This window comes from Anolis carolinensis, chromosome 3, assembly GCF_035594765.1.
Source record: "Anolis carolinensis isolate JA03-04 chromosome 3, rAnoCar3.1.pri, whole genome shotgun sequence".
In the NCBI taxonomy this organism is placed as follows: domain Eukaryota; kingdom Metazoa; phylum Chordata; class Lepidosauria; order Squamata; family Dactyloidae; genus Anolis; species Anolis carolinensis.
Window position 1 is genome coordinate 15944155 of NC_085843.1, and position 115252 is coordinate 16059406.

The 115252-nt window shown below is 41.8% G+C and overlaps 1 protein-coding gene across 1 annotated transcript; it reads left to right on the top strand.

The window, feature by feature from the left end:
• Positions 1-15698: 15698 nt before the first annotated feature.
• tyr (tyrosinase) lies at positions 15699-102282 on the top strand. The gene is made up of 5 exons (XM_003219371.4): positions 15699-17017; positions 31655-31871; positions 68069-68216; positions 90005-90186; positions 99706-102282. Exons 1-5 carry the CDS (start codon positions 16199-16201, stop codon positions 99921-99923), a joined length of 1584 nt encoding a protein of 527 aa, XP_003219419.1. The 5' UTR covers positions 15699-16198; the 3' UTR covers positions 99924-102282.
• Positions 102283-115252: the final 12970 nt, after the last annotated feature.

Consider the following 115252-nt stretch of genomic DNA (forward strand, 5'->3'; position numbering starts at 1 on the left):
GAAAACAGGGTTTAAGCGTACCTTTTTAACATGTGTTTTTCAACTGTTAATGCAAATCACCATTAATGTGAATCAGTGGAGCCCCCGGTAGTGCAATGGGTTAAACCCTTATGCCAGCAGGACTGCTGACTGACAGGTTGGCAATTCAAATCCGAGGAGAGTGGGTCAGCTCCCTCTGTCAGCTCCAACTTCCCATGCAGGGACATGAGAGAAGCCTCTCACAAGGATGGTAAAACATCAAACATCCGGGTGTCCCCGGGCAACATCCTTGCAGATGGCCAATTCTCCCACACCAGAAGTGACTTGCAGTTTCTCAAGTCACTCCTGATACAAAAAGAAAAGTGTGTATTTTCATTAAAACACAATTTAGTTGTCAGAACCCTGGCAGCAGAGCACCAATAACCTTAAACAGAGGCCAGTCTCTATCTAATATCTTTATTAAAGAAATATATAAAATCAATAAAAACAAGTGAAGAATATAGTTCAGAAGCAGACCTTTCAAATGAGGTCAAATATAGTCCAAAAATATATTGTCCAATAAATGATATTAGAGTTCAAAGTTTTAATCCACTTGACCGAAACACACACTTTGCCAAGCAATAGTGTGGGGAAATAACAGAGTCTTAGAGTCCAATGAAGCTTGACAACAAGGCTGGAAATAAACTTGATTCTTGGCTAGATCCGTGACTGGAGACAAGGCAAACTTGAAGCATGAAGCAGAGTCCGTGGTAAAACCGTGAGACAGGACAAGGCTTGAAGCTTGATCCGGGAAGCAAGGAACTGGGATTACGAAGTCCACACACGATCTCTCTCCTCAAGCTGATCAATTGACTCCGCAAAGAATCCCTCGCGCCAAACACCTATATTGGGTCTCGTTTTCCTGCCAACAGAACTCTTTCCCTAGAGAACGGGAAACGAAACCCAACTCTGTCCAGATGTGTGACTCCTTAGAATTTCCCAAGGGAAGCAGGCCTAATCGGCTTGATTTTTGGCAGCGATGCGTAAACTCCTTCGTTGGGCCTCCCTGACTCCCCTTTCTCTAGCATAAGATTCCTTCCTGGGAAACGGAGGGGAGTTCTGCCCAAGGCCTGTTTGGCTGAATTCTTGAGGGCAAACATCAACATCCTGCAGGTGAAGAGACTCCGGCTCTTGCTGAACCGGCGAAAACCCCATGTTTTCCTCTTCGTCTGCCACAATAGTACTAGGAACAGGACTACAAGGCCCATGAGTCATCACACTATCCCCGCCCTCAAGGCCCCCCTCAATCAGGGCCCCTCTCCGAGAGTCGCGGGGCCGCGGCTTGCGAGGGTAGGCCTGATGGAAGCAGCAGACTAAGTCGGGGGCATGGACTGTGGAAGCATCTTCCCAGGAGCGTTCTTCGGGGCCAAAACCCACCCAGTCAATGAGATACTGAAGGCGGCGGCGATGGAAGCGAGAATCCAAAAGTCCTGAACCTCAAACTCCTCCTCTCCGTCCACTAGAACAGGGGCGGGGAGCGGCCGGCTCGCGTCGGGGCGAACACCATCCGCCGGAAGGAGCAGGGAATGGTGGAACACCGGATGAATGCGCATGGAGCGCGGAAGTTGGAGTTTGAAAGTCACGGGGTTAAGTTGTGCCACCACTGGGTAGGGACCAATGAAACGGGCATCTAACTTCCGGCAGGGGCGGTGGGAGGGTAAAAAGCGAGTGGACAACAGAACCCGATCTCCTACCTTGATCTCGGGGCCCGGCTGGCGATGGCCATCAGCGTGGCGTTTGTAGTCCTCTTTGGCTTGATCCAGTTGCTGGTGTAAGAGTTCTTGTACTGCTGTGAGTTCCTGCAGCCAGTCCTCCGCTGCAGGGACTTCTGAGGTTTCAATGACAGAAGGAAAGAAACGTGGATGGAAACCGTAGTTTGCAAAGAACGGGGTTTCTTTAGTTGAAGCCTGGACACCATTGTTGTATGCAAACTCTGACAGAGGCAATAGTGAAGCCCAATTGTCCTGTTGGTAGTTTACATAACAGCGAAGGTATTGTTCCAAAGTGGCATTGGTGCGCTCAGTTTGTCCATCCGTTTGGGGATCGTGAGCTGAAGATAAACGAGAGTCTATGCCCAATAGTTTTTGTAGTGCTTTCCAGAAACGAGAGGTGAATTGAGATCCACGGTCAGTGACCAAACTCTTGGGCAATCCATGTAGTCGAAATACATGCTGAAGGAATAAATCTGCAGTCTCTTTGGCCGTGGGGAGGCCATTGCAGGGGATGAAATGGGCCAACTTGGTAAAAAGGTCCACCACTACTAGAATCGTGGTGAATCCAAGGGAGGGTGGTAAGTCGGTGATAAAATCCGCGGAAATTATCTCCCATGGGCGAGAAGGAGTGGGAAGGGGATGCAATAGCCCTGACGGCTTCTCCCTTTGTGTCTTGGAACGCTGACATACAGGACAGGTATTGACATATTTCTCCACATCCTTGCGGATCTTGGGCCACCAGAAATCTCGCAGGATCAAGTGCATGGTTTTAAATAGCCCAAAATGTCCTGCTGGCTTGCTGTCATGACATAGAAGAAGTGCTTTTTCTCTGCCGGGACCTGGAGGAATGTAAACATGATTCCTGTAGGATAGTAGCCCATCCTTAAGTGAGAATGGGAAACGTAGTCCTTGGCGAATCTGTTCTTGAGCCCAGGCATCTGTCTGTTGACTGGCTCTAATTTCTTGAGTGAAAAGGGACTCCGGGTTAGAGGGGGTTGGTTCAATTGAAGTGGATTTGGTGTTTCCCACTGTGAGCGTGGCAAAGTTTTCAGGTTGCAGCAATCGAGATTCTGAGGTCTCTCTGCGCCCTGCAGCATACTCTGGTTTCCGTGATAGAGCATCTGCTTGCTTGGTCTGAGCCGGGGTCACATAATGGATCTGGAAGTCAAAACGTTCAAAGAACAAAGCCCAGCGCTGCTGTCTTTGATTTAACTTCCGTGCGGTCCTTAGGTGCTCTAAATTTCGATGATCAGTATGAACTTCAATGGGGAATTTGGCCCCTTCCAACCAATGTCTCCAATTTTCAAAAGCTGCCTTTATGGCCAAAAGTTCTTTCTCCCAAATAGTGTAATTTCTCTCTGGGGCTGTTAGTTGACGGGAGTAATAGGCACAAGGATGAAGATGTTCTCCCACTGGTTGCATGAGTACAGCCCCAATTGCCACATCGGAGGTGTCAGCCTGCACAACAAAAGGGGTTTTAGGATCAGGGTGCTGTAGAATTGGCTGGGTCGTGAATAACTGCTTTAGCTGCTGGAACCCTTTCTCTGCTTGCTCCGTCCAGCGGAAAGGCTGTTTCCCTCAGATGCAGCTGGTGATTGGGTCAGACCAGCGAGCGAAGTCTGGGATGAATTTGCGGTAGTAGTTTGCAAACCCCAAGAAGCGCTGTACTTCCTTTTTGTTGGTTGGCGCCCGCCATTCCAATACTGCTGAAACCTTTGCTGGGTCCATGGAGAGCCCTAGTGGCGAGACGCGGTATCCCAGGAAGTCTACCTCTTGCAGATCAAAGGCGCATTTTTCTAACTTGGCATATAGTCCATGATCCCGCAATCGTTGTAGCACCATTCTGACGTGTTGCTCATGTTCCGATTGTGATCTAGAAAACACCAAAATATCGTCGAGATATATGATCAAGAACCGATCTAGATAGTCCTGGAAGATATCGTTGACAAAATGCTGGAATGTTGCGGGAGCTCCGGATAAACCGTAATTCATGACTAGGGACTCAAATAATCCGAATTTGGTCTGGAAGGCGGTTTTCCATTCGTCCCCTTCTCTTATGCGAACTAGATTGTAAGCCCCGCGGAGATCCAGCTTGGTGTAAACCTTGGCCCCTCGGAGCCGGTCTAATAGGTCCGAGATCAGAGGCAGGGGGTAGCGGTTCCGCTTCGTGATATTGTTCAATGCTCTATAGTCCACAACCAAGCGTAGGTCCCCTGACTTCTTTTTCACAAACATCACTGGGGAAGCAGCTGGGGATTGAGAGGGTCTGATGAACCCCTTGAGGAGGTCTGACTCTATAAACTCCCTGAGAGCTTCTTGCTCTGGTTCAGTCAGGGAGTAGAGGTGTCCTCGCGGAATTGGGGCCCCCTCCACCAGGTCAATGGCACAGTCGTAGGGTCTATGTGGGGGTAGTTTCTCGGCTTCCTTTTCATTGAAAACATCCCAAAAGTCCGAATATTTCTTGGGCAAGGTGATGATGGGCTCTGCGTCTGTGGCATGGCAGACCTTGGCTACTAGACAATGGTTTTGGCAATATCTTGAGGCGAACTGCAGTTCTCTGTTGGACCAGGAGATGTTTGGGTCGTGGAGTGTCAGCCATGGAATACCCAAAATCACAGGGAAGTGGGGAACCTCGGTAACGAAGAAGGAAATTTCTTCCATGTGTTCCCTTATCCACATTCTGGTGGGCTCAGTCCATTGGCTTACTGGACCTGTCTTCAGGGGTCGGCTGTCTATGGCCTGCACCACCCGGGCATTCTTGAAATCATGATATTGTAATCCCAGAGAGTCAGCATACTCTCTATTGATGAAATTGTTTGTTGCCCCTGAGTCTATCATGGCATGGATCATGATGGGTCTCTTTTTCACCGACCACAGCGTGACCCCCAGGAGAAATAGGACCCCCGTTTGTGGCTCTTGAGTGGGGTTTTTGACTGGGTTGGCGAGCCTCTCTACGCCCGGTCACTGGCTTCCCCCGCTGGCTTCGCTCCAGCCGCCTCGGCCGCCTCCGCCTCCGCGGAGGACGCCGCCGCCAGGCGGGCGGCGGGCTTCTTTTTGGCTGGACATTCTCTGGCGAAGTGGCCTCCATTCCCACAGTACCAGCACAGATTCAAACGTTGGCGGCGGGCCTTTTCAGCAACATCTAGTCTGGGGCGCACATTGCCCAACTGCATCGGCTCCTCCTCGCCTCCCATGGGGCCCGGGGCTGGCGGTGGGGATCTCCATACTGGACGGGGCTGAACGCTGGCAGAAGTGGGGGGCTTTACTCCAGCCCTTCCACTCTGGCCTCGGAGCCACTGTTTTTTGTTGGCAAGCAGGACTTCAGCCCGTAAACACTGGTTGATGAGTCCTTCAAGAGTCCCTGGGGGGTCCACCTTAGAGATTTCTTCCTGCATCTCGATGTTGAGGCCCTCGCGAAACTGTCCTCTGAGGGCTATATCGTTCCAGCCGGTGTTCTGAGCCAGCACCCGGAACTTGGCTATGTACCGGGACAACGGTCTGTCCCCTTGGAAGAGACGCCGGAGTTTATGGCCGGCCGCCTCCTCGTCGTCCTCGATCCCCCAGGTCCTTCTAAGGTGGTTCAAGAAATTTTGCGCGGTGTTTAGATGCGTGGAACCCGCATCGTACAATGCCGTCGCCCAAGTGGCCGCAGGCCCATCTAGGAGACTGAAGATCCACGCCACCTTGACATCTTCTTGGGGAAACTCGGCTTGGTGGGCTTCTAAGTACGCCTGACATTGGCGACGGAAGACATGAACCTTGGAGGCTTCTCCAGAGAACTTGGTTGGTAGCGCTAGGGCAGGGAGTCGGGCTCCGCGTTCCTTCAAGCCCCGTATTTCTCCCTCCTGCGTGCGGAGTGTGTCTCGGATCCTATTGAATTCTTCCTGGGAAATGGTGTAACTGGGTGGTTGAGCTTCCGCTCCGGTTCCTGTAGACATTCTGGCCTTAGGTTATTTGGTGCTTAGGGTGGCGGAGTCAAACTGTCAGAACCCTGGCAGCAGAGCACCAATAACCTTACACAGAGGCCATCTCTATCTAATATCTTTATTAAAGAAATATATAAAATCAATAAAAACAAGTGAAGAATATAGTTCAGAAGCAGACCTTTCAAATGAGGTCAAATATAGTCCAAAAATATATTGTCCAATAAATGATATTAGAGTTCAAAGTTTTAATCCACTTGACCGAAACACACACTTTGCCAAGCAATAGTGTGGGGAAATAACAGAGTCTTAGAGTCCAATGAAGCTTGACAACAAGGCTGGAAATAAACTTGATTCTTGGCTAGATCCGTGACTGGAGACAAGGCAAACTTGAAGCATGAAGCAGAGTCCGTGGTAAAACCGTGAGACAGGACAAGGCTTGAAGCTTGATCCGGGAAGCAAGGAACTGGGATTACGAAGTCCACACACGATCTCTCTCCTCAAGCTGATCAATTGACTCCGCAAAGAATCCCTCGCGCCAAACACCTATATTGGGTCTCGTTTTCCCGCCAACAGAACTCTTTCCCTAGAGAACGGGAAACGAAACCCAACTCTGTCCAGATGTGTGACTCCTTAGAATTTCCCAAGGGAAGCAGGCCTAATCGGCTTGATTTTTGGCAGCGATGCGTAAACTCCTTCGTTGGGCCTCCCTGACTCCCCTTTCTCTAGCATAAGATTCCTTCCTGGGAAACGGAGGGGAGTTCTGCCCAAGGCCTGTTTGGCTGAATTCTTGAGGGCAAACATCAACATCCTGCAGGTGAAGAGACTCCGGCTCTTGCTGAACCGGCGAAAACCCCATGTTTTCCTCTTCGTCTGCCACAATAGTACTAGGAACAGGACTACAAGGCCCATGAGTAATCACATTAGTATTCCCTCTTTTATCCCGATTTCTTCCACATTTTAGGGCCTGTGAAGGAGGGCTTAGTCTACACCCTTTAAACCTTAGTGTGATCACACTTCTCCTTAAAATGACACTCTACTAGTTCAAAGGCAATATACATGAAATCAGTTTATATTTCTTTAAAACCTTCTACAAATATCCTTCATGTAATTCTATACACAATATTTCAAAAAAAATGTTGAGCATGAAACAAGTTTTGCATAGGTTGAACTATCAGAAAGTGAGTTTGGTGAGAGCAACTGTGGATTTTAGAGAACTAGAGATACTCCACTTGTAATCATTTCTGTTGATGTTTACCTAATGTAATGTGACCACAAATGTCCCAGTTTTCATCTGTGAAATGTGGGAGAGCATGTCCCAGTATTTTAATGAACTGAAATGCCCAGGGCAACAAAAATGATGAGGAGTTTAGGGACCAAATATTTTGTGAAAGTTTTGTGTAAGTTGAACCTGCAGAAGAATTTAAGGAAATATTTTTTTCCCATTTGCTGTCCCAGCCAAGGCATCAGGGAATCTTTGGGGATCCAAACATTCCCTTGGTATATGAAATAGTCCTCTTTGTTTTAACATCCTCTGTTTACTGCTAAACGCCAGTGTTCAAGTTTTTAATGGTAATGAGGACAAAAAGAAAGAAAGAAAAATAAAAAGCTTAGTAGAAAGAAAACGAATATTACCCTTGGTCAAAAAAAGAGGCAGAATCACATATGCAGCTATTACCACAAGCCACTCAGCATATGTAAGTAAAGAAAAAGAAAAACTGATTTGTTTGCATTCTGAAAACCTTATTAACTTTTCATAATGCAGTCTGACATGGCTCCAAGGGTCATCAGAAGCATGGCTTGACAAATATTAATGCTAATGTATGAATTCCTCTCCCCCTTGGTTCCTTTTTTGATGGAGACGGAAGTTCTGATTGTGCCATCCAGTCTTTGAAAATGCAATAACTGGAACCTAGGAAAAAAAAAACAGCTTAAAAGTGGGAGGGATAACTTTGCTAAATTGGAGAGTAGTTTGAGGCATGAATACAGAAATACTGTAGAGATTTCATTTAATTTTCTAGGTCTGAACTGGGAAAGCAACAGATTTATAAAAGCTGAAACTGTGTGACCTGGATCAGGTCTTCTCAGGCTATCTGTCAATGGAGAGAGGAAGCAATTTTGTCTTCTTTTCTTTAAAAATAGAAAGCAATTGCCATTATAAAACTACATCTAATTCATATAACAGTACACAAACAATCAAACAACAAAAACCAAAATATATAAGCATAGGTATACTAGTATCTACTGAACTAGCAACTTAAAAACCCTAAATATTACTACAATTACATAACTGGCTAAAGAAGGGACCATTAATGATAGGAACTCATCACACTTACCAATTTAAGCATCCTAGGATGCTTTCTAGCAAGTTGAGGGACGGATGGACATGCAGCCCATCACACAATGTTCCTCAGTTTCTGGCGAATGGGAAAGGCTTGCTTCTGACCCAGTTGGGTGATGATATAGGTGTGTGTGTGTGTGTGTGTGGAGGGGTTGCGAAGGTCCATAGACTCTACTCATCATTTTTCTGTTGTTTTATACATTACTAAGCCTTATTGTCTTACATCATGTCTTTTCAGGATATGGCCAAAGTACAATAGCCTTAATTAAGTCATAGGAGCCGCAGTGGGATAAACCCTTTTGCTGGGTGAAATGTTGACCTGAAGGTTGGGTTGCTGACCTGAAGGTTGCCGTTTGAATCTGTGAGACAGGGTGAGCACCCGTCTGTCATCTGTAGCTTGTGAGGACATGAGAGAAGCCTCCCAGCTAACATTTCCGGGTGTTTCCTGGGCAACTTCTCTGTAGACAGTCAATTCTCTCACACCAGAAGGGACTTGCAGTATTGTTCTCAAGTTGCTTCTGACACGTTAAAAATTGTCATCATGGCTTTTTTTTTTCCGTGTCAGGAGCAACTTGAGTCGCTTCTGGAGTGAGAGAATTGGCCGTCTGCAAGGACGTTGCCCAGGGGACACCCAGAAGTTTTTGATGTTTTTACCATCCTTGTGGGAGGCTTCTCTCATGTCCCCGCATGGAACTGGAGCTGATAGAGGGAGCTCATCCGCACTCTCCCCGGGTGGGATTCGAACCTGGCAGCTTTCAGGTCAGCAACCCAACCTTCAAGTCACGAGGCTTTAACCCACTACTCCACCGGGGGCCCCTGAAAGAGCATTCAGGCTTTATTTGCTCTATGGTCTACTCATTTACCTTTTTAGCATACCATGGTATCCACAGAACGATTCTTTAGCACTACTTCCCAAATGAGTTGATTCCCTTACCGTCAGCTTTCTTCATTGTCCATCTTTCACTATTCCACATAGAAATGGAAAATATGATGTCATGAATAATCCTAACTTCACTGTTCAAAGATATATCTTTACACTTCAGGATCTTATCTCGTTCCTTCATATCCGCCTTTTGAAGTCCTAATCTTCTTCTGATTTCTTCACTGCAGTTGCATTCTGATTCATTACTGAGCCAAGGTATGAAAAATATTGAATTGCTTCTATGTCTACATCCTCTAAGGTTATATAACTTAAAAGTTATGTAAAAACTAGAGTTGACCCACTCAATCCAATGTTGAAAAGTAAGCCAGTACATTAGTAAATCCAACTGATTCAGTGTTTGTACTCTAGTTTAGATTGACAAATGGTTTTAGGCCCCTGTGAAATGGTGAGATTTTGCTTATACAACAATGAGCCAGATATGTCTGTCCTGTAGCACCCAAAGTACGTGTAAAGGAAATTTTCATCCATTTATGAAATCAGCAAAAGTTTTGACATGTCGAAGAACATTTTCAAAACTTCTGAAGTCATCCATAATTCAGCAGTGGTAGAATGATGGTCTGGGGTTAATGTTCAGCATCTCACTACTACTCAATAGTGATAGATGGCTTGAGCATGTTTTTGTATTCATTGTTCTTCAAACTAACTCTCCAAGCTCTGTTCAGAAGCAAATCTTACTTGCTTCAGATCAATGTGGTGGTCTTAATACTATTGTACATCTTAGTTAGAATAGACTTTTTAAATCAATGGGGTTTATGTAGATATCTAATTATTCAACAATGGAGTCAATGGTGTATTCGAATCTTAAATACACCAACAAGACTGAACCCCAAATCTTAAGCATGTTTTAGAAGAAACGCTCTCTCAAGTGGTGAAAAATGTCTGTTTGTAGTAGCACATAGTCTTCATTTTGCAGATGGTTATTGGAAAATAAACACAGGCTCCATTTTCAGACCTATTTGTTGAAACATATATCTTTGGGAAAATCCCTTCATTGGAAGGAAAATACATTAATTTCAGAGAATTTGCAGTACCTTTAATGTCTTTTGACCCTCCAGTGCTTTTCTGTCTCCTTTGGTTGAATAGATGGGCAAATTTATCTGCATCACAAATCTCTGCCAGGTCTCCTTTGCTTTGAATATCTGAACAGAGGTTAGCCAACTATCATTATGAAACACACCTGCAGCTACATCAATCAAGACATCAGCAATGTTTTGGAGAACATTAAACTCACTGGTCTTATGGGAAATGTTGATTATTTAGGACAAAGTGCCAGATGGTCTTCTCCTTCCTGCCACACATAGCAAAAGTGTAGAAGGATACAAACCATTTCTGAATTCCGGAACTTCCTCAAGCTTTCTTATTCTTCAAACATGAGTTATGGTAATTTGAGAGCTGCCTTCTAAATAAGCCAATCAACAATATATCCAGTTTTTAAAAAGCAAAGAAGTAAGATGTATCTGGTGTATATTTGGCCACTTGACCTTAAACTTCCCTTTGAAGTGGAGGCTTAGCACCGAATTTCTAATGATAATCACATATACTAATATTTTAATTACATCTGCCTTCATGTTTTATCTGATTAGCTAAGCTGTTGGAACTGATTAAGTGATCAATTAATCCATCTGAAACTCTTCAACAGCATCTGAATACAGTGTGTGTGCATGCGCAAAGGGAATCTTGGAAGGTGGATTCCAGGTCACTCTTGGTTTCAGTCATAACAGTTCAAAGAGCTGAACCCAATAGGTTCAGCATATTGGATACTGGCTCTATTGAAGATCAGGGGAAAAAATCTCAGATTAAAAATCACTGTCCTACTGTCATGCAAGTCATCATTGAAAAGAACAGAAAATCGAATGAGTTGTTATTGTACTAATAGAGCTGTATTCCTTTAAGTACACATAAGCTTATGCAGGTGGGCACACAGAATGGCCATTGATGAAACCCAGAAAGAGAAGAAAGGGGGAATCTGGTTCTGATTGACAAGATGGCAATCAACAAACTAACTTGTGATACATTCATTCAGTGTTAATTATGGTCATTGGATAGAAAAGATAGAAAGGAAGATGTTGCCTCAAGCCAATTTGAGCTGATAACCATATAAGTGGTAGAGAGATTTATAAGAATGTAGTGTAACGCTGGTTGGGAATAAAAAAGGAGACATAATAAACTTGCTAAGTGTTCATTCTGTTCTGTAATAGTTTACTTATGGATATATTGGTCTTGCCTTGTTGATTTGGAAGCTGTTGTTGATTTTAACCTCATATGGTGGGTATTGTGTAGTTAGATGAGTGCAAACCAGTTTTGCATTGTGAACTCAGGATGCATCTACTATACTGTAGAATTAATGCAGTTTGACTCCATGTCAGCTGCGATGGATCAATGCTATGCAATAATGTTAGTTGTAGTTTTACATGGTCTTTAGCATTCTCTTCCAAAGAGTGCTGCTGTCTCACCAAACTACAGTTCCCATGATTCCATAGCATTGAGCCATGGCAGTAAAAGTGGTTTTAAACTGCATTAATTCTGCAATGTAGATGCACCCTCCATTTACAATGATATAAGAAACAAAGGGACGAAGAGGTAAAGATGGAGGAGGAAAGAGGAAATGGAACATTTTAAAAGGAACTGAAAAAGTAGAATGAGAGGGGATTAATTGGGATTGATCATGCCAAACTAGGACTGTTTGGAATAAGGGCATTAACTACTTTGGGGGCCTTGGGGATATAATAATATTACCTCTCCAATATCTTTTGAAACATTATTTCCAAATTCCATCCACCACAAAGTGTAATACCAACACTTTTCCAAGGAAAACCTTTATGCACCAAAGTAGAAACATTACACGTTTATCTATTATCAGTATTACTATGCAGCTTTTCAGAGGCAGTTTACATAGACAATTGAAATACAAAGTAAGGTATAAAATTTACAAGTTTAAAATATCAGAATAAAAAGCACCAATCTAAAACACTTTCCAATCCAGCACAATGAAGCCACTAAAACTGGGGTGTGATTCATGCCATCCTCTTTGTGTTCTTGGACTGTAAATCCCAGCATAATTAATAGTAAGCAGTGTTGGGAGTTGCAAAGGAACAACATTGGGAAGCATGCCTGATTCTCACTACTGAGCTAAAAAGAAAATATTGCAGCGACATGTAATATAACCAAGGCAACATATTTGCATAAAAAGCAGAAAGAAGCAAAGAAGCCCATAAACCCCCTGCAATTGATTTTATTTGCATACTGTCCTGAGATCCTGATATATAGGGCAGAATATAAATATTTACATAAATAAAATAAAACCTAGAAAAGACAGGATTAGGTTTCGGACTATGGAAAGAAATACAATTCAAATATATTGAGAAAAAGTTTTATTTTTTTTTAATTCTTCAGAAAAATCTTGAATTGATGAAGACTTTGAAATTCATGACGCATTCCGTACAAAATTTGCATGTGGTTCTTTTTGTGCAAAAACCAGCACTTTCTGCACATAAAATAATATTTCTTTGCACAAAATATAATAGCTGAAAGTCCCAAATATAGAAGACACAGGGTGCATTTAGACAGTAGAATTCATGCAGTTTAATGCCATTTTAATTCCCATGAATCCATTTAATGGAACCATGGGAGCTGTAATTTTATAAGACCCCATTGCCTTCTTTGTCAAAGAGTGCTGGTGTCTTAGGTAAGGTAAAGGTTTTCCCCTGACGTTAAGTCCAGTCATGTCTGACTCTGGGGGCTGGTGCTCAACTCCATTTCTAAGCCGAAGAGCCGGCGTTGTCCGTAGACACCTCCAAGGTCATGTGGCCGGCATAACTGCATGGAGCACCGTTACCTTCCCGCCTAAGCGGTACCTATTGATCTACTCACATTGGCATGTTTTCGAACTGCTAGGTTGGCAGGAGCTGGGGCTAACAGCGGCCGCTCACACCGCTCCCGGGGATTGAACCTGGGACCTTTCGGTCTCCAGCTCAGTGCTTTAACACACTTCGCCACCGGGGCTCCCAAACTACAAATCCATAAATGCAAGGGGCCGATTATTATATCAAATTATGAACTCATTATAGAATCATAGAGTTGGAAAAGACCTTGTGGGCCATCAAGTCCAACCCCCTGCCAAGAAGCAGGAAAATCTCATTCAAAGCACCCCCCGACAGATGGCCATCCAACCTCTGTTTAAAAGCCTCCAAAGAAGGAGCCTCCACCACACTCTGGGGCAGAGAGTTTCACAGCTGAACAGCTCTCACAGTTATAAAGTTCTTCCTAATGTTCAGGTGGAATCTCCTTTTCTGTAGAGTGAAGCCATTGTTCCACATCCTAGTCTCCTGGGCAGCAGAAAACAAGCTTGCTCCCTCCTCCCTATGACTTTCCCTCAGTTATACATGGCTATCATGTCTCCTCTCAGCCTTCTCTGCTGCAGGCTAAACATGCCCAGCTTCACTCATCTATTGTGAGTGGTTCAATCTGAGTTTGGGCAAAAAATATACCCCTAGTTCAACACTAAAACCACTACTCTGCACTGACCTTTAACGTTGCTCACTATATTGGTTCTTCTGGAGTAGAGAGGACTCAGGGTGCATCTACTTCTAGCACTCAATGCTTTGGAGGCAGTAGCACTCTTTGGCAAAGGAGACAGAGTGAAACTACAGGTGCCACGATTTCATAGCATTGATCCATGGCTGTTGAAGTTGAGTGAAACTGCATTAATTCTTCAGTGCAGATGCACCCTTCGATATTTTTTCCACTTCCACTTCTCTGCATACTTATTAATTTGCATTTGGGAATTTATCTGGCCACAAAGGTGTTTTTGAATCTGAGGCTAAGCACCTTATAGCTATTTTGAAGCTGTCAGACCGCAGCTGCATCAACCCCAGCCAACAATGGCAAAGGATGATGAGAATGGAAATCCAAGGACATACATACAGTTACGAATCACCTGCCTCTGCTCAGCCTGGAAGATGCAGACTGAAGTGATGGAGAATGCATGAGAGACTTTTGAGTCAGCTTTTAAAAGGGCAAAGATGTGAGAGAGAAGGAGAGGAGGGGGAAGCCGAAGCAAAATAGCTTAGGCAGCCCCAAGCAGGCACACAGACCCTGTGATAATCTGTCTGGGTTTCCCGAAGCCAAGAGGATTAAAGCTCCACGTGTTTCTCAGCAGGATCATATGATGGCCCTCTTATTGCCACAAAAAGGCAATGTTTTCCCAGCAAAGTATGCGAGCACTCTCTAGGAGATGGGGTAGCCCAGGGCTTTCCAATCTTGTTCAAAACTAGAGAACTATTTGGGAAGAATCAGCTAATGATACAGCAGCCATTTCTATATCTCTCTAAAAAGAGGATGGAAATGAAACATTGTGTGCGTGAAATAAATGCAAGGCCAGGTATGTTTCTCATTTGCCCTGTTTTTAAAATAGTTATTTTATTGCATTATGACATGTTATTGCTAAGTAAAAACATTTTTTAAAAAAAGCAGTTGTTGCAAAATAAATAAATAAAGGCTGAGATGTCACATCACAGTCTTCATATTGTAACTTTATGAAACCATAGCCATGCCATAGAAATCCCACAAAAGCTCTGTTAGTGCTGGCAAGAATATAGAAATGCACATTGGATACTTCTGCTGTGCTTCAGGCACTCTGTTTATGCTCTGGCATTTTCTAAATGGTATTCTGGTGCACATTGGAGAATCAGTCTCTCCACCAGTTTCTCCAGTTCCATAATGCAATAAAATAACCATTAAGGGGGGGGGGGGGGGTAAATGAGAACTGTATCAGACCATGCATTTATTTGTGCAACGGATGCCCATTGTAAAGTTATGAGAGTCCCTAAATACAGTAGACCTTTGCATTACTTACTTAACCTTGTATTACACAGGTTCAGTTATACATGATGTGGGTCAAGATGAGGGCAGTGGTGGATCATCTTGCCCAAGATGAGCTCCTGATAGCAGCCCCCTCCATGGGTGTCAAATTTGCCCATCTGATCTTCTTTTGGCTGAGAAAGGAGTATGTCTTCTTCCTCTGCTGAGAGAAGCAACAGAAGCCAGGCTGCACTTCTCTCAGCAAATGAAGAAAACCAACTCCATTCATAGTAAAAAGAACTGCTTGCAGCGGGACTTCCCATCAGATTTGTTACCTAAAGAGGGGGCTGATTTCAGGAGTTCAGCTCAGGCCGCCTGTATTTAAACATATAATTGGGGGTGGTGCTAGAATATTTTGACTTTAGAATATTTTCAGCTTTCTCACCAGCCTTTCAAGCTTCCAATGCATAGCATGGTCAGAAATCCATCTTAATTAAACCACATTATATGAGTTCCAAACTGCATTATATGGCAGTGTAGATGGGATCTTAGTCTTTAGTTAGCTTCAGATGAGAGAATACAGGATCCTATAATAGAGTGAACCCATTGAATTGTCAATCTGGAACCTCAAGACAGCCTATATATTTTCATTTAAGTTTAAGATATCTACTTTTTTTTCTCATTTTAGCAAAAAGTTTCTATCATTTTCTATTTCTGTTTGGAAACATCTATCACCATGTTAAATCCCAGTTGGGAGAAAGGTGAGGTAGAAATCCTATGTATAATATGAGAAACCCTTTTTCTCTATAGTAGATGATGGCAAACTGTGAGTTTCCAGAGTTTCAGTTCCCTTCAGCTTTACCTGAAGCTGAGGTGTACAGGGCGTTGTAGTCCAATTGCATTCTGAAGTTGTGGTATGACTGCGCTACCCTCTTCTAAAGGAAAAGATAGCAGACCCATCTACTTGTCCAGATTTACAGATTTTCAGAGCTCATGCAATTCAACAGACTTGGCTTGCTTTGTGGAATGTCCTCTCCCCTCTCCCTCATTCAACCCCCAGGCTTCGTTCTCCCACCCCCAATCCCAAGACAACATTAAATGAACTGTCCAAGTTCCTGTGTGTGCCCAAGAATTGCACCCTCTGTGGTTAGGCATTTTAAAGTGATCATGTGCTAGGCAGAAGATGAAGGTTTTCAAGTAAGTCTCTGTACAGCCGAAGCCCGAGGAGGAGGGGGAACAAAAGTTACTTGGATGGAGCCCAGAACATGTGATAATCAGATTACTGAAAAAGTGTATGTGTGTGCGTCTGTGTGTGCGAGGCAAGGATGGGAAGGGATTCTGAATGATGTACAGAAAAGAAATGCATAGGGAAAACTTTGCCGGGCTGCAATAAGGTTAATAACCCACTTGTTTCCAGTTGACCAAACGACTGGTTCGTAAGTCTTCTACTGCTGCAGAGAGAATGTGTCTTTTTTCCATCGGCATCTTCTTCGGTCTTCTTCCTCTAGGATTGAGCCAGTTCCCACGGGCATGTGCCAATTCGGACAGTCTGCTAAAAAAGGAATGCTGCCCCCCTTGGCCAGGGGACGGGTCTCCTTGTGGAGAGCTTTCAGGCAGGGGGTCCTGTTCAGATATCCTTCTTTCAGATGCCCCACTTGGTCCTCAGTTTCCCTTCTCTGGAGTGGACGACAGGGAAGATTGGCCAGCTGTTTTTTATAACAGAACTTGCCAATGCACAGGCAACTTCATGGGGTTCAACTGCGGCGATTGCAAGTTCAACTTTGCAGGTCCCAACTGCACTCAAAGAAAGGCACAGGTGAGGAGAGATATCTTCCGGATCAGTGCCAGGGAAAAGTTCCAGTTTCTTGCCTACCTCAATTTGGCCAAGCACACAACTAGCCGGGATTTTGTCATTGCAACAGGAACGTATGCTCAAATGAACAACGGCTCAACCCCTATGTTCCGAGACATCAACGTCTATGACCTGTTTGTTTGGATGCATTATTACGTGTCCCGGGATACGCTCCTTGGAGGCACCAGCGTGTGGCGAGACATTGATTTTGCCCATGAGGCCCCAGGTTTCCTTCCTTGGCACCGGCTTTTTTTGCTCATGTGGGAACATGAGATCCAGAAGTTGACTGGGAATGAGAACTTTACCATCCCCTATTGGGACTGGCGAGATGCCCAGGGCTGTGACATCTGTACGGATGAAATCATGGGTGGCAGACATCCCAGCAACCCAAACATTCTGAGTCCAGCTTCTTTCTTCTCTTCATGGCAGGTAGGCATATACAGGGAAAGAGGGAGGGGGGACCTATTTCTCCTAAATTATACAGAATAAGCTTATGTGAATCATTTGCTCTGCTGAACTTGTTTTTAGGAGCCAATTAATGTGATATGCAACTCTAGGATTAAATACAACTAGGAATACGATTTGCACTTGGAAATCCATACAATTGGTAATACTGCAAAACAATAACAAAAACTAGAGCATGCACGCCTTGGAAAAAATGAACAAAAACACTGGCATATATTCCTAAAATGTGTTCAAATCTAATTTAACCAATACATCTATTTATGCACCATCGAAGCACTCATTTATAACATGAACTCAATTCCTGCAGATATTGTTCCTTTAGATGTCTACATATGAAAACACCTCTTCAGAATTGGTAGAGAATGAACCTGGAAGCAGGAAAAGGAGGGAATCTAGAGAAATTTACCAAAGAGATGTGTCAATCTGTAATGCAGAAAAAAAAATCACACTCACTATCTTCTGTACTTAACTTCTCCTGATCCAACTCATGTCGCTGAATCAAATGGAAATGTTATACATGTTATGTTTGGTGGCAGGAAGAGATACAATCAATGCAATAGTGTCACAATCATTACTAAATAATGATCTTGAATATAGAACAGTTATGGATGACTGAATTTAGATAAGTATTTTGGATCAATGATTGCTGTTTAGTCATCATTGTGACACTATTGCCATAATAGTAAATCACCCCAACCTATTTTATTGGGTGTCGACTGAAGCATGGGTAAACAATGTTTGCATCAAGCTTTGGGGGTTGGAAAATGAGAGTTTATTTAGTCAAGTATATTTACTTACCAGTGTTGTGTGGTGGTTTGGGCACTGGACTTCAACTTTGAGGCCAACATTAAATATACTCAAGCCAAATGAGTAAACACCATTGATAAATATACAATGGAAATTAAACAATCTACTAATAATTTCTAATAAAACCTAACAAAATGGCAATATTAATAATCATTATCTCCAAGAAATTGAGAGCTAGCTTAATGTAGTGATTTAAGCATTGGACTAACTAACATTGGCCCGGGCTGTGGCGCAAGCTGGTGAGTAACCAGCTGCAACAAATCACTCTGACCAAGAGGTCATGAGTTCGAGGCCAGCTCGGAGCCTGCATTTGTCTTGTCTTTGTTCTATGTCAAGGCATTGAATGTTTGCTTATATGTGTAATGTGATCCGCCCTGAGTCCCCTTCGGGGTGAGAAGGGCAGAATATAAATGCTGTAAATAAATAAATAAATAAACTTACTGGAGACTAGGGTTCAAATTCTTGCTTAACCATGAAATCTCGGGTTATTTTGAGCAGGTCACACTTTCTCATTTTTAAAAGATGACAATCACAAACTTCTTCTTGCAAAAAAAAGAAAGAAAAAGAAATGCCCAGTGATGGGTTTGACTTAGGATCACCACCAGAAATTATTTGTAAACACACAACAACAACAACAACAACAACAACAACAGATGGAATGATATCTGAAAATATTCAAATAATAGGTGAAACATAAGTTATCTCAAAGGCTTGCCACACTGAAAACTGAAAAGGTTCCTGTACCTTTAATGACTGTTAAGAAAAAGGAACTTCATCAGATGTTACTTATTTAACTAAATAAACCTCTTGCCAAATTCCCTCATCTACACAATCATTAAAGTTGAGCATTAGAGTATCTCCAGTTTAACTCAGGCAACCCTATTTTTCTAAGTACAGTAGAGTCTCACTTATCCAAAATAAGCGGGCGGGCAGAATGTTGGATAAGCGAATATGTTGGATAATAAGGAGGGATTAAGGAAAAGCCTATTAAACATCAAATTAGGTTATGATTTTACAAATGAAGCACCAAAACATCATGTTAGACAACAAATTTGGCAGAAAAAGTAGTTCAATATGCAGTAATGCTATGTAGTAATTACTGTATTTATGAATTTAGCACCAAAATATCACGATATATTGAAAACATTGACTACAAAAATGCGTTGGATAATCCAGGACGTTGGATAAGTGAGACTCTACTGTAATGGGAAACTCTGACCAGGAGAATTCTGGGCAGACATAACTTTCAATTTGGGGACTAATTGACTGTAATCCTGTTTAGCTCAGTGTAACATAACAGAGACAGCCAGCCTGGCATAGTGGATGACACCTCTGGAGACTAGGGTTGCATTCCTCAGTCAGCCATGGAAGCTCACTGGATGACCTTGAGTGAGTCAAGAAATTAAACTCACACAATCACCACTGCAAAATGAAGTTGTGTATAATAATGTGGCTTGAGCATTGGATTAGAACTCTGGAGATCAGGGTTTGAATCCCTGCTTGGCCATGGAAGCCTACTGGATGACCTTGAGCAAGTCACACTCTCAGCCCCAGAAAACCCTATGATAGGTTCACCTTAGGGTCTTCATAAGTTACACATGACTTGGAACACACACAATAACAGCAAAATGTAGTAGATCCATATACTATCCTATGCTAGAAGAGTCACAAGCTACTCCAAACTGAACCCTCACCAACCCCCGCAACCACCAAGAAGATTCGCTGCTTCATTGACATTGGCCAGGATTGCTGAAGCATCTGGCTATATTGTCATAACCAAACACAAAACGAATGCAGCAGAGTGGAGACCTTCAGAGATGCCTGCCTGCCTGCCTGCCTGCCTGCCTGCCTCTTTTCCCCCAATGCAGGCTGCGTGAGAGACCACAATTCAACTTTTTTTCACCATTTTCTTAGTTCACACTGCTGAAGCTGAGGGAAAGCTTTTGGCTTGCTCTCGCTGCTGCCTTTGCCAGAGAGTGTGACTGGGAATGACTCAAAGCATGTGTCAGTTGGAGGGGAAGGGAACAGCAAAACTTTTCATTTTTTGTTCCCACAACAAGTGGTTTGATGAATCTGACAAATTTTAAAGATCAGGTTTGGGCAAATCAGCGCAAACTGGCTGAATGGCACCCCTGGGGTTTTGGCCATAATTGGCTTTTAAAGACACATGTGAGAGAGAAGTGGAGAATTTATCTTTTGGACTAGGTCTGGAAGCAGCAGGAATAGTTTCAAACTTGAGGAGTAGCAGGAAAATATCAAGAGGGGATAAATGAAAGAGTAGTTTGGGGGATGAAGCTATGCTTTTTGAGTAGGCTTGCACATTTTTAACTTTGAAAGTATTGAAGTAATGGTTAGAGAGAGCTGTGTTAATATTTGTCATTTCTATATATGTTTGTGGAAGTTTGACAATGGATAAAGCTGATAGGAAGAAAATCATAGAATCGTAGGGTTGGAAGAGATCACATGACCATTTAGCTCAAACCCCTTCTGCCATGCAGGAAAAGCACAATCAAAGTACCCCTAACAGATGGTCATCCAGCCTCTGTTTAAAAGTTTCCAAGGAAAGAAACTCCACTATATGTCAAGACAGAGAGTTCCACTGCTAAACAGCTCTCATGGTCAGGAAGTTTTTCCTAATTTTCAAGTGGAATATCCCTTCCTATAATTTGAACCCATTGCTCTGAGACCATTTCAACTCCTTTGCCATGGACTGGAAAACAAAGAAGCAAATCAGACCTGAACCTCCCTCAAGTCCAAGATGATAAAACTGAGTGTAGATGCACATTTTGTGATAAAATAGACATATTGTGGCCATAACATGAAAATATAGATAAGATAGGCAAATATTAGGAAAAGTTATTTCAGATTTTTTTAAAAATAACAAATGAATCAAGCAAGCTTTGAAAACTCACCGGTGTCTTCATCAGGCATGGATAATAAAAGTCATTTTTGGGGAAGAAATGTGACACTTTTGAGCCATGGTTGTTAAAATGATGTCAAACTACATTAATTCTATGACCTCATTGATAGAATAAATAACGTGTTGGAAAGGCTTTATGTGTTCCTAATACAGTAGAGTCTCACTTATCCAACATAAACGGGCCAGCAGAATGTTGGATAAGCAAATACGTTGGATAATAAGGAGGCATTAAGGAAAAGCCTATTAAACATCAAATTAGGTTATGATTTTACAAATTAAGCACCAAAACATCAGGTTATACAACAAATTTGGCAGAAAAAGTAGTTCAATACGCAGTAATACTATGTAGTAATTACTGTATTTACGAATTTAGCACCAAAATATCACAATGTATTGAAAACATTGACTACAAAAATGCGTTGGATAATCCAGAACGTTGGATAAGCGAGTGTTGGATAAGTGAGACTCTATTGTAGTTTAAGTTGGATGGAGCAATTTAGTAACACATGGTTAATGCTAAAATAATGGAAATAGGAGCATACATTTGACAACTTCATGAAAAGTGTAATGAAAAATATTTTCGCTCCTCTTCAAAGCCAAGATTTTGTATAAAAGGCAAATAAAGATATACCCTATCACCAACGTGAGGATCTTGAGCTGAGCACAAGAGACATAGCTGTGTGAGCATCCCTTACTGCCAAATCATGTTCTGGGTTTTATTATGAAAGATGGTTCTGATTAACGTGTTTGCTAGAATGCAATGCAATTTGGGGAGAGAAATCCATCCTTGAGCTCTTGGACTACATAATGAGTCTTAAAACAAAGCCAAATGTAATGAACAGGACAGGAAAAAATAATGAAAATAGAAAACACTATCTATTGTATTAAATGGATCCCAGCAGGCTCTTTCCAGTTTCATTAAATACTTCTCCAAAAAGGTAAATCGGCTGGTGTCTCAGGAAAATGTACAGGCTAAGATTCTGGTGAGTATCCATTACAAGCCACCTTGAGTCCCTACATCTGGAGAAAAGTGGGATAATAATAAAGAAAATAAAGGCATAAAGTACAGTAGGCCCTTCACTTTTACAGGGGTTAGGAGTGCAGAACCTCACACAAAAGTAGGAAAAACATGAATACAGGCCTGCTATTTTTTCTGTCCTGTGAAGTTCTGGGGCCCCTTCTACACTGTCATACAAAATCCAGATTATCTGCTTTGAACTGGATTATATGGCAGTGTAGACTCATATAATCCAGTAAAAAGCAGATGTGAATGATCTGCTTTGAATAACTTGGATTATATGGCAGTTTAGAAAGGATCTCATATAATGCAGATTGAACTGTATTGAACTGGATGATATGAGTCTACACTGCTACACTCTATGCTGCCTTATATCCCAGGATCTGATCCCATATTATCTTCTTATCCCAGATTATATGGCAATTCAAAGCAAATAATCTGGGATCAGATACTGGCATATAGGGCAGTGTAGATCCAGCCATAATTCAGTTCAGTGAAGTTAATCTGCATTCTGAAACTGCATTATATGGCAGTGTAGATGGGGCCTAAATCCTTCCATGTAATTCTATAATCATCTTCCATTGTATCGTGGTGGGGCACCTAGCAATCCCTGAAAAATACATATATTTTCAATCCACAAATAATGCTTAACCTACAAAAATGTAGAGGGACAACTCTACTTGTATGATGTTGTCTGTTTTTGAAAAAAAAAAGTCATTGTTTAGTTTTCTGTCATTTACATCCATGTTTTCATAGGGTTCAATGTTATGGAATTGTGGGAGATGTAGTTTTACAAGGCCTTTAGCTTTCTCTGCCAAAGAATGCTAGTGCCTCACCAAATTACAACTCTAGGGATTCCATTGCATTGAACCATGGCAGTCAAAGTGGTGTCAAACTGCAGTAATTCTTCAATTCAGATGCATTTCTAGTGAGTTTCATGTCTTAGGGGAGGCTAAGAATGCATCCAGTGGTTCTCAACCTGTGGGTCCCCAAATGTTTTGGCCTTCAAAGAAATCCTAACAGCTGATAAACTGGCTGGGATTTCTGGGAGTCGTAGGCCAAAATACTGGGGGACCCACAGATTGAGAACCATAGATTACATTGTAGAATCAATGCAGTTTGACACTTTACCTGCCATGCTTCAATGCAATGGAATCCTTGGAATTATAGTTTGATCAGGCACCCGCACTATTTGACAGAGAAGGCTAAAAATTTTCTACAACTACAACTCCCATGATCCCATGGCATTGAGTCATGGTGGTTGAAGTGGTATCAAACTATATTAATAATTATGCAGCATTGATACATCAGGTCCAGTGCTCTAAACCCTGGCTGTTTAGAAGCCACTTTGGCTTTACATGAATAATCTCGAAGAAAGGTTAAAGTTTTCAGACTAGCTATGGAAACCACTTTTGCTCCCTCTCACACTGGAGTGAACTGAAGAGTCAATGGGCTTTTAAAAAAGTACATTATTCCCTCATGAAACCAGAGAAAAAGAATAAAAACAAGGAAGAAACAGGGTTGCTTTGGTGTGAAGCCATCCACAGTTGTGAGCCACTGAGTGCCAAAATGCTCCCAGGCCAGTAACAAAACGAATAAAGGACGAACAAGGAAGAGCGAAGTCTTTGTCAAGACATTCTGGAAATTGAATTGGCAAATAAGCAAAAGTATTTTTAAAAAGCCCTTTCTCCTGAGTGCCGGATGGAAGGAGGGAGGACAAACCCTTCAAGCCGAGTCTCTGAGAACCCACTTTCCATTTGCAAGAAAATAATGACAGTTGCAGGGGAAAGCTCGGGATAAACTCAAGTGCCGGAATGAATTTGGGGTGAGTGGGGGAGATAAATATGTGAAATATCTATTTCTACCCCAGCTTCCCCTCTTCTGAAGACACGAGAGCGGACTTTATGCCGTGGAGATGTTTCCATGGAAACAATGATAACTGTGAATGCATGGTGAAATGCTGACTTCTCCCCCATTCTCCGCTCTCTTACTTTTCCTCAGCCAACTCTAGTTACTCCTTCGCTAAAGGAATCTCTGAGCCATGTTTCCTTCGTGTTTGCAGAGGTACCTGCACTTGCCATCCAAGCTGTCAAAACACTATCTCCCCAGTACTTGCTCAAGTATATTTGCTAAATGCAATCTTTTGCAAATATTTTATTATAAAAGTCATGCAAATGCTAGCCAAACTTGTTGGAAAGGTTTGACAGGTGCATTCTCAGCCAGTTTAGCCCATGTAACAAATTTACTAACATGGCAAATGGTTAGTAAATTGCAAAGATGCATAACAGATTAGAGATCTGGGCCATAATTAACAAAATGAATTTCAACAGGGGCAAATCCTGAGCATAAGAGCTGTTCAACAGTCGTACTCACTGCCTCATAGTGCAGAGGAGGTGCCTTCTTTGGAGGCTTTTAAACAGAGGCTGGATGCCTATCTGTTGGGGGTACTTTGTGCTTTTCCTGAATGGCAAGGGGTTGGACTGGATGGCTCGTGTGGTCTCTTCCACTTCTCTGATTCTATTGTTCTGTAAATGTACAGTACTAAGCATAGGCAATAAAAATGAAATACACAGATATAGGATGGGTGACATCCAGTTTGAAAACAGTCCATGTGAAAAGGATGTAAGAGTTTTAACAGACCACAAACTAGGAACACGAGTCAACAGTACGATGCACCAACTAAAAACACCATCGTGATTCTAGGCTGCATCAATAGGAATATAGTGTTAAGACTAAGAGAAGTCATAGTCCCATTCTGTCCTGCTTTGGACAGACCTGACATGAAATACTGTTTCCAGTTCTGGGCACCACAATTCAAGAAGGATATTGACAAGTTAGAGCAAGTCCGAAAAAGGGCAACCAAAATGGCCAAAGGTTTGGAATGGAAACCAAGCCCTATATGGAGTGGCTTAGGCAGCTGGTTATGTTTAGTTGGAGAAGAGAAGGTGTAAATATTTGAAAGGATGTCACATTGGGGAAGGGGCAAGCTTGTTTTCTACTGCTCTGGAAACTAGGACATGAAACAATGGATTCATATTGCAGTGAAAGAGATTCCACCTAAACATTAGGGAAAGTACTGAAAGAAAGTACTGACCACCAATACCCACCACAGAAGAGTGGATTCTGAAGTTATTTGACATAATCCAAATGGACAGCCTAACACAAAATCTAAGAGACATAAAAGTCAAAACAGACTGGTCAGGTCTTAGAGACTTCATTCGAAAGGACGGATACACATTTATAATGGACATAACTGATGTGTGAAAAAAACCTTTTTATTATTAAAACGGCAGGATTATATATATATATATAATAGACAATGGAAACATCATGAACTGTAGATCCTCAGAGGACAATGGGAAGTCCCCCCCCCTTTTTTCCCCTCTTTTTTATGTTTTTTGTTTTGGGGTTTTTTGTTCTTTTTTTTTTTTTGCTTATATGTACCTTCATCTTACTGTTTTTGCACATTTTTTTTCGCTTTCACTGTATATACTACTTAAAACATAATAAAAATTATATTAAAAAAAGAAAGAAAGTACTGACCACCTAAGTTATGTAGAACTGGATCAGCCCTGTGGTGGCCGAATGCCACATTGAACTGATCAAGAGTAACACATACCAAGGCCATATTAAGGTTAGTCAAAGTTGGGATCATGGATCTGTCAAGATCATGGCAGAGATAGGACTCTCCCCCAACTTTGAACTTGTTGGAACACTTGGGCTGGTTGAACAGAACTGGACAGAACTGTCCCCATAGAACTGTGTTTCCCAGGGTCCTAGGGTCAGGCAGTCTCTCTCCCTCTCCCTCCCCCCTCTCCCTCCCCCTCCCTCCCTCCCTCACTCCTTCCCTTCCTCTTCCTCTCCCCATGGTATCACATGCGATGAAGGAAGAGGAGGAGAGAAGAAGGATTTTCCTCAGCACCCCATCAGATGCGCCTGCAAGTGACAGTCGCCAATAGGACCTATGTCATATCCAGAGATTGCCATGAAACAGTGGCCAAGATGGAATGGGAAGGGTGGCCATTCAGCCACACCAAACCCCATTAGGTACTATTGAGTGGTGCAGATGCCCTTTTGCTTCCACAGTGGTTGAGGTACTCCCTGTGTAACCTATACCTGAAGCAGACGATGGGTTAAGGGTTGTGGTTACCAAATTGCTGAAGGAAACTCGGAGTCTGTCATCAGGTACAACAAGACTGCTTTATTCTGTCTGATCAGTGAGAAGACGGACAATCAACCCATCTGTGTAGGCTTCAAAAGATTGCTGTGCCCAAGGTGGCGCCCCATACCTACAACCATTGGTTCCATACAGTGTGCATGCATTATCTAATTGGTTCCCTATCTACGTTCATGCGTTGTTCACGTGTACCCTTGACCAGTTTGTCCCTGTCTCATCATATTCCGTTGTCCACATCTAGTCTTGTCTGACTAGTTTTTCCCTTTATTTCAACATATTCCTTAAATAGCTATGGCGGAAATGTTGCTACCTAAGTTTAGTCAGTTAGGACCGGGCTGTGGCGCAGGCTGGAAAGCAAGCCAGCTGCAACCAATCAACAAATCACTCTGACCAAGAGATCATGAGTTCGAGGCCAGCCCGATGCCTGCGTCTTGTCTCTGTCTCTGTTCTATGTCATGGCATTGAATGTTTGCCTTTATGTGTGCAATGTGATCTGCCCTGAGTCCCCTTCGGGGTGAGAAGGGCGGAATATAAATGCTGTAAATAAATAAATAAATAAATAAATAGCTGAGTAAGTGCAAACTGGGTACGTGTATAGCCACTTGCAGAACAAGTTCAGCAAGCTGACTATGTGGCGATCTGGGGACGTGGCAGGCAGTTGCAGCATATATGGCTATATGCTTTAACACTTTTCTTTTATTGTTCTCATACTCAATGTTGATCCAGTGTATGACATGCCTGATTGGCCTCGGAGTATTGGTCAGTGTAGATCCACCCCTAATCTCTAGATGTTCTTTCAGGGAAAACATAGTCTACATTTTTCTACCTGAGTCCTGGTGCCCCTAACCCCCACAAAAGTAAAGAGTCTAGGGTCCATCTACTACCCACTGACACTGACAAGGGAAGTGCTATCATGATCAGTGATCTCTTTCATCCATGTGCCCATTCAGCAAACAATCTCAGTTTGGAGCAGTGTCTAATACATTTTTGAATCAAGGATTAATTGGAGCCAAAAGCAGACAAAACCATCAGACACTTCCTGGAAAAGGATTATTTTTTCTCTCTACGCTAACATTTTTGCAGGATTTGGGCCTTTCCTGTTGTCTCTCTTCCAAACTATTCCAAACAGCTCCATATTTGAGAAGGTTGAATACCACAGGAAAAACATCTTTACACAGGTGTGTAGTTTTTCTCTGCAACCTTTAAGAATGACAGATTCAAGGACAGTATTCAGACATCAGTTCTGCTTTCTCCAATCCAAACAAATTGAGGTGTTAAGTTTTGAATGACTGTCAGGATTACTATCCATACTATATTTATTGGTTAAATGGCTGAAAACCTATGAAATCCTTCGTATTCTGTACATATATCTAACAAATTTATAAATAGGGAAAACAAACACCTCACTATAAAGAGGTTAGAAGAAATGTAGAGGTGGGTGTTCTTTTGGAGCTATCAAGATGTGCCAGGGAGAAATATGGTTGTCATACCAACATGAAGCAAAGCTCAGATTTTTACTTGTGTTTTTGCAAAAATCCTGATAGTATAACTAGAATGCTTCTGAATCAGAACAAACAATAGAGAGAAAGAAAGTATAATAGTATCTGTTTTTTTTTTTCAGAACATCCTGTGGGTACTAAAACTCATTGATGCTCAAATCCCATTAAATACAGTGGCCTAATAAAATGGGGTCCCTTATACTGAGGTTGAAGAAACAGACACTGCGCATTTGCACATAGGACAATATGTTGGCACACTGAGAGATATACTGTTGTGTGTACGATCTTGGTAGGGCAACCACCATATAAATACATGCAACCACAATGTAAGGCCTCAAATAAAATCTCAAAGAACAGCAAAATAGAAATCTAGGCCCCCTCTACACTGCCAGGTAATTCAGGTTATCAAAAGCAGAAAATCCACATTCTCTGATGTGAACTGGATTATCTTAGTTTACACTGCCATATAATCAAATTCAAAGCAGATAATACTGATTTTATATGGCAGTGAAGAAGGGGTCCTAGAGACAAGGCAGGCTCTAGTATCACTGATTTTGTATATCATGAGAAGGCAATTTTAGTTAATCTATTATTATTCTATTTTTACTTCCAACAAAGTGATTGTGAGATTTTTATTGTTTCCATTGGCAAAATAATTTGGCTGGCCATGAGTTCCATGTATCTGGAGTTTTGGAGAGGGGCAAATGGTTGTGGGCACTTCCAGACAATGCCAAAATATGTATTTTAAAACTGAAGCAAAAAAATCCTGGGACCTGACAGCAGATCCACATAGAGACCTGTTAGTCTTGGGAAATGGTCCCCAGCCATCCTCACAAATTCCTTTGATGTGAATTAAGATGGAGGGCAGATGGGACATCTGGCTGAAGTGTTTTTAATTCACTCCATTATACGCTAGAACTTATATGCACGCATGCAAATAGTTCTGGCCCAGCTTTACTGTCTGAACATATCTCTCCATATGAACCATCTCAGAGATTAAGATCATCCAGGGAGGCCCTGCTCTCAGTCCTGTCTCCTTCGCAGGTACAACTGGTGGGAATGAGAGACAGGGCCTTTTCTGTGGTGGCCCCTCGGCTATGGAACTCCCTTCCCAGTGACATCAGATCAGTCCCCTTTCTCCTAGCCTTCGAAGAAAGGTAAAAACTTGGCTGTGGGATGAGGCTTTTAGTGAATAGGGCAGTGCAATGACAGTTTTGGAATATATGCAACAACTATCAAAAAGCTTGGACTACGACTATGGATGGCATGATTTTTTATGTAATGTAATGTTTTTAAATGTTTAATATTCTATTTTTAATCTAATTAATTCATTTTTTTAAAATACTATATGTTTTAAGCATTGAATAATTGCCTCTATGTAAGCCAACTTGAGTCCCCTGCAGGGTAGAGAAAGGTGGGGTATAAATAGAGTAAATAAATGAATAAATAAATAAGTCTCAATGTAAACACAAGCAGATTTGCATGTGCGCATGTGGGGGTTAATGCATAATGGAGTGATTTTTTTAAAAAACTTCCATTAGATCTCTCTATTCATCCAGTTGTTAATTCAAGCTTTCTTTAATATTATAAAGTTTAAAAGAAAGAGTTTCAGAGAGTTCTAATTGGTTTTCATTTGTGTTTTCATTGAGCCACCTGTGTGTCCATGGCTCTATGTTTTGACAGTACAAATCAGCTATTTCTGGCTTTTAAAAAATGAATGTGTGCTGAGTCCACTCAGGGCAAAAGGAAGAGAAATATGTGTTTCTGCAACCATGCAAAGGTGTGCATTTTTCAGGGGGAATCAGATTTTAATAGTGCCTTTTCAGCTGTTAACCCAATTCTGCCCACACTTTGGCTAAACGCCATTTAGCCACCCTTGCTTTTATCCCGGTTACTTCTGGGTTTTTAGCCATGTGTAGAAATGCCCTGTCTCTTTGTCTCAAGTTTCCCAGACTGATCTTATATTCATCATAGGATCTCACTTGTGACCAAGTGTAGAGTCTTAGCAGTGGGTCCACAAATGACATGGATCCACATGGTCTTTTGGGGGAAGGGGGAGTGCCACTGTCTTCTTCTAAGGCTGAGAAAATGTAACTTGTCCAAGGTCACTGAGTAGATCTCTATGGCCAAGCAAGGATTTGAACCCTGGTCTCCAGAGTTGCTGATCAAACCTCTACACCACACTGTTTCTTGGGGTAGGGAATTAACAGAAGAACTGTTGGGTTTGGAGTGTGATGAGAAAGTCACAGTTTCCAAGCTGATAAAGGAAATGCCCTTTCACTTTGTATGTACTGAAACGGCTGGATCAGTCACCATGGGGAAGCTAAAGCTAATCAGTCCATCAAATTCCAGCAGGGATTCAATATTCACACGGGGAGAAAATGTATCCATCCAGAGCCAAGCTGCGTAATGATGCACTTTGAAAAGGAATTAAGAATCCTCCTGCTTCTGAGCTAAAATCGCCTACCAGACATGGTTATGGAGAGATTTTAATGAAAGCAGATTATCTCACATCTGCCCATCCTGAGGTCCTTGTGTTTCTTTTAGGTCAATGATAAAGAAGATGTATTATTGAATTGTATTATCTGCAAATCAATATGGCACATATGCATTCTGTTATTTCATCTTCCCTCCTGTCTTCTGCTGAGGATTTTACACAAATCCTCAGCTGTTGACAAAACTGAACATCTTTGCCTATATGTATTTCCATGCTGAGAGAGATCACACACACTGGTGGTTCCTAAGGATTAATTGTTTCCTATATCAGAAACAGGCAATATGTGCCTCTGCAGCCCATGGCTGTCCTTTTGGAGTAAAGTGAATGGGCCACTTTGGGCAACAGATTCTTGGAAAAGCTAGCCATGGCCCTTTGGAATTTCCTTCTGTTTAAAGTCAGCTATTCCAGACAGCCATTCTGGGCATCCATGGGTTTCACAATCCACACCTTGAAAATATTGTAAAAATGTCCATTGTAGGCAATGGTCACCATCATACTGCACCATTTGAGCATCCACAAATTTATCTACAGGAGGTCCTGGAACCAAACCTCAGCAATACTAATGCTTCATGGTTTGGAAGTATCTTTTGCTCAGGAAGCAAAATGTATAAGTCCAACTGAGCTAGTGCTGCATATGGCTTTCAGACTAGTTTTAAATCCCCTCTGCAAAGGATCAGTTCAAATCCCTGGCAAGAATGATCTGACCCCCTACAGGCAGCCTGCTAGTTATCCATTGAACATTCACACGGGCACAACTACATCCCTCCAGAGTCTGCAATAATGTCCTTCTATGAACAGTCTGCTTGAGAAGAAAGAAAACAACCTGGCCAACGTCAGGGTTGGATAGAGACAATCTCCACTATGGAGTTTTTCATTTATTGTGTTACACAATTCCAGTTTTGAATGGTAGCATTCTGAAATTGAATGCACAACCAAATGCACAGACACACATAATCTCTAACATTTTATAGATTAAAAACTGAGAAATGTGTGACAAAACATCAACATCAGAGTAAGATCAAGATGGCAAAAGTTGTAAAAGGAAGGACACACAAGGCGTAGTAGTTTACTTTGGCCTCAGAAGGAGTGCAACTAAAATGATCAATGATCTGGAGACCATGCCCTATGAGGAGTGTCTTAAAGAGCTGGGTATGTTTGCCTTGCAGAAGAGGAGGTTGAGAGGAGACATGATAGACATTTTTAAATATGTGAAAGGATGTCATATGGAATAGGGAGCAGAATTGTTTTCTACTGCTCTGGAAACTAGGACTCAGAACAATGGGTTCAAATTGCAGGAAAAGAGATTCCATCTGAACATTAAGAAGAACTTCTTGACCGTGAGAGCAGTTCAACACTGGAAAACTGCCTCAGAGTGTGGTGGAAACTCCTTCCTTAGAAGCTTTTAAACAGAGGCTGGATGGCCATCTGCCAGGGGTACTTTGTGCTTTTCCTGCATGGCAGAGGGTTGGACTGCATGGCCCATGTGGTCTCTTCCAACAGTATGATGCTATGATTCTAAGGCATCCAACCTTGCAACTCTAAGCAAAGCACAAGTGATTTGGTATGATTTTTAGTAGATTGGCTCCATTTAGAGTAAACTGAAATTCCCATGAAGTAAGGAGAAATTAAGACTGAAATTTTCTCCGTTGTCTTACATCTCAATCCACTATGTATAATCTGCAGGTAATTTGCAGCCGGTCAGAAGAGTACAACAGTCGTCAAGAACTTTGCAATGGCACAAATGAAGGGCCTATTCTTCGAAACCCCGGCAACCATGATAAAGGGAGGACACCTCGGCTTCCATCTTCGGCAGATGTTGAATTCTGCTTAAGTTTGACACAGTATGAAGCGGGAACCATGGACAAAATGGCTAACTTCAGCTTCAGGAATACTTTGGAAGGTAATCCCTTTTGCCTTTACTTTCCAATATGGCATTTGCATATTAATTCACATATTCCTCCCACAGAGAAAGACCTCAAATCCTGAATCCAGACATGTCCTTTAGTTTCTTGGAGGACTTTTTTCAGTGTAGTGCAGGATTCTTGATTGAGAACAGCAATATGATTCTGCAAATGGAAGGTACAGGGTGCTAATTTCAGCACAGAACAAACTCAGACACGTGTGGTGTGCAGATGAACATAGTCTAACTAAATAGACCACATTATAAACAAGCTTTTGGCCATATCTGCTATCATTTCACAGACAAAAACCAGAACAAATGTGGCTGAGATACATTGGAGTCAAAAGATTGGTCAGGTAACCAGAGAGCAAAGGTTGGTAATGAGCAAGAACTATCAGGACTGTTCTAGATGAATTGTGCTCAGAGTGATATCATGGTGGATTCTCAGAATTTACGTACATTTCTTTGGGGTTAGGTGCAGGATATAAATTGAGCAAATAAATAAACAAATACCATATGCATAGTGTAATGGAATACTAGCTAAGCAGGTATATGGTACTGATTAACATTGTAGTTTTCTTCTGAAGTCTCTCAATTCTAGAGATAGAAACAATGTTTAAAAAATGGAAAATTGTCAAGTGGAAAATGGAAAAATTGGAGGAAATATGTTTCTTGGGTGTTGGAAAACCCTGAGAAAAAGAATGCTAAATGAGTGTGGATTTTCCCCGTTAAAGAACTTTTCTACATAAAATAGGCTCTTTTATAGACAAAGAAGTTTTTTTCTGTGCAGAAACGAGTGGTTCCTCCAGAAAGAATACATTTTGCTATAAGCTGTTATATTTGTTGCTGTAGATGAAAAACATTTTAACTTTTCACATAGAGTGATTCTTTAAAACAAACTGTAAAGAAGTGTGAATTTTTTAGTTTACAGATGTCATGTTTAATTGTGTTTTAAAAGTCATGTTTAACTATGTTTTAGAAAGGGTTAATATTTCAGTTACTCTGCTCTCATGAGTGGTTGCCATGGAGAAGGGGGCGGAGCCAACTGGGTTAGCTGAAGAGAGAGCAGAATTTGGAGGGAAACTCAGTCAGTCAGTCAGTCAGTCTGTGGTCAGTAAACCACAGGGAAGGTTAGTTTTTAGAGTATGTGCCTGAGAAGGTGCCTTTAAGACTGATTCTCAGTTGAGAGGATCAGGGTGGCTCAAAAGTTGAAATTTGAGTCAATTCTAAAATAAGTTTGGTGATTTATTTTTGGTAGTCTGGGCTCTGTTGAAACTCAGGGAAGTCTGATCCTAAGTTAGGGGATCAGGGATAAAATAAGTTTGGTGACTTATTTTAAGGTAGTCTGTAATTGGAGGAATTGCAGTTAGGACTGATTCTCAGTTGGAGAATCAGGGTGGCTCAAAGGTTGGATTTGAGTCAGTTTAAAATAAGTTTGGTGGCTTATTTTAAGGTAGTCTGTTTCCAGATAAGGAACAAATAGTCTGTGTTTGTAATTCACAGGGTGAAAGCAGTATAGAAAGAAGTGGAGAAAGAAGTGACTTTTTAGGAAGTTTGAATCACCTCATTCTGTTATTGCAATTGTTAAGGAAAGTGCCTCTAAGTGAGAATTGTAACTATTAAGCTTGTGCCTCAATAAACGTGCTATTGTTCTTTTCCTTCAAACATCTCAGTCTATGTCATGTGCAGATCTGACTCTGATTTCTGAAATCACGACATGGCTTTTGGAGCAACCTGTCGACTTCTACAAGTGAGATGTTTACAGTTGCTTAAAAAAATAGAAATGTGTGTCCCTAGGTGGCAACTATGTAGAGAAGGAATAATAACTGTGCCAAATTTCATTGCTCTCACCCCACAGAAAGTGGGTCAGGAAAATCTTTAATGAATGCCCCTCGTATCTTAGTTATAAATTGGACAAAGAAGCTTGCTTAACAGAAATATAGTAATCTGATTTCATGGGTATAATTGCTGAAATAGCTCAAATTTCATGCTATCATGCATGACTTCCTGTATGAAAAGAAACATACTGTACATCCTTAATACTGTACCTCCTAAAGAGGCAACAGATCCTGAGAGAGGGAGAGTTTGAGAGAGAGAGAGTTCTCAGCTAAAAACCCAAGAGAGTATTTGCATTTTAATGTGAACTTGCCTAATTTGCCATTTTGAACCCAATGCACAGACTATGCATGCTGAAGATCCAGTAATCCAGTAATTCCATAGCATTGAGCCAGTTCATAGTACCTTAGGGATTGTGTAGAAACAGTGAAGATCTCCCAACTCTCAAACAGGGAGGTAGTATACTTAAGAAGGAAAAATTGAATGCACTGATATAGGATGGGTGACATCTGGCTTGAATAATAGAATCATAGAATAATAGAGTTTGAAGAGACCTCATGGGCCATCCAGTCCAATCCCTTGCCAAGAAGCAGAAAATCGCATTCAAAGCACCCCCGACAGATGGCCATCCAGCCTCTGCTTAAAAGCCTCCAAAGAAGAAGCCTCCACCACAGTCTGGGGGAGAGAGTTCCACTGCTGAACAGCTCTCACAGTGAGGAAGTTCTTCCTAATGTTCAGGTGGAATCTCCTTTCCTGTAGTTTGAAGCCATTGTTCCACGTCCTAGTCTTCAGGGCAGCAGAAAACAATCTTGCTCCCTCCTCCATATGACTTCCCCTCACATTTTGATATATGGCTACCATGTCTCCTCTCAACCTTCTCTTCTGCAGGCTAAACATGCCCAGCTCTGTAAGCCACTCCTCATAGGACTTGTTCTCCAGACCCTTGATCATTTTAGTTGCCATCCTCTTGACACATTCCAGCTTGTCAACATCTCCCTTCAACTGTGGTGCCCAGATGTGTTCCAGATGTGGTCTGACCAAGGCAGAATAGAGGGGAAGCATAACTTCCCTGGATCTAGACTCTATACTCCTATTGATGCAGGCCAAAATCCCATTGGCTTTTTTAGCTGCCACATCACATTGTTGGCCCATGTTTAACTTGTTGTCCACAAGGACTCCAAGGTCTTTTTTACACAAACTGCTGTCAAGCCAGGCGACCCCCATTTTGCATCTTTGCATTCCATTTTTTCTGCTGAAGTGAAGTATCTTGCATTTGTCCCTGTTGAACTTTATTTTGTTAGTTTTGGCCATCTCCCTAGTCTGTTAAGATCGTTTTGAATTCTGCTCCTGTCTTCTGGAATATTGGCTATCCCTCCCAGTTTGGTGTCATCTGCAAACTTGATGATCCTGCCTTCTAACCCTTCATCTAAATCGTTAATAAAGATGTTGAACAGAACTGGGCCCAGGACAGAACCCTGTGGCACTCCACTTGTCACTTCTTTCCAGGATGAAGAAGAAGCATTATTGAGCACCCTTTGGGTTCGTTTGCTTAGCCAATTACAGATCCACCTAACTGTAGTTTTGTCTAGCCCACATTTTACTAGTTCGTTTGACAGAAGGTCATGGGGGACCTTGTCGAAGGCCTTACTGAAATCCACGGTGTTCCCTGTATCGATCCAGCTTGTAAAGCTATCGAAAAAAGAGATCAGATTAGTCCGGCATGACTTGTTTTTGACAGCAGTACATTCCAAAGAGATCTAGGAAGTAGACTTCAAACTGAACATGAAGCAATGAACAATGTGATGCAGCAGCTAAAAAAGTGAACACAATTCTAGACTGCATCAATAAGAGCATAGTGATTATATCAAATGATCCAGTAATAGTTCCCCTCATCTAAAATACAGTGTTCAATTCTGGACCACAATTCAAGGAGGATAATGATAAATTGGAATGAAGAACAACTTAGGGAACTGGGTATGTTTAGCTTGGAGAAGAGAAGATTGAGAGGAGATATGTTAGCCATGTTTAAATATCTGGAAGGAGGTAATGCTGAGGAAGGAAGCAGGCTTGTTTTCTACTGCTATAGAGGGTAAGACATGAAGCAATTGATTCAAACTACAGGGAAATCAATTCCACTTAAACGTTCAGAAGAACTGATAAGAGCTGTTTGACAGTGGAGTAGATTGCATGGAAGTGAGGTGGAGTCTCTGGAGGTTTTAAACAGAGGCTGGATGACCATCTGTCAAGAGTGCTTTGATTGTGTATTCCTGCAAGGCAAAATGGGGTTGGACTGATGGCCTTTATGGTCTCTTCTAACTCTATGATTCCATGGTTATCAGACGTCCCTACCTCCCTTGCACAAGCAATCTCCAGTGTGAGTGGAATTTGAGATAGGGATCCTCTTTCTGCCTGTCACACCAAAGATCTGTCATGGAAGGGGCTGGCAGTCTCTTCACATTCAAACTGAAGAATGGACGCTTGTTGATACCAGAGGCTGCTTACTAGTAAATGGGGCTGTGAAGTTGCTGGCCAAAATCCACAATGTAGCACTGCAATTATGGTGCTACACAGAGCATAATGTGTTATATGGTGCCACCTTGAAACCAAAGTGGGGTCTTCTATCACTCAAACTCTTGTCAAAGTGATGTGAAGGACTTACCAGCAGCTGAATCTACCAAGAAAACTGCTGCTACTCTTTATTAAATCATAAAACCTTTTTTCATTTCAAAGTGGAAGCCTTAGAAAGTTTTCATTAACTGAAGTCTACCATTAACATTCTTTCAGTCTTCATTTAGATCCCATAATTTTATGTTTTAATTTTTTTTTACAAAAGCTAGAGTTGGTAATAAATCTAAAATTTCTGAGGCTGTCGCAGTAGGCTATACAACTTTAGGATTTATGTTTACTGCTTGTCTCCCTGTGAAATTTCAGGTTTTTATTCTAGGTATAAAATCATGCCATCTTGCATCTACCTTCATAGATTATGCGGCTGACAGTTTTGGCTTTCTTTCAGACTTTTCCAAATATATTTAATTCAGTTGCCAATTTCAAGGGCACCTCTAGCCATTTACAGTGTTAGGAAAGGGGAAAATAGGAGGTACAAGAGGAAAGCATGCATCCTGTGGCCAAGATTTAGGATTGGACTGAAACTTAAGTCATACATAAAGCAAAACCATAAACAGTAACATGACTCAAGTTATTTATAGCTAATTTAAGTCACACTCATTTCAGTATGTTTACCTTAAGTATGACAATCTCAATTTAACCTAAGATTCAAAGAGAACACATACCGTAATCAAAAATGAAAAAGATAGCCAATGCCATATTATATGCTCTGCTTAGTTACACATATGTAAGTAAACAGATGATTCAGACTGAGGTCCTGAAGCCGGACAACTCACTAGGCAGTGTGGCCAATCTGTGGGGCAGTGGGGGAAACTGTTGCCCATGCCCCGCAGCACCTGCTGCACCACTTTCCCCATCACATGGGGTAAAACATTGCTGCCTAGCTTCCCCCCGTTTTATCTAATGATAACAAGGGAAGCATCCCATGTTCTCTGGGCAGCAACCTTCTAGCCTTGCCAGAAGTAGCCTTGCATTGTATGATCAGCTCTGTCAGGCTCCGTTGAGGAAGCATCCTGGAAGTATCCTAGGACACTTCCCAAAGATAATGTGATGAGGTCCTAAAACTGTTTCCATTGGCTGTTAAATGCAGGAGTAGTTTGGAGAAGAAATACTCCAGATTGGACCCAAAGGCATCCACATGCACCTTCCCAAAATCACCTCAGTGGTGGGTCAGAGACTAGTTATGTCAAAACTACATAAACAATACAAGACTTCACCACTTGTGTCCCCTGGCACATCTACACTGGCCAAGTAATGCAGGATGAAAGCAGAAGTCAAGCTTATGTGCTACTGGTCACATGTAAAGAGCAGGAACACGGTTGAGATCTGAGTGGTGCTTAAGAGAGTTTGGCTCCAACCCAGTTCCAAGATTTGCAGTATCTGTAGCTTCACTGCCCTTTATCGGTTTCAACATGCGATGTGGTTTACAGCTATTCATGCTGATGCATATTATTTGCCTATTTCAGAGTATCCCCCTTATCTTAGTTTAAGGCCTTCGATTTGAACATTGCATTTTCAAGATGCCTTCAAACCATGTTAAGTGGTCAGTGTAGATATGCCCTACGTCACTGGTTCCAGACAGTTGCAGAGCCCCATGTGAGCTTCTGGCTGTTGCGGGTGACAGTGCTTACATCAACAGAGATGCCCACATAACCAGGAAAAAGGAGGAAGTCAATCCTCCTATCTTCTTCTGGATCATGACTAATGTCAGCCCGCGAGAAGCAGGAACTCACACAAAGTTCTGCAGCTATCTCACAATGGCAATGGCAATGGCAATGGCAATGGCAGAAAAATGGACACAATCCATCACCCTTTCCTTGTGCCTATGAGTTCAGAGAACAGGGTTTGGCAGAGGTGCTCCATGTGGACAGTGGATCAATCCAAAATGGATTGGTTCTTCTGCCCAGTCTGCTCTGAATCTGCAGGGTTGCTCCAGAGCTTCAGGCAAACTCTGGAGCATTCATAACTTTTCCTAATGCAGGGCTAAATCAGATTAACTAACATTAATTTCATGATAATTATTGGAAGCAGAGAAACATTGTTCTTGCCCACAAAACTGAAATTTATGAAGATTAACATCCCCACTCCACACAGGTCAGATTAAAATAGTATTGATTCATATCCTTCCCTTTTTTCAGTTTGAAAACTAAGGCACCCTACAAAAATAAAAAAACAAAACAGCTAAAACAAATTATTATATAAAATTCAAAATGTAAAGGTAAAATTAAAATCATTTTAAACCAGTTAAAAACATGACCACTGCAAAGTAAATAAATAGGTAATATGGCTCATTATGAAAGGCCCTCTTCCCCAAGCAACTAAATAGAAAAGGCTACAGCTGTCTGCAGAAAGATAGGAACAAGGTCTAACTTTTCTAGGAAGAGACTTCCAGAGCCCAGGAGTAGCCACTGAAAAGGTCCACTTCCATGTTATTTGTGGGAGAGAGAAAAGGTCTCTTCCAGAGATCTTCTAGAGATCTCAAAACAGTGCCAGGTTCATATCTGCCATATCTTCCAACATTTCATGGACTACATGTGAGGTCAAGCAACATCAGTGAGTAGTCAAGAGGACAAATATTATTTTTATGGCAGAATGCACAAACTAGGAGAGCCTCCAGAAGTTTGCTTTGAACCCACCCACAACTATGCTATTCTGTTGGAAAATTGCAATAACTACCATAGGGTGCATCTACATTATAGAAATAATGCAGTTTGACACCCTCTACCATTTCCCAATGCTATGAAATAATGGAAATTGTAGTTTTACGAAGTCTTTGGCCTTCTGTGACAAAACATGCTGGTGCCTCACCAAATATAAAAATCCCAGAATTCCATAGCATTGATCTATGGCAATAGTGTGCCAACATGATTTTAATGTTCTTCCTTTTTGGAAATCATTTTCCTGTGATTTATTTTTCCAAAAATCACATTCCCAAGATGCATCCCAATGTTAAATATTACCAGTTGCAAGAAAGAAACCATAGACAAATCCAACAGACAGAAGTGACTTCATCATGATGAAAATAAGCACACACATCATCTGGCTATGCCCCCACTTAAATAATAGGGTTAATACCCCCAATGTGTGCCAAGGATAATGGAAAACAGATGTGACCCAGTGCCTTACAGTTAGGGATTTGTACCACAGCAAACAATAATTGTATTTAAACCTCTGTTTTAGCAGCGAAAAAGGACACATTTCCGTGCCAGCTTTCCATTACCCTTAAGTTTCAGTTGTCTGATCCTCTTAAGAGGTTTATCATCACAGGACTGAGACCCAACTTCAACAATAGCACAAACAGAAAGGTGAATGCACTTCCATGATTTATTTCCTGTGTTGCAAATTGAAAGGAAACTGCTAGTATGTTTTATATTCCACAAGTGAGAGGTCTACCAAATGTGAGACATATTTATAGTTACAAAATACTGCTATGCCTCACTATCTGTTGCCCCCCCCCCCAAAAAAAATATTTTATTTCTTTTCCTTGGTCCCTAATGTTCTCCCTATCTCATTGGATTTACCTTTCTTTTCAATGCAATTTGACATCCTTATTTATTTATTTATTTATTTTGTGTCAAAAGCATTGCATAATAATTAAGTTTAAAAGTGATAAAATAAAGGAATCACAAACAGCTAAATAGTTTTAGACCAAAAGTGGGCAATGGCAATCACATTGTCCATAGCTTTAAAGAACCCCTCCTCAGTGCATGAGGCAGGGCATTGTGGGCAAGTGTACATAGGAGGAGTTGTATTGGACCTCCTTATATTGAACCTGCTTTCTTCCACCTTCTCCTGCAGTCTAAAATACATTTACACCAGACATGGACTGTATCAATTCTACTGGGCTGTCACCTTCTTAGTGTCAGCACCTTTGCCCCCAGCTGGCCAGGGAGCTCTGAGTGCCTGGTTGCCACAGTTTGTTTGTTTGTTTACAGTATTTATATTCTGCCCTTCTCACCCCGAAGGGGACTCAGGGCAGATCACATTACACATATAAGGCAAACATTCAATGCCTTAACATAGAACAAAGACAGAGACAAATGCAGGCTCCGAGCTGTCCTCGAACTCATGACCTCTTGGTCAGAGTGATTTGTTGCAGCCGGCTGCAGCTGGCTGATCACCAGCCTGCACCACAGCCCAGGCCTTGTTGTCTCTGTTGATGTCATAATGGGGTGCCAGTGCAATTAGTGAAGCAGGGAGAATGACCGGAATACATTACAGACAGAGATCTATGATTGGCTAGAATTCGAAGCAACAGTGATGCCTGCACAATCTATTTCCATTTTCTACATTGGTGATGTCTATGAGGACAGCAGATAGGCAAAATCGGACCCCATCCAGTAGCCTTGTGCATTTGTATAGAATCACTATCTGTTAGTTTGTTTCATTCATAAGGCCCTGTTTTCTTTTTCAAGCGCCTCTCCCAAAAACAGGTGCCTTTCCAAATGAGCTTTTTTTTTGTTCCGGGTCTGAAAGAACAAAACTATTTGGACCATTTCTAGGCTCCCCTTCCCCTCAGTTTTAGGACCAGAGGAACGAAAATCACCACCCTTGAACAGCACATCTACCACTCTTAGCCCACCAAGTTTTATAATATTTGGGTCATCCCTGACTTTTAGGGATTTTTAAATTTCTATAAATAAAGGTCCCAGGTTCAAACCCTGGGAGCGGCGTGAGCAGCTGCTGTTAGCTCCAGCTTCTGCCAACCTAGCAGTTCGAAAACATGCCAATGTGAGTAGATCAATAGGTACCACTCCAGCGGGAAGGTAACGGCGCTCCATACAGTCATGCCGGCCACATGACCTTGGAGGTGTCTACGGACAACGCCAGCTCTTCGGCTTAGAAATGGAGATGAGCACCAACCCCCAGAGTCGGACACGACTGGACTTAACATCAGGGGAAACCTTTACCTTTACCTTTATAAATAAAATCTCCTTAAAACATTCCCTTTTTCCCACTACTGGTCCCGCCCTCTAACTTCTCCAGGAGCTGCAGCGGGAGGGAGGGCACCATTTCTTCCTTCCAAATGTCAAAGATGCTTCCACACACCACACAAACAGCCCACCTCTACTATTTCACTTCTTTAACTGGGGGGAAATTCCCTTCCCCTTCCCATCATTTTTGGCAATGGCATGGTTTGTCCTTATATCCTTCATTATGACCTGGACTAAAAGCATCAGAGTTACTTAAGATGCCACTTCTGAAATGTTTTACCCTCCATCTGCAGAAGAGAACTGAGTTTAAAGACTGGGCTTAAGATACCAGTATTTCTGTGATGCTCTCCCCAGTAAAGAAATAGCACATGGCAATGGTCAGTGGGCCATGAAAATAAGGCGAGTAGACTGTAACCGTTTACTCTTTCTTCAATTGTCAGGCGTATTTTCATACTGTAGGGGCGTTACTGTTTCATGCACAATGAATGAAACAAAAGGAGTGAAACCACAAAAGAAACAAAAACCACACACATAACTACCATGCAGCCATCTACACTCTGAGCATTCCCTGATTTTGGCTAATAAGAGGTAAAACCACATTACATGGTCTTGTCTCGCTTTGGGGTTGAGAAGGGCCTTTGTCATGTGGACACTACAGAACCAGTTTCCACGTGCCCAGCTTTATAGTGCCATGTAAATATACTTTAGGATTCATTAGGTACTTCAGTGTGGTTCTAGGGTCATCATCTGTTGAAAATTGACAATAGACTTGCACCGGAGGACCTGGAGATTATTAGAGAAAAACATTATTAATCAAATCTGCCAATGATCGTATTTGCAAAAGTTAAACCTGCACATGTGGAAGACTGTAAAACACGTATTTTGACTCCAGAAAACAATAAATATCTTCTGACTTTGCAACTGCAGTGGTTGATAAGGTGCTATCAGAAGAAAGAGGATCACAGACATCTGGGAATGCTATTATGGAAAGCTGCATTTTGAAGCATTCTAACAAAGCAGCCAACTGCTTTCTAACTGCATTGACAAAAGATCTTGATGTTCTTCTAAATATTGCCAGCAGGGGCTCCCATAATGCCCTATTAAGACTGCTGCACATCTCTCTGCAAAGTTGCATTCAGCAACCAATAATGGAACTCCTTTTCCATAGACGTAAATAAGATCAAGATATTTCAGTATATTCATATATTTCAGCCTGTACACCAATTGCTATTTTTAATGTGGCACCATGTTCTTTGTCATTGTCCAAGTGCTATATATTGTGCATTTCCCATAGGGGGCATGAGTTCTCATTGTAGGTTGTTTTAATGTGGGAAAAATCAGTATTGAATTGCTTAGGGTGCACTACTGTGTCATTCTAAATGTTGTTGGTCTGCAATTCCCATGACTTTAGTTTTGTCAATTTGGGTTGTGAGTTGTAGGCCAAAAACGGAAGGGGCTCGGTTGCCCATCCCTGGACAGAATGCACAAAGGCATTAATCATGACCAAGATTTGTACTATAGAAAAATGATATATAGTGAGCCCTTGGTATCTGCTGACATTTCGTTTCAAGTCCCAAAAATCTGTGAATGCTCAAGTTCCATTATATACAGTGGCATAATAAAATTATGCCCCATATCTAAAGTGGCAAAATCATGCTTTGCTTTTAGGAATATATATTTTTTTCAAGCTGTGGGTTGTTGAGTCTGTGGATACAATATCAATGGATATGGAGGACTGACTGTATGTCAGTGGTAGAAACAATTTCTTTAAGTTGATGCAAGACGGGTTGTTTACCAAACAGTGCTGCATCCAAATTATTTATTTATTTATTTAACTGCATTTTCCCCCACTCTGTTCACCCCGAAGGAGACTCAGAGCAGCTTACAGTTTGGCCACTTGTTTGGCCACTTGTTTGGCCATATTGTGAATACATAGTGTCTAAAATATATCATATTAAAACAACAATAAATAAACATATAAAATACAATAAAACTATTAAAAACTTAAATATATTATTAATAATAATTCCAAAGCCGAGAAGGAATGGAGGCGAGGCAGCAACCCTTCATTTTATTTATTTATTTATCATTTATTTCCATCATTTCTATCCCGCCCTTCTCACCTGAAGGGACTCAGGGCGGTTCACAGTCTGGCAGAATTCAATGCCAATATACAATACAAGAAGATAAAACATAAGCAATTAAAACAATTAGATAATTTAACAAAGTACAATAAATAGATTTAAAACAATATAAAATACTCGAGCCATTTGTCCACAAGACCTTGTGCATGAACCTTAATCCGGACCGAGTCGAAGCCAACAGAATTCACTCATCAAACGCTTGCTCACAAAGCCAAGTCTTTACTTTTCTTTTTCCTCCCTGCTCTGGCCAACTCCCCAATGAGGCCTGCCTTTGAACTCCTAGTATTCTTCTGGAGACAGGTGTATTCGTTGGCAATGGTTTCGAGGGTGTTGTGGGTGTCATCCAGATCGGCCTCACCATGTGGCTCTCCTTCTCCTCAAACTCGCAGATGCGCAGTCATAGTCCGCGTTCTTCGACTCCAGAACACACATTGTTGATATACATGGCCAGGTGGTCTTTCAGCTCCTGCAGCTCCTCCTTCTCCTGCAAAAAAGGGACATTGATGAGGCCATCGGAGAGGATTTGTGAGAGTTTATGATCCTTCCTGAAAGATCCTATTCAGAATAAACAGGAAACCATTATTTCTGAATACACCCTGTCTCCTCTTGAAATCTTTCATCATCATCCTTGTGGATGATGCAAATTATAATTTCCAAATACATGTATACCACAGGCAACAATGTAAATACTGTATATACTTGAGTATAAGCCTAGTTTTTCAGCCCTTTTTTTCAAGACTGAAAAAGCCCCCCTCTGCTTATACTCGAGTGAGGGTCCTGGTTGGCTTATATTTGGGTCAGCTTATACTCGAGAATATATGGTACATTTATTATTTTTCTCTATTATTGTTACTACTATTGCATTTATTTTACTCTATTATTATTATTATTATTATTATTATTATTATTAATACATTTAGTATTTTACTCTGATATTATTGCATTATTTTACTCTATTATTACTTGTATTATTTTCCTGTATTTATTATTATTATTACATGTATTATTTTTACTCTATTATTAAAAGGATACATAAGCACATTTACATTGAAGAAGATGAAAATAATGATTTGATCAGAGTTGGACAAATCTTATCTTAAATTTGAGCTTTATGTAAATATTCAAAAACATTTATCCTACTGATGCCTCAATTAATGTAATTTTATTGGTATCTATTTTTATTTCTGAAATTTACCACCCTCGGCTTATACTGGAGTCAATGTTTTCCCAGTTTTTTTGTGGTAAAATTAGGTGCTTCGGCTTATATTCGGGTCGGCTTATACTTGAGTATATATGGTATGTTTCCTTGTGCTGTATGCAAAATTTAAGAGGAAGATAATGGCACACCACTTGTGAGTATCCCTTGCCTGAGAAAACCCTGTGAAATTCATGGGATCACCATATGGGAAGAGCAAACTTGACACATATACTGTCAAGGACAGAACGCCACAAGGTTCAAGATAACAGAGTTTATTGGATTACAGAACTCAAAAATGCCCGTAAAATACAAGGGCCAGGCAGTATTAGCCTTTAGGAGCAAAAAGGGACAAGGAAAAACGTTCAAAAGATAAACCGGATTAAACCGGAGTTTAATCCGGGTAAAAACAAACTGCTTGCTTCAGCCTGGGGATAAACAAAACAAAAGCCGAGGAACAAAAGATACAAAAGAATGCAACTAATTGGCAGCAGATTCCTCTCTGCTGCCAACACTGTGCTTAGAGTAACTTGCGTCGCTCCCACACACACAGCAGACAGGATTTCCAACACGAACAGATCAGCCAAGGATTGTAGCAGTAGAGTAGACCCAGTTCCTTTCCGTAGATCAAAGCCAGAAGCAGACGTTTGTAGTTTCCAAGTCCAAGAAGGGGGAAGACAAGCCGTGGTCAGTTCAGTCCGAGTTTTCAAAGCAGGAGATGGCATCCGTCAAGAAGACGACGGAAGGTCAAGCTAATAAGAGTAAGCACAGGTTTGCACAAACAAATGCCCACACAATTCCTCCCGCCGTCTGACCCTGAATTCCAAAACAACTTACGTATCAGCACACGAAAACACACCAGTCTTCAGGAAAGCGTCCCACACAGATCCCAAGCGTTCGTCCAGATTACCTTGCCCAACGCAATTTGCAATTGCTCCCAAGCCCCATTTTATGCCAGTTACAAATCCTCATCACTGTCAGCTGTCCTCCTTAACCCGGGCGTTTCCTCATCACTTTCCTCATCAGAGCTGGAACACCTCTGACTACGCCCCACAGCATCTCCAGCTGTGGATCCCGTCCCATCCCTCCAGCTAGACCATGGGTCTAATCCTGAAGGTCCCCATTCATCTTCTATCCCATCATGGCCAGTGGCACCCAATTCCTCCCTCACCCGAGTCCAATCCATCTCATCCTCCTCCGAGCTAACCAGCCCCTCCTCCATTCTCTCCGTAAACCCCTCAAAAGACTCTTCGTCAGATGGTGCTGCAAAAATGTCTCGCAGTCTTTTTCTTTCTCGCTCCTCGAGAGTATCTGACTCTCGAGGAGTCTTACGCCCACATCTGTCAGTAACAGAGCCATGAGGCTCAATCATAACATATACAGACACACAATTAAATTAGATTTTGTTTTAACTTTTTAGTTATTAATTAAACCCATTAGTTATACTTGAATAAGGGCTTTTAACATATCAGTTAACACATTAACTACCTTGCCTAGCTCTATCAGCATCCCCAGAAACAATGGCAGATCCAGGTCAGAGTTGCTAGAATGAAAACTGGAGAGGGGCCCTTTCCCTTTAATGCAGACCCTTCCAAATGTATGCTGCAACATGTTAGTGTGTCAGCTGCAGCATGTAAATGTGTCATGAGAACATATGTTAGTCAGTAACTGCAAACCATTGGGGTTATATGTTGAGCAACAAACCAAACACCTTCTTCAGTAGAAGTACTCCCCTTCCGATTAAGTAGCAGACAAGCACAACTTGAATCTTTAGTAGGAAACTTTATACAGCAGTATTTTACATACAGTAGAGTCTCACTTATCCAACATAAATGGGCTGGCAGAATATTGGATAAGTGAATATGTTGGATAATAAGGAGGCATTAAGGAAAAGCCTATTAAACATCAAATTAGGTTATGATTTTACAAATGAAGCACCAAAACATCATGTTAGACACCAAATTTGGCAGAAAAAGTAGTTCTATACGCAGTAATGCTATGTAGTAATTACTGTATTTATGAATTTAGCACCAAAATATCACGATATATTGAAAACATTGACTCCAAAAATGCGTTGGATAATCCAGAATGTTGGATAAGTGAGATTCTACTGTATATCTAGCAGATGTTCTTCACTCTTCTCTAGCCCTTCTTTCCAACACTCCCAGTCACATCATACCTTCTTGATAGTATTCGTTTCCCTGGTTTTCTTCATTAATCCTTCAGACTTTGAATCTCCATCTCCAACAACCCAACACTCTGACAACAACAACTCTAACAGAGAAGCTTGTGCTTTTTTATTATACTTTCAGCTACCCCACCCTGGCTGTAAATTACTCAATGCTAGCCAGGTGATTAATGCTTGCTGCTGGGGAGGTCCTGATCCTTATAACTACTTATTGTGACTTTAGAAATGATGGAATGTTAAAAAACTCTGACAATCCTCACTAGTTAATTTCATTCATTTGATTTACCTTGATGAACTTGAGCATCTTCAGGTTTGTTGTGTCCCCATACATGAAAAAGATCTTGGCGTCCTCGTGGGCAACAAGTTAAACATGAGCCAACAATGTGATGCAGCAGCAAAAAAGCCAATGGGATTTTTGCCTGCATAAATGGGAGTATAGTGTCTACTTCTAGGAAAGTCATGCTACCCCTCTATTCTGCCTTGGTCAGACCACACCTAGAATACTGTGTCCAATTCTGGGTATCACAAATGGAGATGTTGACAAGCTGGAATGTGTCCAGAGGAGGCTGACTAAACAGGAGGCTGATCAAGGGTCTGGAGAACAAGCCCTATGAGGAGCAGCTAAAAGAGCTGGACATATTTACCTTGCAGAAGAAAAGGCTGAGAGGAGACCTAATGGCCATGTATAAATATGTGAGGGGAAGTCATAGGGAGGAAGTAGCAAGCTTGCTTTCTGTTGCCCTGAAGACTAGAACACAGAACAATGGCTTCAGACTACAGCAGTGGTTCTCAGCCTAGGGTCTCCAGATGTTTTGACTTACAAGTCCCAGAAATCCCAGCCAGTTTACCAGCTGTTAGGATTTCTGGGAGTTGAAGGTCAAAAACATCTGGGGACCCAAGATTGAGAACCATTGAACTATAGGAAAAAAGATTTCAACTAAACATTAGGAAGAACTTCCTAACTGTGAGAGCTGTTCAGCAGTGGAACTCTCTGCCCCAGAGTGTGGTGGAGGCTCCGTCTTTGGAGGCTTTTACGCAAAGGCTGGATGTTCATCTGTTGGGGGCACTCTGAATACAATTTTCCTGGCAGGGAGTTGGACTGGATGGCCCATGAGGTCTTTTCCAACTCTATTATTCTAGGATTATATTTTATGATTCTATTTTGTTATTATAATTTATTCATGTGCTCTTATACAGGGCTGGTTTGCTAGTTAAACTGAATTACTGTGGACGCATCCAGACAGCCCCTTCAATGTGGGACTTCCCACAATAAAAAGGGGATTGTCTAGATGATGTCAGTGAAAAACACAAATTAACTCACCACAAACCAGAAAAACCATGGTTTGTGGTGAATTAATTTGATAGTGGGTTTATTCCACGCCTTCTTAGAAGGCATGGGATAAACCCACTACTTCCACTGTCTGGACTGCAGTCCAGACAGCAATCCCATGATTTTCAGGGCTAAATTTGCCCGGAAAACCATGAAGACAACAAACTCCTCCCCAAAAGCCCCCCAAATACCTTTAAAAAGTAAAATAACCAGGCCTCCATTAGAGTGGTCCTGCAGCTCTCCTGGCATGTAGGAATGATGCACCAGGAGAGCAGGGGAGAGGAGGAAAATGTCATTCCTACATGCCAGGAGAACTGCAGGACCACTCTAATAGAGGCCCGGTAAGTTATTTTACTTTTTAAAGGCATTTGGGGGGCTTTTGAGGAGGGGGTTACAGTGTCCGGGTGTTCTCCTGGAAAGTTCTGGGAAAACATCTGGACACCCACCCCAGAAAGCACGGGCTTTCTGGGGTGTATGTGGATAGGCACCTGGGAACATTCACGTTTTTTTAACGCAAATGTTCCTGGGATAAATGCCTGTCTGGAAGCGCCCTGTGTCACAAAATAATGCATGTCAAAAAATGTGTCACCAACAGGAAATGTTTGGAAAGCTCTACTTTAATTGTTGAAGGGAATTTCAACCAGTGCTGTTTTGCAAAGCCAGGTAATAAGCAACACCTGCTGAAAATCCATGTTCGGTACAATCATTATTTGGACTGAAGCCATCTTCAGTTTTCATGTTGGCAGCTCTAATGGCAGAAGGACATAGGAACAAAGAAGTACAATTTAGCTGTATAGGAATACTTTGCAAAAGCTCAGGTAAGTCTAATGTATGCATCATGGGCATAAATGGAACATTCTAGCATCTCAGCAACTGAAGAGGTTCTTATCAAAACACACACAAAAAGCCATTTTCCCTAATGAGCAAAGTCATTCAACGTCCTTGAACAACTCACAAATAGAAGATGATGTAGGTGGTTTGGAAACTGAATTACGCAAAAGTAGTTTTCAAAAGTAACTTGCAAACAAGCCTACAAATGGAAACTGTAGGAAGACTAAGGATGCTTCTAAACTGAAGACTTAATTCAGTTTGACACCACTTTAGCTGTCACAGCTCAATGCTATGAATTCATGGAAGTGGTAGGTTTACAAATTCTTTAGCCTTCTCTGCGAAAGTATGCTGGTGCCTCTCCAAAGTGCGATTTTCTGATATCATCGAAGGCACCTGCAATGGAAAGAGCTCCAATTGAGTCCAATTGGATGGCTTGGAGTGGCAGCAGTGGCAACACAGGCTTGATCTATCCTCTTTTTCCAAAGTGATCAGCGCAGGGAAAGGTGATAGTGAGAATGCCCGTATGGATAGCAGATTGGGCTGAATTGAACCCTATCCTGCTGTGAAGACTACCCTGAAGCCTTGGGATACTATGGAGTTTCTAGCAAACTCCCTACTTTGACAAAAGTGCTCAAAGTCAATTTAAAGTGAAAAGCACCCTCACTGGAAAGAGCTGTGTGTCATGGGGACAACTAGTTGTTTGGTCGCAATCAGCATGAGTATGGGATTTGGGGTCAATGTAGTCAAGTCCTTGGTTGCCCTTCTCTGAACATGTTCCAGCTTATCACTGTTTTTCTTAAATTGTTGTGCCCAGAAGTGGACACAGTATTCTAAGGACATCATCCCATGAGGGGGAGGAAGCATCATATTACCTTGGTGTTATGTCCCGTTGTGTAAGAAAGCAAATTGTATCATTTCTCAGATCCCATCACACATTGTTCTTTCTTGTTAAATGCATATGAACAGGAGCAAAAACACTGCAAATATATACAAGGCAAGTTTCAGCCTGGGTCTAATACAGGAAGTTGTCTTATCTTGGCAACCTCAGAAAGAAACTTGGCAACATGGGGGAAATTGTCACCTAGTAAAAACTTTACATGGCATTGGACTGATCTAATCAGGGGGTATTGTGAAATTGTGGTGTTATGTTGGTTATTTATTATGTTTTGTTTCTGCACTTTTTGTATTTTGCATGTTGCACCTTGAGTGCTCTGTGGTCTGCCCCGAGTCCCTCTGGGAGATGGTGGTGGAGTACAAATAAAAATTTATTATTACAGTAGAGTCTCACTTATCCAAGCTAAATGGGCCGGCAGAAGCTTGGATAAGCAAATATCTTGGATAATAAGGAGGGATTAAGGAAAAGCCTATTAAACATCAAATTAGGTTATGATTTTACAAATTAAGCACCAAAACATCATGTTATACAACAAATTTGACAGTAGTTCAATACAAAGTAGTTCAATACAAAGCAATGTTATGTTGTATTTACAAATTTAGCACCAAAATATATATTGAAAACATTGACTACAAAAATGGCTTGGATAATCCAGAAATTTGGATAAGCGAGGCTTGGATAAGTGAGACTCTACTGTATATTATTATTACCTTTTCTCCTGAAATCATCCGTTTTCAGATTTATCACATGACCAAGTGCAATTCCTGCCTACTCAATTTTTTTTTTTAAAAAAAAACCTTGGAAAAAACTTTGGGAATACCTGACTTTCTCATCCAATGCCGCTACTCCTGAGTAGACCTGAGGCGCTGTTCTTAAGAGAGACACTACTTTGGGGATACTAGACATTCCCCTCCAATCTCACTACTCCTGAGTAAACTCCAGGCACTGTTCTTAAGGCAAACCTACCTTCTCTGGGCTCCCCTCCTTCCTCCCAATCTCATTACTCTCAGTCATGATGATTACTTTCAGCTGTGGAACAATTTCCAAAACCAAGATTAATATGAAGAAGAAGAGCCAGGAAAAACAAAGTGGTGACATCTTAAAATTCTGGTATTTCTAATGTGTAAATTAATTTTAAAAAAATACTCCACCAGGCTCATGAAGCAGGATTTTGGGAGAGAAATATCAATGCTTGGTAGGAGACTGCCCATTGGAACGCCTATTACTCCACGTCACTGAAACAACTCAACACAGGCAAATTGGACAGAACCTATCCCATGAGTTTTCCCCCATTTTCTTCTATTCCCGCATTAATTATAAGCTTAGAAGATGATCTCTGCCCATTTCCTCCCTTCCCCTCCATTTCTTCACACTTGTTAAACATTTCAGTAATGAAGCATGATGGACGTTTGGTGTGGGGGGGGGGGAGTCTCGCTGCATCATCTGATTGACTCCATTTAACTTTGCTTACTATTTTTGAAGTGTTTAGAAACCGGCGGGAGGGGGGATGCATGGGATAATGTCCTATGTGAACTCAGACCAATGATGAATAGATTAGGACTATGACTTCATTCAGTCTGGACACTATGCTTGTTGATACAGACTGGAATTGCATTGACTTTTTCAGCTGCCCAATCATAATCATATTTAGCCTGCTTATTTCATTTATTATAGCTACTCCTAATGTCAAAGTGGAGTCTCTTTTCTTGTAATTCAAATGCATTGGCTCATGTGTCTCAAATCTCATCTCTCTCTAGTCTGGTATCTTATGTCTCTGGTCTGTAAATAAGCTCATCCCATCTTCTACATGACAGCCTGTAAAATATTTAAAAATGGCTATCATTACCTGCAACTGGGTCCCATTATCTATGTCATAAAAGCAAAGCAAACAAATAGATCTTGGCTCCTAAATGACTTGTTTTCTGTACGCACATTGGATTGCATGGGGGCCGAACTTCATACTGTGGATGGGGAAAAGAAATTTGAAGCCGCAAGCATTTCAGACAGCCCGGTTCTGTTCAACATCTTTATTAACGACTTAGACGAAGGGTTAGAAGGCACGATCATCAAGTTTGCAGACGACACAAAACTGGGAGGGATAGCTAACACTCCAGAAGACAGGAGCAGAATTCAAAACGATCTTGACAGACTAGAGAGATGGGCCAAAACTAACAAAATGAAGTTCAACAGGGACAAATGCAAGGTACTTCACTTCGGCAGAAAAAATGGAAATCAAAGATACAGAATGGGGGACGCCTGGCTTGACAGCAGTGTGTGCGAAAAAGACCTTGGAGTCCTCGTGGACAACAAGTTAAACATGAGCCAACAATGTGATGCGGCTGCTAAAAAAGCCAATGGGATTCTGGCCTGCATCAATAGGGGAATAGCGTCTAGATCCAGGGAAGTTATGCTCCCCCTCTATTCTGACTTGGTCAGACCACACCTGGAATACTGTGTCCAATTTTGGGCACCACAGTTGAAGGGAGATGTTGACAAGCTGGAAAGCGTCCAGAGGAGGGCGACTAAAATGATTAAGGGTCTGGAGAACAAGCCCTATGAGGAGAGGCTTAAAGAGCTGGGGATGTTTAGCCTGCAGAAGAGAAGGCTGAGAGGAGACATGATAGCCATGTACAAATACGTGAAGGGAAGTCATAGGGAGGAGGGAGCAAGCTTGTTTTCTGCTGCCCTGCAGACTAGGACACGGAACAATGGCTTCAAACTACAGGAAAGGAGATTCCACCTGAACATCAGGAAGAACTTCCTCACTGTGAGAGCTGTTCGACAGTGGAACTCTCTCCCCGGGGCCGTGGTGGAGGCTCCTTCTTTGGAGGCTTTTAAGCAGAGGCTGGATGGCCATCTGTCGGGGGTGCTTTGAATGCGATTTCCTGCTTCTTAGCAGGGGGTTGGACTGGATGGCCCATGAGGTCTCTTCCAACTCTACTATTCTATGATTCTATGATCTATGATTCATTAAAAAGTTGTACAGTGTGCTAAGTAAAATTCTTTTGTTGTGTGCTTATTTGTACGTACATTCAGTACCCACACATGCTAGTCCCCTGCTTTCTTTCTTTTATCAAGCTTGCAGCAACAAATATTACAGGCTCTGCCGTGAGCCATCAGCTATTCAGTGCCTAAGTGCTCTTTAATGCTTTCTTCCACTGATTCTGGGAAGTCGAGGGCTCCACTTTGCAAGGTCAGATGCTTTGGGGAAAGATGGAGCAGGAGAGGGGAGAGAAAGAAAGCATTGTTATTTCATATCTGGGAGAAGATCTGCTAAAATTACACAATTTCCTTTCTGTCCCAAATAATGGTGCCCACAGAGTTTAATTGCACCTGTTTCTGCATTGATGGGAGACACGAGAAGCAGCAGCGGGAGGTCAGGTCATATTTCCAAAAGGGTGCCAGTTTTCTAGAAGATGATGGACACTTTGCAAATATCTTAATGGAGCATCATATTTTTGGAAGATGGCTTTCTTTTTTTTTAAGGCACGTTACTTATCTGCTTGCTGTGTCAGGTCGTGCCCTGACTGCCAACGTTTCCCTTAAGTTCTGATCTGCATCTGAAGGCTGAACAAAACCTTACCTGCAAATTCTTGTAACAGATTCTGATGGATTATTTTTATTAGGAGAACAAAATGAAGAGCAGAAAAAGTGGAACATATCACCCAGCTGTCTTGATTTGGCAGGGACAGTCCTAATTAATTCTTCATCACCCCAATTTCCAGCTGCTTTTAACATGTTGAATGCAGTAGTTCGCTTTTGCCTGAGTTTAAACGAAGGGAAAGGTTTTGTTCCTGCCTCTCCCTACCACTAAGGCCCCTTACTGCCATATAAAATCCAGATTATCTGTTTTGAATTGGTTTATAAGGCAGTGTGGACTCATATAATCCAGTTCAAAGAAGATAATCTGGATTATCTGCTTTGATAATCTGGATTATAGGGCAGTGTAAAAGGGGCCTTGCTCTGTCTCTGCCAAATTGGGGTAGTTGAAGGGATAGGGGTAATATCAGTTGATAACCATGTCTTCTGTAAAGTATGACTTTTAGGGCCTAGGAATTCTAGGAGTTCTATTTGAGAAATAAATCTTCAAACTCTGGTCTAAAACTCTTTCTGGTGGATTTGCTGCATTAGATAGCCCTCAGGACAACTCCAGTGCTACATACAGATTCTATGATTCCATTAATTAAATTCAAGCTAGTCTACTATTTCTGAAACGTCCTTTAATTGCAGTTACTTTTGTAAAATACTGCTGGAATGAGACTTGTTTTTAAGTCTCCTCCCAGAATCTTCCCACAGCATAGTTAGCTGTACGATTTGTTTCAATCCACCTTCTAGAATTAATTACAGCTAAACATTACTCAGTAAAGCTATTTGTTTTCTGTTCCGGTTGGGATTCATGGTTGTTTGTTTCAATTGGACTCTTGTTGTTCAGTTGACTGCTGCCGACTGCTAGAAGATCTCAATGGCTAGAAATATCTTTAACCAATTGGACATCACAACCAAAAAATAAAACAAAATCTGAGAAATGTCTGGTTCCAAACATTTGGAATAAGCTCGATTCAACCGGTAAGTATTATGGATGCATCCCATGGGATTTAAAGTTCTGTGATGTATTCAAAATCCATGGCCAGAGGACTATAGTGCTTCTACAAACTACTTGCTTTTCGAAATGACATCACCAAATAACATGACAGCTGAAATGTCTGATACTTATTCATACAAATGAATGTTTTCAATCATTTTATTAGAGTATTCTTCTGGGATCCAGGATCTACCTGAAAACAATGCAATTGAGTTGCTTTATTCAACGGTATATACCCTCTTGAAGCTGCTGTGGGTGTGATTATTTCAGGTTTCATAGCCTCCTGATAGTGGGAGAAGCTAGGACATTTCAAAACCATGGAGTTCGGCGGGAACAACTCACACAAAAGTGGGAAAACCACAAGCGAGATAAGAATGGGACACCAGGAAATTAACCCGTTCTGACCTTGCACACCCAGAATTGGTCCAGTACATTTGGCTGCTGTGCAACCATGATGGCCATATGCTGGGGCCATACAGACTGCCAAAAATCCCATCACTTCCAAAGAAAAACAATCAGAAGTAGCAATAAGTCTACTTGCTGCTATACTATTGGTATCACACCTGGATGAGTTTCTTTTACACTTGCACATTTTTGGGGCTATTTTGAAATAGATGTACTCAGATCATGGCTCCATAGGTAGTGTTCTATTTACATAATCACTGTCTCTGTGCATGCCTTCAAATCACCTGTTGACCTATGCTGATCCTTTGAATTTCATTGGGTTTAATTAGGACAGTGGCAGTTGGAATGGGAAGGCGCTCTCAGCTGCTTCTGGGCTTAGGTATGATGGAGCTGTGACTACCTCTTCTTCTTCTCTCCTTCTGAGACCAGCTCAGTGACAGTTGGGAAGGAGGGAGGACCTTTCATCTGCATTTGGGCCTGAGCATGATAGAATTGTGCCTGCTTTTTCTTCTCTTTTTTACAATAATATTTATTAAAACATTTGTTATACATCATTTGTTTTACAGCATACCCATAATATTCAATATTCAATATAATTCTACAATACATTTTTGCATCCACTGTTATTTTCACACTTATATATACTAGCTGTGCCCGGCCACGTGTTGCTGTGGCTTATGGGAATATTTTGTTGGCCAGGAGGAATAGCAGTGAATAGCCTTGCAGCCTCAAAGCCTGGCCACTTTCTTCTTATGGGAATCCCTGTTGGGGGAGCTGGAATACAATGGAATAAGCTTGCTGCTTGGAAGGCTGAGTACTTGCATTCTGGGTGAATGGTTTTTTGGCCAGCTTGAATTGCACTGAATAGCCTCGCTGCTTCAAAACCTGGCCACTTTCTACATAGGGCCATCCTTCATTGGGCAGGTTGAATGGCATGGAGTAGCCTCGTAGCTTCAAAGCCTGGGGATTTTCTATCTAGGGGAAATCCTGGTTGGCCAGGTTGAACAGCACTGAATAGCCTTGCTGCTTGCAAGCCTGGCCGCTTTCTGCCTTGTGGAATTCTTGGTTGGCCGGGTTGAATAGCAATGAATAGTCTCAGTGAGGCAAGTATGAATTCTGCAATTAGCCACCTTGATTGCATTTAATGGCCTTACAGCTTCAAAGCCTGGCTGCTTCCTGCCTGGGGGAATCCTTTGTTGGGAGGTGTTAGTTAGCCCTGGTTGTTTTCTTTCTGGAATCCCCCTGTTTTCAGAGTGTTGTTCTTTATTTACTGTCCTGATTTTAGAGATTATTTCTTTTTTATTATTATACCACAGTAATTATTATATATTATATTTATAATCTTATATTATCTGCTTAGAACTGGATTATATGAGGTCCCTTCTACACAACTGTATAAAACCCACACTGAACTGGATTATATAGCAGTGTGGACTCAATATAATCCTGTTCAAATCAGATACTGTGGATTATCCTGCCTTGGCATTCTGGGTTATATAGGTGTGTATAAGGGCCGTGAGTCTACACTGCCATATAATCCCATACAAATCAGATAATCTGTATTTTATAGGCATTTTGGAAGAGCTTGAGTGATGCCCTGAGCTCCATTGTTGCTGAGAGGGATGCTAGGAGGTGAAGTGAGTGGGGCCTACCCTTCTAACTGGCATTTAGGGGAAAAAATGGCTTTTCCTCATCCTCTAATTTGGACTTTATTTTTCGAGGTTTTTTTTTTAAAAAAAACATATTTTGGATGACTATGTCTTTTGTGGCCAAATTTGGTGTGATTTGGTTCAGTGGTTTTGTTGTTTACTCCGTAGTAAAATGCACAATCCTTTTTTTATATATATAGAAATATATATTATATATATTTACCCCATACCACCGTGCTCCCCCCCAACCCCGAGACATTTCTTTTATACATCATCTGTCCAAAATTTCATTTCCTCTTGTGGAAGTAATTTTCCATCCTTCTTTTAAAATCTTCTTTCAATAAATTTTCTCCATGCATCATTGAAATCATTTTGTTTCCATATCCCTCTTTTGACTTTTAATTTACATGTCAGCTTATCATTTATTGCCAATTTCCATACTTCCTTATACCAGTATTCTATTTGTATATTTATTTCCCTTTCCCAGTTCCTTGCTATCAGCAGTCTTTCTATTGTTAATAAATTTGATATCATGTTTTTTCCTCTTTTTTCAACTGTTTATTGTTATATAAAGATAATAAAGCTACACTAGGACTTCTTTCTGTCTTGATATTCATTATATCCTCTATCTCTTTAAATACCAAAATTCACTTACATATTTACATTGCCACCACATATGTATATATGTGCCCACTTCTTGGCATCCTCTCCAACAATTTTTTTTGAATATTTTTTGTTTACATTTGCTATTTTTATTTGCCTGCTTTTTCTTCTCTCCCTCCAAGATCAAGCTAGTGGCAGTTGGATGAGTAAGGATTTTCATATTCTTTGCTTAGGCATGCTGGAGCTGGTCTTGCCTCTTCGGGCTATGGTGCAGCTGGCTAGTAGCCAGCTGCAATAAATCACTACTGACCGAGAGGTCATTAATTCGAAGCCAGCCCGGGTCAGGGTAAGCTCCTGACCATTAATAATCCAGCTTGCTGTTGACCTATGCAGCCAAAATACAGTTGCATCTATCATGTAGGAATTTAGGTACTGCTTATGCAAGGAGGCTAATTTAACTAATTTACAACGCCATAAAATCTCCAGCAGTGTGCAGAAGTATGAGGAAGTACTCCATCAAGTACTCGGTGTCACAAGTGGACAGTGAAGCGGTAGCTCTCCCTGTGGCTGGAATCGAACATATCCTCATGAAGCCAGAAACTGGAACGTTAAATTGTCTCTGTGTCTGTCTATATGTGTTTGTCTATATATGTCATGTGTCTAATGGCATTGAATGTTTGCCATGTACATGTTCATTGTGATCCGCCCTGAGTCCCCTTTGGGATGAGAAGGGCGGAATATAAATACTGTAAATAAATAAATACATAAATACATTCTTCTCTCTATCCTAGATCAGGGCAGTGGCGGTTGAGATGGGGACAGAGCTTTTATCTGTTTCTGGGTTTATGCATGATGAAACTGTACTTGTTTCTTCTTCTCTCCCTCTCTGACCAGGACAATAGCAGTTGGGATGGAGAGAGGTCATGTCATCATCTTCTGGGTCTAGTCATGACGTGATTCTTCTTGCATCTTCTTCTCTCCCTCCCTCCCTTTGAAGAACAATTCAGCTGTTTACTTTCATGTTGAATTGGGAAGGACATCCTGTACTTATCAGACAGCAAAATGGATTCTGTTGATCCTGATAGCTCTAACCAATTCCCCTTGTATTGAGTGATAGATTATATCCAGACCTCGTGAAGCTATTTAGCAATTATGGCTAATATCAACTAATAGAAAGGTGTGTATTTTCTAAACTATGTCTGAACTCTGTCCGGTCTTGCTGTTCCTAAGATAAAGTTAAATTGCACTATTTCTTTAAGATTACTGAAATGAAACCTATTTTAAGCCTTACCAGCCTCCATCAATGTTCTCCTCAAACCTTCACACAGCATAGTTAGCTGTACAGCTTGCTGTCTTAGCTCTGCTTGACTGCATGCTATTAGAAATATCAACTGCTCGAGGCACTTTGGTGTTCAGAAAAGACGCCTACCTTCTGTCCGTCATGCCTCAGCACAAATCTTTCTCAAAATACTGGCAGTCTTTCCCCGCGGAAAAGATATTTGCAGCTACCTGAGAATTTCAACTTTGCAATAACTGTTTGTTTGTCATGCAAATTCCTTTTTCTTTGGTTTGGATGCTCAGATTTGATAAATTTCGAAGTCCATATTGCAGTAATATCCTTTAAAAAGCCAACCAAAAAGGCACATACATCTTAGAGCTGGCTCTTGGAACCAAAAATCCTTCCTGAATTACAGGTATTTAAAAAATATTCCCAAGGGCAACTGGGGGCAGGGATGGAAAGAATATTTTAAAATGATAACAAAGAATGTGCTTTAATGCCAAGAAACCTGGAAAGAAATACCTTGAATTAACAAGAATTTTCAGTGTTTGAGGTGTCTTCTGCACAAAATTGCATGGTTGGAGCATATATACTACAGAATTTATGCAGTAGAAATCAACATTAACTACCATGGCTCAAAGGTATTGAATCCTGAGATTTGTAGTTTGGTAAAACACCAGCATTCTTGGGCAGAGGAAGCTAACTCTCTGGATTCTATAAGATTGAGCTATATAATTTAAAGTGGTGTCAAACCGTATTAAATTTATAGTCATAAATATGATTTGGTCCATATTGGTTTCAGTTTATACTTGATCCAGATTTGATGGCAGCCCCCAGTGGCGCAGTGGGTTAAAATGTTGAGTTGCTGAACTTGCTGACTGAAAGGTCAGCAGTTCAAATCTGGGGAGCAGGGTGAGCTCCCGTTGTTAGTCCCAGCTTTTGCCAACCTAGCAATTTGAAAACATGCAAATGTGAGTAAATCAATAGGTTTACAGGCAGGAAGGTAATGACGCTCCATGAAGTCATGCCAGCCACATGACCTTGGAGGCATCTACGTACAATGCTGGCTGTTCGGCTTAGAAATAGACATGAGCACCAATCCCCAGAGTCGGACATGACTAGAATTAATGTCAGGGGAAAACCTTTACCTATAGATTCAATAGAAACCCAGGAAAAATAACAGGTTGTGGCATCAGGCATAGAATTATTTTTTTGAGGATTCCATCTTTTCTCTCTTTTCCCCCCACCTGCCTTTTTGTCTTAAAAGCAAGTACCTAGTCCCAATCACTGTAAATAATGGGTGTCAACACAATGGAGGCCAAGTGACATAATCTGAGATGTTAGTGGTGTGATCACAGATAATAATCATAATAATAATCCAAACACATAGAAGAGAGTCATAGAGTTGGAAGAGATCACAAGTGTCATTTGATCCTCTGCTATGCAGGAACACACAATCAAAACAAATAGACAAATGTGTTGTTCTTAAAATAGAGTCCAATGTATATTACATTTCCATCCTAGGAATAGGGAAAATAAGCAAAAAGAAAACATTCAGAAAAGGAATATGCTGTGCTACTTATTATTAACAGTTGCTATTCGTCTGCCTGTCGTGCCATAGGATACGAGGCAGTGGCCAAAACAGATATTACACCTTGGATTTTTGAGAAAATTGCTGCTGCTGCTCAGTCGTTTAGTCGTCTCCGACTCTTCGTGACCTCATGGACCAGTCCACGACAGAGCTCCCTGTCGGCCGTTACCGCCCCCAGTTCCTTCAAGGTCAAGCCAGTCACTTCAAGGATACCGTCCATCCATCTCGCCCTTGGTCGGCCTCTCTTCCTTTTTCCTTCCATTTTCCCCAGCATCGTGATCTTTTCCAAGCTTTCCTGTCTTCTCGTTATGTGGCCAAAATACATCAACTTTGCCTCTAGTATCCTTCCCTCCAGTGAGCAGCCAGGCATTATTTGCTGGAGGATGGACTGGTTGGATCTTCTTGCGGTCCAAGGCACTCTCAGGATTTTCCTCCAGCACCAGAGTTCAAAAGCTTCCTTCACTTCCTTATGGTCCAGCTCTCGCATCCATAGCTTACTATGGGGAATACCATTGCTTTCACTATGCAGACCTTCGTTGCCAGTGTGATGTCTCTCCTCTTCACTATTTTGTCAAGGTTGGCCATTGCTCTCCTCCCAAGAAGTAAACATCTTCTGATTTCCTGGCTGCAGTCTGCATCTGCAGTGATCTTTGCACCTAGAAATATAAAGTCTGTCACTGCCTCCACGTTTTCTTCTATTTGCCAGTTATCAATAGGTGTAGTTGCCATGATCTTGCTTTTCTTGACGTTTAACTGCAACCCAGAGAAAATTGCAGTTACAAAATAATCCTTCCCAGCTCCTTCTTCCTCTACCTCCCGTTCCTTAGACCAGTGGTTCTCAACCTGTGGGTCCCCAGATGTTTTGGCCTTCCACTCCCAGAAATCCTAACATCTGGTAAACTGACTGGGATTTCTGGGAGTTGTAGGTCAAAACCTGGGGATCCACAGGTTGAGAACCACTGGCTTAGATCAAATCACCATACACATACAGTAACAAGTAACAGGGAACCAATCATTCCATTGAAACTGCAGTGAATTACAGCAATACCCATCACAAGGAAGAAGAAAAAACCTACCTCCACTCAAATGTTCCATTCAAGCTTGTGACTGAAAATGAGTAACCAGTTACCACAGTAACTTAAGACAAAAAAGGAATTACTTCCTGAATATCTAATGGGCTCAAGGTGGCATACTAGGAAAGAGAACCAGGATATACTGAGAAATCATACTGGGTCTAGGGCAGTGGTTCCCAACCTTTGGGCCTCCAGGTGTTTTGGACCTTAACTCCCAGAAATCCCAGCCAGTTTACCAGCTGTTAGGAACTGTGGGAACTGATGGCCAAAACACTTGGAGGCCCAAAATTTGGGAACCATTGGTCTAGGGTAACACTGTGAGTTTCTTGGCACAGTAAAAGTTGAAACCGGTCCAAAACTCTTAGCTACATCACTCTGACCCTCTGTTTGTCTCCATACTAGGAAAAGCTTATCCTACTGATTTCCACATGACAAACTATTATGAAAGGCCAGGAACAAGAGGGCTACATACACACATATTCTATTGTAAGTTGCCCCTGGCATTGCAGAAACATCAAGAACATGATGAGAAGGCCATTGAGAGGAAACCTTTCCCCCTTTGTGATTCTTGCCCACATGGTTTCAAAAAAATAGTTATGGAGAGCAACTTATGATAGAAACTTCGACTGCTGAGGTTTGGCATGTGATATTTTGACCCAACAATATGGCTTGTGTTTTTCGTCTGCTTTCAAATCATTTCTGACTTATAGCAGCCATAAGACTTTTCTTGGCAAAATTTATTTTGAGGGGGGTATTGCATTCCATCGCTTTCCTCTAATGCTAAAAGATAATTACTTGCCCAAGGTCAGTGTTTGATGTTTCAGTGGGGAATTGAATCATAGTCTTCAGAGTTATAATTCAAAGCTCAAACCACTACACTACACTGGCTTTGTAATAACATAGTACTTGGTTACAAATATGTCTATGTTGTATTAAGGTAAGCACTGTTTATAAGGCTTGGAGGAAAATAGTTCTAACAAGATTGACTCAAAACATTTTGCTAGATGACGCAAAGGACAAAACTCCCTTTACCATTTCATTTATAGTCACTGACTGGCAGAACACCCTCACCTTCTTACCAATCACGTGACATCAAAAGATGCCACACTCATGGCCAGATGCTCTCAAGGAGCTCCATGGCCAGCTATCTTCTGCACAAGCAAAAGGTGGTGACAGCAGTGTCAATGCAGAAAGTACTGGGCTGAAATTGATTCGATCCAGCCATCCACATGGCCACAAAGTACTAGGATATGCTGGAGTTTCCTGCAAATGCCCAACTTTTCCTAAAGTACAGCAAAGATCAATGGGGATAGAAACCCAACATACCTACTAGAAGTTGATTTCCATCGTGTAGGCTTTTGTTGTTGGTATTGTTCATGTAGACCAGCCCTGAGTCTCTATCACTTCAAGTATTTGCAGCAGAAGTTGACCATAGAGTCACTGTGGAGAACTTAGAGATTCCTAGAGAAGTATTTTTCTAGTTTAAAAATGTGGTTCTTTTATTCATTTTTTTTCACTTCCACGGGGTGCCCATGCTCCTAAAAGTAGAGGTCCTACTGTGCTTACCATACCTCACATACAGAAGCCTGTTTTATCTTAATTTTGCTTATAAGTGCAACATTTGTAACAAAAGGTCCAGTACATCTCACACATCCCTTTAGAATGTGGCCATGAATCATGAAAACTGCTTTCAATAAAATAGAAAAACCTACACTGAAGAATTAATGCAGTTTAATACCACTTTAACTGCCAAGGATCAGTGCTATGGAGTCCTGGGAGATGCAGTTTGGTGAAGCATCAGCTCTCTTTGGCAGGGAAGGCTAAATACCTTGTAAAACTACAACTCCCAGAATTCCATTGCATTGAGCCATGGCAGTCAATGTGGCTTCAAATTGCATTAGTGTAGATGCACCTGTGAACTAAGAGTGAAAATCAACTGAAAAACTGGCATTTGTTCTTAAGTTTTAAGGGGTTTTCCTGCTTTGTCAGGGTGACAGGGTGACATTTTGGAGGGGTAAATTAGTTCCCAAAACTGCTGAAGTTGCAATAGAGGACTATTTTTTGAAAAAATGAGGACTTTGCTCCATAAAGTAGGCCACGTGGGTGGCTTTTTAAAAGGATTATGCATGGATAAATGGATAAATAACATCTAAAAATGGAAATGCTATGATCTGAAGCTGATTACCTGGTGCTTGGGCATAGAGCAAGGGGGAACACTTATCCCCACTGTATCCAATGTGTGAGCTTACCAGAGTTGTTCTAATTGGTCCTTCTTGTAAACTAGAGTGCCAAACAAGACAGACTTTTTGATCTATTACTTGGCAGAAGTGGATGGCCTAACCAGATGTAAACCTTTCTCATTTGATTTCTTGACACCATTATTTAACACTTAATCATATATGCCACAGATGTATCCATGTAATGCATCTTCGAGCAATATTCTTATGAAGCATTCTAGAGCTAGAATGAACCTTCCAAAAACCTACCATCTAACATTTCACAGGCAGAAACTGGGACACATTTAGGTAAACAATGACAGTGTGGTCAAGCTGGCAAAGGTTAGCAATGAGGATGAACATACAATGAGTCTTCTTCTAAAGAGGGTGCAGCAGTAAGCTTTTGTCTGAACCCATAGGGAAGGAAAAAAATCAGTCCCTCCTCTCTGCTCACCTGCAATAAGCACAAATTGAGTGTAAAATACATTTGAACTCGATTTGGAAGTAAGCCAAGGAACAAAGTGGGAAAAGGCGAAACTGAGACCTTTTAAAAGCAGGTGGAAAAGTGGGGTAACAGACTGTTCTTGCCAAATTGGGACAGTTGGAGGGTATGCAAAACACAAGCCATCAGCCAATGTGGCAATGCTTAAGTGATGAATGTGTTCATCCCAGCGGTCACAAAGCATTTCCAAAGAGAAATCCCTTTCAAGAAAAAAGTGCTTTAACATTGTTTGTTGGTGACCCAGGGTCGGGGATGTTTAGACAGCCAGCAAAATGGATGCACACGAAGAATGATGTACGAGGCCTTTCCCGTGACCTGTTGAATAACCCTGACTAATTAATACCCAGGGTGTTCATTCCGAAATCCCATGCCTTTCTCTGCTGCCTTTTCAGAAACAAATGAGAGTCACCAAAGAGGAAGCTGGGGAGAAAATAACCATTACATTGGTAGTGCAGTTGGCTTTGATCTATACTAAAGCGGCAACAAATGGAATTATTTAGTACCAAGGTGTCCAACACTTACCATGGAAAACAAATAAGAGTGAAGTACAATAAACAGAAAAGCAATTGAAATTTATTTTTTCATTTCATTTTATTATATTTTGTATATACGTTTTAAACTGATAAAGGCAACTGAAATAAATATGAACTGCTGGATGATCAGGGGTCAACATTATGAAGTCACAATCTGAACATAAACAAGTGAAAAGGTTTTTTCCTTCTTCAGGTTAGATATGTTAGGAAAAAAGAGATGGTATTTATATTCAGTGTTAACCATGCAGCAAGATACAACTAATTCACAAAAATCCATCTTTATTGACCAAGAAAAATGCACGACATACATGGTGCAAGCTGTCAAAATGTCCACAACTTCTTCATCAGACAAGGATGTTTGAAATCATATAGGAGAAGAAAATGATGATATCAGAGTCTACATTACACAGCTCTACATTACAGAGGTAGTGGGATCAGTTTCTCTAGATGTCTTCAAAAGAAACTAGAGAGTGTGCTGCTGGAAATTGTCTTTCTGGAGATCCTTCACTTTGCAGGAGTTGGATCTGATGGTCCTTAGGAGCATTTCTTAAAGGAAAAGGACTGGTGCTAAAAGCCCTATTCCCGACCAATCTAAGGGAACTATGAAAGTGCAACTAAGCTTAAGGGGACAAAAGTACACATGGATTTCTCAACTTTATGATGTGAAGAAGCATCCAAATCTACTTTCTTGTGAGGAATTTTGAAGACTTCTTTTCTGAAGAATCTGCTTCTTTCTCTGTGAATCTGCTGGTCTTGCTTTATCTTTTAGCAGATTCTGCCTTTCTTTGCCCCCTGGCTTATATTTAGCCTGCTCCTAACTTGGGGACTGTCACCTGATTTAAAGAAAATACCTCTCTTTCAAACACAAACACAGTTCCCTGACCTTTGTGAACTGCACCATGAGGGCAATATACCAGCCTGAGCAAGTTTGGTAGGGCCTTTATTTAGTAAAATTAAACAATACAGTTAAAAACTCAATGCTTTCCTGCAAGCAACAATGAGACTATGTCAGCAGGAGAAAGGGAATTTCAGTGGAAAATTCAAGTTTTTACTTTAAAATGAGTCTTTTTCCAAGATGACCAAGTATCCAGGATATCACTCTTTACGCTGCCAAATACCTCTTACAGTGTTTTCAGATTCTGGCAAGAGACAGCTTGCTGCCTAAATACTTGTTTATCAAACCATATTTATTGAGCATAACGAACATGATATCTGGTGTGTCTCCTACATAATGGTACAATAATGATGAACGATTAATTATTATTATTATTTTAAAAAACTCAAAACCTCAAGTTCTGTTATTAAATTTGTTGGAAGATGAAGCCATTTCTTCAACTGTTTTTGCTATTCTTTTGTCTGCTAGCAATAACAATGCTTAGCCAAAAAGAAGTTAGAAACTTGACCTTTCTTTTCCTGGCTGCTTGCATCCCTGCTCAGGCCTCTGTTCCAAGGAAGACAATACCAATTTAAACAAGTGTTACTCAGATCACTCTTGTGCCTAAAGAACTAACCATGGGCTGAGCCATGTTTGTTTCCAGTCTCTGCTATAGGCACGCATTTGCTTTCTCTTCATGGAGGAGGGTATGGTGGATTGTGTCTTTCTGGTATCTTTACTGTTCTAGAATTGTTCAGTAAGGATTAGGCTGTTCTATCTAAAATTTTGATTTCTTTATTAAATAGCCTTTTTGAGCACCTCCCTAAGTTGGGAACTTTATTTGTTGCTGGAGAAAAGAACAGGTCCTTATTTCCAATAAGAATCTCTCTAAATCCAACCCATCAAACAAAATTCACAGCTTGGCAAAGTTTTATTATTGCTGTCTAAGAATGTCCAAAAAACATAACTTGCCAAGTCCTAACCCTAACCCTAACCTTGTCTTGCAAGGACCACTGCAAAAGGTCCTGTTGCCTTTGTCATTTTTCTTTCTACGATCTTTCTGTTATTGACATAAGGAAGACCAAGAGGAATCGTTTTGGGGCTGTGATGTTTTCCAGAACTTTCTGGTTGCTGACCTCATGTATTCACAAAGTTAAATGTACGAGTTTCTACCATTATCAGCATTGTTAATGCAGTGTTTTATCCTGCCATGGTGATTCATGGCTGCAGTTCCTAATACACATGAGTAACTCATGAACGACACTGATGGGAATGATGGGGAAAAATGCCCATGTTCTAAGTAAATCATGCCTCATTAGTTGATAATATTGAAAGTATGTAAAACTGCTTCTGTCATAAAATAATATTAAATACTCAATTACGGCCAACTTCAGATTCATGCCAAGTTCCAGCTGGTGGCTGAAAGTCAAGATGATACTTTGGCATCTGAGGGTTGCTTTTAAAAATTATTTAGAAATGTCAGTTGGTCCAGAACGTGTTTACATGACTGTTTTATTGATGCAAATCAAAGGGCTTGATTCTGCATTCACATCAGTGGTTGGTACATACTGACCCATAATCCATTTTTATGCACTCTCACATCCTATTCAGGCTACATTTATATTGTTCAAGATGTACTTTAGATGAGGGAAAAAACTTTGTAGATTGTATCATTAATTCACTTATGGAATTTACTGTCACAAAATTTGCTGCTGTCATCAGGCCAAGATGGCTTTTTAAAAAGAAGGAATTATTCATGAAGAAACAAGTCTGTCAATGGCTAGTAGCCATGATAACTTAATGGATTCTCTGTTTAAAGCATTAAACCCTAATATCGGATACTGCAGACTTACAGTATTGTCTTCAGTGCTTGCTTTTGAATATACAAGTATCCAGCACCAAATCTTTTCCCAATGCTTGGGAACTTTTCTTTTCTTTTCACAAAATATCTTGACCAAGACCTATAACTAAACAAAGTACAATGAATAATGTTGTCTTTTGTTAAGTTACATTTTCATATAATATTACTGTTATTACTTCAAGTTACTTCTATAAGTTTGGGGCTGGGCTCATTTAAGTGGTGGAGGAGGAATATTGAACAGTTCCAGGGCTGGTTCATGCTCTATTGTGGATATGAAGGTGATAATATGGTTTATATGACAGATCAACGGCTTGAAATCTTCAGTGATTTTTTAAAAGTAACTAATGGCAACTACTACTGGAATTGGTACAATGTATTTTGCACAATTATACAACATGTTTTGCTACCTCACAACCTCTGAGATGTGGGTGAAACGTCAGGAGAGAAAACTTCTGGAACATGGCCATACAGCCCAAAAGACTCTCAGCAACCCAGTGATTCCAGCCATGAAACCCTTCGACAACACATTGTTTTGCTACTACTCTTGATGTTGATGATAACAGTGATTTAAGGATGTGTCCTCTCTTTCATTGACAGTTATTTTCCAATAGGATACCTCATCAAGGATGAGAAAAAATGCTACTTTTCAACAATATTCCTACTTTTGGCTCTTAAGATAAGCTGAGATTGCATTTACATAGATTTTATCTTTTTTTTCTGCCAGGGAATGCTTGTGTCTCACCAAACTACATGATTCCTAGCATTGAGCCATGGCAGTTAACGTGGTGTCAAACTATATTAATTCTACATTATAGGTGTATCCTTAGTTTCTTTGCCTGATCACCACCAGAATCTTCATCACTTGGAGTGGCTTCCTGGAGTTTAAGGCAGGTTTGGGGGAAAGCTATAGTGCCTCCATCATGAATATACAGGATTATTGAGGAGATTCAAATTGTTAAGTCTAGGTTTAAAATCCATAAACTGTAACAGAGGATACCAGCGACTGTATTTTACCAATCACTATCATTTAACCAATCTTCTTCACCAACAGGCTTTGCTGATCCGAGTACTGCAATATCAAATGTATCTCAAAGCAGCCTGCACAACGCATTGCATATCTACATGAATGGCTCCATGTCTGAGGTACAAGGATCAGCCAATGATCCCATCTTCATCCTTCACCATGCCTTTGTTGACAGGTAGGAAAAATGAATGCTTAAAATGTGTTTTGACAGGTATCCAGACTATGGGATCTAAAAGTGGCATCCTCTGACATATGTACTAGATATCTGTCATTATTTCATAACTGACACCATTTCTTTGGTCTTGCAATATTACTCTAAACTCTTCTTGCTGAACAATGGATTCCTCAGGACTACTCCCTACTGGGCTGGACAAGATTCCATTGAGTTGACTGAATAAAATTAATTTTGTATTTAGCTCTCAGTTTGCAGGAAATGAAGGACAAAGGAGAAAAGTGAGACATTTTAAACTCATTTAGAAAAGTGGAATGACCAGATTAATCAGGGCTGTCTTGCCAAAACAGGACAGTAGGAAGACATGGTGCTGTCATAATCCAAGGTTGTGACTTGAGTGTTGAGAGGTTTTCTAAGCCTCCCTCTTGGCTGATCCTCTCTCTCCACCTCTCTCTTTCTCTTTTCCTAATGCAGTAAATTTTTTTGAAATATTCTTGACATTTTGCTTGAGTGCTTATTTATTGCTAGGCTTCAAACTACTATGGGACTTCATAGAATTTCAAAGGTGACCTAAGAGAAATTTCATGACCTCGGGGCTTCAAAAGCATATGAAAAATACATCTGATGCAAATGTTTTTTTGGGCACATTCTGATCATGGTAATAAAGACCTTCCTTGGGCTCAGTGGGATTCAGCTCAGTATTCTGGAGCTTCCTTAGTTAACCTTTGAGGGCAGGGAAAACAGATCAATTTCCTAAGAATTCTCTTCCACTTTTAATGTTTTCATCTGTTCCTCAATTCTGGCCCCTCTGCTAAATTGGCTAGCAATCACAGATCAGTCATACATGGACACATACCTACAAAAGTCTCAATTTCTTTGAAAAGGGGGAATTTCTGTACTTCTTGATGTATTGACATACAATGCAACTTGGAAAAGTCATGATTATGAGGAGCAGAACATATCAATACACCAAATGAGCTAATTATGAGGTCTAGTAATCTCAAAACCCAATGGGACACATCATTATACCTGAACCCAAATACACTCAATATGATGTTAGAGTTGGGTTCCCAGTCCAGAACTATTCCAGTCCCCAATACTTCAGGGCTACAATCTGAGAATCAGGAATGATACATCCTGAGGTCCACATGTAATGGCATTATAGTGCCCACGAGAGTAAGAAGGGTGGGATATAAATGCTTGGAAAAATAAATAAATAAATAAATACATAAATAGTAACACCTCCAAATCTACAAGAATCTGTTTCCTTCCCAGCCTAAAACAGCAGATAAAGCAAAACATTAAGTTGCCTGAGCTTCAATACCATCATCTTAGAGAACCTAGAAATAATAATAATTATTATAGTAATGATTATAATAACTTTATTTTTACACCCCACCACCATCTCCCAATTAGGACTCGGGGCGACTTACACATGGGGCAAGTGGCCTAGATACAAATACAAATATCCATCAAAAACAAAAACATGGATCAGAATAAAAACAATAAAAGTAACAAAATGGTTAAAAACACAATTTCAATAAAACATAAGAATATCGAAATGCCTAAAGAACTATCCTACCCAGGAATTTGCCAGTTCCTCCAGAGTGGCTCTGTGGCAGCAGAGGGGAAACATACCATAGAATTGTCTGGAGGGACATAGCAAATTCCCAGAGAGACCAGGTGTGGATAAGTGGGTAAAATGTGGGTTCTGCAGTTATGTGAGTCTTACTGTATCTTTGCTACATGAAGTACCAATCACAGCTGTCCAGAGTAAGTATTCCCATAGCAAATTGGTTGCACTTTGTTTGATTAGAAAAGTGGTTCTCAACCTGTGGGTCTCCAGGTATTTTGGCCTACAACTCCCAGAAATCCAAGCCAGTTTCTGGGAGTTGAAGGACAAAACATCTGGGAATGCACAGGTTGAGAACCACTGGGTTAGGACGTTGGACATGAATAAATTGATTCAGCAAAAACCTCTTGCAGTCATGGAGAAATGGAAAAGATTCCCGCATCTAAAAACTGTTATAAAGCCTAGTCTTCCCTTTTCAACATAGTTTTCTTGCAGAGATGGGAGATAATTCCATCATGTGAGTCTTTTCCTGTAGTCAGAAATTGTACAGTCATTAATCATGAAGCTAAGGCCACATCTACATTGTCATATAATGCCGTTTGAAACTGCATTATATGGTCAGGGTAGACTCATAGAATGCAGTTCAACTGTATTGAACTGAGTCTACCCTGACCCTATGAAGCAGTTGCAAGCTGCATTATATGACAGTGTAGATGGGGCCAAACATATCACTGAAAGCCTATATATTGGATAACACAGAGAATGGCCAAACCTGAATATGCTCTGGACTGAAGAAGCTTTGACCCAGTATCAAATATTAATGGGAGTAAGCCCTATTATTGTGATATGGAAGCTCCTTTTTCTTCTATATCTAATGGAAGACATGCTTCATCAATATGCCTTGTTGTTGGTTGTGTGTTATCTGTTATTTGTTGCTAATTGCTGTCAGGTTGGCTCCAAATATGAATCAGAGATCTCCAAGGCACCTGGATTTGTATACTCTGGGCCATGGATTCAATCAATCCATTTGTGATGCTGTCTTCCTTTGTTCCCATTGCTTTCAAATTTACCAAGCAAGTCTTTTCCAGTGAGTCATGTTTTTTCATGATGTGTCCACAAGTGCAACCAGTCTTGGTTTAATCTTCTTGGCTTCTGGAGAAAGTCCAAGTCTTTTTGCAATCCATCATATGTGCAGAACTCTTTTTCAGGACCAAATTTCAAATGGGTTGCTCTCCTTCCAGTCAGGTTTTTCAACTGTCCAGCTTTAAAAATCATACAAAGAAACTGGAAAAACTGGAAAAGAAAACTGGAGTAGATAATCCTGAGTTTGAAATTCAATGCTGTATTTATCTCTTCCTTTCTCATGTTATAACCAGAAATTTCACAAATTGATTGACATCCTATTAGTGATACATACATCGGTATCTCCTTGTTGGGAAGTCCACAAGAAAAGCATGGGTACTAGTCCACCCTGCTACTGATGTTTTCCTGCAATTGGAAGACATATTGTTGTGATACCAGAAGTATTGGCCTCATGGGCTATCAGGTCCAACCCCTTCTTTAATGCAAGATCTCAAACTACATCGTTTCCAGCAGCTCAACGCCATTTTCTGAGCCAGTTATTGACCTGTACTATTTTTCCGGCCCTTGTAGAGCCGTGTCCTACAGCGGGGAGGAGGGATGAAAAGATCACATGTACATTATACAGTTTTAGCTTTGTTCCCAGAGCTCGAAAATCATTTGTGATCTTTTGAAAAGTATGCCTGACACCGCTAGGCATACTTTTCAAAAGATCACAAATGATTTTCGAGCTCTGGGAACAAAGCTAAAACTGTATAATGTACATGTGATCTTTTCATCCCTCCTCCCCGCTGTAGGACACGGCTCTACAAGGGCCGGAAAAATAGTACAGGTCAATAACTGGCTCAGAAAATGGTGTCAAGAGGAGCATTTTGGCTTCCTTGACCATGGTCTACTCTTCCAAGAGGATGGACTACTGGCAAGCGATGGGGTGCATCTCACACAAGTAGGAAAACATCTTTTTGCACACAGACTCACAAACCTCATCAGGCGCACTTTAAACTAGATCCACTGGGGGAGGGGAACAACAGCCTGGCGAACACTATATTACCCACGACCACAGGGAACCGCCAAAAGGCTAAACGGAGGGCTGTACAAACACAGCAAGGACCAAGTACAGAGAGCACAATAATCCCAAATAAACAGCTCAAGGGGAGGTCACAGGGGCTTACATGTCTTTACACTAATGCTCAGAGCATGGGAAATAAGCAAGACGAACTCCAACTCCTAGCACAGCACCACACATACGATGTCATAGGCATCACTGAAACCTGGTGGGATGACTCCCATCACTGGAACTTAACCATTGAGGGCTATAACCTCTTTCACAGAAATAGAACAAAGGGGAGAGGAGGGGGAGTAGCTTTATATGTCAAAAACAGTTACGTTGCAGAAGAAATGCAAGACTGTAATCCAGGAAACCAGCTTCAAAGCATCTGGATAAGAATCAAGGGAACCGGGACTCAAAAAGACCTTGTCGTGGGTGTCTACTACAGACCTCCGAGTCAGGATGAAGGACTTGATGAAGCCTTCTGTCAACAGCTGACCAAACAGGCACAAAGAAGAGATATAGTAGTCATGGGCGATTTCAATTATCCCGATATCTGCTGGAAAACAAACTCAGCCAAGAGTACAAAGTCCAACAAATTCCTCACTTGCCTTGCAGATAATTTTATGGTCCAGAAGGTAGAAGAGGCAACAAGGGGACCAGCAACTCTTGATCTAATCTTAACAAATGTGGAAAACCTGATCAATACAGTTGAAGTGGTTGGATCCTTAGGGGCAAGTGACCATGTGCTCCTGCAGTTTGCATGTGCCGTCCGCCGGACAATAAAAAGCTATAAAACTGAAACGTGCTGTCCTTTATCCGGGCGAACTGCAAATCCCTATAAGCTGTCCTATAGATATTGAACGACTGAGTCTGGATAACTTCAAAAAAGGATGTTTATTCATACAAGGTTGTAAACCTGGCGCAGATCTTAAAGTTGCAGAAAATGAAACAAATTTCTATAGGTTTTAGTCACAGAATTATCCCTGGTTCCAGAAGGCAAAAGTGATTATAAAACCACTATACCCTAATCACGCTGCCTATATTAGAAGGAGAAACTCTTTCCTTCCCTATCTTTACAGCAAAGATTAGTTCTAGAAGCGATGGAATAACTCTGCTCCTCTAACTAGATTTCTTATTCCAGATCAATATAATTCAATACTTATCTAATTTGGATAGGCTTAGATTGGCCTGGTTTTGAGGATGATTTGTCCCAGTTAGCCTTGCACAGCTCCAGCACGTTGGAAGACAATAGCCAGAATGAAGCTCCAAAATGGAGACTAGACCCTGGTAAAAAGGGCGGTCCTAAGATGTTGCACCCTTTGACCAATCACTGCAAAGAAAACTGCAGCCAGCTATTGCAGATTCCAAGCCACTTTTCCTAGGCTTTTGCAGCCAGAGGCTCAAACAAAATGCAAAGGAGGGAAAACAAACAAACGACCAATAGGTAAGGCAAACCATCGTCCTGGGGGACGGAACACTCCCCGCTAAATTCCCAGGATGTGGGAATTTACCAATCAAAAACATACAAACACCTTTGTATACACAACAATAAAACACTATAAAACTTACACACTTTGGACAGGCAACATGAGATTGCTGGTTGGTCTGTCCAGGACAGACATTTTGTCCTTACTATGAGTCTTTACCTGAACTTTTCTAACCTTACCGTCAGGGCAAGGAAAGGTCTTTAGTGTAATGCCCATAGGCCAGGCATAGCGGGGCAAGTCTTTGTCCTTTAGCAACACAAGGTTTCCCACCTTGAAATTGTCCTCTGGGGTTTGCCAGAGTCTTCTGGTTGGAAGCTGGCTTAAGTATTCGGCCTTCCACCTCTTCCAGAAGTGGTTGGCTAAGGTCTGCACATGCAAAATTGGTGCCACAGTCCGATCGAATTGACTTAATTGGCCCTCTGAGGGCTATGAACCTTTTCAATGCATTTAAAAATGATGAAGTGTCCATTCCCTCTACATCCTCAATATAGACAGTTCGTTTTGACAAACAAGTAAACAAAACCGCCCATCTTTTATTATTTACAACACCACCCCTGGTTTTTCTGGTAACAATTTCCCAAGGACCAAACACATCGATTCCCACATGGGAAAAGGGTGGGTCTGTCAAAGTCCTATCCTGAGGTAGTTCTGCCATTAACTGACTTTGACAGTTACGTCTGAGTCGCCGACATTTGACACACTTAAAAATAACACTGCTGACCAAACTTTTAGCATTTACCACCCACAGACCTTCATTTCTAAGGGCTGCCTCAGTTAGAGTTCTACCCTGATGATGGATTTTCTCATGGTAGTGACGAACCAACAACAAAGCAATATGGCTATTGGGGGGTACAATGATGGGGTTCTTTGTACACACTTTGAGTTTAGCCTTAGCTAACCTCCCTCCCACTCTTAAAATGCCCTCCTTGTCTAGAAATGGGTTTAACTCACGCAAGAAACTCCGGCTGGGGGTGTTAAGCCCTTGCTCTAGCCTAGCTATTTCCTGCTTGAAAACAGATCTCTGCACTGACTTGAATATGACGCTCTTAGCCTTTATCATATCCTGGACCTGTGAAGGCTCACTATCTTTGCAAGCTAAACGATGTATAAGCCTAGCTACTGCTCTAAGAAGACTGTGCCACTCCGAAAAACGTTCAAAACGGTGTGGTTCCAGGCAAGATCTTTGGCCCATCTTGATTTCTGTGGTCGATTTGCAGGCTTTCACCTCTGCACTTCGTGAGACTTGAGCATTCATAATGTCCGAAAACCTTTGCTCATCTTTCGAGAGCGCTGTGGCTTCGTCTCTCTCAGAGACTTTGAAGATGGAGGAATACTCTGGAGTTATTGCTTGGCAGTAGACTGAGATGTGACTTAGGCAACTGCGCACAAGTGTAGGACGTCCACCTTTAAGCACCTGTGCTTGATTGGAGTCCAACAACGATGGTGGGTGCATCTTGTTTATGCACACTGGGCCTATGACTGTCCAGCCTAATGGCAATTGTTGTGCGATAGGTGCACCTGGAGGTCCTTTAACTTGGTCGTTCACACAGAACAAGCTCGGGCAGTCCGAGCCAAGCAAAAGGGCAATGTCCACATCTGGCTGAAAGGCTGGTATGGCATTCTTTAACCGTCGCAAATGTGGATGAGCCTCCACAACTTCTCTAGTTACAATTTGTTTTTTGTTCCGAGGGATGGAGGAACACTCAATCAGGTCTGGCAACTTGAACTGTCTCTTCTGGTCGCAAGAGGAAACAACAAAGCCGGATGCTATGCGACCCTGCAACTTCTTCTTCCCTATACAGGTGGACATGGTGTAGTCGACCGTCTGGGTTTTTATGTCAAACAGTTGGAAAAACTCTGGAGTCGCCAGGGAGGCGTCGCTTTGTGAATCCAAAGCCACGTAAAGTCTCTTTTTAAGCCAAGGTCTTCTGGCTGGATATACATCTGCTAGGCAGATGGGATGGCAGACTCTGAACTGGTGCACGTCAGAGCATAGTTCAGTACAGGCGACCGATGGAGCATCCTCCTGCATCCGTGACGCGGCCTGCGTGTTGGTGGCTTCAGTAGATGACCCTTTTTTGGAAAACGTGTCCCCTTTGGCGTGGGAGACAGCGTCAGAGTTGTGCATCGCGGTGCAATGCTTAAGGCTGTTACACCTTGCGCATTTGACGTCCTCTTTGCAGTTGGATGCAAAGTGAAGAGTTGCTCCACAGCACCTAAAACATATGCCCAGCTTCTGAACAATCTGTTGTCTTTCTTTATAAGGCTTCTTGCCAAATTCCCGGCAGTTGGCCAAGCTGTGAGGCTTTTGGTGAATAGGGCAAAGCAACTCCTTTACCTCCGACCTGGGTTCGTCAGTCTTGTGTTGAGTTTCGACTGCCTTTACGCTGACAGGTCTATTGGCCTCTCTAGGTGGTTTCTTGTCCACTTCAGGTGCCTTCTCTGGCTGGGTCCCTTGGTATAAGGTGGGGAGGCCCGTCTGTGGATCATTCCTTTCTCTGGCTGCCCTGGTGATGAACTGGACCAAATGAGAAAATGGAGGGTATGCCTGGGAGTGGGCCTCCTTGTAGTTGAAGACCTCCTGTCCCCAGCGTTCTTGCAAAGTGAAGGGCAGCTTGGTCAAGATCTGCCTCTGGGACAGGTGCTGATCGAGGCACTTCAAACCGGGCAGTTCTGGATTCTCCTTGGCCGACTCTAATTCCGCAAGGAGATCGCTGAGGTCCCACAAGAGTTTGAAGTCTTTGAGTTTTAAAGCTGGGAACCTTTGGAGCTTGTCCATAAGAGATGCTTCAATCTCTGTGCTGGCCCCATACCTCTGCTGCAACCTGGCCCAGGCCTTTTCCAGGGCTTTGTCGGGATCGGCTACGTGGGCTGCGTAGATCTTCTTAACTTGTGAGGATGAGGCTGGGCCCAACCATGCAGCCAGAAGAGTCAGTTCTTCCTCAGGCAATAACTTTAAGTCTCTGATTGCTCTCTGGAAGGTGGCCTTCCAGAGAAGAAATTCCTCAGGCTTGTCCGAAAACTTTTCGACACCCTTGTCCTTAAGATCTCTTCTGGGGCTTCTGATGATGGAGACAAGCTGGGACTCTGGCGTCGAAGGGAACAATTGAGGAGTTTGCTGTTGTGGAGTGGACTCCCACCGTGCACCTTGCGTCAACCTTTGGCCTCTTGGAGGGATGACATCGACCACTGACGAATCGATGGCTCCCTGTGCAGCTGTCTGTAGGGGCCAACTAGCACTCGGCCTTGAGGCCCTGATTGACTGACCTAGGGTTTTAGCAGGAGGCACAGGTAGCTCGAGCAAGGGTGAGCTCCCCGCTATGACGCTCTGCTCTGCAGGAAACTCAAAAGTGACTTTGGGGCCCTGCTCTGGGTAAGGAGAGAAGTCTTCCTGTTCCTCATCCGAAAACTGGCTGTTCATGCTGCCAAGGTGCGCAAACACTTTGGCAGAAGGATCCTGTATTGGTAACTGGCTTACATTTTCTTCTGTGAGTGGCTCAATTAGGGCTTTGGCCAAAGTCTCAGCCCTTACCCTTTTGGCTGCGGCATCCATCTTTATTCTAAGCATCTCTATACGAGCCTGTTCTATTTGCATTTCGCTTTGTCTATGGGCCTGTTCTATTTGCATTTCGCTTCGTCTATGGGCCTGTTCTATTTGCAGTCGTTGCTCTTCTTCTTTAAAGGGAAGGGTGAGATCAGCTGCCTTAGCATCAGCCTCCGCCCCCGCCACTTTACTCTGCAGCTCCAGACGTGCAGCCTCCTTAATGTGCAAGGCAGCTAGGGAAGAGATGGCACTCCCAGCAGCAGAAGACTTGCTAGAGTGGCTGTGTTTAGACGATGCACGCTCCCTTAGTTTAGATACCTGACTAGAGCGGTTGGACTTAAGACTAAGTGCCACAGCAGGTGATTTTAAAAGATTGGTCTCATGGCTGCATAAGGAAGCTAGGATTGCCCTCACCCTATTTTCTTTCTCATTAGTGTCAGCTAAAACACTCACTATTTCTAACTCTGAATCCTTGGCGTTAATGCGCTCGAGGACCTGGACTATCTTAGACACCAAACCCCTCCAAAGACCGAAGGTCTCTTCAAGGTCTGTCTGTAATATGGATGGCACCCTTGTAATACCCAAGCTCTCTATTCTGCCCATTAATGTTACAATGCGCTCCCATGCCGAACCTAACCTCACATGGAGGAGCTCCTTTTCATCTATTAGATGGGCTAGCATCTTGGCTGAAGGGTGCTTTATCCTTTGGGGCCTTTCATTCCTAATTTCAGCCTCAGAAGGAGATATACCATTTGTATCATCTTGAAATTGCATAGACATTATGTATTCTTAATAGCAAGTAAATTTACAACAAAGGCAAATGCAATATACCTGCAAGTAAATTTACAATAAAAGCAAATTCAATATATAATACAAATCACAGCACTTAACCATAGCAATATATATCACTAAGTAACTATACTTTACAAAGATAGTGACCTTTGGCGCCAGACTTTGGTGGGCAAGCTGCAAAATGTCAACTGACAGCAACTTGCCACTTGATACCTCCCTTGCCCGAGTGACGTAAACTGCCAAAATGGCGACTTCGCCAAATTTTCAAGCACCTCGTGCTCTGCGGCTCGAGGCCTGCCGCCGAAGGAGCACCGAGGCTGGCTTTGGAAAGGAGGAGAGAAGAGACGCCTCCTCCCCGCTGTGAAGGGAGGTCACCACCGCAGGTCGATGAAGCAGGTCACCACCGCAGGACGATGAGGCAGGTCACCACCGCAGGACGATGAGGCAGGTCACCACCGCAGGACGATGAGGCAGGTCACCACCGCAGGACGATGAGGCAGGTCACCGCCGCAGGTCAATGAGGCAGGTCACCACCGCAGGACGATGAGGCAGGTCACCACCGCCGGACCATGAGGCAGGTCAAAGCCGGCCGAGTGCTCCGGCCGAACTCCTGATGAAGAGGCTGTCAAAGCCGGTTGAGTGCTCCGGCCGAACTCGCAGCAGCGTTGCCAGGCCTGTCCAGGTTCTAGCCTGGTTCTGGTGGGCTCCACGCCTCAGAGCCAGCCAAAGAACTGTCGCTGGTGCTCCACGGCTCGAGGTCTACCGCCGAGGGAGCCCTGGACGTTGCTGGGAACTGCACAGCCTGTGCAAACCCAGAAAGCCACTGGGCTACGTGCGCACACGCGAGCCAAATAGCAAGGAAATAGAGCCCCACTATTTGACTCCTTCAGGTCTGAGAGCGGGCTCCACTGCCTCAGACGCTGGTAGAGTCTTTAGGTATGCAGACTGAGCTCAGGCGGAAAAGCCGCAGCCTATACTAAAACTTCCTAAACTATAAAAAACTATAAAGCCGTGCAAGCTAGCTGAAGCGGAAAAACCGCTGATCGACCTCAAAACTGTGCCGTCCGCCGGACAATAAAAAGCTATAAAACTGAAACGTGCTGTCCTTTATCCGGGCGAACTGCAAATCCCTATAAGCTGTCCTATAGATATTGAACGACTGAGTCTGGATAACTTCAAAAAAGGATGTTTATTCATACAAGGTTGTAAACCTGGCGCAGATCTTAAAGTTGCAGAAAATGAAACAAATTTCTATAGGTTTTAGTCACAGAATTATCCCTGGTTCCAGAAGGCAAAAGTGATTATAAAACCACTATACCCTAATCACGCTGCCTATATTAGAAGGAGAAACTCTTTCCTTCCCTATCTTTACAGCAAAGATTAGTTCTAGAAGCGATGGAATAACTCTGCTCCTCTAACTAGATTTCTTATTCCAGATCAATATAATTCAATACTTATCTAATTTGGATAGGCTTAGATTGGCCTGGTTTTGAGGATGATTTGTCCCAGTTAGCCTTGCACAGCTCCAGCACGTTGGAAGACAATAGCCAGAATGAAGCTCCAAAATGGAGACTAGACCCTGGTAAAAAGGGCGGTCCTAAGATGTTGCACCCTTTGACCAATCACTGCAAAGAAAACTGCAGCCAGCTATTGCAGATTCCAAGCCACTTTTCCTAGGCTTTTGCAGCCAGAGGCTCAAACAAAATGCAAAGGAGGGAAAACAAACAAACGACCAATAGGTAAGGCAAACCATCGTCCTGGGGGACGGAACATTGCAATACAAAGGAATGCTGAAACTAAGACAAGTCAAACACGCATTCTGGACTTTAAGAGAGCTGACTTCCAAAAAATGAAGGAATTACTGAGCGGCATTCCATGGACGCCGATATTAAAAAACAAGGGAGTTAAGGATGGATGGGAGTTTTTCAAAAGTGAAATACTCAAGGCGCAAATGCAAACAGTGCCAACAAAGAAGAAAAATAAGACAAGTGCAAAGAAGCCAGAATGGATGTCCAAAGAACTTCTAACTGAGCTAAAGCTCAAAAGTGACATGCACAAGAAGTGGAAAAGGGGAGAAATCACCAAAGAAGAATTCAAACGTATAGCCAACACCTGTAGGGAAAAGGTTCGCAAGGCTAAAGCGCAAAATGAGCTCAGGCTTGCCAGGGACATAAAAACAACAAAAAAGGCTTTTTTGCTTACGTTGGTAGAAAAAGGAAGAAAAAGGAGGCGATAGGGCCATTGCAAGGAGAAGATGGAGTGATGGCGACAGGGGACAGGGAAAAGGCAGAACTACTTAATGCCTTCTTTGCCTCGGTCTTCTCACAAAAAGAAAGCCATCTTCAACCTCAGCAACATGGAATGGACAAAGGATTGGGGGAAATCCAACCCCAAATAGGGAAACAAGTTGTCCAGGAACACTTGGGCTCTCTAAACGAATTCAAGTCCCCAGGGCCAGATCAGCTACATCCAAGAGTACTGAAGGAACTAGCGGAAGTTATTTCAGAACCACTGGCAATTATCTTCGAGAGTTCTTGGAGAACAGGAGAAGTCCCAGCAGATTGGAGGAGGGCGAATGTGGTCCCTATCTTCAAGAAGAGAAAAAAGAACGACCCAAACAATTACCGTCCGGTCAGCCTCACATCAATACCAGGCAAAATTCTGGAAAAGATCATTAAGGAAGTGGTCTGCGAACACTTAGAAACAAATGTGATCATTGCTAATAGTCAACACGGATTTACCAAAAACAAGTCATGCCAGACTAATCTGATCTCTTTTTTCGATAGAGTTACGAGTTGGGTCGATACAGGGAATGCCGTGGATGTAGCGTACCTGGATTTCAGTAAGGCCTTCGACAAAGTCCCCCACGACCTTCTGGCAAACAAACTAGTAAAATGTGGGCTAGACAAAACTACGGTTAGGTGGATCTGTAATTGGCTAAGCGAACGAACCCAAAGGGTGCTCACCAATGCGTCGTCTTCATCATGGAAAGAAGTGACAAGTGGAGTGCCGCAGGGCTCCGTCCTGGGCCCGGTTCTGTTCAACATCTTTATTAACGACTTAGACAAAGGGTTAGAAGGCACGATCATCAAGTTTGCAGACGACACAAAACTGGGAGGGATAGCTAACACTCCAGAAGACAGGAGCAGAATTCAAAACGATCTTGACAGACTAGAGAGATGGGCCGAAACTAACAAAATGAAGTTCAACAGGGACAAATGCAAGATACTTCACTTTGGCAGAAAAAATGGAAATCAAAGATACAGAATGGGGGACGCCTGGCTTGACAGCAGTGTGTGCAAAAAAGACCTTGGAGTCCTCGTGGACAACAAGTTAAACATGAGCCAACAATGTGATGCAGCTGCTAAAAAAGCCAATGGGATTCTGGCCTGCATCAATAGGGGAATAGCGTCTAGATCCAGGGAAGTTATGCTCCCCCTCTATTCTGCCTTGGTCAGACCACACCTGGAATACTGTGTCCAATTTTGGGCACCACAGTTGAAGGGAGATGTTGACAAGCTGGAAAGCGTCCAGAGGAGGGCGACTAAAATGATTAAGGGTCTGGAGAACAAGCCCTATGAGGAGCGGCTTAAAGAGCTGGGCATGTTTAGCCTGCAGAAGAGAAGGCTGAGAGGAGACATGATAGCCATGTACAAATACGTGAAGGGAAGTCAAAGGGAGGAGGGAGCAAGCTTGTTTTCTGCTGCCCTGCAGACTAGGACACGAAACAATGGCTTCAAACTACAGGAAAGGAGATTCCACCTGAACATCAGGAAGAACTTCCTCACTGTGAGAGCTGTTCGACAGTGGAACTCTCTCCCCGGGGCTGTGGTGGAGGCTCCTTCTTTGGAGGCTTTTAAGCAGAGGCTGGATGGCCATCTGTCGGGGGTGCTTTGAATGCGATTTCCTGCTTCTTAGCAGGGGGTTGGGCTGGATGGCCCATGTGATCTCTTCCAACTCTACTATTCTATGATTCTATGATTCTATGGTAGCAGAGAAGGAGATCCCAGCACAGGCTCCATGGCCGAATCCCTCTTACAGTCAAGAAGTTCATTCTAATTGAAATCAATTCTCCAGTAACTTCAAACCATTATACCTGGTTCACCTTTTGTGGGAATAGAGAAGAGACCTGAACCCTTCTCTCTGTGACATCCTTGAAGGTATTTAAAGAGGGCTATCATGTCACTCAACTAGGCTGAACATGTCCAACTCCTTCAACCTTCCCCCATATATTTTGTTCTCCATCCTCATTGCACTTTTCTGAGCTTGCTTCAGCTTGTCTATATCCTTCTTAAAATGAGATGTTCAGAGTTGAATGCAGTACTTCAGATGTAGTGGGGAATATAGTAGGATTATGTCTTTCCTTGACTTAGAACTATGCTTCTATTAATACAGGCTAAAATAGCATTCATCTTTATTGCTACAACATCACACAGCTGTCTCATACTCAAGTCATGATCCCCAAGCAAAGCAGTCATATTATAAAGGTATATATTCATTCATTCATTCATTCATTCATTCATTCATTCATTCATTCATTCATTCATGTGAACTGTCAAGACAGAAAGAGACAGTTCAAGTCTACTTATAATAAACATTTCAAGAAGGAGGGTATGGAGATATGGAGGACAGGCATTCCTAAGGTGATCCTCCATGTAGGAGAGAACTTCTCCAACTGTCCCAGTAAGGCAGGGACAGCATCAGCTGATCTACTGTTATTCTACTTCCTCACCTGCTTTTAAAATATCCCAGTTTATTTATTTTTTTCCACTTTCCCCCTTTGTGTTCTGTTTACTTCAATTCCTGTAAGTTGCAAAAGTAGTTTGCATTCCATGAACTCAGCAGTGAGGAGAGGCTGGTGTGGAATCTTGTCCTTCCCAGTGGACTCAGGCAAAAGCAACTGCTGCAGCCTCTCCTAGTTTACATGTTATTCCTCATCTAGACTACACTCTGATCTTAGTTGGCCATATGTGTCTCCATTTTCATCTGGGAAATGTTGAACAACGTGTGATGTTTTCATGATTCTGTAAACTTAGTAATCTGGTGCCACCAGAGCAAATCCAAGTGCCGGAGGTTCATATATGGCATGCTTCCTTTCAACTTGTGTGTGAGGTGATCCATCTTGTGCTTGAAGATTGATTGATTTTTATTCATGTTGCAGTTCAGACTAAAAAAAGGGGCTCTGCATGTATGCCAAGTATTATTATGATTACTACCTTTTCTATGTTTGGCATTCACACAGTGAGCCTCAAGCTGTGTCCAACCCTCGCCTCCCCCTCCAATGACGAAATCAGCTCCAAATAATATGCTGGGGAACTGCATGAAGCATGGCTCAAATCCACAGTAGACCTGCAAGACAAAGGCAGGTCAAGAGGCAGCCATTAACAGTGGCCTTCCACCCACACTTTCCGTAAAAAGCCAAGAAATGTTTTTTGTGTGGTTTGAAAAGCTTCTCAGTGCTGGGCCTGGCTTGGTCTGTCCTTCAGTGACTTAAAAATTGTTTGGTTTCTCCTTCTAGTCAACATAACTAGGAGCAAGGAATGTAGAGAAATATATTCCAATATATGAAGGGCCACAAGATTCCCACTTCTACAACAGCTATCCTTCAATAGTTTCGTAAAGGGATAGCAATGGAAGTCATAGTTGAAAATAATAATAATAATAATATTGGGTGGTCATCAAGATCGTAGAAGATGGCAACAGATACATCTTTATTGCAGAATTAATGCAGTTTGATATCATGGCTTAATTGTATGGAATCACGAGAGCTGCAGTTTTACAAGGTCTTTGACCGTCTTTGCTGAAGAGTGCCAGTGTTCTATCAGTAAATGATGTATCCTATGCCGAAATATCCTCAATTTCGAAATAGATAGAGATATAGAGATATAGAGATCGATGATATATAGATAGATAGACCAACGGGGCTACTGTTAAGCTGCCTAGCGATGCTTCCCTGTGTGTGATGGGGAAGTAATAACGGTCAGTGAAGCGGGGTGTTGGATGCCAAGATTGCCCCCCTGCCCCCCTCCCCAATTCACCACAGAGGCTGGTGAATCGATCCAGAGGACCAAATCAATGGGATGAGGTCCTTACTGTCATTATTCCTGCTATATTTTTTTCAGAATGATTGATATATCTCTCTAGTTTATCAGCAATACCATTTTAGTTATATTTTGGTTACTCCTGAATATGGGAAACAGAGAGAAAGATTACAGATTGAGAATGTATCATCCAGAGAGGCTCTCCAGCTAGATCCATAGCACTTATTCTGTTCAAGCTGAGAAAAAATTGGTTATTACACTTCAAAGTGGGTCTTGCCAATTCCTGCTTTTGTCTTCAAGCAATTGATATATGTGATTGCTGGTCTTGGACAAATCCAACCAGACCCTTCAGTTTCTACTTCTTTGTTATAAGGTAAAAATGTTATTCTTATTCACAACACTACCAACTGATATTTTTCTTGTTATCGGTTTTTCTGGATAAGGACCTACCCTTGATAATTGTGCAGATTTTTCTTGGATGTTTCAGTCACTTAGGCATCTTCTCCTTAAGGTTAATCTTGTCCAACCCCTGCTTGTGCATGAACTCATGTCGTAAACACCCCTGAGAGGTGGCCCTCTAACCTCTGTTGAAAAATCTGCAGTGAAGGAAGGTCTACCACTTTCTGAGGAAGTTTATTGTGTTGTCAAACAGGACTTGCCATTAGGAAGTTCTTCCTCTTACTCAGATGGAATCCATTTTCTCCACCCCTGGAGAAGCAGAAAACGTCACCCCAACTTCTGTATAGTGTTTGAAATATTTTGTTGGATTGTCTCTCTTCTCTTCTCCAACATATCCAAAGCCCTCAAACACATAACAAATGGAGATGGGCAGCAGTAGATGGCACCTGGCAACAGGGGGCAGGATTGTTATTGTTGTTGCCAAGTGTTTCCAAGTTGACGCCAACTTTAAGCAACTCTATCCTAGGGTTTTCTTGGCAAAAATTATTCAAACATTGCCTCCCTTTGGGATTAAGAGTGTGTGACTTGCCCAATATGCTCAATGCTGCACTTTCCTCTGGAATACATGAAGGTTTGGGAAGCAGCATGGACACTTGCAGCTCAAGTGGTGCTACCCCACCCATTCACACTGAACAATCTGCCTGCTTAAATAAAACATATAGCAAACACTCATCAGCTTCTGGAAGTAACATCTATCCCCCAATCTTTGGAAAAGACACTCAAGACATCTGGGAGAGGTTATATTGCTTTCTGGAAACTTGAAATTGAATCCTGACTATTCATTTGCACATCCCTCTGCCCGTCCTCATTAGTATTTTTTGGCTACACTGTGACTCCTCAGCTTCTTGCTTCTGGACTGCTCATTGGTCAAATAGGGGGCCCCTGATGGTGCAATGGGTTAAACGGTCAGCGGTTTGAATCCCAGGAGATTGGGTGAGCTCCCTCTGTCAGCTCTAGCTCCCCATGCAGGGACATGAGAGAAGCCTCCCTCAAGTATGGCAAAACATCAAACATCAGGGCATCCCCTGGGCAATTTCCTTGCAGATTGCCTATTCTCTCACACCAGGAGTGACTTCCCATTTCTCAAGTCACTCCTGACACACACACACATACAAATGGTCAAAGGACTTATCTTATCCAGTGAATTAAAACAGCAGTTAGTTTTCCATTTCTGAGTAGGGATTTGAACTTTCATCTCCTGGAGTCCTAGTCCAGAAAAAAAATGGCTAGACAAGTTTAATCAAAAGGAAATGACATTCAGTAGTTTTATTAGGAATAACCTCTCTTGTTAGTGCACTAGATAGTTAGATAATGATATTTACTTTGATTGACTAAGGAGTAGTGAATCATTTGTTTTGATTGGACAGCTAATTAGTTTCATAGGCTCAGAAGAAAGTAAAAGGAAGTTGAGAAATAGCCTTTATGTAACTCTATTGCAGTCTGTCTCACACAAAGATGGCAGTTTGATAAACAGTGGCGCTGTTCTGATAGTCCAGTAATCCGTTCCAACATGCTGATATGGTGATAGTGGCAAAGTTATTTTTTTTAAAAAGCTATAAAATAGAGATATATGTGACATTATGCTTTTCAGTGATGCCACTTAACATGCTTATAGTAAAGGATGCTGCAAGGCACGTGTGGCGAATCTGGCCCGCCATGTCATTTTATGTGGCTTGCAAGGCTTTCAATGCCAGGCAACATAGTTACATTTATACAGTCTTACAATTACAAACAGGCTTTTGAAGGTAATCATAAGGCTGATGTGCCCCTCGGTGAAAATGAATTTGACACCCCTGCTGTAAGGTAATGAGATTAAGCCTTAAATGCCAGTGTATTCATAGAAACCTGTTAGAGATGTATAGTTCCTTAAAAAATAGAATATATAGGTGAAATGATAGTTGGCTACATTGATTGTATTGTTAAGATGGGTAAAAATGTGACAGAAGGGACAGAATTCTGCACGTGTGAAAGTGTCATGCTTTTCTCCATGATAATAACTCTTCCAGGACTGAATTTCCCTTCTGATGGGAAGATTTCTTTCACTTTTTGTTGTCTCACCCCCCATTCTCAACTATGAGTTGTTTGTAAGTTGGGTGTTTGCAACTCAAGGACTGCCTGTAACACCTTAGCAGTTGCTATATGAATTACTAGCTGTGCCCAGCCACGCGTTGCTGTGGCGTTGTCTGGTGGTGTTGGTGCGAAATTGAGGTAGTGGTGGTATTGAATGTCTGTTGTATGGGTGTCTTTATGTTTAGTATGCACACTAAAGTGGATTATATGGCAGTGTGGAGTCAAGATAATCCAGTTCAAAGCAGATAATATAAGATTCTAAATGGGTTATATAGATGTGGAAGGGCCTTGAGTCTACACTGCCATATAATCCAGTTAAAATCTGATAATCTGTGGAAGAGGCCAAAGTGAGGCCTAACTGTGCCTGTCCCCTGGGCTGAGTAGGTTTGCTAGGAGACCAAGTGGGTGGAGCTTAGCCTTCTAACTGGCAGCAATTGGATAAAAACAATTATTCCTCTCCCTGTAATTAGGACTTTATTTTTCTTTTCTTTTTGTTGTATCAACCTAGAGCCGTGAATGATGGGTTGTGTTGTCAAATTTCGAGGTTACCCCTTCCAAATGTCCCTGCCCATAGTGGAGTACTCCTCTGTCCCTCTCACTCCGGGTTTTATCTCTGTGTTCAAGCGGCCTGCCCTTGCTTTATTGTTTTTTTGATTTCTTGATGTTCTGTTTATTATTATTTATTGTATTTTAAATGGTGTTATGATATGTTGTTTCTATATTTTATTATGTTGTATTGCTCTGGGCATGGCCCCATGTTAGCCGCCCCGAGTCCCCATGGGGAGATGGTGGCGGGGTATAAATAAAGTTTTATTATTATTATTATTATTATTTAGTTTTGTTGTTTTGTCCGCTGCCCTGATGCCATCACTCTTATATATATATAGATAGATGGAAGAATGTGATGATGCGGACGAATAAAGGGCTATGTTAAATGCTCTCAGTGACTAAAGTGTGTTTGCACCTATTTTAGAAATCTGCACAGCAATGTCTACATTGTTGTTGCTGTTTGGTAGACAGTGGCACTGTTCTGATAGTCCAATATTCTGCATGGCGATAGTGGTAAAGCTATTTTTTAAAAATTGTGAAATATATATGGCATTATATGCTGTGTGCCTTCAAGTTTTTTATGACTCATGGCAATCCTAAGAGAATGTGACTTGTGGTCAGCAGAGATTGAAACTGTGGTTTCAGAGTCAGCATTCAGCACTCAAACCACTATAATGTGCTTAGAGAGGCACACAGTGAGGTTTGCGCAATTTTAAAATGTGCACTTTATCCAACATTTTTTATTTTATTGTTTTCATGGAACAACCTGTAAAGCACAGAAAGATGCAAATGGCCTCCAGTTCTGTATTCATTCTGTGAGGTGGGAAATCAAATACATTTGTGATTAAAATGTCTGTCAACAGCAAATTTCTTACAGATCCCAAGCTGAGAATTTCTTACATAAGAATAATGATACATTGCCAAGAGTAGGAAAAAATATTGTGTTCTTTAGCATGAGTCCATGATGAAAAAATTGATCTACCTGCAATTTTGCATCATTGTTTTCAGGTTGTATCTCAATGGCACTTCTTCATGGCTTTATTGAATAAACTATCTATGAAATCTAAACCATTATTGCTTTTCCCAAGAGCATTCCACTTGCCTATCTCTGCAGACATTTTAAAGTGTAATTTGCTAACATGGTTATCTTCCCATAATTGAAAAGCACTTGCCTTGAAATCAAGGCGTAACTGGCTTCTTCACTTTTGTAGCTGTTGCCATGAAGAATCAAGTTTCTTCTTCAGGAGGAGTGTATTTATTTGTCTTGAATGACTGTAAATACAGAATAATTTTAGATGTATAAATCTAGGTAACTATTCTATTTTAATGTTTGCTACTTAGGACTTTATCATATGAAGCAGACAAATGGCAATAAACACCAGGACAACAGTGTTCTTTGCCTTGGACTTACTGTATGATATGATTTCTCCCTTTTTCTCACTGGTCTCCTAGTGAAAACAAACATAAATACTACATTCATGATCTTCTAGTGGCCTCCTGGTAAAGGTAAAGGTTTCCCCCTGACATTAAGTCCAGTCATGTCTGACTCTGGGGGTTGGTGCTCATCTCCATTTCTAAGCCAAAGAGCCAGCGTTGTCCGTAGACACCTCCAAGGTCATGTGGCTGGCATGACTGCATGGAGCGCCGTTACCTTCCCGCTGGAGCATTACCTATTGATTTACTCACATTGGCATGTTTTCGAACTGCTAGGTTGGCAGAAGCTGGAGCTAACAGCGGCCGCTCATGCCGCTCCCGGGGTTTGAACCTGGGACCTTTTGCTTTAACACACTGAGCCACCGGGGTTCCTATGAATGTAGTATTTATGTTTATTTTCCTGCTGTAATTGCAATCTGCCTTCCTTGTGTGGTAAACTCCTCTGTCACAATTATGATATTACTGCTATGATCACAAATTCAACCATAACCAACTTTACCAGCTGTGTAAGGCAAAGGAAATCCATTTTGCCTGAACTTGAAATATAGTAAATTATATTTCCATCAAGTTTGGGGAAGTCATGAACAGAAGATGTTACTTTGAATCTCATCACATGAGGCTTGGGCTCTGTCCTTGGATGCTTCTAGGATGGATCAAAGATGGAGCCCATCACATGACACAGGGCTACTTCCAACAGGACTCCATACTGGCTTCTTCCTGGAAGCATTCTTGAATGGAGCCCAGAGAACATGGGAAGCTTTTGGTGTTCTCATTACTTAGAATGGGGCCAGCATACCACACTGCCCCACAGCGAATCTCCCCACTGTCACCTGCATTTGGGACCTCAATGTGATTAAGTCCTTAGTTAAATACTTAATTACTAAGCAGCTGGTATAGAATACTGTTTAACGTATGTTATGTGGCAGGCATTCATTTTAATCTAGATTTATTCCCATTTTCAGTATATGTATTAAAACTTAAGAGAAGCTCCAGGCAGACAGGATTTTTCTCTCTCCATATTGAAGGAATTTTTTTAAATGTGAGACCCCTTATCCATGGACCATACATTTTCAGAAGAGTCACCTTTACTTCAAAGTACAGCTGAATACCATTAAATTATCTGATGCCCAGTCCTAGCCTGACACAGAGTTGTGCTGAAGGACTTAGAGCTCCCAATAGAGATATTTGCTCTAGGAATTTGCTAGAACCTCCAGCATCACTCTATGGCAATGCTACCAGGGGAGAAAGAAGCATACCATAGGATCACCTGGAGGAACTAGCAAATTCCTAAAGAGACCATTTCCCCCCAGGCACAGGTAAGTGAAACTGCCGATATAGGTTCTGCAGTCATGGGGTCTTACTCTATTGATGTTAGTCCCTATATGATATAATGTCCATAATTAGCTCATTGGAGTAACTGAGCCTTGTCACTACTCTATTGCAAGTGTGAATCATGTTACACAAAACAGAGCTTTTTCAGTGGTGGCAACAAGACTGAGGGACTGAAACAAGTTTTGTCTACTACTACCTCATTGTTGGGTGAAGACTATTTTACTGGTGTTTATGTTGGTATTTTCCATTTTCCATTGTGTGAGTTCTAGTAAGCATTATTGATGGCCTTGTTACAAATTACTAATGATTGTCTTCCTACTTTGGGCTGAAATGCAAGAGGATCCTTGTGTGATGCTTACATCAATGTCTCTTTTCACAGCATTTTTGAACAATGGCTTAGAAGACATCGACCTCTACGTGAGGTTTATCCTGCAGCCAATGCCCCAATTGGACACAACCGTGAATCCTACATGGTCCCCTTCATTCCACTTTACAGGAATGGGGAATTCTTCATATCATCAATAGAACTGGGATATGACTATGAATATCTAACAAATCCAGGTAAAATATGAATATTGAATTAATTTTTCATATATGATCTCTTCACATATAGAGAAGGTAGGAAATATGGGGAGTGACCAATAACTATACATGTTTTGAGATATCACACTGTGATGATTAGATCTTCAGAAGCAGGAGGTTTCTGAGCCTTATACGTGTTAATTTTTCCTCTTTATATCATGCAAGTAAGACACTGCTGTGAGAATCTGTGGATTATTCTACAGGATATCAAATTTTAGAATTATGTATTTTTAAATCTAACCATAAACATTCCCTAGAACTTCTGAGAACATTTGCTGCCCATCTTTTTAATTAACAATAACTGATGTCTGTTAGGGAGCTGGACTTGTTTAGCCTGGAGAAGAAAAGGTAAAGAGATAAAATAATAGCCATGTTGAAATATTTGAAATGATGTCAGGTTGAAAATGGAAGGAGCTTGTTTCTATCTGCTCCAGGCACTAGGGAGTCCATGACTGGGGGGAAAGTGCGGGAAAGTTGAGACAACAATCTTACTCCATTCCTTTACATCAACATTCACCTTCTGGGATAGACAGCTGTCTATCTTCTGAGATGGCCAGCCATCCCATGTCCTTTTCCATTGAGGTCCATTTTTCCCTCACTTTCCTGTCTTGAATCTGGTAGCACCCAACACTTCAAAATGCATTCTGTGTCCTGTTTCCATTCATTGTGAAAATGGAGCCCCATAGAGTCCCACTGGAAGTCCTCTTACATCATGTGATGGCCTCCTGTGGGACTCCATTGCTGAAGCACTGTTGCACCCCAAGGGAGCGTGAGCACTGGAAACCAGACAGAGACCAATAATCATATAATATCTTTATTAAAACAATAATAAATTCAGGAAAGAATAAGTGGAAAGGATGAGTGAGCAATAGTCCTTTAAGAAATGGTATGAATTAGTCCAAAGAGTTGAAGAGATATGTCCAATATTATTGTACAAAGTCCAGAAACCGAAACACGCTCAAAACTGTTGAGAAGTTCTTGAGCGGGGAAAACATCAAGAAAGCAGGAGTGAATAACAAGGTCCAAGGTCACTAGGAAGTCTTGGATTTCAAGGCAGGCAGAAGATGAAGCTAAAAGCAGTCTGGATTCAAGAACAAGGCAAGGACATGAATCTACTCCAGATTAAATCGGGAGTCGTGGCTCACCAGGAATAGGAGACTCGGCTTGGTGAAATCAGGGAACTGGAAATGGTGAAGTGTTCTCAGAAGTCGCTATGTTGACACCACACATTGTTCACAGTGCAAGACACTTTTATAGAACTTAGATCTAATCACCGCGAAGGGAAACCAACTCCCCAAAGGTTCCCAAGGCAATCTGCTATCCAGTATCCCCTCTAGATGCCAAACGTTGATTCCTTCGAAACTCCTGTTTCTGAGATCTCGATGCAAAAACTCCCTTCTGTTAAAGGATACATTCCCTGGGGAACTCGGGACATCTGGTTCTACCACGGGAGTAATGTTATCAGTATCTCTCCCAATTAAGGAAGCATCAGAGCTATCCGCAGCTGGGGTGGATGGAGCTCGAAGAACTGGGTAAAAAGTCAGAATAAGCTTCATCCTGGTCAAAGTTCATTTCTGAACCAGGTTCAGAACTCAAAGGTGGCTGGGGTATAACAAGCACATGGAAATTGAGCCCTTAATCCATGGGATGAGGTCCTAAAACATGAAGCAAAGGATTAAAATCACAGAGAAATAGTTTCCACCTAACATTATGAAGAACTTTCTGATGTAATATTTGTTCAACAGTGGAAAATGCTGCTTCTGAATGTGGTGGAGTCTCTTTCCTTGAAGGTTTTTCAACAGAGGCTGGATGGCCAGTCTTGGTCAGAGGGCTCAATTATTATTTTGACAATGTCTGGTGCAGGATGGAGTTGAAATCCTAGCTTGGTCATGAAAACCACTGGATTACCTTAGATAAGTCACATGCTCTTAACCTCAGAGACAAGCAAATCTTGCCAGGGAAACCCTGTGATGGGTGACCTTAGGGACCCTGTAAGTCAAAAACTACTTGAAAGCACACAACAATAGCAACAACAAAAACAACAAGTTGCTTACCGGATGACAGCTTATCTTGCTTGCTGTTGGTATAGGGGCAGAGGGAGCAGGGTAAATCCAGCTGTGATGCTTAGTGAGTTTTCAATCTACTCCAAGGGGCACCACATCTGTTGTTTTCAAAAGGGAATATGTAAATACATATGTTCTTTTTCCCCCCCTGAGCCACAGTTGTTGTAAGTGTTAAAACCTTCCTTTCAAAAAGGAGGGTAAAGGCTGTGAGAAAAAAACACATACATTGGCAGCCTTCTTCTAGTCTCTTAAGAGAGGTTTTCCTGTTACATTTGTACTGGTATTTTTCAGGGCTTGTTTGTCATTTCTGTTAGTTTGCTTGCTTTGTTTTCTGAAGCAGATATAACTCAGGTGGAGACCTATTCCTGGACCTTTCCACCCCCATTTTCAGTGCCCATTACAAAAACCTTGTACAATTGGTCAAAAGTATTCTGTCCAAAATGTAATTTGGTGCCAATACACCAGCAATCCAAAAGAAGCAACAGCATTTTACCAGTCCTGATGTTAAAGTAATTCCCTCCGCAACACCTGTTCACTCTCCCTCTCCCTCTTGTAGTTTAGTGAGGCACCAGCACTCATAGCCAGAGAAAGTTAATGATGTTTTGCAACAACAGCTCCCACGATTCTATAGCATTGAGCCATAGCAGTAAAAGTAGTGTAAAACTGCATTAATTCTATAGAGTAGATGATGCACCCTTTGTGGGAATTCACACCAGGGTTTACCTTGAACTGTTACCACCTCTGACCCTGAAAATATTTTCTTTCCTATGCAAATCCTATACAGTTCTGCATCTTCACTGGGTTTAGGTGTGCAGGCCTTCCATGAAAATGAATAATGCGTGAATAAAAAACATACTATTTTGAACCCAAGAGAATCCCTTTCTAAGAATCTCTAGGACTTAATAGTCAACTGGAAGATCTACAAATGTCTAGAGAAGTGTTCCCTCTTTGAACTTCTAGATTCTCCAGCACAACTCTGTGGTCATGATATCAAAAGTCAGATGCTAACTGAGAGCAAAATATAGTTTATTAAAGTAACAGTCCAAAGTTAGTTCAAAGAATTAGCAGAAACTTAAAACACTTAAACTTCAGTGTTATTAAGTAGTTAAAACAGAAGAAATGCCAAAAACACGAACTGACATATAATCCGGATTAACCAGAGATAAAATCCGGACTAAACATAAAATACTTGAACTCAGCCCAAAAGCACAAAACGGGCTTGAAATGGTGAAACAAACAAAAGCAAACAGCTACGAAGCCCCCAAAACCTTCCCAAAATTCAGGAGTACGAAAGTAGCTTTAAACCAAAACAAACACCCAAACCGGGCTGGAGAACTCTCTGTTGAGAGCGGCAAAGCAAGCAGAACAGAAAGACGCTGGCGAGCCCGCAGCAAACCGCTGCTGGAGTGAAGGTCAATCCAGGAGTTAAAGGAGCAGAGCAGGAAAGCGTCGTCAAGCCGGTCCGAAATCGGGATAAGCAAGCAGCATCAAACCGCTGCAGGAGCAAAAGCCAAGCCAGGAATTGAAGGAGCAGAGCAGGAAAATGTTGTCAAGCCGGTCCGAAATCGGGATAAGCAGCTAGCGTCAGGGTCAAGAGCGAAGCCAGTAGGCAGCAACAGAAAGCAGCCACGAAATTGAGAACGACGCCAAAACACGTTTTGGGAGCGAAGAGCAAAGCCGAGTCAAATTCCAGTCCAAGGTCCAAGGAGTTGAAGTCATCAAAAGAAGGTTCACATCACGGAATGGCACAGAAAGCCAAAACAACGAAGGCGAACAGCAGATCTGTTGCAAAGTCCCAAGCCAGTCTTCAGAGTCACGTACAGGAAACCCAATGGTGCCCAGCAACACCTTGCCACATGCAAAGCATAGTGGCCAAACATCCCCAATTTATTTAGGTTTCCTTGGGCATCCAAACTTCCAACACCCTAGGATCAGGTGTCCCAAACTCCTCGTCAGAATCTGAGCTCCAAACAGCCAAAGCCCTTGGATCAGGCGTCCCAAATTCTTCAACAGAATCAGTATCGTTCTGCCCACACCCAACTCTGTCCACACCTGTGGAACCGCCCTCATTCCTCCAGGCAGACCATGTGGGATCTGCTTCTGAAGATACCCAAGCCTCTCCAGCATCAACAGCATCCATGGATCCAGATTCCTCCCCAAGCCCTTCCAGAGCCCATGCCCAATCTATGCCAGCTTCCTCCGTCACCACTGGTTCCTCAGCATCCATTTCCACCTCAACACCCTCTCCCAAATCCTCACATGAAACTTCCTCAGAAGATTCCTCATCAATCTCCCTGATTCTCTTTCTATATAAATCTTCCAGCAAGCCCTCCTCACAAGGGTTCTTCCTTCCTCTCCTGATCACACCATTATTACTTACAGCCTCAGAAGACTCATTCACAACACATGATCTAGTAGAGGTTGACTATGGAGTCTCACTGGACCACCTAGATATTGCTAGAGGGAATATATTCATCAAATCTGCAGAAGTGATACGCAGAAATGTGGAGGGCAAAGGAACATGAAGTGTGTAAGAGGAGATCTTTTAAGGGAAGTTTTTATTCTAAATAAGCAATCTTACATTAGCAAAAAAAAGTATCTTGTTCATGAAGTCACCTTCCTTCAGGCATTACTTAGTAGCACAAGTTCTAAAAGCAATCCTATTCAGATGAGGTTAGAAATAAAACATAAGCTCTAAGGCAGGGGTCCCCAAACTTTTTAAACAGGGGGCCAGTTCATGATCCTTCGGACCGTTGGAGGGCCGGACTATAGTCAGCCAAGCAATAATAATAATAATGAATAATAATAATAACAATAATAACAACCACAACAATAAAAAGAGGGTTGGAAGAGACCCTTTGGGCCATTGAGTACAATCCCCTTCTGCCTTTGTGCACCGAAAGCACAAGCAAAGCACCTCTGACAGATGGCCACCCAGCCTCAATGTTAATAATAATAATAATAATAATAATAATAATAATAATAATAATAATAATTCTCAATTAAAAGACAAAGTATGGATTGTCGATGTTGCAATCCCAGGGGACAGCAAGATTGAGGAGAAACAATTGGAAAAGCTGACACAATATGAGGATTTAAAGATTGAACTGCAAAGACTGGCACAAGCCAATCAAGGTGGTCCCAGTAGTGATCGGCACACTGGGTGCAGTGCCTAAAGACCTTGGCCTGCACTTAAACACAATCGACACTGACAAAATTACCACCTGTCAGCTGCAGAAGGCCACCTTACTTGGATCTGCCCGCATTATTCACCAATACATTATACAGTCCTAGACACTTGGGAAGTGTCAGACGTGTGATCCAATACAACAGCCAGCAGAATGTCTGCTGTGGACTTATCTTGTTGCGTTTCAAATAATAATAATAATAATTGACAAAATTACGATCTGCCAACTGCAAAAGGCCACCCTACTGGGATCTGCACGCATGATCCGAAAATACATCACACAGTCCTAGACACTTGGGAAGTGTTCGACTTGGATTTTGTGAAATGAAATCCAGCATATCTATCTGCTGTGTCATAATAAAATAATAATAATAATAATAATAATAATAATAATAATAATAATAATAACAACAACAACAACAACAACAATAAGGGTTGTAAGAGAAGAAGAGACCCCTTAGGTCATTTAGCCCAACCCCCTTCTGCCCTTGTGCCATGGGGGGCCGGATAAATGGCTTCGATGGGCCGCATCCGGCCCCCGGGCCTTAGTTTGGGGACCCCTGCTCTAAGGCATCTAGTTGCATATTTCTATTCTATTCAAAATGCAGATGATGTATTGGGTCTTTGGATGTTCACAGTCTGGAGTCTGGAGCCATTGTCCAGGCTGCAACCAAGCTTCACATCCCTTCCAAAATCTCTCCAAATCTCTAACGTTCCCCTTATACTTTGTGGCACCATGTTTCATAATCTCTCATCTTGGAAGGAGCTTGAAGTATTTGCACCATCCAAGTACTAGGCTGAATCTGCTTAGCTTCCATGATCAGGCAGAATAAGATATTTAACTGCATGTGCTATAATTTGGAACAGTAAAAACCAAGCACGGTAAACTTTCTACATGCCATTCCTTCAGTTATTTAAACATGCTTTATCATGTGGAAGATAATACATTCTTGTTTTCTGATGCGTCAGAAATTCCACCTAAACAGTAGAAATGCTTTTTTTATTGATAACTGTTTGGCAACAAAATGGACTCCCTTGGAAGGTGATAGAGTCTCCCTGGAGATCTTTAAACAGAGTTTAGATGAGCATCTTTCAGGAGTGCTTTTTGTTTTGTATTCCTGCCTGCCAGGGGCTGGACAAGATGGTCTCACAACCCCTTCCAACTCTATTATTCTGTTAACCTATGATTTTGTACGTGACTGGAATAGAGGGAAATTAAAATGTCAGGTTAAAAGAAATTATTACAAAATACATTTTAGCTATGTGGGTTTCTGTCTGGAGGAAAGAAAATAAAGAGAAATGAAAAAAGAGGGTTAGGGTAGACCATATGGTTTGACATTTTCCTCTCCTTATCTGCACTCCCTTAATTATTAGCACAAACAGGCAATTTTTGAAAATGTAATTACAGTTTCCTTTCAAGCTTATTGGAGCAGGTAACAATCCACTGGAGAGCTCAGGCAAGGCGGGAGAAGATCTATTGGGAAAGTGCTCGAGATTACTGCAGATGTAATTATTTCATAAAGGTTGGAAGTAGCAAAATGGAAAGTTGGATCTCACAAGGAAATAAATAGGGATAATTTTGATATTTTCTTATTATTAGAACTCTCGGAACCACCATCATCCTAGCCAACAGGACCATGCTAATTCGGGAATTCTGGTAACTGTAGTCCCGAAAGACAAATGCTTACAAGATCTGAATAAACTCTTGCAAGCTGCTTGTAGAAAATTTACCTTTCCAGTAGCTCCCATTTCATGCTCCAATGAAAGGCTTGGAACTAAGGATATTGAAGTCTATGGAATGAGTCAAGAAAGGGTAGACCAAGGGCCCTTCCTCACACCCATATAAACCAGAATATCAAGGAGGATAATCCACAATATCTGCTTTGAACTGGATTATCTGAGTCCACACTGCCATATAACCCAGCTCAAAGCAGATAATGTGGGATTTTATACAGCTATGTGGAAGGGGCTCAAAATGATCCAAGGTCTGAAAGTCAAGCTCCGTAAGGAGCTGCTTTGGAAGCTGGGAATGTTTAACTTAGAGAAGAGAAGGGTATATGATAGCCATGATTAAGTATTTGAAAAGGCGTCATATTAAAGAGGGAGCAAGAGGAGAAGAAATTCTTTTAAAATTGTAGTGGCAGCAGCTACCACTTGAAATGTATTTAATATTTTCATTCTTTTCTCTTTGTTTCCCTGGAATGGTTGCTGATACAGGAACTTATTTTTAACAGTTTTCAAAATAAAAGAGAAGCCCGTGTTTCTGCTGAATACCACAACCAGCAATTACTCCTACTGCTACCTGCGGGGTGGTATTGACTGGGTTTATCAGAGCACAGTAAAACCCTGAGATCATCAGCTGGCATTAATTGGTTTGGATCTATGCCTTGACTATTGAGCTGCAGCATTCCTGACTTCCCAATATCCTAAGTTCTGCAATACACACAAGCTACTCAACAAACTGAGTAATCCAGCTGAAGAACAGTCCAAAACAAAAAGTAGGGTACTGGCCACTATGCCTAAAAAGAGGTTGCATATGTCATAACTTTTGGCACAGATGTGTTGATTATGTTATGCAGCTCTTGTGTTATTGGATGGCAATATTGCACAACTATAGAAGTACTACTATCAGTTTCAGTAGGGTAAGTGGAAATGCATTGGCTGATTGCAGAGCCATGTATACGCAACTGCACTACAAGGTAACTTCTGTGATCTTGAACCGAAAGTGTACATAGACAAATTAGCTTTTATGGGAATTATACAGAGTACATATAACATTCTGCATATAACAGTTTTGAGAATGCTAAACTTGACAAACATTGAATATCCTTGGCAGGAAGCACCAGCCTTTACCATTTTTCAATATACTGTCCACAATATATTTTTTCATGTTCCAGTTGTCTTCCGGTCTCACCTCCATAGGATTTAAAATTGATTCACTTCTTCAATGTCTTAGTAGTTGTTTTGTGCCTTCAAGTTGTTTTGAACTTATTGTGACCCTAAGTCAAACCTATCCAGGGGTTTCCTAAGGTTAAGAGCAGGGGTCCTCAAACTAAGGCCCGGGGGCTGGATGCGGCCCTCCAAGGTAATTTACCTGGCCCTCGCCCTCATTTATAATATTTTTATATCAGTTTTAATAATATAATATATTGTACATACATATAATATTGATAATAATATTATCATTTTATACAATACAATACTAACAATATCATATAATAATATTATTATGTTATATATTACATATAATACTACAGTATAGTGGTATAGTTCAATATAGTATAATGCTAATATTGTGCTATGCTAATAATATAATATATTGTATGTACATACAGCTGCTCTGAGTTCCCTTCGGGGTAAGAAGGGTGGGATATAAATGTAGTAAATAAATGTAGTAAATGAATGAATAAATAATTTTGGACTTAGGCTCGCCCAAAGTCTGAAATGACTTGAAGACACACAACAACAACAACAACAACAGTCCTAATTAACCTGACTATCTCATTGGCCAGAAGCAGGCCCACACTTGCTATTGAAATCCTGATAGGTTTATGTTGGTTAAAATTATTTTCATTTTTAAATATTGTATTGTTATTTCATTGTTATTGTTGTTGTTTTGCACTACAAATAAGATATGTGCAGTGTGCATAGGAATTTGTTCGTTTTTCCCCCCCAAATGATAATTTGGCCCCTCAACAGTCTGAAGGATTGTGGACCGGCCCTCTGCTTTAAAAGTTTGAGGACCCCTGGTTAAGAGTGTGTGACTTGCCCAAGGTAACCCAGTTGGCTTCTATGACTAAGCATGAAATCAAGCCCTGTGTCCAGAATCATAGCTCAACAATGAAACCATATCTTTCAATGTCATCCTGTACTACAAGGCAATGAGATTGTAAGAGCTGATCTTCCTCAAGTTCCTTTTTTGGGTATTAACACCAAGAATCACCTCCTTTCAGGGAGAAAACTATCTGTAGACGTCAATGGTGTATTTGAAGACAAGAGTTTCAATGAGAATGTTCTCTGCATGGAGGATGTACAATTCATAAACCCAAGAAAATTTTCCATATGGTTAATTTACAATTTGGTTCTAGCATAGGTTTGGAGCACTTTGTTGTGGAAGAAGCAAATATTATTGGATCCATTTCTTTACACCAGTTTGGCTCTTGTTGATGTCTTGGATTCTCAATGATTTCTGCTTTATAATGGAAAATTGAGGCAATGTTCTTCCTTTCTCTTTCTCTCTCTTCACAGCCAACCCCTTCCAGAATTTTTTCCTGCCTTATTTGGAACAGGCACGTCAAATCTGGCCATGGCTGGTGGGAGCTGCCGTGGTGGGTGCCATTATAATGTTGATTGTTGGCATCATTGTTCTACGATGTCGGAAGAAGAGACGGATCTCAGAAGAGACACAACCATTACTCATGGAGAGTGAGGATTATCAGCACATGACATACCAGTCACATGTATAACCATAGTCCAGTACCCATACTTAGGGTGAAACTTGACATGTTGTTGGGAATCTGTGACATATGGTCCTGATATCTTTCCCAAAGCTTGGTGTTCTGTATGTTTGTCTATTAATTCAGGACTGCAGTCAAAATAAATGGATATAGTAGAGAAACAAAAGGTGTGTTGGCGATGGGGAAGAGGGAGAGGTGATATTTCCCACTTTCCTACCCCATTGCCAGCAAGTATTGTCAAGTGCTGGAATATCTTTGGTTCACGAGATATTTTGGATCCAACCCTACCTGGCATGGTCAATAGTAAGCCATTGTGGGAATTACAGTTTAAAACATCTAGTTTGAATAGATGTTCCCCAGGGCTGGCTAGCAACTGTTGACCTCACAGAAGGAAAACACAGCATCCTGAAATCCATTGTTAATTTCAAATAGACTAGACTTATTGAATCAATTGAATTGACATATGTGTTGAGTTACCAAGTTACCACTGATTTAATTGGTCTAGTGTTGGGACCAACAATAGGATTTAGGTCAGATACAATATGAGTACCTGTTATTTAATATCTGCAAAAGCTGCTTTGAAATATAGGAGATATAATTTAATTGAGAGAATGATCAAACGCAACACTAATCCCATCTCTCCACTCCATGAAATGTTTGATTTTGAAGCTTTGAAAAGACATCAGAACCTCCTGTTGAGGGTCTATCATAACTTGTCAATGTTCACCTTTATTCTTTAAATAATCTAATGTGGTTATTTGAACATTTAAATCACTTCAAGGCAGACTTAAGCACATTTTAACCATTCTTTTATATTTGCAACTGGAGCTGGTTCAAGGAGCAGATTTCATTATACAGCAGCACTACATAGCATCATTAGACAACCAGCCTGATCCTCTTGCCATTGTCATTTTTAAAAAGCACACTGAGTAAAAAACTTAATAGCTCAAGGTCGATTCCACCATTCTTTTCAGCAATTAGCTGAATCCCAATTTTTGTTCAATTCAAAGAAAGCTCATTGAATCATCAGGTTTTGCTTATTTGTTGACTCAGCATTCAACAATTCATTTAATAGTTTAACTGTAGTTGAAACTCACCAACATGATTTTGGGCAATGTCTTGAAGATGTGGAATTTACTTTAGGACAATGTGGCAGCAGTCATATTACTTTTCTAGACATTGTATGTGGGGGCATTAGGGAAAAAGACACAATGGCAGCTATTGGGGGCCAGTACAACCAAGGGACGTGCTTTTCCACCAATCTTAGAAAGATAACGTATTATTATAGAATGGGATACCATCAGACAGCATCTCTCGAGTCTTCTTTTCTCTCTTAGTGGGCTGGGATAATATTTACATTGTCTTTAGTCTTCTATGCCAAATAATGTTGGTGTCTCATCAAACTACAGCTCCCATGATTACATAACATTGAACCATGACAATTAAAATGGCACCAAGATGCATTAACTCAACAGATTGGATGCATCCTCAGATAGGTTGTGGACGAAGATACCACAAGGTGACAATTCTTCAAGATGAACACATCTGACACAAAAGTGGTCAGTTTCAAGGATGACTCTATGTCACAATAAATATTACTATATCTAAGTACAAGAAGCATTTAGCCCACCTTGGGTTGAAAATGTGGACCAGACTATGTAGACCATTGTATATGAACAAGCATATTTCCAGATGTAGTGTGTGCCACTATTCATGCCTACACATGAGACACTGTTATGTATTTTGAAATTTGCCTTTGTATTTTTATTTCTTAAGGGCAATTATATGTGCGCACCTCTGCTATTGGCACACGTGGAATAACCTACCAATAAACATATTTTATTCTGCCTTAAGAAGAAAAAAGTTTGCCTCCATATTTTAAAGTCTTTCTTGGAAAATTGATATTGACTGGTGATGTTATCAGTTACACTGAATATCACAAAAGCTCAGGACTGAAATTGCCAGATCAAATACTGGGACAGGACACCTGCTCCTTTAATGCTTAGCAGATATTTTTTAAAGTAGGCTGGATGGCCATCTATTGGGAATGCTTTGATTGTGTTTTGTGTATGGTTCAACTGGATAGTCTTGGGGCTTCTTCCAACTTTATGATTCTATGATCTTGGAATGAGACAATGCAGCATAAAGATCTGCCAAGTGGAACTATGCAACATCTTCTTCATCCCTTAACTCTGTGTTTTAGGTGCTGCATCTTGCCTATAGCATGGGCATTTACTAGCTGGTGGAGGGCAAGGGATGGCAATGCAGAAGAGTTTCAGTTAACTATTAAAGATAAAGGTCCAGTGCTGAAGCCTACTCAATGTAAGGTTGCATATTTCCATGATACCACCAGTCAGTTAGGGCTTGGCATTTTCTGGGATTTGGTTCCAACCTTCCCTCCCATATACTAAAACCAATGAATGCTCAAATGCCATTGTAGACAATGACATAGTAAAATGGTGTCTCTTATATAAAATGGCAAAATCAAGGTTTGCTTTGGGGATTTAAAAAAATGTTTTAATGGATGGCTGAATGGGATGGTGGACAAGTAATTATTCCCAACAGTTGTTTACCAGGTAAGGGATTTCAGGACTTTTCACAGTCCTATGTAGACTCTAAATGTTAACGAGACCCCTGGAATACACATTTTCTTTCCAGATGGGGGATCATTTCACCATTGAAGCCTACCATTTGGCTCAGCAGGATAAACTGCTGAGATGCTGAACTTGCTGGCCAAAAGGTCAGTGGTTCGAATTCAGGGAGCAGCGTGAGCTCCCGCTGTTATATCCAGCTTCTGCCAATCTAGCAGTTTGAAAACATGCAAATGTGAGTAGATCAATAGGTACCACTCCGGCGGGAAGGTAACGATGTTCCATGCAGTCATACCGGCCACATTACCTTGGAGGTGTCTACGGACAACGCCGGCACTTTGGCTTAGAAATGGAGATGAGCACCAACTCTCAGAATCAGACACGAGTAGACTTAATATCAAGGGAAAACCTTTACCTTTACCTACTATTTTTCTCTACCTTGGCTAAGTCTCTTGCCTGCAGTGAAATGGCAGACTGAGGGCTGCACATGCAGGTTCTGTAAGAATTTATTTTTAAGGCTGTATTTAGTTATGTACTTATTTTAAAACACGGATACCCTTTCCCTACTTAAACATTCAAGTCGCATTCAGAGGATGTCTTTACTGCAAACAGTCTGGGAAATGGTTTGCCAATTGTAACAACCTGGAAAAAAATTCATTGCTTCATGAGCACTTTATTGAGAGCTTCTCTTCATGGTGATATATTTTCATAATGCTGCAGCTCTCTGCCAAGTGTGCCCCTGGCAAGTGCAGCAATCCATATGAAGAAAAACAGGTGGTTGCAGAACCTTTTAATCGGCAGGGCTGACCTGCACACAGACTTTTTGTTGGCTTCCTGAGCTGTCAAGACACGGGTAGGATACAATCTAAGTGCAAACCATTCACATTTGCTGCACCGGTAATTTCTGTGCGGGGCAAGACTGCAGGAATTAACTAGTAGAAGCAATACATTACTGGCATAGAATTCAAGGACAAAATAATCTAGTAAAATGTGGGCTGGGCAATGCTATTGTTTGGCAGATTTGTGTTTGATTGACCAGCCAAATCCAAAGGATGCTTACCAAAGGCTCCTTTTCATCCTGGAGAGAAATGACTATTTGGGAGGCATAAAGTTCTCTTCTGGATCCAGTGCTAGTAAACATTATTTATCAATGACGTGAATGATGGAATATACGACAACAAATTGCAGATGATACCAAAACAGGAGTGGTAGTTAATACGCCCAGAAGACAGGATCAAAATTCAATATGACATTAAGAACTGGGCCAGAACAAAACGAATTCCTACAGGGAAAAATATAAGGCACTCTACTTAGGCAAAAAATACTAAATGCACAGATGTTAGATGGGTGACACATGGTTTGACAAATTATAGATACAGATACAGACACAGATACATAGAAAGCTAGGAGTAGTGGGCTAGACCGCTGAGGTGCTGAACTGGCTGACCAAAAGGTTGGCAGTTTGAATCTGGAGAGCGGGGTAAGCTTCCGCTCTAAGCCCCAACTTCTGCCAGCCTAGCAGTTCGAAAACATGCAAATGTGAGTAGATCAATAGGTATCGCTCCAGCGGGAAGGTAATGGCACTCCATGCAGTCATGCCAGCCACATGACCTAGGAGGTGTCTATGGACAATGCTGGCTCTTCAGTTTAGAAATGGAAATGAGCACCACCCCCCAGAGTTGGACACGATTAGACTTAATGTCAGGGGAAAATCTTTACTTTTTATATGGAAAGATGCATGTTGCTGATTACCAGCTTTTCCCTGTTTTCTGTACTCTACAAGCAGGTGGTGTACTTTTCATTGCCAAGCATGCACAGGCTGGGGATTTGCACCACTTGGTTATTTTGGAAAATGTTTGTAGCTGGGGAGCTTCAAACCCATGCTACCAGCTGTGTGTAATAATGTCCTGAGAAACAGGTGGCAAAAAATGAGAAGTGTGTCCCTCAAAACCCACTACTTTCAAATGCAGTCCTTCAGTCACCTGGCAATCACCAATACCTAGCCTAGAGCACCCACTTTAGATCTCCCTTAAGAGATGAAAGTGAGATATAATAATAATAATAGCAGCAATAGCAGTTTAGCCACTCTGAGAATCAGGACTCTGAGAATCAGGACCTTTGCTAGCTATACTTCTTTGACATCTAGACACCCTCAGAGTGTATAGCTGGCAGAAGAAACTAAATTTCCAACCTGTTCTATTAAATCAGTTTACTGATTGTAGCAGCAGGAGTTTTGTGCTGCACTGGTGGAAAAATCATTGTTTCTAAGTTGTTGTTTTTTTTAAAAGAAAAATACATCTTCTGTCCACTTCATTAAATAAGCATTCCCTCAGACTCTTCTAAGGCTAAAGCAATATGTTAACAAGGATGGATGCAATGCTTGGTTAGATTCCATCTTCCCCACCAGGAATGATGAGTGTTCACAAATTAATAGTTTAATTGATGTTAACATGTTAAGGGAACATGGGTCAATTCAAAGCTCTGGGCTTCTTCCCAGTTTGCCCAAAGCATTAAAATGGCCTAAATCTAACAGTACATCCTAACCAGAATAGAGGCAATGAATCAAACATTGAATATAAAGTCCACACTTAGGCATGTCCTCATTGATTCAATGGGTCTACTCTAGCTGGAACTGAATAAAGCCAGTGGTAGTTCGAGCATGCTGTAGTGCTTTGACTGTTAGATTATGGCTGCATATATATGGAACGGATTTGTGTCCCAGAGCTGCCCTGAATCCACTATTTACCTGGGCCATATCTTCAGATGGTCCAGTCATTCCCTTGCAAGTGGATTCCCTTGTCCCCTTGTCTCTGTATTGCTGCTGTAGTTACTCACCATACAGTCGGCTGAGGTAATAAAGGGGTGCCTAAGCCTATGCTATCAGCATGAAGGGGATAGAGTGAGCCCCTCCTTGCTGGTTAAAAGGGAGTTCATTCTAACAGCAAGTGGTAGCAAAGGCCAGGCACTTACTGGGAATTCAAGGAGCTCAGTGGCTGGTAGGAACCAGCAGTGGTGACATGGGGACAATCCATCCTGTTAATGTGGGATTTGTGTATTGGTAGTGTTTAAATGAAATTTGTGTCTTGTCTGTATTGCATACTGATTGCATCATCCAGAGTGTACTATAGTCTTGAAAGAGTTAATTACTAAGAAGCTGTGATGACCTTGATGTGTGGCTGGAACTGGGGAGTGTCCAGACACAAGTGTGTGTGCATTGCTGATTGCATCAGTTCAGTTCTGTTCTGAGTTGAGTAGAGTTCTGTCTGTCTAGAGTGAAAGTCAAGTCCTGTGTTTGTCTGCAAGTCTGTTTGTCTTGATTATTACTGCTTACAGTAAAACTTGTATATAGTTTTACCAAAGTCTCTGGATGTCACTTCGTTCTGCGTTCCACTGACTCCATCCAACTACTGCTGCGTTGCAAATTACTCTGACACATCCCTTGCCTGATCAGTACAGCTGATGGAAGCATTTTCTATATGGACTGTAGATTGGGCTAAAATAAATCTGATTGAGCTGTCCAGCCATTCACACACCTTTCAGATAATCCAGAGTTTCCCAAAATATCCACCAACATTGCTTAAAGCAAAGTCAAGAGTAGAAAACATGAGATATATGCTAGAAGTCATTGCACATTGTATGTCCAGCCAGTTCTAGATTCAACATAACTTCAGCCTTTTTTATTTGTTAAAGACAACCTGGCACTACCTGGAAGAATCCTCCACCTTGTGTGGAGCAGAACAAACAACTCTGCATATGTATGTTTGCCCACAATGTCCTGCCTCATGTACGGAGGAGGAGCTGTTTAAAGCTAAGGACAATGTGGTCGCTTTTGGTCTAAAACTATTTAGCTGCTTGTGATTCCTTTATTTTATCACTTTTAAGCTTATTTATTATGCAATGCTTTTGACACGAAATAAAAAAAGCTTTCAAAACCTGTATAGAGAAGCCTTTGACTTTGGAGACTTCGAATTCTCACACAGCCATACAAACTCATTGAGTGAGCTTGAGCAAGGTACATACTCTCAGACCCAGAAAAATCTGTGATAGGTTTGTCTTAGGTTGCCATAGGTCAATCTGTGGGCCCCCGGAAATCCCATCCAGTTTACCAGCTTTTAGGATGTCTGAGAGTTGAAGGCCAAAACATCTGGGAACCACAGGTTGAGAACCACTGCCATAAGTGCTTGAAAACTTCAGCTGGTCCAAAGAGCTGCAGCCAAGTTGCTCACTGGGGAACGGACAACCCCCCTGTTGCAGCATCTCTATTGTCTGCCATTCAGTTTCTGGGCACAATTCAAAGTGCTGGTTATGACCTTTAAAACCAGTTCAAGTCCAGGCTATTTGGCTGACCATATCTCCTTGTACGAACCTTCCCAGGCCCTGAGATCCCCTTCAGGAGAGGCCCTTCTCTCTGACCCACCTCCATTTCAAGCTGGGTTGGTGGGAACAAGAGAGAACAGGGCTTTCTTTCTTGGTAGCTGCCCTAAGATTCTGGAACTCCCTTCCCAGGGAATCCAGAATGGCCACTGAGTCTCCTTTTGGAGAGAAAAAGCATTAAATAATAATATTAAATTATTATTATTATTATTATTATTATTATTATTATTTTATTATTATTATTCAGAAATTACTTGAAGGTGCAAAACAACTATAAACACCAACTGAGCCAGAAGAGCATGGCAGGATGCACAAGGTGATGTCCAGGTTTGAGTGGGTGGTTGAGTGTGTCTCATAAGATGAGAAGAAACTTGGCATAGCTTTTGAAAGTACATTTTCACTTCTTTTCAAAAATAAGTGCATCCTTCCTTTTGACTGACTCCAGGCAGCTTGCAATCAAAACAATTTCACAGTTAAAATAATTAAGACCAATCCCATGAAATTGCAAAACACAGCACAGCAGGTAAAGCCGCATAAAAGAAGGAAGTCAAAAGAATTAAATGCTATTAAAAGGCAGGGCAAAGAAAATTGCTTTAACTTGGCATCTAAAAAGGAATTAAAGCAGGCAACTGCTTGATGTGTTGGGAAACAGAGCCAGAGCCAGTTCAAGGCATCCCTGGGCAGTAAGGTTGCCGGACTAAAAACGAGAAAGGGCTCCTGTACCTTTAATGGATGTGTAGAAGAGTCATGCAATCAAGTAGCAAGCAAGACTTGCTGCAATCCCCTCTCCTACATAATAATTAAAGGTACAGGAGCCCTGTGCAGTTTTCAGGCAGGCAATTGCTAGAATTTTACAACGTTAGCAGGGATTATCACCTGCCCCGAGTTCCTTTCTAAACAAGTATCTTTTTCTAGCAGTCCAAGCAAACTGAGCAAGTAGTCTGGGATCCTCTGTTTCCTCTATGCACCTGATGTCAGCCAGCATGGATTTATGGCTGGAAATGCAAGTATCTTGTTCTTACCAGCAGCCTTAGGCAAAAGCAAACTGTTGCAACGTCACCTAGCTTACATCTTTTTCCTCATTGATAACTGTTGCTATTTTGGCCATGTTCTGATTTTGTTTGGCCACATGTCTTCTGGGTTTCATCATGAAATCCAGAATGGCATGTTGTTGTATTTTGTTAAAGTAACTCTGGTTAATCACCCAATTCAAGGACCCAATGACCTGCTCTTTGGGTCCTTGAATAAGAAATATGTACATGTCAGTTGAGGAGACTGACAAAGGGATTTAGGGTGGAACTACTGGAAAATTAATACAGTTGACCGGGCTGTGGCGCAGGCTGGAAAGCAAGCCAGCTGCAACAAATCAACAAATCACTCTGACCAAGAGGTCATGAGTTCGAGGCCAGCCTGCGTCTTGTCTCTGTCTCTGTTCTATGTCATGGCATTGACATGGCCTATATGTGTAATGTGATCGCCCTGAATCCCCTTCGGGGTGAGAAGGGTGGAATATAAATGCTGTAAATAAATAAATAAGTTGACACCACTTTAACGGCCTGGCACAATGGGATGGAATCACAAAAATTGCAGCTTTATGAGATCTGTATCCTTTTCTGCCAGAGTGTTGGTGCCTGAAGATTCAATAGCAGTGACCCATGGCAGCTAAAACACTGCAGTGTAGATGCAACCTAAGTGACTATAGAGTCATCCCTAGATCTCAGGCTTTGACCCCGAAATATGACCTGGCAATGGTAGTGGCCAGTTGTTAGACCCCTATGAGCTTAATTCCTCAATTCCTTTGCCCTGCTCTGGCACAGCCTTGCTGTCCATGACTGTCTTTTCCCAAGCTAATGCTGGGGCTTCCGTGCTTCTCTTTGCTGTGTCAGTTTCCTTCCATCTCGAGTGGCTTCTTCCCAGGAGTTCCCATGGTGTGCTGCCCAGCATCCCTAATCACATCCACTGCATTGCGAGTGCAAACAAGGACACATTCTCTGCAAAGGGTGACAGACCTTAGGGATTATTCAGGGGAGGACGGGGGATCCAGTTCTCCCCGTTTGGATCATGTATCCTAATTGGCAAGGCAGAACCGCTTCCTCTGAATGTAATATGTGCCCCTCTTTCTCTGTGAACACGTGAGAAGAATAAATCGGTCAAAGGACGTAGGATATCCATCTTTTGAAGAGGCACAACTTCCATGGCAAATATACACCCTGCGATGGATGGAGGGAGAAGATGGATAGCTGTGTGGTAGGGAGAGCACTCTCAATGCGTGAGCCAAGTCCTGTGCCCAAAGAGAGGAGGAGGGGAAGGGCAGATGGGGATCGGAAGACTGCTGCAATGACCTTGCAGTGACAGAATTTTAATGTGCGGTTGATGCGACGGAAGCAATGCAGCAGCCTGCCTTTCTCTCCCTTTGCTTTCCCCCCTTCTACCAGCACTCCTCCGAACATCAGACAGTTACATAACACTGCTTTTTGGGCATTCACACTTGCCCTTACCTGGGTTCAACAAACTGTTCTAACTGGAGGTGTATTTATCAAACTGTCAGTTTGGCCCACACTCAGGGCAGACAGCCTCTCTTCCCCATCTCTAGCAGTGAAGGAATTTTCTTTTCATCAAAAGGCAATGGCATTTAGGAGCAAAATTCAAAGCAGGACAAAGCAGTGTTGGTGACTAGACTTTTCTCTCTTCCAAATTTACAATCATTCCACAAGTGTGCATAATATAGATGCATAAGAAGCACATCTGGATGCTCATTTGGCCCCCACTGAAGGCATTTTATCTACACAAATGTACAATACCTGTTCTGGGACTCCTGGTTATATACAAGAAAGTGCAACCAGGTGTGCCTTGGGATCTCTATACATTCAGGCTTACAGCTTGAGCATTCATTATCTGGAAATAGGCATAGAATCAAAACATATGTCCAAATTGTCCACATGGATGGCTGAGATAGTAACACCTTTCTGATGGTTCAATGTACCCAGAGTTTGTTTCATGCACAAAATAAATATTGTATAAAATTACCTTCAGGATATACATATAAGTTATATAGGAAACATAAATGCATTTCATGTTTCAATATGGGTCCCAACTCCAACATCTCGCTTTATGCATGTATATACCAATACAGGTATTCCAAAACTGGAAAAACTCCCAAATCCAAACCATTTCTGGTCCCAAGCATTTTGGATTAGGGATACTCAATATATATTCGGAAGCTATATATTTGTACATCAGGTATTTGTTTCTTTATATGCCATCTCCAGGTGTGGTGACACATATCTTTATTATAGCATCCCCTCCTACATTTCTCAGATGAAATCTTGGACATGTGTAGGAAATCAACGTAAATGTAGGCATGTACATTTGATAATGCTATATAAATTGAGTCCTGCTCTGGGAAATGTGGCATAGGAAAGATAAAGGTTTTCCCCTGACATTAAGTCTAGTCATGTCTGACTCTGCGGGTTGGTGCTCATCTCCATTTCTAAGCCAAAGAGCCGGCGTTGTCCATAAACACCTCCAAGGTCATATGGCTGGCATGACTGCATGGAGTGCCATTACCTTCCTGCTAAAGTGCTACTTATTGATCTACTCACATTTGCATGTTTTTGAACTGCTAGGTTGGCAGAAGCTGGGGCTAACAGCAGGAGCTCACCTCCCTCCCCAGATTCGAATTGCCGACCTTTCGGTCAGCAAGTTCAGCAGCTCAGCAGTTTAATCCACTGCACCACCAGGGAATCCCTTTAAATGTGGCATACATTTTTTAAAATTAAAATATATACAAAAACAAGACACTGAAGTTCCCTGGCCGAGAAATCAAATGCCCCTCTCTCATCTGCAAATCCATCCGTTTAAAAGTGGAAGCGGTGCTATAATTTGTCAGTTTGAAAGGGTCCTGGGGTTCAAAGCACATTCTCTATTCTCTGCTGTTTCCTAAGCAAATAAAAGACGTCTCTTCTTTTCCTTTTCATCTTCAGCAGATCTGTAAATATTTAACATCCCCTGTACCTGTCTTGACTCCTGGACTCTTCCGCCTCTCCCTCCATCTCTTGATGAATGTGTTATGACACCATTTACCTACAGCTCCATAGCTTCTCTCCTCTACAGGAGTAGTACAAATTGCCAGGCAAAAGGCATCGATTTAAGATAAGAAGTAGAAAGGAATTATTATTTTTTAGCAGCAGGAGAACAGGCATGTAATTACATTTTATTTTCTTTATTGGCAAGTGCTACAAAGCTTTGACTGGTTCTCTGCACAGTATTAACTGCTGAACAGAGTGTGGAAACCTGCCATTTTTGAATCTGGTATAGAGTGGCAAAATCAACACCAAGTGGTCTACTCCTGAAATATATGATTAATGCAATGCATATTTTCTGATTAGAAAATATCAGGGGCTGGGCTGTGGCGCAGGCTGGTGAGCAGCCTGCTGCAATAAATCACTCTGACCATGAGGTCATGAGTTCGAGGCCAGCCCTGGGGGTGAGCACCTGTCAATTAAAAAATAAAAAATAGCCCCTGCTCCTTGCTGACCTAGAAACCTGAAAGATAGTTGCATCTATCAAGTAGGAAATAAGGTACCAATTATAAAATGAGGAGGCAAATTTAACTAATTACGACATTGGAATGAGGAAGTGCTGTCACAGTGGATGCTGCTCCCCCCTGTGGCCAGAATCGAACATCCCCTCAGGAGAAGGTTAAATTGCCTCTGCGTCTGTCTTTGTCTTGGTTCTATGTGTATATGGGCATTGAATGTTTGCCTTATATGTATATAATGTGAATCCGCCCTGAGTCCCCTTCGGGGTGAGAAGGGCGGAATATAAATACTGCAAATAAATAAATTCGAGTTGAGTTTTGGGGTTCTATCTCCTTGGCCCAAGGCCATTTTTTGCCTCAAATGAGACTCATGGGGCTAAAATTAAATAAATTATAGAAGAGACCACAAGATCCATCCAGTCCAACTCTATTCTGTCCTGTAGGAAGAGTCTGTCATGAAGGAAGACTCCTGACAGATGTCTATCCAGTCTCTCCTTAAAAAACCTCTAGAGAAGGAGAGGTCACCATGCTCTGAAGCAGTATATCCCACGGTTGAACAGTTCTTACCATCAGGACATCCTTCCTAATGCTTAGGTGAACTCTCTTTTCACGTAGTTGGAATCCATTGTTCTGTGTCCTAGAGCAGCAGCAAACAAACTTGCTCCCTCCTCAATATGACAACTCAAAGCCCATGAGCAGTAAATGCTACCATGTCCGCACTGCGGCTGCCCCAAAGTTTTACATAGGTAAAGGTAATTGTAAATGTTTCCTTGTAACATTAAGTCTAGTCATGTCCAACTCTGGGAGATGGTGCTCATCTCCATTTCTAGGCTGAAGAGCCAGCATTGTCCGTAGACGCCAGCAAGGTCATATGGCTGGCATGACTGCATGGAGTGTCATTACCTTCGTTATCATCACTATGAGCGATGCCTATTGATCTACTCGCATTTAATATTTTCAAAGTGCTAGGGAGGCAGAAGCTGGGGCTAACACCAGGAGCTCACCCCGCTCCCCAGATTCGAACTGCCAACTTTTCAGTCAGCAAGTTCAGCAGCTCAGTGGCTTAATCTGCTGTGCCACTAGGGGCTCTTACATTTATTTATTTATTTATTTCCAACATTTATATCCCGCCCTTCTCACCCGAAGGGACTCAGGGCGGCGTACAAAATTGGCAACAATTCGATGCCTATACATAATTAAAACAGCTATAAAAATCCAATAAAACAATTAAAACAATATAAAAAATATAAAAACATATGATTAAAATCCATTCCTCCAAAATCCTCGTGCTGTAGCCGTAAATCAGTCCGGGTCGTCATTATCGTTTAATCTTCAAAAGCCTGGGCACATAGCCATGTTTTCAGGGCTTTTCTAAAACTCAGAAGGGTTGGGGCTTGCCGTATTTCTCTGGGGAGGGTGTTCCACAGCCGGGGAGCCACCACCGAGAAGGCCCTGTCCCTCGTCCCCACCAGCCGTGCCTGTGAGGCAGGCGGGACCGAGAGCAGGGCCTCTCCAGATGACCTTAGGGATCTTCCTGGCTCATAGGAGGAGATACGTTCGGACAAGTAGATTGGGCCAGAACCGTTTAGGGCTTTATAGGTCAAAACCAGCACTTTGAATTGGGCTCGGTAGCATATCGGCAGCCAGTGGAGCTGGCTAAGTAGGGAGGTGGTACGCTCCCTATAAGCCGCCCCAGTTATTAATCTGGCTGCCGCCCGTTGTACTAATTGCAGCTTCCGGGCCGTCTTCAAAGGCAACCCCACGTAGAGAGCGTTGCAGTAGTCCAAACGGGATGTAACCAGAGCGTGGACCACCGTGGCCAAGTCAGACCTCCCAAGGAACGGGCGCAGCTGGCGCACAAGTCTTAGTTGTGCAAAGGCTCCCCTGGCCACCGCCGAGACCTGGGGCTCCAGGCTCAGCGATGAGTCCAGGATCACCCCCAGACTGCGAACCTGTGTCTTCAGGGGGAGTGCGACCCCGTCCAACACAGGCTGTAACCCTATTCCCTGTTCAGCCTTGCGACTGACCAGGAGGACCTCTGTCTTGTCTGGATTCAGTTTCAATTTGTTCGCCCTCATCCAGTCCAACACAGAGGCCAGACACCGGTTCAGGACCTGAACAGCCTCCTTAGTGACAGGTGGGAAGGAGTGACAGAGCTGGACATCATCTGCGTACAGATGACACCGAACCCCGAAACTCCTGATGATCTCTCCCAGCGGCTTCATGTATATGTTGAACAACATATACTCTAGTACCATTCATTTATTATTATTTATTTACAGTATTTATATTCTGCCCTTCTCACCCCGAAGGTGACTCAGGGCGGATCACATTACACATATAAGGCAAACATTCAATGCCTTAACATAGAACAAAGACAGAGACAAACACAGGCTCCGAGCTGGCCTCGAACTCATGACCTCTTGGTCAGAGTGATTTGTTGCAGCTGGCTGCAGCTGGCTGCTCACCGGCCTGTGCCACAGCCCGGGCCATTGGGCTGCGGATGGGATGTTTCTGTATACGTGGCCAAGCACACAAGGGATCTCCTTAGATGTGGCTCTGTATGGTTCCATGGTGGGGAAAAATGGAAACTAGTGCATGGTGGGACTAATAGTATAGTCAGAATAGGAAGGCATGTCACGAAATAACCTATAGACAGAATTAGGAATAGTCAGACCAGGACACTATAAATCACACCATGATAGTGAAAGAGGAATCTATAGACTTGTATTGGGGTTTTGGGGATTCCAGCTCTGAGAAATAACCTATTTGGGGTGAGTCAGGCATGTTTTGGGGAAACGGGTCTTCTTTTTGGTACTATCTTGTTTCAGCTGACTTAATTGCATTTTTAACTGTGGTATGCTGTTTGACTAGACGCTTTTCACTCAACATAACTTTGTATGCACAAAACTGAGTAGGGGAGGCATTAAGAAACATGGTTACTGAATTGTGAAGATGCACAATGGGACACTGGCAACAGTGTCCAATGCACATCATGGGAGCTTAATGTGCATTGTGGGCCCAATGCACACCAGAGACAGTAGCATATTGGTCTTGATTCCCTGCAAAACCATTGTGCATTGGTCTGTTTGCAATTCTTCAAAGCTATGTAACAGTAGCCCTCTGCTGGATAGAGATGCTGCACATCTTTTCAATTCTTATTTCTGGCAGATGCAAATCCACTTGTGAGTACAGAACTCTCCAACAGGATTCCGAGATTAATTTTTAACTATGTTTGTTTCAATCATGGTGATGAAGAGGATCAGATTTTTGAGACCTGCTGGGAGTGAGGGGGACACCTCTATGCCCATATGTGTATTCAGATTAGAAATGTAAAAACAATCTTTTGATACCTTCCCATTTTTAATAACAAATCAGATGCAGTGTGATTTCTAATTGCTTGAGACTTTTTTCTTTACAAACTTTTAGCATATGGTAACGAATTAGGTTTTTCTTTTCTTTTCCTGCACAGAAAATACTTTGCTCAAGAAAATGCAAAACAAAAACAATAACAAATTCCATGTTTTCTGTGCAAATTATATAATGCCTCCCCCCCCCCCCACCACAGAGTAAATCTCAAAGTGTGAATTTTTCTCAAAAGATGCACAGCTGAAGCAGGGATTATTTCTTAGTACCGCCATTACTGTTTTTGGAATCCATTGTGAATTTTGAAGGAAATAATAAAGATGTGTGGAATTCTGTATGATAAGATACTAAAGCCGGGCTGTGGCACATCTGGCTAGTAACCAGCTGCAATAAATCACTACTGACCAAGAGGTCATGAGTTCTAAGCCCGGGTCGGGTTGAGCCCCCGACCATTAAATAGCCCAGCT

What these genes read in the sequence shown, in the direction of transcription:
- tyr (XM_003219371.4), top strand. Translation starts at nt 16,199, where the DNA reads ATGTGTCTTTTTTCCATCGGCATCTTCTTCGGTCTTCTTCCTCTAGGA. An exon ending in CTTTCTTCTCTTCATGGCAG is followed by an intron (nt 17,018 to 31,654) that starts GTAGGCATATAC and finishes TATAATCTGCAG; the next exon opens with GTAATTTGCAGCCGGTCAGA. An exon ending in TGAATATCTAACAAATCCAG is followed by an intron (nt 90,187 to 99,705) that starts GTAAAATATGAA and finishes CTCTCTTCACAG; the next exon opens with CCAACCCCTTCCAGAATTTT.